Here is a 114,179-nt window from a genome sequence, read left to right as displayed (position 1 = left end):
AGGAGTAAGTTGTGCAGGAGAGAGAGAGATGATTTTTTTTTTTTTTTGTACAGGAGTGTCAACAAATTAGTTTCACATCTACTAGCACTGGGGCAAAGAAATGGGCATAGTCATATTAAAAGTTTGAAATTTTTTTTTTTTTTTTTTACATCCTTCTACATGACCCCACTGAAAGCACTTCCATAATTTTTCAGCAGACACATGAGCACACCAAGGAATGGTTAGCTGTGTTCTGAGACGGTTCAGGTACTATGATTGGGTAATTGTACTACAATGGCTTTTCCAGGATTGAATGAATGTTAACATCCTGTATAAAAAAAAAATCTTTAAGTAGCTGCAAAACAGCTTTCCAAACACAATTGGTACACTAGCTTCTGTGGAGTGTTAAAGACGATTATAGTCCTACCTTTATCACTCATTTGGGACAAAGCTCATGCTGGCTCAAAGTACTAAACATAATTTTGTTTTAATGGCTAGAGAGGTGAAGCAGTTTTTGTCAGTACACTCAGTTCTTAAGCAAGTTCCATAGCCCATTCCTTGAACCACAGGGTACACAGACTTTTGGTAAGCCATAGTTTAAATATTGAATTGACATTAATATCTTAACATTACACTACTGCTATGAAGACATAATGCACAGGCAGATGTCAGTCACAGGTATCAGCCAATGAAGTGATCTTACATACTGTAGGCTGTCTGACTCAGCAACTCACACCGGTTAGCAGGAAGACCATCTCTTAAATTTCACTCTGATCCGACTAAGATACTAATGTAGAGGGGTTGCCTTATTGCTCATCACAGTCTTAAACTATGATTTCGACTCAGAGCAAGCTTGAGGGGGAAAAATACAGGAATTTCAGTAACTTTCCATAGTTTTGTTACCACATCTATTTGTATGTCTAAGTCAAGCTCTAGCCTAACAACCCAGCTTCAGTACTGGCATGAAGTTAAAATTTATCACACTGTTCCATGAAAAGGATTTTCACATTTAGAGCAAAATTTCAGTACAAGGTAAATTGGAAGAGCACATGAACCACAAAGGAGAAGGAAAAAATCTGAGCACCAGCTGAAAACATGCCATGCTAAAGATTAGATGTTTCTTGTGAGTTTTTAATAAAGAAATCTTATTAAAGGGTAACTTTCTGTAACAGTTAATGATTTCTATAGTAACAAGTGGTTGGTGCTGTTAGTTCATTTAGCTTTGATTCATTCTGAAGTCTAAATTGGGAAGAAAGGTTGAAGTCAAAACTGATAAAGTGAAAGACCCCTGTTCATTTCATTGTTTTAAAGCAGTGGCTCTCAACCCTTTCAGACTACTGTACCTCTTTCAGGAAGTTGATTTGTCTTGCATAGCCTCAAGTCTCACCTCACTTAAACTACTTGCTTACAAAAATCAAACATAAAAATACAAGTGTCACAGCACACTTACTGAAAAATTGCTCTCTCATTTTTACCATACAATTATAAAATCAATTGGAATATAAATATTGTACTTATACTAAAATGTATGTTATATAGAGAAGTATAAACCAGTCATTTTCTGTATGAAATTTTCATTTGTACTGACTTCGCTAGTGCTTTTTATGTAGCCTGTTCTAAACTAGGGAAATATCTAGAAGAGTTGATGTACCCCCTGGGGTATATGTACCCGATTGAGAACCACTATTTTAAAGCATAAAACTTATAATTAAAGACCCTTTCCTTTTAAGGGCGCATAATGAAGTTATCCCTCAGTCTGACATTCAGATAACTCTGTACTAGACAACTTTGCTGCAAGATGACTTTACATTAGTTTTTACAGTTAAGGGCTAAGGAATGAAACACTAAGAGGAAAGGTACTAGGCCCTCTTTCAGGGTTAGCATTTCAGATTTAACTCCATTTTAAGTATGCTCAGTCTTAACTCTGCTATTGGAAGCATTCTGGTACAGGATGTGCTAAAACTTGGAGCGAGTCTTGCAGTAGAAAATGGTAATTTTGAAAAGTCTGTCTCTGGCACTTCGTTACAGCATTTTTGAGAGATAATATGATACTTATTCCTAAATGCTTTGAGCCAATGTAGTTTTTCTTGTATGCAGTGGTGTTGTAGCATTGTAGGTCCCAGGATACTAGAGATACAAGGTGGGTGAGGCAATATCTTTTACTGGACCAATTTCTGTTGGTGGGAGAGGCAAGTTTGTTGAAGCTGGTTCAATAAAAGATATTACCTCACCCACCTTGTCTCTCTAATAGTCTTTGACAGCTTTTAGCCTGTCTTGAATTGCATATAAAGGTTTGTCTGACTCCAGAGATGGGCAAGTCCATCTGATTTGGACAGGTTCTGCTCTCTAAAATCTAAAAAGCAGTTTGCACCACTTGAGGTTGGCTAATAATTTAAGTTTTTACAAAAGGAAAAGTCTGACATTATTAGGATTTATCACTCCAAATGTGGAATTCAGTGGGCTCTACAGAGTTAAAGTTATCAAGAGTAAACTTCATCATTTTCATCACTCCAGAAGAAGCAATTTCCTCCATGTTAGTATTTAAGAAGCAAGTCCTGGAATAGCAGAGATAGTGAGTGCTCACACACGATGCTATCCATTCTAATCCTGGGAGCAGAGTGCCAGACAGTTTACGTAGTCTGTTGCTTGAAGTGCTGTCAGCAGGATGCTTGAACTTTTCATCTCTGAACTACTCAAGAAGGGAGCAGATGGACACTGCGACCTTTCCAATTCCACCACAGAAGTGGCAGGTCTAGCTTTAGAAATCTTTTACTGCCTTGCCCCCATGATGCAGTCATTAATTTGATTCTTTCAGACAGATCAATATTTTGTCTTTAAGAGGGAACAAGTAGGAGGTAGATCACTGTATTTAAAATAAACGAAACTAAGTGCTGCTGTGCAGTTGGAACTCGTAATTTTAAAGTTAGCCCATTGTTTAGTTGAACTGGTCACTTAAGGAAAAACCAGAATGGATTTTTATTCATATATAAATTTTATGGGAAAGGAACAAACTGAAGTGGCAAGTAAAAAAAAAAAAAAAAAGCACTTTAGCAAACTGATATTACATTACATTTTAATAGTGGGCCACAAAATGCCAGTTTAAAAAAATAACATTTTCTAAACCATTTTGAGCCATGAAAGTATAACTACATCATTTTAAAGCATGCTTTCAGTAGCTGAGCTTCTGTTTAGGAGGTAATAGATTTCAACTATTTGCTTTAATACGCCAGAGGTCACTTATAGCTACTGAGCTGGGAATTAAAAAGCCTTAAGCAATAAGTTAAAGCAAGTTTACATGAACATGGGCCAAGTACTAAGCAAAGACATTTTTCCCTTTTCACATTTCAGATGGGACTATAGTGTGTAGGCCACTTGCACAGTTTACATATTGTGCAGTGCCTTGCTGAAAGTTCACACGTACTCTGCAAGAGAGAATGAATATAAACACCTTTCTTCAGATGTAATAACCACAAATGGTTAAATTTATAGTATCTTTCCCTTTTGAAATAAAAACATTTGCAGTTTAAACCATCACAGCTAACAGGCAATCAAAGCAGATTCCAGGCATACTTCCCATCTCAATATGGAACCTTTTGGTTTCATATATGTTCAATACTGTTTTCTAGCTGCACTGTAAGCAATATCACTATCTGCTCTATCTCCATGAAAAAAACTGGGTTCTGGCTTCCTTCATCTGATTTTTAACAACCTAATGAGAGAACAAGTGGTTTTTTAAATCTAAGCCTAGATAAGGGCTTGAGTCATTCATTTCAGTCTTGGACACGAAGAAGTTTTCTCTTGTGATGTGCTAGAAGATATGCAAACAGTAATACTCAAGTTGTCCAAAGCTAAGGGACTAAACAACATTCACTGCCTCCCTATTTAAATACTGAATTATTCTAAACTGTACCTACTATATGTTGCCAGTGAGGAAGTTGTGCTGTTTTCCCTTTTTCCTGAAGTAATTCAGTGCAGTTTGTCATAGTAACAAATCCCAGAAAAGTGTTGCATTCATGCACCTGTACTCCTAGTACATACTGTTCCCTTTTATACATAGTTTCAAGTTTTCTAGAGAGCAATTTAACACTGGACCGCCCGAAAATCAGACATGCACCCATACCTTTAAGTCTCAGAATAATTAGACTTTTGTTTGGGTTTCCCCTCCCTCACTCCCAAACCAAGCTAGAACTCCACCCAGCCTGAATTAGCTTGGTTCTGCTGGGTAACATTTTCACATACCTCTTCTCAGAAAGGTGCTGCAACTGAATGAGAGAGAATTGCAGCATGCTAATTCTACTTAGATTCAGTATGCAATTTTGTGAGAAGAGACTGACCAATTTTCCCATTTCTCTAGTTTAGACATTTAAAAACCCACTGTCAGCATCTTGAGTAAAAAAAAAAAAAAAAAAGTCAAGGTTGGTGTCTTCAGACTTTAGTAAAACCACTTATAAACAGGTTAGTTCAATTCACTAAGCATTCCCACCTCAGGTGACACTGGGGCCTGCAGTCTTCCTTGATCCATCCACAGCTATAGCTGTATTTTTACTGAGGCAGTAGTCATGCATTGTCTTCCAAAGGAAATACTAGTCGGGTGCCCCTGCTTGTAACTTCATTATCTCCCATTCCCAGATCGTGTTCCAATGCCTCCTCTGAACTACTTTTTGTTTTCCTGCCATCGAGGCTAGTGGTAGCAGTGCGGGAGCCAGAAGAGCCATTAGCAGTTATTGTCGTATCACCATATGTCAGAGTGAGGTCACCATCATTCAGAATAAAATCTGAATCCTCCTCTCTAAGCTGCTCCTGATTCTGAAAAAGAGAGCATCCAGTAATACTTGGTTAATATTCTCTTTTCATTGTTGTAAAATAGCTGAACAAAGGGGTCTACACTTACCAGTCAATACATAAGAGTTAACAGTCAAAATATACTAGAAAAACCTGAACTACTAAATTCTTGAAGTCTAGCCTATGTAAGTAAAAGCTAAAACTTTAAACCAAGTGGTTAAACATCACCTTACTGTTCCCTGTAAAGTTACTGCTATAAATGTAGGGTTTTTTTTGTTTTGTTTTGTTTTTAAGTTTAAAACCTTGAGTCATGGAGCAACTATGGTTGGTTCTTAGCACTGAAGAGTCACTGCAAAATAGTATTATGGAAGAAAGCTAATAGTACAAGAGTCTAAAAATCTAGGCTAATTTTTGCAGGCTAATATGCTAAATTATAAAGTGGGGTATAAAGTCTAAAGAAAAACAGCAAGTCGAGATTACCAAGGAGAACAATAAATAACAAAGCACTTACAAATATTAAGCTTCACAACACACATAGGATAGGTAAGTACTACTATCCCCATTTTACAGATACAAATGCAAACATGTGAAGTGAATTGTTCAACATTACATTGGAATCAGTCATTACCACAAAAGATGGAGATACTTACTCCAAGCACTGTTGAGAATGGGTGTGTGTGTGGGTGTGTAAAAGAGGGATGTGCAAACTGATGAAGATTAACAAGTCACCAGCACCAGCTGCTGTACATCCAAGAGTTCTTAAAGAAATTTAAGAATGAGGTGACTCAGTAACAAAAATATGAACATATTAAAGCTAGCTCCCATACTGGAAAGCAGGGCATGTGTGTGTGAGTGTGAGTGAGTGAGTAAAAAAGCACTGAGGGCAATCCTGAGAATGAAGCCAGTATAGCCTACTTGAGTACAAGGTAAATTAATTTAATTGATATAAAAAAACCCAACAGATCATGATAGCAGCTTATATAAACGTCCATAAATCCTTTAAGAAATTGATTCACAAGAGGCTATGAATACACTCAGTCATCATTGGGTGAGATGCAATGAACTGCTAGGGAAAACAGAAAGTAGGAATAATGGCTAATTTCCAACGCAGCAAAATGGGGCAAGGGACCACAAAGTTCTGTGCTAAAACCAGTGTTCAATATGATATTGGAAAAAAGAGTGAACAGTACAGCTGGTCAGAAAACCAACCTGCCCAAGCACCCCCCCACCCCATGGAAATTTTTGTTAACAAAACCAAATTTTTCCCCCCCATGAAATTTCTGTAAAAAATTGACATGTTGGTGAAATATTTCAGCTGAAAAACAAATATTTTGATTTAAATGGTGCTGTGGTGTCTTATGGCACTTGTAATTCAGATGTCTTATACTCCTTTATGGGCTCTCTGACAGACTACATTTTCCATGATGCACCATGGCCGGGGATTCCTATGATACACCTCTGCAGATCACTAAGAAGAGAGAAAGTAGTGCATTCAAACTGGAACCACAGTGCCTCATGGAAGTTGTAGTTCAAGTGTCTTATGCTCCCATTCTCCACTGTAGGCTAGGCTGACCATTAGACTATATCTCCCATCAGGCATCACTTTCTCCTCTTCTGGTGATGGGAGGTGGGGTCATAGAAGTCATGGTCTGTAGTGCACCATGTGTAAGGATATGATTTCATCACAGAGGTCCCTGATTCCATGACTAACAGACCTCGGACTTCTTTTGGTTCAGCTGCACGGCAGGGCTCAAGCTGTCAGCCTCCCTCTACCCCGGACAGGCCCTGGGCTTCTGTGAATTTTTGTTTATTGCCTGTGACCTGTCAGTGACTTTTACTAAAAATAATTGAGACAAAATCTTAACCTTAATCATGTGAGGTGTAGTTCAGCAAGAGAGCCCTGAATGGAGAGGACAACGGGAGCACAGGACTGTTGCATTTGTGGCTCCATTTTTAATGGAAATACCCAAATTTTCCACAGGAAGATACTACACAGAAAATTTCATCTAGCTTAAAATTTTCCACTGAAAAAAACAGATTAGATGGAGAATGGTCTACTAGCCCAGTGAATGGTGAGGTAGCAAAACTTCAGATGATACAAAATATAGCAGTGGTTCCCAAACTGGGGTTTGTGAACCCCTGGGGGTTCAAAAAATGTTACGGGGGTTCTCAGAAAAAAAATTCCCTAATGGAGGACAGAGCTGTCCCTAGGGATCCTGGGCAGCACAGGACCAGCAGCCCGGAGCCCCTAGACTTCCAAGAGCTAAGCAGATCTACCACACTGAGGAGATTTAACCTTCAAGACTCCTTATACAAAACAGAAAGGGAGGTGGATATTTTTTGCTGTTTTTAAAATTAAATAGGCTGCTAGTGTTATTTTTAAATTATTATGAAGAACAAGTTTAAGCTTTGTCGTAACGTGCATTGTTTGCCTGGACTGCTCAAGACCTGAATGCTTGTGTAGGAGGAAGTCTTTGAGTTGGCTTCTTAAATACCTCATGCTGGTTTCATATCTGACACTCCTTGATGAAACATAGGTGGCAGAGATGCCAGTACGGGGGGGCAACGAGGGTCATGTGCCACCCCCATGTCGGCGCACCGTCCCACAGGGCCCTCCTCTTATTTTCCAGCAGCCCCTGTGGCCCCCCCCACTTTTCTACTGGCACCTCTGATAGGAGCCTTGTATTATAACAGGCTTAATCAAAAGTGATTAAGCTACAAAAGTGAGATCTTGGAAGAGTGTTGTTGTTTTCCTAATGTAATAAAAATGCTGTAATGAAATAATAATAAATCGTGTGTAATTAGAATGTCATAAAAACAAATTTTATATTTCCAAGATCCCTGCTTTTATAATTTATGCTGAGGTAAGGGAGAAAATCCCTGGAAATATTCATTTTTACGAGGGGGTTCACAAGACTTGACATTTTAGTGAAAGGGATTCACGGGTTGCTAAAGTTTGGGAACCACTGAAATATAGGTTAGTCCGGACTAGAGAAGGCTGTGATTAATTAATTATTTAGGCAAGGTAAGCAAGACACTCCTATTTACCATGTTGTATAATTAAGGCTGCAAGACTGACCTGGGGCCTCTCCAGAAGCAGCAACATCCCCCTTGCTCAGCTGCTAGGTGGAGGCGTGGCCAGGCCGCTCCGGGCGCTGCCTCCACCCAGAGTGTTGGCTTCACAGCTCCCATTGGCCGGGAACCGTGACCAATGGGAGCTGTGGGGATGGGGCCTGCAGCCGGAGGCAGCATGCAGAGCTCCCTGGCCGTGCCTCCGCCTAGGACCTGAGTTAGGGGGATGTTGCAGCTTCTGGGGAGCCCCCCAGGTAAGTGCTGTCCAGAGCCTGCCTCACCCCACCCTGTGCCCCAACCCCTGCCCTCTCCCACACAAACTCTGCTGCTGGGGGGGCAGGAGGTGCAGAGCATGATAGGGAGCTTGCTGGCTCCGCCAACACCCCCCCTCCCAGCATCCAGGCTGCCCTCCCCCAGCACCCGTGTGGCCCCCAGGCAGCCCCCCCAAGTTTTATTCACTAGTATTTTTAGTAAAAGTCATGGACAGGTCATGGGCCGTGAATTTTTGTTTACTGCCCGTGACCTGTCCATGATTTTTACTAAAAATACCCATGACTAAAACGTAGCCTTATGTATACTACAAGAGGGTAAAATCAATGATGCTGCAAGACAGAAGATTTCAGACTAAAGTATCAGAGTCTAATATAGAAGACCCTGATGTTTGTACGAATAAGAACATCCAATTAGACTGAATAGAGAAAAACAGATTTTCAGAAGGTATATAAATGCTTATATTGACCAATAAATGAGGATTGTGACAAAAAGAATACATCATTTCACAAATTATCTACTATAAAGCTTCTTGCATCTTCCCCTGAAGCATCCGGTGTTGGCCTCTTCGGAGACGGACCAGGTGGACCATGTGGTCTGATCCTGCTTGGCAGCTCCTGCTTTGCTCTTGGCTACCATCCTATGATTTTGCCATAAGACCATACTTATGAACTTATAAATGCGATCAATTTTAGGGCAAACAAATGAGTTTTCGCCACATATTTAAGAAGCATGGCCTTCCATAACCTAAGAGACTATTGTATTTATCCCAACTCTTTGATTAGCATTTGCAACCAACAGGCTATTTATTTAATGTTTTTTTCTGAACAATCCAGGCTTCTATGAAAGTTGCTTCACAAATGATGAAACTTGTTTTCACAGAACATGTACTCTAACAATTATGTTTAATATGTAAATCTGTGATTGCATATTCCCAAGCAGAAAGGATGTGTGAATGAACCTACTGTGTTTCAGAAGGATCCCAGGCAACATGAAGAATTCTTTTGAGAAAGACGGGAAATGTATCCAAGTGGATCCCTGGGGACTTGAAATTCTTCCAAGAATAACTCTAAATTGGCCTCTACAATTCCCTATCATTCTGTGAAAGGAGCAGTTTGAATTCACTCAAGAAATATATATTTTACTTCACTGTTAACTCATTCAATTTGTCAGTTACACACACACACACACACCCCTGTCCTGATCTATACACTGCAATGCATTCACTTCAATGACTTTCACAGGCGGTAAGTCACAGTAAAACTTGGCTCTTAAGACTATCACACTCCTGGGAAAGGGTGCTGGGGTTACTAGTGGTTAAAAGATTAGAACCTATTTAAGATCACTAATTACACAGGCAATCTCCTCTGCTATCTATTAGAAAAGAACTGGGAGTGCAAAAGACGTGTACACGGCACGGTTTATATGGTTTTTTACCAATAGCTGCAGTTTAATTGTAATTACTATCACCACTTTTTACCAGCACAGACAGTATGTGTAATTTAAATGACCACTTCTGATGCAAAGTTTTCAACTGTAACAAACAATATCAAGTAGCATGAGCACAAAAATCTGTGCTACCTTAAATTTGGTGGGGAATGCACTCGGTCTTCAAGATTTCTATTAAATAATCAAGCAAAATTCTGTACACCATCATGGAACAAATGCATGCAAGTCTGGTATAAAAACCATGGGGTTGGGGGAGAAACTGAGAATTTCTGCACAATTTTATTCCTGTTTATCGAAATTTCAAGGAAAAAAAAAGACTTTCCAAATTTTGAAATGTGAAAACTTTTGACCAGCTGTAGTAAAAACCTATTGCCAGGTTTTCACTACCCTGAAAAGTAATTTAGCTCCCTCTGCTGGTTTTACGCCAGCAATGTTCTGTCCCTAATACATCCTGACATCAAAAGTATGAGTGCCCAATCAAGCAAGCTGTTAACAGAAAACCTTTGATAAAATGTAGCTTCATTAGGACGAGCAGACAATAGCACACAGCTGTGTTTTCAAACAGAAGAAAAAAAGATTTGGTAGAATAAGCAAGTTTAAAGTAACAGCAAATATTATAAGCTTTTATAGAGATATCTGTAAAGACTTAAAAGGTAAACACCAGGGTTATTGTATGGGTTATTTATTTATTTTTAAAATAACGAGCTTCAGTATGGGAGGTATAACAAAGTTATTTTAAAATTACAATTTGTTCCATTACTCCCATTTGTGCTAGTAAACCAGCATTTGAGGAAGTAAGGATTAAAGATTCTGGGTGGGGTTTCCAGAAGCAATCAGTGTTGGCTTGCCTCTCCTTCACTGGAGTCAATGGGAGAACTTCAGTGGGAGCAGAAGTAAGCCAATGCTGACTGCTTTTGAAAAATATCCCGCTCTACATACCAAGGTTTGCTGCCTCAGCACCTCACATTCAAACTACTTGAATTCAAGTGGTAAGGAGGACAGTAAATATCAAAGTTGGAAGCCATTATTTGCATTCCACGTACAAATGGGGTTGCTTGACTGCCAGCAAGGTATTCGATCCCTTTACATCTAATTAAAACGCGTCCAGTGCACAATGGGAAGCATCCACAATGTGAAAATAGCAAGATAATTTTAAAACCAGCTGTGGAAAGGGGAGGCTGCTTAAGTTCCCTCTAAGCTGCACCTACCAAGGGCCATGCAGGTGGGGAGAGGTGCCTCTCCCCCGGCCCCAGCCTTGGAGCTGCTGCGGCTGGGGGAGAGGCACCTCCCCCCTGGCCCCTGGCTGCTGAGGCAAGAGGGGGCTGGGGGGAGGGGGGGGAGTTCTCTCTCCCCCCACCTCAGCCCCAGGACAGCCTGCACCCCAAACCCCTCATCCCCAGCCCACCCACCCAGCCTGAGCCCTCACTCCCCCACCCTCTGCCCCAGCCCTGAGCTCCCTCCCACACTCCGAACCCCTTGGGCCCACCCCTGCCACACATTGCCTCCATATTGGTGCGCATAACAAAATTCATTCCGCACATGGATGTAAAAATATGAGAGGGAACATTGACACTGTCTGCCCATTACTTCAGAGAAGGAGCACAACAAAAAAGGTTGAAGGGTAAAAGCAATGTGCTCATGCACGGTCTTCTCACCACAACCTGCAGATCATGATATCCTCAGGCAAAGGCCTACAGGAGATCTCAGAACTAGACCTCATTTTAGTAAGTAGCTTTACTTCTTCCCTTTGGAACTAAGTTTTTGGCTGTGTTAGTAATGCATTTTTAGATAAGTCATTACTTTTATTCTTTAATCCTCTCAACTATACTATTTAAATGTACTAAACTGAGGGCACCAGCACAAAAACATATGCATTACGGGCATGCATATTTATTCCACAACGGACAGGACTGTGTTTTAACTGAATCCCCTGCACCTGGTAGGGAAGGGACAAAAACGTCCTCTGATTTGAAGTGTATGACAAGCTGGAGAGCTTACACGGCTGTCGCAGAACCATAGTCACCTACTAGGGTGACCAGACATCCTGTCCCAATATTTGCTTATTTGTCCAGTGTCCCGACCTACCTTCAGTCAGGACGCGAATTGTCCTGATATTTTGCCTCCGCTCACAGGCGGAGCAGAGCCTGGAGGGGGCTCGCGCCCCCCCCGCCCCGATTCCACCCTCTTTCCCCCATTGGATCCCTCCCCAAATCTCCGCCCTGGCCCCGCCTCTTCCCCAAGCACGCCACATTCCTCCTCCTCCCCCCCTCCCTCCCAGGCTTGCCCTGATCAGCTGTATGGTGGCGCAAGCGCTGGAGGGAGGGGGGAGGGGGAGCGGAGGCAAGCTGGGCATGGCGCTCCGGTGGCCTTTTTTTTTTTTTTTTTTTCCTCGCTCCGCCCGCCCCCCCACCCCCACCCCGTGTCCCGATATTTCACCTGTGTGATCTGGTCACCCTGTCACCTACTGAAAGTTGTAGCATAAGGATAAGCATAGAACAACTCTGGGGTTCAGAGCTCTGGCAGAGACGCCGTGTATAAAGCTTAAGGTTATTAGTTTTTTTCTAAATCTAAATTTAGGAACACGCCAAGGCTACATCTATACCGCCTACCACTGTACAAGAGTGAAAAGCACTGCAGTGAAAAAGCACACCGCGTCCACACGGCTGTGTGTAGCAATACGTGTCAGTGAAAGGCTCTAGCAGAGGGAGGCAATGGGGAAAGGCTGAACCTTTCACGGCTGTGAGAGCCTTTTCCTGTTGCTAGTCTTTTTCCACTCTGGGGAAAGGCTCCAGCATCAGGGGGGTGCCAGAGCCTTTCCCCACTGCTGTCTGGGGAAGGGCTCTGGCAACTGAGAAAGGCTCTAGCAGTGGGGAGGCAGTGGGACACTACGCTGCTAAGCAGTATAGACGAGGAAGCACAGGTCGGGCGCATAAAGAGCTGTGTAGAGAATGTATTAGAGTACATACCCAGGCCTTTCAGGAGTATCTTTACTCCCCTAAGCTGTGCCTCATGGTCTACTCTGCTATTTATATCCGTGTGAGAGGGGCTACGTGGGTACATTCACTACATGCCACCACAGAAGCAAGCAGTGTAGACATAGCTCAAGAGAAAAAGGGAACAGAAAGAGTGAGAGTTTCACAGTATTGCTTTTTACAGTACAAGAGTTACATAGCTGAGCAATTTGGCTTACAGATTAAAAGTTGCATCCTCATGAGAGTTTTTGATATACAAACAGTAAATCATCAGCTGATTAGGGTAATGCCACAAGAGGAAAACCAAAAAACTGTGCTGATTCAAATGTACTACTAGCTACTTACCATTTGAATTGGAAGTTTAAATTATGTAAAAGAATAAGAGTAGAAAATAAAGCCAGACTACAGAGCTAAATGAAATCCAAGACCTGCACACTCAACTAGTTAAATCCTTAGTTAACGGATAAAAGGTGAAGCTGAACTATAATAAGCTTTGAGATCATAAAAGGGCTGCTGACAGTATGCTAATTGGTTTGATGGAAACCTTCCAGCCTAAAATCTATTTTAAGATTCCTAATGGCATGCCTATGATGGGAACAATGGCACTTTTAATGCCTACTGACAGAGAGCAATTAGTGTCATGGGAATTCACAAACTTTTTTAGGTCTAAAGTTTGACTTTGAAATGAAAAATGAGTTTCTAACGTGTGCAGAGACAGTGGAAGAAAGTTTTTCAAAACTTCTGGTGGAAAGTTATAAATCTTTACTAGAAACAGGAGAGCTCTTAACAGTCTGCGTCAAGAGTACGTAGCACGACACCCACATTTAAACACCAGAGAACTTGCAAGTTTGAATTCAGTCATATTTAATATTAAGGTTCCATTTATAAAGCATTAACAGATGTTCTAAGCAAATTCAACTTGAGGAGTACGAGTTAGATTGCTGCAAGAGCATCAGTAGAAGGGGCTGGTTATTTTAAAAGTTATGAAAGCAGCATACTGACCTGTTTGGTCTATCAATCTATAAAAATTATTAACAATTAATGAATTATTTATAAACAGAACCTTAATAAAGTGTTTTACCAAGTTCTGCAGATTGCCTGCTGAAGGTGAATCATTTGGCTCTCCTAAGGGACGCTAAAGTGCAACCCCAAAAATAATGAACAGAAATCTTGGTCTTGTCTTAATCATTTTATATTTAAAACCAGAAGGGATATTTTTACGGGACTGAACAGTAGATAGATTGTTGACAGGGCTTCATGGCCTCCTAATATCATGACACGTAAATACTATTTGTATATGACTTGAAAACATCAGAGGCTAGATTCTCAGCTGGTGTAAGTCAGTGAAGTCATTGGAGTGACTCTGATTTATACCAGCAAACGATATTGCCCTATGGATTGGGTCTCAAACCTTTTGCTACCATAACTTAGCATGAAGCAGCACTTGCAACATCTTTCAAGTTATGTAATTTGTCCTGTAAAGGAAACTTTTTAGTGGAAGGTAGAAAAACAAAGTTAACATTTTGCCATCATACTTACATCATAAACCTGTGGAGTAGTCAAACAGCGGGCCAGCAGACCACAGCAACTTGGAAGGGTTGTAGTTAGCGGAGGGCCACTATGGGTGAGAATGGGCTTTAAATAACTTTTAAAAACAATTAAGGAAAAACAGATGTGTGCTTGAAAACCACTGTAAAAACAAGATGTTGTAATATAAATAATCCAGTCATTGATGTATAGCCAGTTCAAGTACTCTGTGTAAACTGATTACATTAACAGAAAAATCGGGTTTTTGGGATTTTTGCTTAAAAAAATTAAAACACACCAAAGTGCAAAAAAACTTTTCCCTTTAGTGAGTTTCCCCATGATCCTGTTGGAATTTTTTCCCCTCCCACATACTTCAGCAGAGGACTGGACTACTCTCTTCACAATCATTCATGAAACAATAGCTGGATCCATATCTGGGCACCATCTGGAACGGACAGAGAAGAAAAGCGTGCACATCTGGAAAAGCTTTAGTTTTCTGTGTTGGCAGGCTAGGCAGAGGGGCTCAGGAAGGACAGACACCTTCTCCCACAATCTGCAATGAAACAATTTCTAGAGTGGCTTGGTTTAGTATGGCACTAAGAACTAAGCAATAAAGGCAGCGCTGGTGCTCGTCGCTGACCGAGAACAAGCGAGGGCAGGAAGCACAAACCTTGAACCTTGCCATCTTCAGCATAATGCAGTACCCAGGTGTGGGAGCTGGGGGAGAAAATTGGAAGGCCAGTAAAATGGCATCCCAAATTCCTTAAATCCTAAAAACAACTACAAAACCACTAACTATATTCAAGAATAAAAACAGTCTTATCTGTGTTTTAGAAAACACATCACAAGGGACGAGAGAACAACGGAGGCTCTGACTCAGACCATGCAGTGGTGAGAAGGGACTGAGGGCACGGTTGGTCTTCCCCGCCCTTTATCTCCTGGGACAAAACCATGAGATGGAGCCAGACTGCATGCATGGACCAACAGACATTAGTTCTTTTTAAGCAGACTAGGGGTCTACTTAAATCACAGAGAAATCTCACGATTTGCACGGGTTGGTCATGGAATAAATAGCAAGTTTTGTGGAGGTGTTACCCAACCATGAAATTTGCTATTTATGCTGTAACCAACCCATGCAAAAAGGTGTGATTTCTCCACAGCATTTCTCAAACTAGACGCCCAGACCCAAAAGCGGGTCACAAGCCTATTAGGGGGTCGTGGTATTGCCACCCTCACTTCTGCGCTGGCTGCACCTGAAGTTGGGGTGGTGGGAGAGTGGTGGCTGCTGCCCAGCATGTTATTGGCACCCTTACTTCTCTATAGCTGCTGGGGGGCAGAGCTGGGCTCCTGGCCAGCAGCTGCCACTCTCCCTTCAGAGCTGGGTGGTGCGGGACCAGGGAAGACCATATTTCATGGTCCATGACACGATTTCCACAGCCGCAAATTTGGAGGACGCTTATGTGTAACCCCTCAGTGGAATACAATAGGGACCATCACTCAAAGAAGAAGAATCTCCTTTTTACTTGTGAAACAATTGAACAAATTTCATTTGTTGAGAGAGCTATCCTGCAACCACTTTAAACTTGGGATTCAGAGGTGACAGGATTCTAAATGAGCCCAGTGTATTAACCAACACCAACAAGCAGATAACATTTGTACTGAACTGTACCCACCTGAAACCAATTGCGCTCTACCCAGTAATCGGTGCTGAAGGGCACATTTTAACCGTGCTCTTTGTGAAACTAAAAAAAGCCAATAGCAATAAGAAATTCTATTTCTGGATTCCAATGTTTCATCAGCACAAAGCCTGCAAAGATCTTTCCCCAGCCCACTAGTCGCTATTGAGAAAACAAGTGCATTAGAAGCCAATCTCTTGCATTCAAAATTCAACTGTAATAGAGCGAACAAAGCTGCTTTAAATTAATGCTTTTCCCTCTCCTGCACCTGCTGGGGACTGTGCTTGTGCCAGGGTCGGACAAGAGGAAATAAACACTGCCAGCCAACCCTAGTTTACAAAGGCAGATCCTTGAGGAGGGGGAGGGGTAGTTTAGTCAGCTCTGCTTCCTTCTTCAAAGGCAGTTAATCACTACCACATACTCTGAATTATTTCCCAGCTCTCTTCACAGTGAGTCTCACAAAAGAATGCTAAGTAACAGTACTATCACAGCAGTTTGGCCTAAAAATTGACCTACTGATACTGTGACAGAGGCTCCAACCACTTGAAAAGTTGTCTCTTAAGGATTACAAACATTTACAAGTATTTCAACAAATCAGTGTACATGCTCCCTTAGGTTATGTCTACACATCAATGTAAACCTGGGCTCAAGCCTAACCTATCTTGCGTCCACACACCAATTGTGCTAACATTTGTAGCCAGGGACTTTTTTGGAGGGTGGATGAGTCAGACTGAACTTCTGAGTCCTAGACATCTCATATCATCTACAGGGTATCCCATAAGGGCTCCATCCTAATGAAGCAGTATGGCTATTCAAAGCAAAGTAACTGAGCTGGAGAACAGAGGTTCAGGAAGAACTAGACTGCTAGTTCTCTGGGCATTAGCAAAAATGAGAATTGTTTTGCAAAATGGAAACTGATCACATTTGATCTGTTTCCCAATCATTGCTTTTGATGCAGAATTCCTTTTCTCAGTAAAGCTCTTCTCTCCCCACACAAGGGTGAAATACCACATGCCATAATGAAGGAAATTAACTGCAAGTTCAAATTTCTGCCCTGTGCCCCAAATCTATAATGCCCTCTGCTGAATGACCTTTATAAAACCCCATCTTCAAATCCATAAATCCAGAGAGTAATAAATGGCAAAGAAATTGAACATTACATTAGCTTCCATATCTTGAAGCTAAGCACTGCTTGTTAAAAGGATACTTGTGATCAAAGCTATACCATAACCTGAAGAGCCAAGCACTTTCCTGCTTTGTCCGGTTTCCTCTTTCAGAATCTGGACCATCCTGAGAATGAAAGGACAAAATGCACTCTGTTATTTCTGGAAACACAAACATGCACTTCCACCCAAAAATTCCACTGAAACTATAGACATAAATGTAATCCCCACTGAAATGAGTAACACCACACTTACATGGGATTTTACAGGGGCGGGGGAATAATTTAAAAAAGAGTTAGGAAGACTGGTGTGCTGAGAAAATGCCCCACCCTGCTCAGGTCAGTGAAGGGCCATTCCCCTTGGTTCAGTGCAGAAGATGTATGCTGCATGTCATGGGTCCCTCTGCACTGCAGTGAAATTCATCCTTAATTACTTGAATGATAAAAAACATTCCTTGTCCTAAGACTAGTTAAATCACCGATGACTGACTGTGTAACTCGGGGAAAAGTCATTTTACCTCTTGTGACTCAGCTGATGCAGTAGTAGCATTGGGTAAAAATCTAAAGCTGGAAACCGGATGTTGCATCAGAGAGCTACGCCTTCCTGGATAAATACTCTTAAACATTAGACCCTACGGTTTGAAAGTTTTTACTGAATAAAATGGACTGGAACATTTCCAGATTTGTTCCTATTCATCTCAACTTTGGCTTCCTTTACTCTGGGTTTATTTGATATCTTTGCCTTAAGCTTCTTGTTTCATGGTCAGAACAAGAGGCTTTAGCACACCTGATGAATTTCAGAGATAAAATTATGCTTTGTCAATCAGCATTAGAAGAAATAGGCTCATCAGTGAATCCATGTAAGCTTGATACATTATATTTGGGTGAGGTTGAAAAGGATTTGGTAAGTGCCAGATCAGACTAAGTCTCAGAAGTATTAAAGCATTAAACAGGGGCGGTGCCGAGGGGGGTGAGGGGGTTTGCTTTCCACCCCAAAACTTACTTTAGCTCCCCCCACATAGCCACCCCTCCCAGCGCAAAGGATACAGATACACAGATACTTCTCTGCTGCCTTCAGAACTGGATGCCTGGCCAGCAGCCACTGCTCTCCAGCCACCCAGCTCTGGAGGCAGCGCCATTGCCAGCAGCAGCGGAGAAGTAAGCCCAGGAGGGGGCCAGGGATCCAGGGCGCACCACCAAGGGTCTAGAGCTCCCCAGAGCAGCCTGGATTGACCCACTCCGGACTGGGCTACTTGGCCCCACCCCTCTGCAGTCGCTGCCCCCCTGAGGGTTCTCCCGGCCCAAGAGCCAGGTCCCCCCAGCCTGGGTGGCTCTTACAGGCTGAGAGCAGTCAAAGGGCGAAAAGGAGCTGTGGAGCATACACAGCCCTGGGGCTCTGAGCAGCAGCAGGAGATGGGGAAGCGTTACGGCCACACGCACCATGGCACTAGCCAGCGCATCCGCACTGCCCGGCTCCAGCTTCTGGCCTCCAACGTGGCCATGGGGCGGGGCCTCAGGGGAGGAGGGCTTAGCACTGGCTGGCACTTAACTGAGGAGCAGGGGATGGGGCCTTGTGGCGGAGGGCACAGCCCCCCCAATTTTCTGTCTAATCCACATCAACCCTTGCACTAAGAAGAGTTCCTGGCATTATATATCAGCCTTTTAATGTAATAGCAGCAGCACAAGTGATCAACCAGATGGTGTTCAGCTGCATTTGTTTTTACTTTTGTAACCGCTTTTTCTTTTGGCTAGAAGCTGCCAAAGCTAGGTCAGAGAAACCAATGAAGTGAGAACGCCCATGAAACAAATCTTCAAATCATTGGAGAAATAATGCTGAAGCCATTCTACCACCTCCATGCGCTTCCAACCTAGAAAAGGGGTAGCATCACCACAGAAAGCCAGAATTCTCAACAAACAGCTCTCTGGTCCCTCCCAAATGATAACTCTATTCTGCTGTAATTGCGACCTGCTCCTGATCTTGGGCCTGTAAAATAGGGGAAGAAATCCCACGGAAACTATAACTAATGGCTTTTGTTAAGGATACAATACACACAATTAAGCAGAAACACAGTTCAGACAAATGCTTTACATTTCAGTGGGACAGAATATAGAATAAATGACTAGCTTCTAATTTCTTCACAAATATTGCCAATGTGAATATTATACCTTGTTTTTTCTAATTTTTCGTGCTGAAAGCAGTTCCTCAGATACGGCTCAGTCTAGTCTGAACTGGCTGAGAACATTACATCATTGCACTGTCATCTAACCTTGGGTCTTACCTTGCTTCCACTGTCTTCCTTGGGACTGGGTAGGGCATACAGAGATTAGGAAAGGCAAAAAGAGAGACTTCTGCCACTGGACTGCGCCTATTCTAAGAGCTTCCAGACACAAAAGGCCAAATTCATCCTTTGTGTTACCTTATCCCCACAGTCTTAGAAATTACATATAACATGCTGTTGACTTCAGTGAAGTTATACCAGGGATGGATTTGACCCAATATCTACAAGGAGCTCAATTCAGATGTGTAGCTCAGTTCCTGTGATAAAGAAAACTGAACAAGTTCTTTTTAATCGTCATTTGCTTACAAGAGGAACAGCAAGCTAACAGCAAGGAGATACAGCTAACAGAAACTTCACTCCAAATGCAGTCAGTGATATGCGTGTGTTCTGTACCCTGAATTTCATGGAACTGAGAAACTAGAGCCCTGTGCATCTTCTGGGTAGAAATCTATTAGTGTTTTATGTTGTGCGCTTTGTTTCCCCCTTGGTCTTGCAGTGGTGATCGGCAATACAGGGGTGAGGTCAAACTGTGCTGGTGCCCTCTGTAAAATAGTGAGGGTGCCCATTAACATAGTGGTGAGCACAAGGGAACTTTTAATTTGTGCTGGCAGGGTCTACCTGTGCTATCAGCATGCAACACATTGGTGCACCTTCGAAATCATTGCCCTCTAGTGCACACTGATGTAGATGAGACCAAAGATTAAATTTGATAATCTGACTGCAGCTACTTTACACAGTTAAAAGTGCAGTATTTGGTAGCAGTCACTGAACAGAAGCCAAGAGAACTTTTCTCTATCCATTACTCCTAAAAAGAACTGGTTATGGTTTAGAACATTTAAAGAATCCCTACTGAAAAAATAAAAAAGCAAGCCATTAGACAGCATGCAAAAACTCAGATCTGGGGAATTTTCTGGTGCTCTTACAAAAGATCCAAATTTGAATTACAAAATTTAGAAGCACATATCAAGATGGTGTATTCTGTGATCTGAAAATATTCACCAATGTCACATACCCTTCACGTTTTTTTGGATTATCTCATTTTATATTAGCTCACCAGCCTAGTAAGGAAGTTATCTAATTACTTACTCCTTGTAAGACTTGAAAGCTGTCATTGCTGGGTGGGGGATCCTGATCTGGGTCAACTCCAACCCTATAGAAACATTAGGAAAACAAACAATACAAAAGCAAACGGTTATCAGATGGTCATAAAACACCATAAGCAGACGAGAATGCATTTTTAAAAGCGGCTTAAGTGGTTAGTTCAACAGCATCTCACATACTTATTATATAAGTCATTTTAGGAAGAGTCTTTCTTTATTCCATTATAGTTACATAGACCCATTACAAAGAAGTTCCTCTTTCAATCTACCAGAATCCTTCTCCAGGCAGCAGATTTTCATTTACAACTCACCACACTCTTCCTTGGCTGGCTGCCATCCCTGCTGGGTCTTTTAGAACTATATCACTTTGTGCACGGACTAGCAGAGTTGTGGCTAGCCTCTTGTTCTGCAGGGAATGTGCCTCCTGTATGGCAGACTGTGTACACAAGAGTACTGTGATGCTAGACAGGCCTCAAAATGGCATAAGCATATACGATCACTTACACTTTTAAAATATACTTCCTAAAAAGGGATCAGCAAAAGAGTTTCGAAAGCTAGGTCTTCACTGCCCCCCAGTTTGGATTACAGTAGTGTGAACAGCAGAGTGCCCCAAAGTGCTATGCTGTAACTCCCCCTTGAGGATGCTGCGGGCGTGAACTAAAAGGTTCCTAGTTCACATGAATGTAATCCTGTTTGAAGAGGACTATGTTAACGTGAACTGGGAACCTATTAGTTTGCATCCACACAGGAGTTACAGCATTGGACTTTGAAGCAGACTGCTAGTCACACCCCTGTAGTCTGAACTGCCCGGGAATTCATTATCTTAGTTTGCTCTGTTGTTGGGGAAGTTTCATTATCCTAAATAACATGGTAATTGCCACACTGGATCAGACTAGTAATCTCTCTAGTCCAATCTCCTCTCTCTTAAAGTGATCAGGACCAGATGCTTCAGAGAAGGAGCAAGAAACCAGACAGCAGGCAATTACAGACTAGCACGCCCATAAGGGAATTTCCTTGCTATAGTTATTCAGTTAGTGATCGTCTTATGCCTGAAGTATCCCTTCCAAACATCTATTTAATCTTATCTAAAGTAACTCAATATTTCTGTTATCCTTATAGTTGTCAAGTCCTTCTGAAATCCTATTAAGCCCTTGATCTCCAGGATCTCTTGTGGCACCAAATTCCACAGATTAATTGTGCATTCCACAAGAGAATGGTTTATCGGTGTTAAATTTATTGTCTTTCAATTTTATTGAATGTCTCCTCGTATTAGGAGTAAGGGAAAAAATAGGAGTAAATTACACACTCACGTTGTGTAACAATCATGTTCTCTCTTATTTGCTTACTTTTGGAGAAAACGGACTGTTTAGTTTACTCTCCTCATACAGAAGATTTTCCAGGCCACTCGTTACACATCTATAACTCTCCTCTATTTCGGCTACATCCTTTTAGAGATGGTATTACCAGAACTGAACAGAAAATCCCAGGCGAGGGCCTATCAATGGTGGGCAGAAGGGACATGATAAAGTTACAATGAATGGGACAGAGAAGATAGATTGGACATTACTGTTCCCCTCTTATCATAAATAGCTCAGTGGTTTGAGCACTGGCCTGCTAAACCCAGGGTTGTGAGTTCAATCCTTGAGGGGGCCACTTGGGGATCTCAGGCAAAATCAGTACTTGGTCCTGCTAGTGAAGGCAGGGGGCTGGACTCAATGACCTTTCAAGGTCCCTTCCAGTTCTAGGAGATGGGATATCTCCATTAATTAAATTAATTAAATAAAAGAAGAGGGCATCAATGAAACTGAAAGGGAACATGAGGCACTTGAACTACAACTCCCATGAAGCACCATGGCAGCATTTCCAAAACAGAATTATTTTGGGTTTTGGCTAAAAATTTTCAGCATTCAAATGTCTGCTCCAAACTGAAATTTTCTGTGGAAAATTTAGATGCAAACTTTTAAAGTTTTCATTGCAATTTTCTGTGGAGGAAAAAAAACCTCATTTCTGTTGATTTCCCTTTGTAGAAGTCAGATGGGTTATTTCCTATCATATGTTTACCTTAGTGTTCTTCAGTCCTATTTTTGACTTGTTTCAGCCAATTAACAGGGTACCAAAATAGGGCCTACAGGTTTGAATTATTAGTCTCACCTTTCAGCATTTTTTTAAACAGGTACAATATTTGGTGTCCTCCAGTATAGTGGCTGATTTTAATGCAAGTGTTTATTTTTCTTAGCAGCTCAGCCACTTCATTCTTAGGCTTGTACTAACTGGGTGACTTTTTGCTTTTTATCAATTTGTTCCAGCAGCTCTTCTTTTTGAGACCATAATAAAAAAAAAAAAAAAAAAAAAAAAAAAAAAAATAATGGAGATATCCCATCTCCTAGAACTGGAAGGGACCTTGAAAGGTCATCGAGTCCAGCCCCCTGCCTTCTAGCAGGACCAAGTACTGATTTTGCCCCAGATCCTGAAGTGGCCCCCTCAAGGATTGAACTCACAACCCTGGGTTTAGCAGGCCAATGCTCAAACCACTGAGCTATCCCTCCCCCCCCCCAGACAGTACGTCATTTTATTACCAGAAAAAAGGGTAAGTATCTCCCTAATATGCTCTGTGGTGAAGACAGATGCAAAGAAAATATTTAGCGTCAATGTCCTTCTCCTCCTTAATTGGTTTCTTTGCTCCCTGTTAGTCTGTACTCACCAGTCCCTCAAAGTCTTTGGTGTTTTACCCTCCTTGCTTCCCAACTTCAGTACAACCTCACTTCATATCTTCATATAAAGCAGTCTTTCCTAAAAAAAATCTCTTTGTTTAATGTCTTTGATTATTTGCTCTTCAAATTCTCTTATCCCTCATAATTCCCATTTTACCTGCTGTAATTTATAGGCTTTTCTATTGGCTTCACTTAACCTGGATTTCCATTTTCTGACACACACCTCTGAGGCTCAAATAACCTCTTGCATCTTAAACACTTAGCCAAGCTAACTTTTTTCTTGCCCGTCTGCTTCTTTTTTGTTTAGGGGGTATGTGTGCCTGATGTGTCTATTATGGAATGCTTATTAATAGTTTTCATGCAAAGTCTAAGGATTTTTAGTTCTTTGCTTAACTTCAGGGTCTTTTTGACTAGGTCTCTCCTTTAAAGAAGTCCCTTTTCTAAAATTTAAATGTTTGAGTGCTAGTTTTTGTTAACATTACTCCCACAAGGATGTTGGCCACTAGTTATTAAGCAACCACCAAATAATTAATAATCTTTAACTACAATTCATGACAAATCCTACTATTCCCACCATCAGAATTTAGTGCAGAGAATGTAATCAAATATTATAGTTCACTTTGAAGTCAAGACAGAGTTCCAGTTCAGTTCAAGAAAAGCTCCTGATGTTGGAGGAAAGCCTCTCAAAGCAAAGTGGTTTCCCTTTACTCGCATGCTTCATAAGCAATTACAAAGATTAATTGCTATGGAAGTCAATATTTGTTCCTGTTGACTTGAATTGTATTGAAGTACAAAATTCTTCAGGGCTGGATTGATTTACTTGGATTAGCTCTTATACACCAGGTGCACAGTGACCATAGTAAGCCCAATCGTCTTGGAATTTCACTGAAATAGTCTACTGGAAAGCCAGATGAACAAGCATATGTTGGTCTAAGCACTGACCGGATTACGTGACTTGAAGGGCATGTCAGCTGCAATGCAGCCAAGAACATGGCAGTGCAGTCCCAGCAGCCACCACTCTTTTCTGTGCTATCCACTCTGATAATCCATAGCTGCAACATATGGTTTCTAGGATTGCACAGATGGAAGTGTTTGATTTGGCAACAAAATTATTTACATAAGACTTGGCTGAGGGATAACAGTATATGAGAAAAGTCATGCGTGAAAAATTTTCTGTTGTGACTAAATAAAAAAGTCTGAAATCGGCCAATTAAAAATGCATTTCTCCTTTCAGCAACAATTCACTATTTTATTATGTAGAACCAGATGACTACAAACTGTCTTAGTAAACATACTATTTAGTCACCATTTTCATTCTGGTCTTGGGATAGTCAGTGGAATTTATACAGACACAACAAAGTAACAGTATCTAGAGCAGAAAACAAGCTCATTGAAGTGAAGGTGTGACCCCTTATGAAAATAATTCTCTATTTTTCAGAATATGAACAGCTTATCTTACTTTAAGACATGTTTTAATGGCAAATGGATTATCACTGACCTTGTAACTCCATCTGCCAACTGAGTTTCTTAACTACCAACCTTTCCCTGTCAACACTATTTCCTTAACCAATTTGGTTTGGAAGGGATCTAGAATTACAGTAGAATTCCAGCATCACTCTTGGTGCCATAGTAACTACTCAGATGTGCCACCTGTGACCCAAAAGCTGAGCACTGGTGTCACTGTAGTTAGGCAGACTCCTCCCCACCTTGCATGCACATGTTCATGAGCCCAGGCCCTGTGACAATGGTGCTACTGTCATTGTGACTTCTGCCAACACACACGAAAACAAACTCAAAGGGAAAGTTTACATGGAAAACAAAAAAAAAGTTGGCAAAACACTTTTAAAAGCCCGATTGATCCTCACTTTGAGAAACTCCACACTGGGCCATAGAAAGCAGAGCAGCTCTAATTCTTGGTGATATTGCCTAAGTCCAGCCTTCCCAAAGCCTGAAATGGAGGGCAGGAATTCACCATAGGTGGCAAGTCTAACTAAGCATGTACAGTTACTGTGGTAACAGCCCTGAATGCTGGTAGTACTTTAACTATTCTGGTTCTCAATGCAGCTTGTTTTGGTGTTGGCCTACTTGTGGTTCTAAAAACTAACCGGCTGATTGGGACTCCTGTGATACAACAGGGTGCATTAAAGATGCACCAAAGGAATGTAATTATTACACTATACACACCTTCAACAGCCTACAACTGGCCTTGTTTACCAGTTCACTGGTTTTGGAAACTGATCTTGACTTCCCTCCCACTAAACTCAATGGATCAGCTCCAATCAGCACCTTTCTTGGGAGGGTTCCAATATGGAACAGTCCTGCAACTATGGTGGGAGTCAATCTTACTCTCCTGAGTAACCCCTTGGAAGTCACGTAGACTACTTGCATGAATAAGGATTATAGGATCAAATCCAAGATTTCCCAATTCACAGAAGTCAGATGAGGCTTTTATTTTTACTATTTTTACAATAAAAGAACCATTTTACTTTCTTTCCTAAGCATGTGGTGAGGTAGAAGGGGTCTGTTATCCAGATTTTAAGGGGAATAAAAAAAAAATTGGAAAAACTGAAAGAGTGAAAGCCCTGCCTGTGGGAACCACACCCTTTCAAGCTCACAGGAACTAAACTGATTCAGAATTATGGAAATTGTACAGTCCCTCATTTGAAAAGCAGCAGCATGCCATAGCATAGAAAGAGAACACATACTTTGGGTTAGAAAGGTGAAGAAAGCCAAGCACCAGGTTAATTTTATACTGAGGAAACCAGTGTCACCTGAAGTACAGCCAGCGGCTTTCATTTATCTCTTCCACCGATGGACCATGATCACCAACTCTGGTACAGCACAAGAATGGAATGTAAGTAACAGAAAATGTTTGTGAGCTGGTATCTTTAGCCAAGCTCAAAATAAAAACAAACCAAAACCAACAACAGAAACAAACACACAAAATAAAAATGGAATACAAAATAACAAAAAAAAAAAAATAGAAAGTAACAATGACAACAGTGTATGATAAACATTTGCCAATAACATCCCTTAGTTTGTTTTCATACAACCATGTGGGTGATAATCACATCCAGAAGCTATAACCTCCAAGAAAAGGAGATCCAACCATGTTACCACAGAATCTTTACATGACAACAAAGTGCATGTAACAATTATTTCTAGCAATTATTACAAGGTGGACAAAATTACTATAAGGTGGGTGCCCAACTGGTTGAAAGACCATACTCAAAGAGAAGTTATCAGTGGGTCACTGTCAAACTGGGAGGGTGTATTTAGTGGGGTCTTGCAAGGGTCAGTCCTGGGTCTGGTACTATTCAGTATTTTCATTAATGACTTGGATAATGTAGTGGAGAATATGGCTATAAAATCTGCAGATGACACCATACTGGGAAGGGTTGCAAGCACTTCGGAGGACAGGATTAGAATTCAAAATGACTTTGAGAAGAAATTGGAGAATTGGTCTAAATTCAACAAGAAGAAATTCAGTAAAGATAAGTGCAAAGTACTACATTTTGGAAGTAAAAATCAAATGTACAACTACAAAATAGGGAACAGTACTGCTGAAAAGGATCTGGGAGTTATAGTGGATCACAAATTGAATACGAGTCAACAACATGATGCAGTTTTTAAAAAGGTTAATATCATTCTAGGGTGTATTAAAGGGAGTGTCGTACCGAAGTCCCAGAAGGTAATCATCCGACTCTACTCTGCGCTAGTGAGGCCTCAGCTGGAATAGTGTCCAATTCTGGGTGCCATACTTTAGGAAAGATGTGGACAACCTGGAGCGAGTCCAAAGGACAGCCACAAACATGAAAAAAGCTTTAGTAAACCTGATCTACAAGGAAAGATTAAAAAAACTGGGCATTTTAAATCTTGAGAAAAGAAGACAGAGGGACTTAATAAAAATCTTCAAATATGCTAATGGCTGTTATCAAGAGGACTGTGATCAATTGTTCTCCACGTCCTCTAAAGGTAGGACAAGTAGTAACTGGCTTAATCTGCAGCAAGGGAGGTTTAAGTTAGATATTAGCAAAAACTTTTCAGCTAGAAGGGTAGTTAAGTTCTGGGACAGGCTTCCAAGGGAGGTTGTGGAATCCCCCACAATGGAGGTTTTTAAGAAAAGACTGGACAACCACCTGTCAGAGATGGTCTAGGTATACTTTCTCCTGCTTCAGTGCAGGGGCTGGACTAGATGCCCTCTCAAGGTCCCTTCCAGCCCTATGTTGCTATGATTGGCTACACATATACATATAAGATATAGCTATAACAGTGGTAGGCACGCAAGCTGATTTTCAGTGGCACTCACACTGTCCGGGTCTTGGCCACCGGTCCGGGGGGGGGCTCTGCATTTTAATTTAATTTTAAATGAAGCTTCTTAAACAGTTTAAAAACCTTATTTACTTTACAGACAACAATAGTTTAGTTATATATTATAGACTTATAGAAAGAGACCTTCTAAAAATGTTAAAATGTATTACTAGCATTTATTAGACCCATGAGTTTATTATTAGAGTGAATAAATGAAGACTCGGCACACCACTTCTGAAAGGTTGCCGACCCCTGAGCTATAATATAGATATAGATTGGAGAGAGAGAGAGAGAGAGAGAGAGAGAGAGAGAGATTGTGTGCATATGTACATAAGATATGGCCAATTCATATACACACAAAATATATTTAAAAAAAAAAAAAACATTAAAGGTTGCAAAGTTGAGCATTCTAAAATTAGCATATTCCAGAATTAAGGTTACCTTGTGCAGGTAGTGACACCTACAGTTAAGGTTGCCTGAGTCTCTCCATTCTAAGATTCTCTTTTCAGTTGCTTATAACTGCCAAACTAACAGGCAGATATTTTCCATGGTGTATGTCCATGGAAGATATTTTTGGAAAATTACAGCAAAACCTGTTCAGCTTTTTCCTCAGAATAAGTTTAGGGAAAAATACATTTTTACTGAGGTTAAAATATCCATCCAACCATTCTGTTGAGAAGCTCTAGTGCCTCCATACTTTGGAACAGGGACTTCAAATCTGGCAGGAGGGCACCCTGGTGTCAGGGATGTGCCTTTTGGCATCCCCCGCAATAACCCACCCTAATTTAACCACATTACAAGCCCCTAAAAATTCCACTTTGCACATGCTCAGTAGACACTTCAGGAAAATTTAGTGGCCAAACTCCAAGAAGAGTCCATATGCTCTGAGCACGCTCTGGCCCTGGGATGCAGGGCCAGAGCAGGATTAACTGCTCTTTCCCAGTACTGGAGGCCACAGTGGCACCAGCACAGGAACGGAGAGCTGGAAGCCCATCTCTCCAGGAAAAAGAAGAACAGGAGTACTTGTGGCACCTCTGAAACCCGTCTCTCCAGGCAGAGCAGAGGATGAGGCAGTCTGACTTGAAGGCAGAGGGGACTAAGGCCAGAATGGAGTGAAGGGGTGATTGGGTCCTATTGGTCAAGGAGATGGGGAGCTAGGGAGGGTAGGGATGGGGAGACTGAGCTCACACTCAAAATTGTGGGGGAGGGTAGGGAGACCGGTTGGGCAAGGAGATTGGGAGTGGGGGAGATAGAGATCAGATGTGGAGCCTGGGGAGGAAGCTGGGACTTGGACAAAGAACCTGGAGGAAGAGAAGACTGGGATGAGGAGCCAGGGCTTAGGAAGGGGACTAAATAGGTTTCAACCCAGCTGATGACTCATGTGGGTGTCAGTATGATTTAAGTTCTAAGTTCTGCCTGTGCAATCTTAATTCAGACCCTTGTGATCATGTAATTAAAAGCTGAATTACAATCTGCACATTTTCTCCATAGGACACCTGTAGGGTTACCATATTTCCACAAACAAAAAAGAGGACACTGGAGGGGGGGGGGGAAGAAGCCCCGCCCTAGCCCCGCCCCGCCCCATCCACTCCCTCCCACTTCCCACCCCCTGACTGCTCTCCTCAGAACCCCAACCCCCCCTGCTTCTTGTCCCCTGACTGTCCCCTGCTGAGAACCCCCTACCCTAACTGCCCCCCCCCCCAGGACCCTACCTGTCCCCTGACTGCCCTGACCCTTATCCACTCGCATGGGTGGCAGGGTTGTAGAAATTTTGGTGGTGCCCAGAACCCCCCACCCCACCTGCCTAAGGCTCTGGGAGGAGGTCTGGGGTGCAGGTCCTCGGCTGGGGATTAGGGTGCAGGAGGGGTGCAGGTTCTGGGATAGAGTTTGGGTGCTGGGTGCAGGCTCCGGGCTGGGGCAGGGGGTGGGTGTGCAGGAGGGGGTGAGGGGTGCAGGCTCTGGGATGGAGTTTGGGGGTGAGAGGCGGTGCAAAGGGAGGGGGTGCAGGCTTTAGGAGGAAGTTTGAGGGCAGGAGGGTGTGTGTGGGAAGAGGGAGGGGGATTGGGAGGGAGTTTGGGGATAGGAGGGGATGCAGGGGTGAGGGCTGTGGGTCTGGGGATGAGGGGTTCATGATGCAGGAGGGGGCTCAGGGATGGAGCAGAGGATTAGGGTGTGTGGGGATGAAGGCTGGGGGGTTTGGGGTGTTGGAGAGACTCAGGGCTAGGGTGGAAGGGCAGGGTAAGGGCAGCCTGTCTTCCCATTAGTGGATGGGGGCACTAGGACCTGGGGGCAGCAGACAGCAGTTGTCTGCCTGTACTGCCAGAGCCAGCACATGCAGACAAGGGAGAGGCAGACAGGGACGGGGGGGGGACCCACGGAGGGGGGAATGCACGGAGGGGGGGTGGCAGGTGGAGGCTGGGGACCCATCCAACACTCCCCCACTCCCTGACTGCCCCCCCCCCCCCCCCCCCCCCCCCCCCCCCGCCACTCCTCTTACCATTCTGGCTCCACGTGGGTCGGTTTCTGTGTTACACAGGACTACAGAGAGAGGGAGGGGGGAGCAGGGGAGGGCTCTGGCTGCTGGAGGCCAATGGGAGTGGGTCAATCGGCCTAGCCGCCCAATCAGCAGCCACACTCTGCATGGAAGGGAGGGAGGGAGGCAAGGGAGAAAAAAACCCCGGACATTTTAACCTTGTTACCAATTCCTCCCGGACGGCTATTTAGAGACGCAAAAGCCGGACATGTCCGGGGAAATACGGACGGATGGTAACCCTAGACACCTGCTAATTCAGTGCACTGGATGGTGCTCACTGAATGAGTTAGCTATTAAATATTTTGTTTTATTCTCATGGGTCAGTATCTGGCCCCATGCCTCATTTACTGCACATCACTCAATTTCTCATTGCTTAAATTTTTAAGCTCAGTCGTACATTGTGCAATTTTACTTCCATATAGTTAAAACATACAATAAGTCTTTGTATCTGAATAAGCTGGACAACAGGACTTCAATTAAAAATCCTGCTATTTCAATAGTAACCATGTCACTATGTATCATTTAGGTACCAAAAAAACAGAAAAGTTAGTATTGGAAATCAAAACCTCTCCCCCCAGCAAGAACAGTGCTTAATTATATTCTCTCTCACAAGCTACTTTACAGTTCCTAAAATTCAGAAAAAAGTTTATTTACTAATTAAAATTCATGTTTTGAAATGAATTAATTTCAGCTACTTGTAGTGACTCTTCCCACCCACCTAGTTTGAAACAACAAATTCTGAACAAAAAAGGGGAGGACATTAGTCAGCATTTTGCTTCAATGGCAACAGTCAGTACTAAACTGGAAAAAGGAAGCACTGCCCCAACGGTCAGCCATTCCTAATGAACAATGACAGACCCTTATTTTGAGATATAAATGCAAGAATTCCCTTTCCCCGTGAGAAGTACAAGTGAAACCTTGTCAGCCACTCTCTAGAGAGGAACTTTGACAATGCTTCTGATTTATTGGCCTGTCAGATCTCTCTGAAGTTTGTTAGCAGCTTCAGGCAGGAAAAATGTTTCTTGGCTTTAACCATCACTGGATTTTTAAACTCCCCCCCCCCCCCCCCCCCCGCCCACCCTGCTAGGTTATTCAAGCTAAACTGTATTTTCCAAACAAAAACAAACTCACTCCTCCAAGAACATAGTCATTTACCATTCAAGGACTTAAATGTAATCTTCCAAAGACATCTATGAGATCCAAGAAACTCAAGCATCCGGCATGATGGGAATGAAAAATTATTATTACTGATGTTTAAATTTTTAACATGTTTAGTTTCCAATGGCTGAATCTAAAATGGACACAACTTCCCAAACAAGGCAAGCATGGAAGAATGTTATTAGTTTTAGCTGGACTTTTGGTTTTTTCTTTTATAAACTCATTATACTAATGGCTCAAGAATTAAATTGAAGTTTAAGGTTAAAACCACTCTGAATTTCACAGGGTACAAGTGGCCTTTTTTATGGTTGTCTGCAACTTCTGAATTATAGGTCCAGTTCATGAACTGCATCATTGCCCCCTCTCCCACTTAATCTAGTAAATGAACAAAAAGCAAATGTTAACCTTTAATCTCTTTTCTGTTAAAGTATCCTGTATAATTAAACACTTCTTAACTCTCAACCTCTCACACTTTATTTACTGCAATCTAATTTAAAGGGCATAAGTGCGAGGGGTCCAGGCATCATCCATTTAAAGAAACAGTGAATACCTTGAATTCCACGCTATTGCTTCTGTTTGAGATACAGACTTCCTTTATTTCTATCTTTATACTGCATCTTCTGATGCCTCACACCCTACCCAAAAGGATAAGAACTAGCATGTTAAACTCTTCTGAACTTCACTAGGAAGCTGTAATCTCTATCCCTCTGCTACCCTCCTATAACAAAGGGGGCATTTTACTGCTCAGTGGCTGGCACTGTATCATGACAAATGACCACTAACCAGTATTTGAGTTTCTAACTCTTATTCAGCTGCACATGGCTGCCATCTCCTGGTTTAAGTAAGTTTAATTTTATGTGGCCTCTGGGAAGACAAACTGTCCCAATTCCAATGAACACTGTACAGGGGTCAGTCAAATACTGCATTTCCTAATCAGAATGCTACGAACAGATCTATATAATTATATAGATGAGAGGTTAACCATTTTGTTCTGTTCAACCAAGCCAAAAAGGTAGTGATTTCTTTTCACTTCCAATCAGGGGGTTCTGTTATGCCTCCAACACACAATTTAATATCTATGGGTATGTCAGTCTGCCCTGCTGTGACATTACAGTTGTCTTTTGGAAGCCATTCCAGGAGTGGTATCACAGCACTGGTCAACTAGTGTTTTCACCTGTGCTGCTTCATGGCCTGAATTATTGATTTTGGGGAGCGGTACTTTCATGAAGAGCATAAGAAAAGAACATGGTATCACTTACTGATGGAGCAAGACTATTGAAGTGGCCCTATCATCAACAAAACAATCTGTCAGAAAAAACAATGTCCTCCCTCAAATGCCTCCAGAAATGCTCATGTCACCTCAGGTTCCTAGGCTGGACCATCAAAAAAAGATTCGTCACTGCAAGAGGAGAGGTACACCTCATCCTCAAATTGCAAAAAATAACGACAGGCCTGTGATAGGAGTAATATTTCCAGCTGTCCCAACTAAGCCCAACCCAAACACTCAAGAATGTACCCAGCTGCTTAAGTTTAACCATCAGCCATCTGGAATGACCCCAAGGTCATCACAGCAAGGTGAGAATCTAAGGAGTTGGGGGTGGGTAATGCCTGAGCGTCTTTGCTAGCCATAGCTAGTCTTTCTTCTGAGAATTTTCCTAGAAAATTCTAGAGGAAAACAAGTCAGTGTGTGGGATTCCCAGAAGTGCTCAGTGCTGGCCTGTTTCTGCGCCCATTGACTGCAATGGTTCAACTTCCACTGATTTCAATGGGAACAGTTAGGCCAATTCCAAGTGCTTTTGGAAATCCCACCCACACCGAGTCATTTCTTAACTGAACCAAGGAAATACATATCAGCTGGCAATTTCCTCTCTTTGTCCAACTACAGAGGTGGTCCCTAACCTGCTAATTTTAGCAAAGATAAATAGAGACTGTTACCTCAGCATCTGCAGTTTTCCCTGGAGCTTACCTATACCCTACTACAGGACCTTGGATATTGCAAATTCTGGTGAACACACTTAGTATTGAAGGCAATCAGTATGTTGTAAGGGCCACACAGCATGTGTACAGTACACCAAAACCCTAATATAGCAGGAGCATACCTGCTAAATAACTGTTGATGGATCCATGATTCTCTACTAGGGATTTGCTTCCCATGATAAGTAGCTTCAAAAATTTACACCTCTACCCCGATAGAACGCTGTCCTCGGGAGCCAAAAAAATCTTACCGCATTATAGGTGAAACCGCGTTATATTGAACTTGCTTTGATCCGCCAGAGTGCGCAGCCCCGCCCCACCCGGAGTACTGCTTTACCGCGTTATATCGGGTTGCATTATATTGGGGTAGAGGTGTATATGCCTATAACCTAAGAGCATCTGTATATTGGCAGTTTGACTACGTTGTTATGATTACATACCATAACCATAATCTTTATGTTGTCCATGTCCTCAAGCAGTACAGTAAGATCCTGATTGTTCTAACAGTCCAGGAAATACCAGATTTGTTTGGATAACAGCCTGTTTACATCCAGCTCCCACTGAAACCATGGAAAGTCTCACACTGAATTCAATGGGATCAGGGCTATTATCAGGGGCCAATAGATGGGGACTGGTGTTAGTTCATTGATTTAGAAGTTGGGATACAGGGGCCCTATTGTCTCCTTGTAGGATGTGAGCAATTTCCATTCAAGTCAATAGATGATACTTGTACCCTGCTAAGGAGCTCAGGCCTCCAGGTGTTTTGGTTAATAGGGATCCTACTGTACTATACACTCATAGTGTCAACGAAAGTAACTTCTTATTTAGTGTCCTTACCAATACATCTGTACCCCTTAAAATCTAGAGATGCCTAACAAGCATCACACAGGTGGTTTTAGTGTATCAGCGACTAGCAGAGTACAGTGTTTTTTTCTTTTTTAAAGACTATAACATTGCCCAGTGTTTGGATGTGTACTGACCTAATGTTCAGCCATGACAGCATGGGTGTTGTGCCTCCACCAATAATCCAGACAGTGAAAAAGACAATAAGAAGGGTTGTTGAGAACATCATTTGATGGGAGTAAGTAGCAGTGTCTCGTATGGCCAGAGCAAATGCCATGGCTCCTCTAAGACCTGCACAGAAAGAAAGGAATGAACTAGGTGAACTTCTTAAGTACCAGTGACAGTTTTCACAGCACTTCCTTAAACATTCATCCAGTCTAAAAACAAAACCCCAAGATAGTGTGTAGGAGCCAAAAGAAGGGACTCCCCACTGTATCAGCTACTTAAAATAACCAAACACCATGAAAACACCACCTGATCTGGCCCATTAAGATGTGCCATGTCAGCACTGCAATGCCCTGGACAAACTCCCACTCACCTCAGGCACAGGGGCTACGTTGTGATAGGGAGGGGACACGGTTAGAGTGTTCTGTGCTCCAGCTATGCTCAGCTGGCTATGGTTCCGTACAAACCAGAGTCAGCAGGCATAAGTTAGAGCAGCTCTTAGACTGCTCTAACCTATGCCATGCCTCAGGGCGGAGCATATCTGCCCTGAAAATGAGGAAGCAGTAACAAGGTACCTGACAGCTTCTTTCTCTGCCACAGCATTTTCATTAACATGGTTATGAGTCCAAAGGTAACTGTATAAATAATAGGGACAAATATTTCCAGAAAAGCTTGTGGAAAGAAGTTGCCTGCTGACTGAAATAAAAATACTTTTTAGAAATTAAGATGCTCCCTGCATCCAGAAAGAGCATGCAAACCTTTCAATTTGCTCCCACAGCTCTAATACCAGTGTTGTTATAAAAGAGCTGAGAGCTTGGAGAATTCTGGGTAATAACATGCTTCTAAGCACAACACACATCCCAGGGGGGTTCAGAATTCCAGCAGCAAGGCCTACCCAGACAGGCAGCCACGGACTTATTTGTAACAGTAAAAACACTCAGTAATTTGTTTTTACTAGCAAGGAAGCATGAACATTAGCAGCTCACTTGTGTGACAGAGAAAGCAAATAAAAATACTCCCCTCTCCTTTTCTTTACTTTAACTCTAGCTCTAGGTGGTTTTTCCACACTTATATTTCTGACAGCATTGGTTCCGGTCCTGTCATTCCCTAAAGGTAAATTTTGGGGGGGGAGGAAGGGGGGCAGAGAATATTGCAAAATTTCTATTTGCAAAATTTCAAAACAAACATTTTGACCAATCTTAGTCATAACCATGCAAGGATCATCCAGCTGCCAGAGGCCAGAGACTGTCACTACTGTCAGAATCATGACAGATTCTGATCTGTCTGTAAAGAAATGAAGTTGAATAGGAGACAGACTCTGTATAAAGATGCTATGCTAAGTCAATTGCTACAGCATTATTATTTTTTTAAATTAAAACACACACACACACACCCCACACTACCCTTCTCCCGATTAGAAATTGCACATCAGAGGATTTTCACGAGAGGATTATTTAGATTTATGTAAAACAGAATTATTGCTTCACCAAACACTTTTACCTGAAAACATCATCATGTGCTGAAAGTTCCAACTAATCTTGTGCCTTCTTCCCAGATTCAAGAAGAAAGAGAGAGGGTAGATGTGTGCAGCTCTGCCCAGAAAGATTGCAATCTGATCACAGCTGGGGGTTAAGGATCCACTGGTCTTAAGATAAATACACAGTCGCTGACATCTGCTCCACCATCATGCTACTGGAAACTTAACACAACCTACTCACTGGAGCAAAAGGTACGTTATTTTTCCTCCTATAAGTGACTCAGAAATGTACACTGACAGTAAAAATGTCTTCTTACTCATTAGGCTGATTATTTTATACCTTATTGCAGTATATAAGTTTGATACTGAATATATAAATCAAGACTATTTGATATATATATTGAAATATATTAAAAAAAAAATGAAGGATGCAGACAAACACCTTCAAATATTAACAACTAACAGACCTCAGCACAAGAACTTAAACTCTGCTTTCTAATACAGCTCAGAAAACTAGCAGGAACCGATGAGGATTCCCCAGCCCCATTTATTTGTTCTGAATCAGTCTGAGGGGAGAGGGATGGATGAGAAGAAGGAAGATACACTCTCCTCCAAAGCACTTTTAAAAATACAATATGGTACACAATATGGTACAAAAACCTCATTGGTTGCCCATATGTTTAGCTCACACAACAGGGAACCACTTTATATGCAGTACTTTGCTATAGTATGTGGAATTTGAAAAGGCTGCATATTAGGCAGGGTGAGAGAACAGCAGAGGAAGGAGAATATGAGATTAAAATACACTAGTGGAAGGCATCTTTTAAAAAAAAAAAAAATCAAACCCATCCATCCAAAACTCAGGAGACTAGGCACATTGGGAAGGGGACACCTTCCGTGAATCTTGCCATCAAGTTTAACTATGTAATTCCCTTGGGCAGGTTTATATTTTATCATAATGAAGGCTGTAAAAATCCATACACATTGTTCAGTTGGGGCGTGAGATAAAACAACCTCCTTATAAACAATATTCTTACCTAGCCCATCCCAGATGTGTTTTGATGTGCAGATGATACAAAACTACTTAAGATAGTTAAGTCCCAGGCAGACTGTGAAGAGCTACCAAAGGATCTCTCAAAACTGGGTGACTGGGCAACAAAATAGCATATGAAATTCAATGTTGATAAATGCAAAATAATGCACATTGGAAAACATAATCCCAACTATACATATAAAATGATGAGGTCTAAATTAGCTGTTACCACGCAAGAAAGAGATCTTGGAGTCATTGTGAATAGTTTTCTGAAAACATCCACTCAATGTGCAGGGCAGTCAAAAAAGCGAACAGAATGTTGGGAATCATTAGGAAATGGATAGATAAGAAGACAGAAAATATCATATTGCCTCTATATAAACCCATGGTACGTCCACATCTTGAATACCGTGTGCAGATGTGGTCGCCCCATCTCAAAAAAGATATATTTGAACTGGAAAAGGTTCAGAAAATGGCAACAAAAATGCTTAGGGGCATGGAACAGCTTCTGTATGAGGTGAGATTAATAAGACTGGGACTTTTCAGCTTGGAAAAGAGAAGACTGGGGTGGGAGGGGGGGTTATGACAGAAGTCTATAAAATCATGACTAGTGTGAAGAAAGTGTTATTTACTCCTTCTCATAAGAACTAGATGTCACCCAATTAAATTAATAGGCAGCAGGTTTTAAACAAACAAAAGGAAGTATTTCTTCACACACCACACTGTCAAGCTGTGGAACTCTTTGCCAAAGGGTGTTGTGAAGGCCAAGACTATAACAGGGTTCAAAAAAGAACTAGATAAGTTCATGGAGGATAGGTCCATCAATCGCTATTAGCAAGGATGATATCCCTAGCCTCTGTTTGCCAGAAGCTGGGAATGGGCGACAGGGGATTGATCACTTGATGACTGCCTGTTTTCTTTATTTCCTCTGAAGCACCTGGCACTGGCCACTGTCAGAAGACAGGTTGCTGGGCTAGATGGACCATTGGTCTGAGAGAGAGAGAGAGAGAGTTGCTGGCAGGCAATACAACATACTTCCTTGTGTTTTAAAACCTGGAGAAGTTCAACTTTACTGAGCCATTTCTATTTTACCAGAGGTGATTAAGGCTAGATGTGTTCTGGGCTAGCTAAAAACCCAATATCACAAAAACCTAGAACCCTAACTTCATCTTGTTTTATTGAGCCATCGCTGTTCACAGAAAGCTAGTACTCTCTTATATGGACTCTGGCATGGTAGGTTCTCAGTTATTTACCCCCAGCTAATCCATTTTCCAGGTATGTGCAAAGGAGTGTCTAAGGGCATGTCTCCACTACAAAGTAAGTCCATGTAAGGCAGCTTACGTCAATCTAACTATCTAAGCGAACACACTACAGTGTTCTGCCTGTTGCTGTAATTCGTCTGCTACGCCAACCTAGTAAACCCACCTCGACGAGAGGGGCAAGGCTTAGACTGATGTAGGTTGGGCGATGCAGTATCTGTATAGGCTCCAGTTGGGAGCTCCGTGGGGAGCTGGGAGCACGGGCGGCAGCCAGGCTCCAGCTGGGAGCTTGGTGCCGAGCTGAGAGCCTGGGCTCTCAGCCCACACACTGACCCTTTTAAGTTGGTGCAAGCGCTCTTGGTGAGGACATGCACCACTGACGGACATGAAAAAAACGCAGTAATTATTGCTGTGGCTGTAAGTCAGCCTAACATAGGTCAACTTAATTGTGTAGTGTAAACATGGCCTAACTAATGCAAGATGGCGCCTTGATTTGTGTACGCTGATTTGAGCGGACAACATAGGGTATTCTTCTCCTATCCTTTAATTCTGAAACACCTTTTCCACTCTGAATATTTGAAGCTTTAAGTTCTGTTATAACTGCAGGGAGTGTAGCTGTCTCCAGCATATTTGCTGTTGAGCACATAAAGCAATGATACACAGCTCTTAGAAGCTGTTCAGGTACATGAGAGCCCTGGGGCTTACGTGCCATAAGGTCCTTAGCTCTGAAAGGGCAGATGAAGATTGTTTTCAAAAGATTCTTGCATCAGCAGCATATTGCAGGAAAACACAAGTCAAAAAACATCAACTCTTTGAGATGCAGGAGTGGCTGAGGGAAGGCAAAAAGACATTGGCAAGTTTTCAGGTACCTAAAATAAATAACTTGTAGATGAAAAGCAAGAAAGGATACAAAAGCTCCAATGATGAAAATTGGGCTGAATATGTGTTTCTGGAAAGTAAAAAGGGCTAAACCCATGTATGAAAATATGAAGTTTTCAGCCAGGAAGTGCAGTACCTCAAAGAGCTGGGGAGAAAAACATTCACATCGAAGAATTACATAGTAAAACTGACAGTCTTATTTTTTATAAAAAACAAAACAAAAAAAACCAACCAACACTAAACCACATGGGAAGTGAAGAATAGGGTCTCACCTGCTTAGTTCGGCTCCTTGACTCGACTGACAAATTGTTGTATGTATAATGAGCCTGTGTAATTCCACAAAAGAGAACTGCCACCACACCTGCCAATAGATTCACAGACACAAACAAAGCTGGATGATAAAGTTCTTTGCTTACCATCTTAAATCCAGTATAAACATAATTACTTGGTTCTCCTGACTGCCTTGTTTATTATTTGTATGACCATTGCACCGAGGAGCTCTAGTCATGGACCAGGATCCCACTGTGCTAGGTGCTGTACCAACATAGAACAAAAAGACAGTCGCTTGCCCTGCCACCTTTGTTTATACTTGTGGTTTAACACATTGTTCTTTAGTTCTGGAGGATTTATTCCTCACAGTAAAGGGGCGTTTATATGATGTTTTTGTTAACCAACCATTTCTTTAAGACTATCAAATTTTAGAGCTCTCCAAATGGTCTTCAACAAAATAAATGAACAACATAGCTTGGACACACTGCTGGTAACAGAAAGCAGAAATCACTTCAATACCTAGGTTTAGGTAACTCAGTGCAGTAAACTAGATATCTTCTCTGAGAAGATTCATTAGGAGAGGAGAGCGGCCCTTGATTTAAGTCCAGGAGAGAAGATTTGATGTAGTGTTCTGTATATTATGTTTAGCTGGGGATTTGGGGAAACTATTACCAAGCTGTATCTGAAGCTAAGACATCTCAAGTTACGTAATACAGTGGTGACAATGAGGTGCAAATAGAATTATTCAGCTTTAAAGCTACAGTCTGAAGTAGCAACTAAAAACAGAAAGCCAGCTCCCTGGGTAATCAGTGTGGATATTACGGTCAACACAAAATTAATAATCAAGATTAACTTTTCTTGCTTAGAGCCAAGTTCTAACATGCACAGACTCTGACAGGTAATAAGAAAAGCCCACATTTTCCAGGGGTTGTTTTCCAGTGTAGTTTTACCAGTAAGAAAAGTGAAAACATTTTAGCACTAAAAACATGCATCCTATATGAAGTGCTGTTACAACAGATGTAATTCAGCAAGTGAACAAAAGAGATGGACAGAAGTTTGATCTCTTTGTCCTTGACTCCAAAACATCTCACCTGTAAACCCACAAGCTTCAGCTAACAAGAAAGTGCTCCAGGACATCAGGAAGAAGAGAGCTGTCTCCAGCAGGGGGAAGCAATGCAGTTTGGTAAACTTAGTCACATAAATACTTTGTTAAGGGATCAACAAATACCTGGTGATTTTGGCTGAATGTTAGTACAGTTACACCTAATGTTTATAAAAAGCCTTTTTGTTTGCATTAGTTTGAAGTGTCAATCCAAACCAAGGGCAGGTCTACACTTACTTCCTGGTCCGGCCGTAAGCAATCGATCTTCTGGGATCGATTTATCGCGTCTTGTCTAGACGCGATAAATCGATCCCGGAAGTGCTCGCCATCAACGCCGGTACTCCAGCTCGGCAAGAGGAGTACGCGGCATCGACGGGGGAGCCTGCCTGCCGCGTCTGGACACGTGGTAAGTTCGAACTAAGGTACTTCGAATTCAGCTACGTTATTAACGTAGCTGAATTTGCGTACCTTAGTTCGAAGTTGGGAGTTAGTGTGGACCAGGCCCAAGACAATTTCAACATTAAATCCATCAACTCATCTATGTCAAGGCTGAAGTATCAGACACTCAAGAATGAGGAAGTTTAAGGTTTCTTTTACAACAGTAACCTGACCACCTTGCACATCTTTGAGGATGAGGCAAGGATGGAGTCTGCAGCATAATTTGGCTGGAGTTAGCGTTAGATAAGACCAACCTGAGATGATGAAGGCCATTCAATGATGGTGACATTACACCAAAGGGTAAGTGACATTACACCAGCTGGTATTTTTGCTACTACCTTATTCTTCATATTATTTCTTTCCCTTATCAAACCCCACAATATTGTAGAGAGGGCACTGTACTGTGCTTGTATGCACAACAAGCAGGCAGACTCTGCACTTGCAAGGAAATAGTATGTACAATACCCTTACAATTTTATTTTATTTTTTTTTTAAAATCACATATAGTTGAGTGTGGCAATACTGACCAGCTATCAGTCCCTGGATATCTTACCAAAAACCAAAAGATCAAAAGCAAGTTATTTGCAATAACTATTAGAAACAATCAAAACAATTTTAAAATGGGTAATGCATGACTAAACTTCCCCTATTTATTTAATCAACCCTCAATGACAAAGAGATGCAGAGGCAAGTGAAGTGCTCTAAGAACTACAGCTGTGTCAGTACTGTGGAAAATCAGTCAGAAGCAGAAGTTTATGAAGCTTGTGTGTGACTTAACAGTAACGTGTTACTGTTCTTTTATAGCTAATTAAAACCTTTATTTTCAGTATTATACTTGGATACAATTAAATTATTTTTTGACGTGAATCTCACTTTTAAAAGAAAGAGTTTAAAGTTTCATATCCTAACTGAGGATTCCAGTGCATGTATGGTAAAGCAAAGTCTCGTGTTTTTTCTTAACAGATGTTATCTTGTGAACAACCTCCCTTTCCATTCCCTGACTGGCCAATCTGCCTCCCATTCATCAGCAAGTAATATCCCTGTGTCAGCTAGAGCAAATGCTAAAATGGATGTGTCATGTTACAACTATTTATATATTTTAGCTGTATTTTAAATACAATTTGGTAGTTGAATATAAATTGAAATAGCAGCAACATGTGACCAACCAGCTCCATATGGACCATTGGCAGACCAGAGCCCAGTTTGAGAAGAACTATATTAATATCATGTTAATGGTCACTCAAACCTGAGAAGTCCAAAAATTCAGATTGTAAAAAGTACCACGGCACCCTCTCTCTCTTAATGCCTTAAGCATTTTCATTATGCAGGACATGAGCGGGGTGGGGGCAGGGAGAGCAGTCAGATAGCCTGGACTATGGAAACATGTAATGAGACACATTTTTGGAGAAATGTTGTCCAACATGAAATGTCATGGATTTATGATTTTAAAAATATTTATCACCTTCCACTCCTTTGAAGTTAGTTTTCTGATGCACACATGCATCAAAGTAAGAGACTGTGTTTGAGTAAGAGTACACAAGCATATCTAGAAGAAAAGGCTGAGAGTTTGATGAAGCATCATGACCTCTTACTCCGGTCAAGCTTTAGGTCCAATGCCCCACTCCTGCCACCAGATCCACAGAGACTGATCATTGTACCTGTATACAACACTCCACTGCAGATCCAATAGTAGAATTGGGACATAGGCTTGAAAATAATGGAAAAAAAAAATCACATGAAGTGGGTTGTATTATATCAATACTGATAAGACAGAATCGAGTTTTATTTGGAAAATATATCTGAGATGAGACTCCTGCAGAAAGATTAAACATAAGGCCCATAGCGAGAGCCCAATAGTGTCTGAAAGGGTTATTAATGGCTCAAGTGGTTAAGGCATTGGAACAGTGAATATGAACCACCAAGTTGCCTTCCAAGTGTTAAAACTGCTTCTTTTTAAGGGTAGGTCTCCACTACAATTACAATCTATATGTAAGTCTCACTAGTGTAGCTATGTCACTTAGCAACGTATAATTTTTACCGATATTGTTATACCAGTAAAATCCTTAGTGTGGAAAGAGTTATACCAGCATGAAGGTGGTGTAGAGGGGTGGTAGGCCTCTCAGGAGCTTCCCTTGGCAGAGTGCATATGCAAGCCCTTTCTCTCCCTGTAGTCCTCTTTGGGCTAAGGCCCTTAATTAGTCCCGTAGTCTTTAAATGGCTTCGACCCTGGTATTGAGCTGTATTCCAAGACGATTTCCCTGAAGGCAATGTCCATATCCTCTCTAGTCCTTTCTGTCCCCCGCTCTCCTCCTGGGCTACTAAAAGGGTTCAGTTCCCCTTCTGAGGTGTATCAAAGTCCAGGTCACTTCCCCAGTTGCCAATGGGGGGGGGGGGAGCCAGGCCCACCCACTATTCTGGGTCCCAGCTTAGGGACCCTATAATAGCAGCCATCCACTCTGTCCCTTTATCTATGCGGAGTCGCTATGATTTCCTGGGCCACTTCCCCACAGGCCCAGCACATTCTTCACCCTTACCTCAGGTCCTCATCCTGGTTGAGTCCCAGCAGCCAGCCAGGAGCTCCTTCTTGCTCCCCCCGGTCTCTGCCAGCACTGCTCTATCAGAGGTCATGTAGCCTCATCAGCCAGCCAGGCACACCATCCATGCTCCTCCAGCTCCAACAAGGAACTGAACTCACTCTGGCCCTCCAGCTCTTTTTATACTAACCTGCTGAGCCCTGACTGGCTACCTCCCCTGCGGCCTCTTTAGGCCACTTGGCGGACTCCATCCTACTGCCTTTTTCTGGGGCGGGATGTGGTAAGACCACAGGGCTCACCACAGGGCTCTCCAGAGGGCCTCAAAGGGGCCGTCACAGGTGGTTATACAGCTATTCCCCTTGCTGTATGGGTAACTAAGGCCTGATCTATACTTAAAAATGTTGCTGGCAGAACTGTATAGTTTAGGAGCACGAAAAAAAAAAAAAAAACAGTTACCCTCCAGATCCACACAGCTATGCTAGCAAAAGTCCCAATGTAGATGCAGTTATGCCAATAATAATGTCCTTTTGTCAACATAGCTTATTTTGTTTGGGGAACTGGTATAACCTACATGAGCAAGAGTTCTTTATAAGCTGTGTCTCCACCTATTTTGCTGTTATAGCTACATCAGCAAACCCTTCCTAGCAGAGACAAGGCCTAAAATGACATAATACTGATCATGATTTTACAGTCAGTCAATGTAGACTACGGCAAGTTGTGTTCAGCAATGTGTTGACTAATAATGATTGAAACCTGCTGGAGTCAGCATTCAGGATCAGGGCTTTGTTTAATGCTAACACACCTGCACTTTGGAAGAGTTAAACACAAAAAAGGATATCAGAGCTGTAACAACCCCTGTCACTGCTCCCATCATGAAAGAGCCACTGAATATTCCAAGGAAAACTCCAACTGATTTGAAAAATGCTGCAGCATCAAATGCATGGGTGTTTTCACCTGTTGGCTGGTAGGCAACTATTGATCTAGGGAGGAAAAAAAAAAAAAAAGAGTCAGATGACAATGGAGGAATTAGTGATGGCAACAAAATCTTTTATGCCAGATCATTAAGCAGAGTGATATTGTATTCTGCTAGATTCGGATTCTAAATGCCAATTCTCTTCTGACTGATTCATTACACACCTCTGTAGCATAGACAAAAACGTTAGCAACATTTATCAGTTCAGTTCACAAGGCAGAATCCATTTAGAAAAAGAAATGTGGAGATTAAGTTTTTAGAAAAATAATATGATTCATAGCTACCACTTAAACCACAAGAAGAAATAGAAAATTTCACATAGTGGAAGCCTGAATTGTTACTTACGAAGACAAGATAATGGCAACAGCATCATTTAGAACACTCTCTCCAAACAGAAGGGCATAGAGATCGACATCAGCATGCAGCTCATTAAATATTGCCAGCACGGTAACTATAAAAATAAGAAAGAACATGTACGTTAGTTTATTGTGAGTGCTTGTAAGCTGGAAGGAGCAGATATTTTCCAATTTGTCTAAAGAAGCAGAAACCATAGACTGGAACAATTTCAAACCAAAATGGGAAGACTTTAGACATATTTAATTAAGGGTCATACTGTACAGGTAAATTGACTGTTGGAGGTGGAATGACAGTTTTATGGCAGTCTTGTTCCAAAATGGGTCTGGCTCACTTGCTGTGTCTCTCACACACAAGAAATTTCTCTAGGAAGTCCTCCCAACCATTGGACATAAATAGACAACAGTTCCACTCTGCAAGCATCCTACTATTTTTTAAAACAATACGTCCAAGTTTCACAATCAAATAGCCAGAAAAAAGTTGTGGACTGGTAACAAATAGAAGACTTTTCACACACATCTTTAGTATTTCAGTTCTTTAAAAAAAAACTAAAACAAAGAACAACAACAACAAAAAAAACCCCACATAAAACCATTCGTAAGTACCTTGTCCAAAAAGTACACTCTATGTTATAAACATATTTGCAAACAGAAGTTGAGAGGGACAAGACAAGACTAGTAATTATTCAAAGCAATCCTTTCAAACAATAACTTCGGTCTGATATTGGGGAAGAAGGTCCTGGAGACTCATCCCATGTGTACCTTATTTTCACACATCATATGCCAGTATCCACATAAAAGGAAGCAGAAGTGAATCCAACTACCAGCAGTCAATCTCAACTGCTGGCTGCCACTTCCCATTTTCCCAGAAACAGATACTGAATATGTAAAAATATGTGTTTTAAAATATAGTTCCTGGTTTCAAGTATCAAAGGGGTAGCCGTGTTAGTCTGGATCTGTAAAAGCAGCAAAGAGTCCTGTGGCACCTTATAGACTAACAGACGTATAGGAGCATGAGCTTTCGTGGGTGAATACCCACTTCTTCGGATGCATGACATCCTGGTTAGTACTTCAGACAGACACATGCACAACAGTTCTCCAGAGACGTTCATTTCCAAAACAGACAACTTTATGGGTCTGTAGCACTTTGAAATTTGAAGACACCATTTCAAAAAAGGTTGAACAGTTGGCTATATATAAAAAAAAGTGTCCTTATACTTAAAATACTACAATATATTAACATAAAAAACCTTAAAATTTCAAAACAGATTGCGCTTATTTTATAAAAAGTAATACTACATTTCAAGCAGTGAATCTATAAAGGGATAGCCAGGCTCTCCAGAAAATGAAAAGATTACATTCAACTGAATTAAAGTTTATATTCATGAAACTCTATTAAGGAAAACACATCAGCAGAGCCAACCAGTACATTTTGTTTCTAAATGGGTTGTTTCGCCAGATACCAACACAGTCTTTGCCAGATACCAACTGTCCTGATGCCCAATATATATCATACAGTACATACACACAGAGTTACCATTGTAAGATAAGTGAAAAGAAAAAAAAAAAAAGTTAGAATTGTCAGCTATACATCCTCAATGTGTTATCAATGGAATAATTTAAGTAACTGCAGTACCTGGATCAGTAGCAGATATGACAGCTCCGAAGAGGAGACAGTCTGTATAGTAAAATTTATCAGAGAGTTGTCCCACCAACTTCATTAGTTTTACAACACCATACATGAGATTCCTGCAGTAAAAGAGGACAAAGCGGTGTTTATCAAAACAGGAAGGGTGGTGTCTCCTTTGTGAGGCTCTGAAGAGTATAGGAAAGATAAAATCCTCTCTTCACTGCTCAGGTAGGCCTTGCCACACTGGGGTGGGGGGGAATATCTACACTTGAAATGCTACAGCTTTGGTGTAGGTAGTGTCTATACTGATGGGAGGTGTTTTTCCATCGGCCTAGGTCAGTGGTTTTCAAACTTTTTTTCTGGCAACCCAGTTGAAGAAAATTGTTGATGCCCACAGCCCAAGGGAGTTAGGGATGAGGGGTTTGGGGTATGAGAGGGGCTCAGGGATGGTGCAGAGGGTTGGGGTGCGAGGGTGAGGGCTGCAGGGTGGGGCCAGGAATGAGGGGGCTCTGGGCTAGGGGTGCAGGCTCTGGGGTGGGGCTGGGGATGAGGAGTTTGGGGTGCAGGAAGGGGCTTCAGGTTTGGGGAGGGTTTAGGGCAGGAGATTGGGGCACGGGCTTACCTCCGGCGGCTCCCGATCAGTGGTGCAGCAGGGCTGCTAAGGCAGGCTTCCTCCCTGTCCTGGCACTGTGGATTGCACTGTGCCCCGGAAGCGGCCAGCAGCAGGTCGAGCTCCTAGGCGGCTGCGCGCAAACGGCTTTGCGCGGCTCTCACCCGCAGGCACTACCCCTGCACCCAGCTCCCATTGGCTGGGAGCACATGGAGCCCCGTGGCACCCCCCGCCTAAGAGCCAGACCTGCTGCTGGCTGCTTCCGGGGCATAGCGAGGTGTTGGAACAGATAGGAACTAGCCTGCCTTAAACGGGCAGCACCGCCAATGGGACTTTTAACGGCCTCGTCGGCAGTGCTGACCAGAACTGCTGCGACCCAGTGCCTTACAATCTGTGACCCAGTTCTGGGTCGCGAACCGCAGTTTGAAAACCACTGATCTAGTAATACACCTCGTTGAGAAGCAGTAACTAGGTCGATGGAAGAATTCTTCTGTCAATCTAGCGCTGTCCACACAGGGATTCAGGTCAGCTTAACAACACCTCTCAGGGGTTTGGATTTTTCACACCGCTGACTGACGTAATTAAACTGACCTAATTTTCTAGTGAAGCCAAGGCCCAGAGTTCAGTATCGAACAGTGAGAGTGGAACTCTAATCTCTCAGCAGTTGTTTCCTCATCAGAGTCCAGAGTATGATATGACCCAACACAAGTCATTTAGCACCCAGGAAGTCAGACATGTAGTTTGTCCTCATGATCAAAAAACACAATCCAACAATTTCCCCTAATGCATTGTGTAGTACTTAGGGAAGGAACTTTGTTGTGTAACAGATATTAAATTATTTTTTCCTCTGAAGTGAAATTCCCTCAAGGTAGCAGATGCAATAAAGCAGCTACTGAGTATATATACACACATTAAAGCTCTTACAAAAGTCCACATGCTGAAAAGATGCAACATTGTTAACAGAGTAAGTATTCACAATCAAAATCATTTTGCTTATGTGTCTTATTTTTAAATAGGTGAAAGATGATGCTTCTAAAAACTGATAGTCAAGATTCTTGGTTAGCAGTTGCCTCTATTCTCTGGATTAATGTATCTTCATTAGAAATAGAGGCCAATTCATGTAGAATCAAGTATTTTGTAAAGTTTTGTTTTCATAACTGATTAATTGAACCAACAGAACCTTGGATCTCTAGGACTGTAAGGTTGGACAATAGCAGTGACCACCACAGAACTGAATTGTTTGGATAAACTTCCTGGTCTGTTTCTGACTGCTCTGTAAGAAAGCAAAACCCTATTTGAAATCAACGAAATTCTAGCATCATTTTAGAGGCTCAATTTTGCCCAAAGGGCACACCAATAAAACCCTAATTGAAAATTTACAGTTACTGTTCTAATCACTAGAAATCAGAAGTTTAGGGAGATATGGCATTTATTTCATCAACTTGAAACTAGTACATAAAAGTTGCACAATCTCACAAAACTCACTCACCCGATAATAAAACAAGAGACTGCAGTTCCTAAAAAGGCATAAGCCAGGATAGACCCCAGATTCCTGAAAAAGTGTCTCTGTATGAGAAAAAATATATATATATTAAAGCTCAGCTATGTGAAAACTCAGACATCAACAAAACGTATAGGACAGCCCTACAGCAACATAAGGAAACAGCCTTCCACTCTGGGAGGAAATAATATTTCCAATCTTACTATGTAAATCTTCTGTAATATTTAAACATTTAATATAAGTCCCACCTGAATCATGTTTAAAACCTTGTGGGGCTTGTTGAGACACAGCTTTATAACCAGATGCTTGTGTGACTAATGTAACAGAGGGCCAAGAGTTTAAAAGGAAAGTAACTGTAGGTGATGCCCCAAGTCACAAAGTGCAGTCCTGAATTCCCATCCTCCAATATTCAGAGGTGTTCAGATCGCAGTTTGAGTTTGGGCCCATCTCTCTAAAAGTAACTCACTGAATGCATACAATGCAGAGGAAAACCAGACATTTCACTGGGATATATTGTTTAAGTTTATCTTGCTTATTCAATAGCAATGTTGAGGGGTAAATAATCTAAGAAAACACGTAATTAAAACAGCATTCTATATATTTGGTAGTAAAATAATATACTTTTTCTTAAAACTAGCCAACTGTTTAGAAACAATGGACGAGACTTTCTAGCTTTGCAAGAGACACCACAAAAGAGACACTTGTGCTCAGGACTGCGGCACTAATGGGAGATTGTACTCTAGCGGTTAGTGATGCAGCATTAGGCCGAAAGTGTCATGGTTACATTCTCAGAAAGTGCTTATGCTTACCTTCTTCAAGCTGTACCCAGCATGGAAAATAATAGGAGGCAACAGAATGTTGAAGAAAACTTCTGGGTCAAATGTTACCTTAAAAAAAAAAAACAACAAAAAAAACATAAAAGCCTATTTAAAACCAAAAAAAGAACAGAGTACACAGACAGCAGTTGGCAATAAAATCCTTACAATTTTACCATTGGAAGTAGTTAATGTTAAACAATTTGAAACACAGAAATTTAGATTCAAAAGGTGCTGCATAAAGCCCCTTATCATGGTATCAACCATGATGATTCTGCAGATTTCTGGTTCTTATTTGTAGCGCCAACTCTATTTACACCTTTTGCATATAGTTACCATATGAGTAAGTCACCCAAACCACAGGCGTGCACGTACACACACACACACACACACACACACACACACACACACACACACCTTCCACTGAAGAAAATTGTAAGTGTCAAGTCCCAATGAAAGCCAGGCCAAACTGTTCAAGGCAGCAAAAGAATTTTAAATTAAAGATACACCAGCGATTGTAAAAAGTCAGTGATCAGTACTACTAGAAAACTGTTGTGTCTAACTTAGGGTTTATATGTAAACTCCCAGTTTCAGATATTTTACATTTGATGGAAAGGGGGAGAAATGAAACTAGTTTTTCCTTGAACATAATAGAACTAAAAAAATAGAGAAGAAAAATCAAAGATGCTAAGTGTAGAAAACTCCCTGTACTATAGGACTGAGTTGGACCTCAGTAGCAATTAGTGTCTTGACGTTGCTCCATAAATGTTAGCTAATTATACAGAAATGGCTTTGGTTATACTGAGCATACATTAATTCTTGAACTGTTATGAAAGGACATGTGAACACTATGAACAAAGAAGATACAATTTTGCCAATGAATGCTATACAGAGGACACTTTTGAATGAGTTTAAATAATTTAGTTCTATTACATCTGGAAATACAATACTTAATATCATACCATACACTCAGTTTGGAGGAGAAGAAGGGAAATGTGGGTAAAAGGAACAGCGTGAAACAGGAAATGTCACCTATGCAGCAGTCATTCACAAAATCTCAACTATCCTTACCTTTCGCAACATGTCATTCTGTTCCACGTTGTGTATTTTTCCAGGGCTTATTTCTCCTTTAAGGGTGTACTCAAAAAACTTTCCACTGACATTGACCAACAGCGTTGTAAATGGTCTGTCCTCCTGTGAGCAGCTGAATGGCTTGTCATGGCCACTGCTGGAGGGAGAACCGTATCTCAAGATCACGCCAACAATGAGTCCTGAAAGATAAAATGTTTTTAAGCGTCTGTAATAACATGACTCTGGCATAAGCTGAGAGTTTCTAGATTCAAGTATCACTCAGGGCAAGGGTACCTCGTGGCTATACACATACCATGCACATATTTTGTAGTGACCGACTGTTATTGCTGTTTCTAAACTAGGAATGCTCAAAGCAGGTCAGGATTAAAGATGCTGGTTTCAATTTAACTGAATGGCAAAATTATTTCTTTCCATGTACTCCTCTATCATGGGGAATTATTCAGAATTGTGCTGAAAGCCATATAAATTGTAAAATACAGAAAATAAACCACTTTACATTGGCAACATCCCACAGAGATACCAATGCTAACAAATACCAGTTTTAAAATAGTTTGCAAGTTATTTAATTGAAACATACTATGGCAAAATACATGAAAGCATCACTGCTATAATTCTGCAACCAGCATCAGAGAGAGAAAAAGAGGGAGACATTCAGTGCATTGCAAATTTAGCAACCAATCATCCAGACAATATGCACCAGGAGCCAGCTGCACTTCAGCAAGGCCATTTGCTGCAAAGGATTTCCATTTCAGTTAAGAACACGTCTCCATCTTTCACAAAGGTGAAAATAAACACAGTAAGATGGTGCATTGCTCATACACTACGTGGAAGGGAACGTGAAAACTGCTCTAAAGCTTTAGAGGAAGACAAATTACTCAGATAGCCCAAAGAAAACAAAAACTATTACTAGAGAAAGATATATAATAGTACAAAGCAGGAATGATTTGTACCCTCTCAAAATATAATTTAAGGGAAGGCTCATGCAAGGAGGTTGGATAATCACAGAATGGGATTGTGATTGTGCTCCGTCCCTATCCACTATCTATTATGCTCTAAAAGAATGAGATTTTAATCCAGCATTGAGAATCCACAGGAACGATCTCAGTATGAACTGTAGTCAGCAAAACCAAGCCAAAAATATAAAGTCACCACTATTCTTGTCACAGGAAAATGAACAAATTGCCACGCCTTTGGGTAAGGTGGTTATTTCGAGTATCACTTGTGTCTAGCCACTGTTCCGGGTGCCAATTGCAAGGTGAAGATGAAGATAGAATTTATTGATAAAAGGGGTGCTTTGGTCAGAAGTAGTAAGAAACTGAATGGCAACCTCAGGTCATCTTTGCTCACTGTGGGCCCGATCCTCCCTTTCCCTGCCCCACAGAAGTTTGTTTCCCCTAGACTGCAGCCAACTGAAGTAAATAAAAAATAACAGCCAAAGGAAGGATGAGATAACAAGAGAAGCTTTTTATTTTTACGGCATCAATCTTTCAAAAGGTCAAAAAGAAAAGAACCTTGTCCTCTTAAATACATAGTAGAAATGCCAAATTTCATTTAGTAACCAATAGCATACAAGATCACTGGAATAAGTCTCAAACGCCTGCACACACAGAGTCACACATGAACAGCATAGTCAGCCTCACATCCCACTGTTTTCATAATCAACAGAAAGTGCTGGCAACTGAGAAACTGAAAAGCATTGATAAAGGTTGTTAATTGTATTTCCCAGGCTTCTTTTGCCTGCATCCAGAAAAAGAGAAGAATTTATATGGAAAAATTGCTATTGTACAAGCAAAGCAAACTGGTCTTATGATCTAGCAGCAATTAACTGTTATTGAAAAATCCCCAAAAGGTCACAAAAATTCATGAGACTGATTTCTTATCAACACCAAACATTCAGGCAATTATATTTCACATTTATATAGAACTTTTAATCCCCAATGATCCCAAAGCATTTTACAAACTACACAGAGGACACAAGAGAAATGTGGGGCGGATGGCTACAGTCAGTCAACATATAGCACCCTATACGACAGTTCAGGTAAGGGAAATTTGGCCAAGCTTAATGGTGCAAATTCTCATAGCTTTACACAGTTGTCTCTCCTCACACTTGCAGAAAACTGTGTTGATGGAATGTGTTTTATTTCATTTTCTGAGAGGATGATTTTCAACATGGATAAATAATCGTTCTAGATCAAGATAGCGGAAATGAACTGCAGTCTCACTTATTGTTTACTAAAAGTTAATAGATGCAATTTTACACAGGTAATGAAAGGAAAGAACCTCAGCAAAGAAGAGGACTTTGGCTACAGCTAGACTGAGACTTCAACTTGGAAGATTGTTTGTATTTGATTTTTGTCTGAGGTGTAGCAGTGAAGTTTCCCTCTTTTAGCTAGACCTGGAAACTACCATCATCTGCTTAACTCGCTACACATAAAAGTTGGAAATCCCCCTTGCTATTGCATTAGTCAGTCCTATTGTAGTGTTGTACATAATCTTATTATAGAATTGGATCCAATCTACTTTTTTCCTGTAATCAAACTAAGGCAGTTCATTTAAAAGTTTTAGGTGAGATATTTATAACCAATATGCATCTTTTAAAAATTAAAACGTACTTTGTTTAATCATTATATAGATATAAATAAAAAAATCAATGCAATAATTAAAGCAGCCACCTGGAAAGTACCTTAAAACATGCATGTATTTTTTCTGTACTAATGGAACACCAATGCTCAGCTGCAGCTGAACAGGGATTCACACAACATAGCCACATCTGGACACACCCTCCTCACAGCACTGAGTCTGGCAACAGTAGGCAACATCAGAAACCAAGTTCTCCAAATGTCCACCCCCACTTAAAAAGTTGCTCTTCATTTCTTATCTCTGGGTTTCCATTACCTGAAGGGTGGGTGGTCAGCAGAAGTAGTGGTGGCATTTTTGTAGAAATTTTGGTGGTGCCCAGAACCCGCCCCTGCCCAAACTCCACCCCCCACCTGCCCAAGGCTCTGGGAGGGAGTTTGGGTGAGGGAGGAGGTCTGGGGTGCAGGCCCTAGGCTGGGGCAGGGGATTGGGGTGCAGGCTCTGGGAGGGAGTTTGGGGATGGGAGGGGTGCAGAGGGATGGGGTGCAGGGTTGAGGGCTGTGGGGTGTGGCTGCAGATGAGGGGTTTGGAGTGTGGGAGGGGCTCAGGGCTCGGGCTGGGACTGGAGATAAGGTGTTTGGGGTGCTGGAAGGGCTCAGGTCTAGGGTAGAGGGTTGAGGGTGTGGTAGGGGGTGAAAGCTCTGACTGGGGGTGTGGGCTCTGGGGTGGGGCAGGGCATGAGTTTGGGGTGCAGGCAGGCTGCTCTGGGACAGGGGCCAGAGAGGAGGACTTCCCCCAGCCCTTTCCCTGCCAGCAGCAGCACGCTCTGGGGGAGGAGCCTCCCTTTCCTGCCCCCCCCCCCCCCGCAGCAGCACACTGTCACTGCATGTGCTCCTAGGGCCCCTCTCAGGTCCAGGAATCTCCCTCGCCTCCCCTGTGGTGGGTGCCGTGGGATGCTGCGTGCGCCTCCTCCCCTGTTGTTGCCCCTGACTGTAGCCTCACCAGGGGTGAGGGATGGGGTTGCCTCCTTGCCCAGCATGGGGCAGGAGCAGTGACGGGAGAGGGGGAGGGGAGGCCCTGTGCTGCTGGAGGGTCCTGTCGGGAAAGGGAAAGGTTTGAGGGGGAAGGACAGGCTCAGGGTCAGTCTGCCCTGGCAGTGGAAAAGGGGGGCACTAGGACCCTGCGGCAGCAGTTGCTGCAGGGAAGCAGCATGGAGGAGACAAAGACAGAGACGTTCTGCTTCCGGCCGGGAAGGCATGGGGGCAGCAAGTTGGGGCCACGGGACACTCGGGGAAGGCACGTGGGGGGGGGCAGCAGGTGGGGTTGGAGGGGGGGGGGGGGGACACCCGGCCCCAAATATTGGTGGAGCTGGGCCCCTGGGTTCTGAATATTGCTGGTGCCCGAGCACCACGTGGGTATGGAACTTGCCGCCTATGAGCAGAAGCAACACAGAATGACAGAGGGAGACTGCAGAGAGACAGGGTGCAGATTGAGGAGAGTGTCATAAGTAAGGGCTAGTCTACACTAGAAGCACTACATCAGTATAGCAGCACCAATGCAGCTGCGCCGCCGTAGTGCGTCTGGTGAAGATGCTCTATGCTGATGGGAGACAGCTCTCCCATTGGCATAATAAAACCACCTCTGCGAGAGGCAGTAGCTATGTTGGCGGGAGAAGCTCTGTTCACACCAGAGCTTAGATTTGTGTAATTTACGCTGCTCAGGGGCATGACTTATTCACACCCCACAGCGACATAAATTATACCAAAGTAAGTGGTAGTGTAGACCTTGCCTACGTGGAAACGGGTATAAATGAGGAAGGGACTTGGATAGGACCTCTCCTATCATTTCACAAGATCTATGGCTAGCCACATCAAAATTATTAGTATAAGTGATTAATCTACTGGGGGTTTAACAGACCGGCTAAAAGGGGGGGGGGAATCTGATCTTGTCTTGCAAAGAGATATTTAGAAATAGTTTGGACCCAAGACACAGGTTTTGTAAATAAAAACTTACATTAAATACCTATATACCTGCATCACTGCAAAAAAACAGACAACCCCACACAATGTGGACAAGGTTATAGTTTATCTTTGAAATGGCAGCCTTCAAAGCCCTGAGAGGCAACAAAAGAAGCTAGTAAGGAACATTTTATTTGAATAGTGGGAAGCCAGGGAAATTCCATCCCCTTAATATAATTATACAAGAGGTGGATATTACTAGAGCTAGGCAGGAACCAGATTTTTTCATAAGAAATTCTGCAATGTCAAACTTTGTTCAGTTCCAAAATAGAATGAAAAATATTTTTTCCAAATTTCCCATTAAATGAAATTTTAAAAACCCCACAAAACCCATTTTAGATCAAAGTGTTTTGTTTTAGTTTTGCCATATCAAAATGTTTTTTGAGATATAAAATTTCAAAATGAAAAGTTATTTTGAAACAAAAATATCCAGATGTTTCACTTTGGAAAATGTTGAAACAAAATGTTTCAACCCCATCAAAATGTTTGTCTCCTGCCCCTCTCTCCCACAAAGACAACATTTTGTCAAAATCAACACATTTATGTGAAACGTTTTGCTTACAAAAAAAATGGGCATTTTTGTCAGACAGACATTGCTCTAAAAGATACATGCGCTTTGCCGTATCAGTTCAGGAGATGGATGGGCTTGTTACCAAAGCACAGAACTGGGCTCTATTCTAGGCTCTGCCACACAGTTTTAATATGACCTTGGAAAGTTATTTAACTTTTCTTACATCTGCGAAGTAGATGTATTTTACCAAATCGGGAAAGTCAGGTGCAGAAAGGATGAATTCATTAACACTTATCCAGCATTTTGAGATCCTCTGGTGTAAAATGTAGAAGTATTTTATTTTCTGCTACGTATTCAACCTTCTACATGCCTTGGTCTGGCTTAGAGACCTTTGGGTTGCTTTCACATCTCCCTTCAGACATATGACAAATGAATCAACTCTGAAAAGATGCCACATGACATTAAGTTTACTTGCTTGTGATAGGGCTGCATGAATACAAAACTATAGAGATACTTAGTTTTAGGTAGACTGATCATTTTGATTTACAACATCAGAAAGGCTGGATTTGCAAGCCGCACGCTGAAGTTTATACATCACAAGGAATACAAATTCATCTATTAGACAGTCTCTCTCAATATATGGCTTAACCCAATTCCAGAAGAAGTGTGACAGAAAAAGAAGCCAGACTTAGCATTGCTTGATGGGAAAGTTGAATAATCCTGGTTTACTTCAGCATTAATTGCTGGCATGTTATCACTAAGCATAAATCAACTAGAGCTTTGATTCCATTGCTGTTAGATAAAGCCTTAAGGATTCTAAAAATAAAAAGTCTATGTAGCAAATTGCAGAATACGTAGTGATTCTGTTTCCTCATTATGAGGACTCTTTGGTGGAGAGTTAATTAAGAACCAGAATCAATACAGAAAATACTTGTCTGGAGGTCTTTAGGAGGAGATTTTACCTCATAAAAAGAGCCAGGAGCCTCTAGGCTAGGATCTCAAGTACAGTATTGTATTTTTGGCTATGTTTACACTGCACAATTCACTCAGGTGATTGGCACCCAGGTCACCCGAGCTTGGGGTGTGAGCAAAGCCCTGCCCACATTATCCTCATTCACCCGTACATGTTTGGGGGCAAGATGCTCATCCTTTGTGCTAAGATGCTCAGGAGAACTTGTCTGTCCTTCAAGGGAGGGGATGGGGGGGGAAATTGTGGAAAGGCACTGGAGGACTATCAGCACTCGAGTAATTTAGCCTGCATTCTCACTGCAGAGTGGGAGGATTCCAGCCTGAGTTCAAGCTGAGCCCAGCAGAGTAAACTAGCTCAGGCTTAAAGTACCTCTACAGCTGGGTCAGAGGGTATTATGTGTGGATGGTAAGAGGGTTTGGGTTAAAACCAGTGCTTGAGTTAATTGTGCAGTGTAGACCTACCCTTCCAGTGCTCCTAACCTCAGGGGTCAAATAAGGCACCATTGCAAGAGGAATATCTTCTGTAAAACTGCTGGAAAGAAGCTAAAACATTTCTTGTATTGAACTCAGGGGAAATGGTTTGACCCAAGACTCTGAAAAGACTAATTGGCCAGAGGATATATTTGCGTTACCAGACACAGCAAACTGAGGTCTTGTCTATACTACACTGTTAAGTCAACATAAGGCAGCTTATATCAATCTAAGTGTGGAGGCGTACACACTGCAATGCCCCTCCTGCCGATTTAACTCTGCTGGTACACCAACATATCAAAACCACCTCGATGAGAGGTGTAGAGCTTATGGCGACAAAGTTAGAGCAATGCAGTGTCAGTGTGGACACTGCATTGCTTATGTCACCCTAAGTGGCCTCCAGGAAGTGTCCCACAATGCCCATCGTGACCGCTCTGGTCACCAGTTTGAACTCTGCTGCCCTGCAGCCAGGTATACAGGCATGCGTTCCTCCCCCTTTACAGTCCCAGGAATTTTTGAAATTCCTCTTCCTGTTTGCTCAGCATGGAGAGCTCCCCGCTCTCCTACAAACTGTAATTCCTATACATATACAGTGGCAATCGGTGCATTTGCATTATAAAATTAAACGCATACACAGCAATCATTACTACAGCACAAGAGAACAATACCTGGGACAGACATTACTGGAGCTCGTTGTCAAAATGCTCCTTCAGAGCCTCCCTGATTTGAATACCCCCCCCACCCGCATTGCCCTCCCACAACTCTAGTATCTGGCTGCTCAAAAGCAGCAGCCCAGCCAATCCACCTCCATGTTCCTCCCCTGCGGAAACGTCTCCCCCTTAGTTTCACAAATGTTATGCAGAGCACAGAAGGCTGCTATTATCATGGAAATATTTTCCTCATTGAGGTCTAACCTGCCAAAAAGGCAGTGCCAGTGACTCTTTAATCAGCCATTTGTCCTTATTGAATTTCATCCTATTTACTTCAGGCCATTTCTCCAGTTTGTCCAGATCATTTTGAATTTTAATCCTATCCTCCAAAGCACTTGCAACCCCTCCCAGCTTGGTATCAGCCGCAAACTTTATAAGTGTACTCTCTATGCCATTATCTAAATCATTGAGGAAGATATTGAGGAGAATCGGACCCAGAACTGATCCGTGCGGGACCCCACTCATTATGCCCTTCCAGCATGACTGTGAACCAATACTCTCTGGGAATGGTTTTCCAACCAGTTTTGTGCCCACCTTATAGTAGCTCCATCTAGGTTGCATTGCCCAAGTTTGTTTATGAGAAGGTCATACGAGATCGTATCAAAAGCTTTACTAAAGTCAAGATATACCCTGTCTACTGCTTCCCCGCCATCCACAAGGTTTGTCACCCTGTCAAAGAAAGCTATCAGGTTGATTTGACATGATTTGTTCTTGACAAATCCATGCTGACTGTTACTTATCACCTTATCTTCTAGATGTTTGCAAACTGATTGCTTAATTATTTGCTCCATTATCTTTCTGGGTACAGAAGTTAAGCTGAGTGGTCTGTAATTCCCTGGGTTGTTCTTATTTCCCTTTTTATAGATGGGCACTATATTTGCCCTTTTCCAGTCTTCTGGAAATTCTCCCATCTTCCATGACTTTTCAAAGATAATCGCTAATGTCTCAGATATCTCCTCAGTCAGCTCCTTGAGTATTCTAGGATGCATTTCATCAGGCCCTGGTGACTTGAAGACATCTAATTTGTCCAAGTAATTTTTAACTTGTTTTTTCCCTATTTTAGCCTCTTCTGATCCTACCTCATTTTCATTGGCATTCACTACGTTAGCTGTCTAATCACCACCAACCTTCTTGGTGAAAACTGAAACAAATAAATCATTAAGCATCTCTGCCATTTCTGTTATTATACCTCCGCCCCCTCAGTAACGGACTTACCCTGTCCTTGGTCTTCCTCTTGCTTCTAATGTATTTGTAGAATGTTTTCTTATTACCCTTTATGTCTCTAGCTAGTTTGATCTCCTTTTGTGCCTTGGCCTTTTTAGTTTTGTCCCTACATACTTGTAGTATTTGTTTATATTCATCCTTTATAATTTGACCTAGTTTCCACTTTTTGTAGGACTCTTATTTTTAGATCATTGAAGATCTCCTGGTTAAGCCAGGGTGGTCTCTTGCTATACTTCTTATTTTTCCTACGCAGTGCTAAAATGATAACTTATTATTATAAGAGTCAAACCTAATTTCTGAAAAAAAAGTTTTAGAATTTACTAGGTGCAAGATGCTTTCCAGAGTTCCAGTGTAGCAATGTTCAACTTAATTCTCTGATAGCTTTTACACTGGCTCCCCCATAGGCTACAATTTTTTCATGGAGGTCACAGAATCCGTGACTTTCAAAGATGTCTGTGACTTCAACCCCGGCGGCTGGGAGCTGCAGGGTCCCATCACCTGTCGCAGTGGCAGGGAGCTGTGAGGTATGCCCGCTGCCTGAGGCAGCAGGCCCCCAAGCCACGATGGGCAGCCTCCAAGCTCCCTGGCTGCCGGGATGGGGGTAGGGGCATCCCTGGCAGTTCCCCGGCTGTGGGCAGAAGGATCCTTGCAGCTCCCTGGCCCCACAAGGGACAGGGGGACTCTGGAGTTCTGAGCCCCCATAGGTGGCAGGGGCCCAGGAGCTCCCAGCCCCCCTGCAGCTGCCCCAGCCCCTTCCCATTTTATCATGGGATATTTTTAGTAAAAGTCATGGACAGGTCAAGGGCTTCCGTGAATTTCTCTTTACTGCCCATGACCAGTGTGAGACTTTCACTAAAAATATCCATGACAAAAATCTTAGCCTTATTCCTCACATATGGAAACATACAACTGAAAATTAGAACAAAAAGGCACCTCAACATTGTACGTACAAGACGCCAATAGGAGACTGAGAAGTGTAACTGTAGCACATCTTTCTTTACAACCATTTTCTGAGGAAGAGGTCTTTGGCCTGGTACATATATTTCCAAAACAACAACAAAAATTAATGTGCACTTTGAACACTCTGCACATGTCATTCAATCTAGATAATACTACGCAGTAAACCTTTGGTATATGTGTAAACTAGGTGCCAGAAAATATTAATGATAAAGTAAAGTTTGTTGTAATTATCACATACTTTCCTTCCATTTCTTCACACACACTTTGAAAGGCATTCCCTACAGTCCACCATAAGCTCTTAAATTACTCTTGTTCTCTTCATTATAGACAGCAGAGATGAGGCACAAGAGAGTTAAGACTTCAAAAATGAAGAGTGTGTGAAAATAAGGAATAAAACTTTAAAATGGTAACTGGGATGATTCTGAACTGTGAATCATATTAATGGTTGCAAAGGACTAGCTATTAAAGAAATACCTGCAAGTCAGCAGGACTGGATAAGCTACAGCAAAGAGCTTGACAAGAAATGAGGAAGAAAACTGCTGAAAAGGTAGTAATCATTTCTGATAAGTCTTCAGGAACAGATGAGGTGTGACGCAATTGAAGAAAGGCAAATACACTACCAGTCTTTAAAACTTGAGACTCAGACTTATACCCAGCTGTACTGTAATAACCACATAACTTCTTTTAAGAAATAACAAGAGGATTTGTGTAAACACGAAGGAATCCGGTGTGCAGTAATTAGATTTCATGGGATTATGGGTTCATAAAATATACCAGACAAGCCAGCTCAAATCTTAAATTTGGGGACATCCATGAGGTTATGCCACACCATTTCCTTCCCATCTCTTCTAGCCAATGCTGAATGAAAGAAAATAAGATAGAGTATACCAAAACCTTCTTTTTTGCAGGATCTAGGAAGAATCTCTTCACCATTCAAATACTGACCCAGAGAATTTTTGTTTTTTTAAGACGTAACAGATTAGGGGGACGCAGTGGACAAAAATTATCTTGATTTCAGCAGGACTTTTGAAGCAATTTTATAAAAAAAACTGGAGAAGTTAAAAAAAAGATACCCTGTCATAACTATAAAGAGAACGGTAATAGCTGTCCTGTGTACAGTACTATAAAACCCCTCCTGGCCAGAGACTCCAAAATCCTTTTCCCTGTAAAGGGTTAAGAAGCTCAGGTAACCTGGCTGGCATCTGACCTAAAGGACCAATAAGGGGACAAGATACTTTCAAATCTTGGGGGGGGGGGGGGGGGGGGAAGGCTTTTGTTTGTGTTCTTTGTGTGTGTGTGTGTGTTCGCTCTCGGGACTAAGAGGGACCAGACATCAATCCAGGTTCTCCACATCTTTCTAAACAAGTCTCTCCTATTTCAAACTTGTAAGTAAATAGCCAGGCAAGGCGTGTTAGTTTTCCTTTGTTTTTCTCAACTTGTAAATGTACCTTTTACCAGAGTGTTTATCTTTGTTTGCTGTACTTTGAACCTGAGACTAGAGGGGAGTCCTCTGAGCTCTTTAAGTTTGATTACCCTGTAAGGTTATTTCCATACTGATTTTACAGAGATGATTTTTACCTTTTTCTTTAATTAAAAGTCTTCTTTTTAAGAACCTGATTGATTTTTCCTTGTTTTAGATCCAAAGGGTTTTGGATCTTGATTCACCAGGAGTTGGTGGGAGGAAGGAGGGGGGATGGTTAATTTCTCCCTGTTGTAGATCCCAGGGGGGTTGGAACTGATTCACCAGGAGTTGGTGGGAGGAAGGAGGGGAATGGTTAATTTCCCCTTGTTTTAAGATCCAAGGGGTTTGGATTTGTTTTCACCAGGGATTTGGTGAAGGTTTTTCAAGGCTTCCCAGGGAGGGAATCTATTGAAATGGTGGCAGCCGAACCAGAGCTAAGCTGGTAGTTAAGCTTAGAAGTTTTCATGCAGGCCCCTACATTTGTACCCTAAAATTCAAAGTGGGGATCCAGCCTTGACATACCCCAAGACTATAAACAGCATAGTACAAAATATATCCTGTCTTACCATCGTATGTCGTATAGTATTCTACAAAGGCAGTATAATATTTTCCATTTTATATTACATATGAACTATTGTTTACAGTAGATTAGTTACATACTACAATGTAGTTTAAAAGATGCTTGACAGATACAAGCACAAAGTAGTCAAAAAGAGTGCATTTTCATTCGGACCAATAGAAAAATGGTGGGTGAAAGGGTGTGATCAACACCCAGCAAAAATCAGCCCTGGAATTTGCACTTTTTATTTTAATAGTCAGCAATCTGGAGAACATTGTTCATTCCAGCGTGACTGACTACCACAGTTATAAAGCATCAGAAAAAAAAAAACCCAGTAAAAACACCGGAAAAAGATCAAAATTGCATACCCATTATGGCAAATGTAGAGAGATGAGCAGATAAAGGGATACTAGCCACCAAAGTATAGTAATACCTATGGGGTAAAAATGATAGCCAGTAGTTATACAACTGGACTCTGCTATTTAGCAAAAAAAAGTAAAGCAGAAATATATATATATGCTACAGTGCAGTGGTTTTCAAACTGGGGTATGTGTACCATAGGGATACGCGAACTCTCGTCAGGGGGTACATGAGAAAAATCCTGTAACGGCAGACAGCGCATTTTATTTAGTAAAGTGGTTTTCAAACTGGTGGGCGTGGAGGAACACTCGGAGGTGTGAGCTGAGCCCCCGTTTGGAGTTACTGTTTTTGCTTGCACCCCTCCACACCCAGGCTTGCTGGAAGGCCCGCTGAGGTGAGTCAGGGGTTGCAGGTGGCACTCCCTCCCCGAGCCCTGCTGCATAGGGCTGGCCTGAGCCACTGGATGTTGCCACCTCCCCCCCCGAATGTTCCTCCGCACCCCCCTACAGGGGGCATACCCTACAGTTTGAAAACCTCCAGAAGCTCTTGCTAAATGGATGGCAGAAATCTGGGGGGGCAAGTGACCCCTCATACACCCGCTGCGTGTCGCCTATTCAGATTGGGGAACTCAGTAGACTACATTATTTGGAAAGGGGTACGCAGCCTAAAAAGTTTGAAAACCACTGCTATAGCGTATAGGAAGTTGAAGACTTACAATACAAGAGACAACTGCCATCCCATACGGTGTACATGTGGTGTACTGGTACAAGCACGGAACTGTGAGTCAGGGCTCCTGAACTGGTTACTACTGACTCACCAGAAGAACTTGGACAAATGACCTCACTTAAAGAGACACCGTCAACTTACAGAGGGCAGAGAAAGTGGGAAAATCAGAATGTTTGGTCAGAAAATATTATTTATTTTTGTTACAAGTAACACCGAAGATTTCTGTAAGTGAAATAGATTTGAGAAATGCCTACTTTTTCTGTTTGTATACTTTGTAAAGCAGTTTGTGTTTACTCAATGGTTCCCCTGTATAGCAAATTCTCCCTGTTCATAAGAATCCTCCACACAGGAAAAGGGTAAGCAAAAATAGGAACAGGATTCTGAAGACAAAAGTTTAGCAGGAAAATTCAGGGGCAAAGGTAGTACCTGAAACTACTTTAAAATTGCTTTCTGAAGTTTACTAACTTTGAAGTTGATAGTGTCACTTTAACCTCTGTATTGGTTTACCCATTTGAAGAAGAATGGTTGTCATGATTAACTAACATGAGTGGGAACTAAGGGATCTGGGTTCTAATTTCAGCTCTGCCACACAGACTTCCTGTGTAATCTTAGGCGAATCTACCTCAATTTCCCCACTGGTAAAATTGAGATAATACTTCACTTTTAAAGCACTCAGATCCTGGGACAAAAGGTGGTATTGGACTAACTCCTTCTACCTTTATTAGTTCTCATTAAAATTCATGGAAGTTTTTGTATGAGTGAGGAGTGCAGGATTTGGCCCAGTTATTATAAGAGGAGAGAATAATGCTGTTTTACCCAACCTTAGTACAACCACACTTTGAATATTGTTCTTTTTAGGGCCCCTCAGGGCCACACTCAATACTGTCTAGCTTTTCAAAGACTAACACTAGATAGTAACAAAATCTGGAGAATGTCACAGTTAGCACAGAGGAGAAAAAAAAAGTCAAAAAGAGGAAGGTTCAATAGAGCAACCATGTACAACAAATCTGGAAAGGGATTAATAAGATAGAACAGAGCCTTTTCTTCCAAGAGTGAGCAAAATGGCCAAACTATAGAATAAATAATGTTACAGGTTGTGAACATTTGGTGTATGTCAACCATGGAAATATATAAATGTGGTGTATTTAGTTAACTCTAGAGACAATTATCTCAGGGGGAGGAGGGAGAGTAGCTCTCTGTATATAGGAAAACATTACAGGCACCTGCATGGGACACAGTCAAAAACAAAGATCCCTGTGGGATTAGTGCAGAAAAGATCCTGCTGAACCTAACTAGTTTTGGAAAGTCTCCCATGGGCCATCCACTCCATTATTTATTATTGTGAGATATTTTAGATTTAGAATAATTTCCTACTAGCAAGTTTTGACAGTTCATTGGCTCCAGTTGAGAACATGTAAGCCACAGCTTGAAAAGTAATGAGAAAATTAACGTCAGAATCTGGTAACGTTTTATCTGACAACTATGCTTTTCCTCCAGCCATTCCCATACACAAGAATAGGTCCAAAAAATAAATATGCCATGTTTAAGATCTGATTGAAAAGTAATAATCAACCAAGTAGAAGTAGTCAAAACTAACTGCTTACAAAAAATGTTTGAAGACACTAAACTTTTATGCAAACCTAGAGCTTTACAACACAAAATCGCTCTGCTAAAAATAAGCTGGTTCCCTTGTTCCCAATTAAATACTGAATTCAGCAACTGTGAAGTTTTATCCCTTCAGTATGCAAGTCTCTTCCTTCGTTTTGAATGTACTGAGAGGTCACTCAAGGGGGATGATTCAGTAGAATTCTTAGGCTTGGATTTCATCCCTTTTCTGCTAAATTTATCAGCTCTATTTGGCACATGATAGAAATAAAATAGCAGATCCAAATTATCATTCAGCGTTTGTTCCAAGAAAAGCTATTGCCATTCTTAAGTGCTTTACTAACTAGCTGGATTATGTGGCAGTGAGGGTGGATACAGAAGTTGGGACACGGGTTTACGTTTCCATGCTCCCAGCTGGTAGGTATTATCAGGAGCAGCATTGACTTTATTTCCTTGCTATTTATGTGTGACAGTGCATCAGAAACACATGTATTACCGTTCTTTAATTCAAGGAAACAGCAATACCATTCCATTCATTTGAATGGATCAGTATTATAATGTTATGAAATTCTGGTCTGCTTATGAAAACAAACTAAGCCTTGTGTCATGAACAGTAATACTCTGCAGTTCTCTATTGCTCCTTTGACCCGAGAAACTCAAAGCCCTTGACAAAGAACTCACTCCTCTTGTTCTTAATTTGAAAGATCAGTGTATCATCTATTACTATTTTGAGTTTACAAAACATGAAATGCATTAGTTCATTTAGGATTTCAGTCTAATGCCTCACAAAAGATTTAAAAACTAAAATTAATGTTTTGCTTGCTACTCAAGTCAAGAGCAATATAATTACAATAGACCAATCGCACCCAGCTGAAAATATTTTTCAAGTTTCAGACTTCATAATACATCAGGAGTTTTGTTATTATTTGTACTACAGAAGTGCTTTAGGTTCCAGCTGAGATCAGTGCCCCATTATACAAGCCACTGTCAAGATTCATGTTCAGATAATCCCTGCCCTAAAGATTTTACAATCTTTGGCCCAATTCTCCATTTTGATTCATGCAATCACAAAACAGAATTGGGATCCAAACAGACAAGAGACATACACAGGAAGTATTATCTCCATTTCACAGAAGGAAAACGGAGGCATAGAGAGATTAAGTGTCTTGCCCCAGATAATCTAGGATGTCTGTGGAAGAGATCTGTGAACTGAGCCCAGATCTCCTAAATCCCAGTCTTGTACCTTAACCACAAGACCATCCTTGGAAACTGGGTTATATAATAGAAAGCTCCAAACCTTAATTACTCATACTGTTCTAGAGATAATATATATTATATACTTAATCATATCTAATCAGCTAATGTGTATGCTATTGAGTGAACATCACTAGCTTTAATGTACCAGCATCAGAGAGGTTTGATTGCAAGTACTTTGGAAGCAGAGTTGATTGCTCTTGTGATGCTTTTCAAGGCTAAAATTAGTCTTCTCTATTTCCCCAAAGTTAAAGACCACATTGGTTTAAAATAAACGTTTTGCAGGTTGAAATTGCTTCCCATAATAGATAAATATAAACTTTAAAAAACTTTTAAAGCTATTTCATACTACACTGTTACTTTAGATTTCAAACAGACCTAGCTATTGAGTTCTACAATTCTGAGGAGATATTTAAAAGTTATGTGATCAATGAAACAGAATTAAGACCCCCTTATGGAGATTTTTTTTTTTTTTATAAAAACCATGCAAGAAGTCTCTGCAGTCTGATAAGCTGAGCTATTCCTTCTGACAGATGAAGCCCTAAGCATGGAAGGACTGTGACGTGTGGGTATGTCTACACTGCAGCAGAAAGCGTGCCTCCCAGTCCAAGTAGACGGACATGCACTAGCTCCACTCGAGCTGGTGCACTAAAAATAGCAGTGCAGACATTGCAGCACTTGGGCTGGCCACCAAAGCTCAGAAGAACCCAAGCCCCTGGGTCCAGGCCTGGGTGTCTTGCCCGAGCTGCCGCCCAGGCCACAATGTCCACACTGCTAATTTTAGCACACTAGCTCCAGCGGAGGGGGAGGGATAGCTCAGTGGTTTGAGCATTGGCCTGCTAAACCCAGGGTTGTGAGTTCAATCCTTGAGGGGGCCACTTAGGGATCTGGGGCAAAATCAGTACTTGGTCCTGCTAGTGAAGGCAGGGGGCTGGACTCAATGACCTTTCAAGGTCCCTTCCAGTTCTAGGAGATGGGATATCTCCATTTATAAAAAAAAAAAAAAAAAAATACCCAGAGCAGGGGTGGACAAACTACGGCCCGGGGGCCGCATCCGGCCCTCCAGATGTTTTAATCCGGCCCTCAAGCTCCCACTGGGGTGTGGGGTCCAGGGCTTGCCCTACTCCGCACGGCTCCCGGAAGCAGCAGCACATTCCCTATGCTGATCCTATGAATATGGGCAGCCAAGGGGCTCCACACACTGCCCCCACCCCAAGTGCTGCCCCCACAGCTCCCACTGGGTGGAACCATGTCCAATGGGAGCTGCCGGGATGATGCCTATGGATGCAGCAGTACGCAGGGCCACCTGGCTGCATCTCCACGTAGGATCCGGAGGGGGGACATAATGCTGCTTCTAGGAGCTGCTTGAGGTAAACACCCCCCCCCAGAGCCTGCACCCCTAACCCCGTCCCATGCCCCAACTCCCTGCCCCACCCCGATCCCCCTCCCGCCCTCCAAACCCCTCAGTTCCACCCCAGAGCACCCTCCTGCATCCCCAACCCAGAGTCCCCACCCCCAGCCAGAGCCCTCACACACCCTAACCCCCTGCCCCAGCCTGGAGTCCCCTCCTACACCCTGAACTCCTCATTTCTGGCCCCACCCCAGAGCCTGCACCCCCAGCCAGAGCCCTCACCCCCTCCCACATCCCAACGCCCAATTTCATGAGCATTCATGGCCTACCATACAATTTCCATACCCAGATGTGACCCTCGGGCCAAAAAGTTTGCCCACCCCTGACCCAGAGGTTCCCAGCTGCAGGGTAGACCTATCCTAATCAGTCCCAATCTTCTGCAGAATAAGCGCAGCCTATCTGCTTGTTCATTTCAACTCTAGTGATCAATTTACAATTTCAAGGCTATCTTCTCAAGGAAAAGGGTTATACAGACTTTTTTTTAAAAAACAAAAACAAACAAACAAACAAAGCTGAGATTCTCCTTCACAAGATGCCAACAGTAGTTCTGTTACCAAAGGGCTTGCATGGCCACCCTCCAATTTAACCTAAGTAGGAAAGGCGGGAGGGAGGAGGGTGGAGGGAGAATTAAGCAGGATTGCACATTGGATGGAGTCTTGGGGAGATTACAGGGTAATACCTTTGCCAAGACTGGACAGTTTTGTAATTTTTCCTTACTTATTTTTCAACTTTTTTATATGGTACTACAAGCTCCAGGCTGGGATACTTCAGTAGGGAGGAAAATAAAAGGTTCCTTAAAAAAAAAAAAAAAAAAAAAAAGAAAAAGAAAAAGAAAAAGGCATATCCTTTAAGAATTGGAGGGACGCAACTTGGTTCTTTCATAGAAAGCTTCACAGTAATACCATGTGGCCCCTCAGATACTAGCAAGAGAAAAAAGTTTACTTTAAAAGAAATATAAATGATTTAAGATTTTTTCTTTCACTTTTTCATAAGCAAAACAAAACATAAGCCATAAAACTTCAATGAAGGCTTCATAGTAACAACAGAAGCGTAATACCTGAATGTTAGCCTGAAATTAACTAAACTAAACAATGAGATTCAATAAGGAGAAGCCATCTCTTCTTACCAGCTAACATTATTGTAATTCTTATTCCAAGGGCTCTACACATAGAAAAATATTCATCTCTCCACGGTTTTGGCTTCAGAGGATCCACAATAGTTACAGGCAGAGCTGTTTACTAGAGATAAGGATTCTGCTCACCTTCAAGCTTTAAAAAAATTATATTTATATCTCCAAGTCCAGGCCTGCATTCACTTGATAAGCTTCTATCACTTTTTAGAGTCTTAGATGTTAAATAAAATACCCCAAATCCATTCATTCTAAACCAATAAACCCTTCTGTGAGCCCAGTAAAAATGAGGGGGAAGGTCTAGGCTTTGCATAGTGCTATTAAGTGTCTTGACCACAGAGTAATTGGAAAGAGAGCAAAAGATGGAAAGAAGCTGGAACAAGGCAGAAGTGAACTGAAGTCTGATTAAGACTTAAACAGAAAATGGATTTTCAATGGCCTTCAAGACAGAAGACCTAGTTCCCCATCTCTTCCCCAGTCTTTTTTTCTCCTTGACCTTTCTTGCTCCAAGCAAGTAACCCTTTGTCATCAACTAACCCCAGGAATCCTACAGTCAGAGCTCTCAAGTTTAGCAGATTTTGCAAGATGTTCCATGTTCTAGCTGAATCAAGCTCCCTGTTCTGGAGCAAAGGGGAGGGGAAAGAGGGAGACTCCCCATCAAGCCACCTTGTAGCCTAGGGGGAAGGTGCACTGATCCAAGAGCCAGGAGATCATGGAATTCTAATCTCATCTTGGCTGCTGCCATTTACATTTAGGTGCTCCACAGAGCTCTTATTACTAATCAAGGCCTCACACCCCAACCCTAGAAGGTAGGTAATTATTTATTAGTCCATCCCAAAGTTAACAGAGAGATTACACAAGGTCTCTTCATGCAGAGCTGGGAATAAAATGTAGGTCTCTAATATGGCAGACCCAAGTGTATTCCACTTAGCTTTTCAGACAGAATGTGCTAAATAGTTGCACTCTGGCTGTCCTTTCTCCTCCCAGACACCTGAGCAGAACACAGAATTCTTGATCTCTAATATTCTACTGCTGTTTAACAAATAGCTGTAGAACACGCTGACACTATGTGTGTCTATTATGTACCGGTCTCATCTCTCTCACTCACACACTTTAATTGCAAAACAAAGAAAAGAAAACCAAGAAGCATTTCTTTTGTCTAGCAGTACACAAAGGGATCTAGTAGGACAAAAGCAAGGTCAGCAGTCTGGCTCAGAAGGCTACCTTTTTGGTGCCTTATTTATAGCAGATATTTTAAGTGATTGCTTTGGTAAAAATAGAGTATTAACAAGAGCTAGGAAAAATATTACTGTAAAATGATTTTTGTTGAAGTTTGAAATAGAAGAGCAATTTTATGGAATTTCCAAGTTTCTGATGAATTCGCATGAACTCCAGGGGGAGATGGTGCTTACAGTCCCACAGCCAGTCGCAAGGCCAGAGAACACTGTCTCTAGCGAGTAGCATCCAGAGCTCCCTGTTATCTAGAATCCCCACACAGCCCTACAGCGCCAGATGAGGCCAAGTAAAATCAACAGACTCAGTCATATCTGTATCACAGATATCTGCTCCTGCTCAGCAAAAAGATCTGGCAGCTGATACCCACTGCAGCTGCCAACATCTCAGTGACTCAGCTTGCCCTTGATGTTGACTGGACCATGGCGTGGGAATACTGAGGTGCAGGAACTGTTACACATCCCTCTCCCATTTCTTGGGGTGGAAGCATCGTAAATCTACCCCCTGGCCATTTCTGTCCCTGCCTGATATATTAAGTGTGTATAACTGTCTACGCATTTACTTAAATCTCATGCTTTTTCCCTTGTACCAAGCAAGTGAGATTTAAAGGATGCAAACATTGTAAAAAGTGAATTGGTAGGTTTCTATGTGAAAATGTTCACCAGTTTTGCCAAACAAGCTGGAACTAATTCCCAGAGGTAAGGGACAATCAGCTAGGAAGAGAGTTTTTCTCCCTCTCCCCCCCCCCCCCAAGTAATGGACATAGAGTATGTTGCTAGGGCCAAAAGCAACTCCATATTTACACTGCCACAGCCTCAACGTCTTGCTTCACACAGAGACTTCTCTTCTAGCACTAGCTCTTAAACACTAATCAAGATTGCCTCAAAAAAATCTGTCACCGCCATTTCTTGTGACTTGGCTTGCACCAGTGAAAGCTAGGGTTACCATTCGTCCGGATTTACCCGGACATGTCCTCCTTTTTGTGCTAAAAATAGCGTCCGGGGGGAATTTGTAAAGCACTCACAATGTCCGGGATTTCCCCCCTCCCCTGGAGCGGCTGGGAGGGCTGCAGGAAAGTCCCGGGCTGGACTCCGGAGCAGCTGGAGAGGAGCTCCGCCCTGCATTCTGAGCAAGTGTCTCAGCACAAAGTGCAGCCCTCCCCTTTTGCAACTGGGAGCGGTTACTGCCATGCAGCGTAGCAAAACGGGAGCGAGAGCACTTTGTGCTGATACAAGGGCAGCTCTCCCCTGCAACCCGGTCCGGGCCAGGGACCGGGTTTTGTTGTGCAGGGCCAGGGACCGGGTTTTGTTGTGCTGGGGAGCTTAGCCACGTGTCCGGCTCGCACAGAGCCCAACACCCTGTTCTGAGCAGCAGGGTAAGGGGGGCAGGAGAAGGGGCAGGGAGGTTCTGGAGGGGGCAGTCAAGAAACGGGGGGGGGCTTTTTGGGGGGAGTGGAGAAAGTTTTGGGCAGTCAGGGTACAGGTAGGGGGTAGGGTCCTGGTGGGCAGTTGGGGGGGGAGGGGTCTTAGGAGGGGGCAGTTCGGGGACAAGGAACAGGGAGTCTTAGGTAGGGGGTGGGGTTCCGGAGGGAAGTTAGGAGCAGGGGTCCCAGGAGGGGGCAGTCAGGGGACAAGGAGCGGGGGGGGGGTTGGGAGTTCTGGGGGGGGCTGTCAGGGGGCAGGAGTGTGGAGAGGGATCAGAGCAGTCAGGGGACAGGGAGCAGAGGGGTTTAGATGGGTTGGGAGTTCTGGGGGGGGGCTGTCAGGGGGTGGGGAGTGGTTGGATGGGGCGTGGGAATCCCAGGGGTCTGTCTGGGGGTGGGGGTGTGGATAAAGGTTGGGGCAGTCAGGGGACAAGAGGCAGGGAGGCTTAGATAGTCCTGGGGGGCAGTTAGGGGCAGGGGTCCCAGGAGGGGGTAGTCAGGGGACAAGGAACGGGGGGAGGGTTGGGAGGTCAGGGGGGGCGGGAAGTGGGAGGGGCAGGGGCGGGGCTAGGGCGGGGCTTCTCCCGTCCTCTTTTTTGCTCGCTGAAATATGGTAACCCTATGAAAGCACAACAGTGTGACTACTCATCAGTTCTGTTACATTGGTTTAACTATACAATGTAAAACTGTACTGATGCAACTTGTGTGTATACAAGGCCTTAGAAAACTACAGGGGATGTGCAAGTCATCAACCAGGAACATGAAACACTCCCACTTCCTGCTAACCCAAGGAACAATAAACTGGGAGTCACTCAAACCTACATCTTCTGTTCAACAGAGCATTATTAGACTGTGAAGCCAATCCCTGTCACTCTTATTGTATAATCAAGCTGTTTTGCTTATTTGAATACCCTTTTCAACTTTGTGGTTTGATACAAGACTGCATTACTGCCAAAGCACCACTTTCAACACAATCTTCTTGTTTTACCTGTTCGTTTAGGTTTTCCAAACTAAACATCCACGTGCACACATTTTTAGCCAGCTTAAAGAAGGGAAAATACCAAAAAGCAGAAGTGTTCTTTGCATCAAAAATTCTAACAAAACTATTGACAGTGCAATAGGCATACTAGAGTTAAACTTAATTTTCATATACAATATGTTTAGCCATTTTCTCTAACCTACATCTGCCAATATCAGCCTTAGTCATAGAAAATCCTTACTGTAAGAACATTTCTTTTTAAAAGTCTGTTCTAAGCAGTTATCTGATACAAGAATATAAAATACAATTATGGTGTCTTATAGCTATCAGGTTGTATCACACTGCATCGCATGCGGAGATAACCTAAATCTGTCAACATTGCTCACCAAGAGACAGTTATCCTCAGGGAACGTGAGAGTCATTACAATGAGTTTTTATTCTTAAGTCATGTGCTAGTGATGGTGTTCTAGAACAAAGCTTAAAAAATTGCTTTCCAAATGTCCAACTAGTCCTTGAAGTCTTCTAATTTCATTTTAAAGTAGAACTTGCTGAAAAATATGTTACAATGTAGCTGTTTGAGGGAGGTGATGGTCTTCTTGTGTGTGTATAGGTGGAACCATCACAGAAATAGACTTGTTCTGGTGTTTGAATCAAACACCAAATATTTTGACAAATGTGTTCACGATTTAAGAAAAAAAAAAGAAAAAAAAAACTCCAAACACATAATAAAAATAAAAGACTTGCTTTACTGAAAGCACAATGGGTCTGACCCACAGTACTTGGATCTGAATTCTCCCAAAGATCTGACCTGCAGTTTGGGTTGAGCCATTCAGTATTATTTAACACTGGACAATTCCCCAGGGTGAACAGATGGTTCTCACCTGCCCTAAGACATAGCTCCTCTATGCTTCTTGTAGAGTCACATCTCATCCCCTTCGTGACTTTATTAAATTACAAATGATAAGGCAACACAACATCCAGTCCAAGCACATGCTTGGCTTCCCCTAATATTCCTAGTTAAATCCTAGCTCCGAACCAAGATCTGAAGCCTGCTTCATCATTTTTTATTCTCTCTAGATGTGGCATTTCCAGCATGCATTGTAGGGTGAGGCCAACTGCCAGTGGTCTCCAGGATCCATTCCTGCCCTGCAGGACCTGTGTGGGGTTTTCCCACTTGTCACATTACAAAAAGCTTTAAGGCAGACTAAATTTTAGTCCTTAAGTACTAGACGGGCCAACTGAAACCAAATAGTAAACGAAAGATGAATTCTTATAGCTTTGGGTCAGACCTAGGGTTGGGTGAAATCTGTAGAAGTTTTTAAAAAGTAAGTTAAATTGGGCTGAAAGTTATTTGCAAAGAAGCCTGTGAAGACTTGAAAAGCCACTTACTATGAAAATTCACACTTGAGAATTTTGAAAGAGCTCCAGGAGATTTAAGTGATGCCTTCCACACCACATCGTTTAGAACAGTGTTGCTCCATCTTTTCAGGATGCTAACTCCTTATCTGAAGATAAAACATTTTCATGACCTCCCTTACATTTACAAATGGAGAGTTAAAATTTATCAGCAATACCGTTTTAAAATCTGTATAACTTATTCTCCTATAAAAGCTACATTAAAAACATTAAGGATGCACAGTGAAGCACTCTAAAGTTTGAAAATTACCACGTTCAGGTTGCTTGTGCAACCTTAACTGTGTCCTCTTTTGTATGTGCATTACAAGTCAGTGTTTTTACATGATCACATACTCTCTTTTAAATACTAAGACATTAGAATCATACCATTTTTATACTATGTTAGGTACACATCTAGAATTTAATCCATCATGTAAAAAAAAAGTTATTCCCAAAGTTGAAAGAAATTATTTTACATGTTTAATATCTGGCTTTATTTTTATATTCCACTGAACATGCATGCATGTACGTGTGCGCGCGCGCTTCTTATTATAATGACCCTGTTTTCAGTTTTTTATGAAGTCTGGCATTTGGGGGTGAGTTTTTCCATGCCTGCTTCAGGATGAAAAATTTTTGAAAAATTTCAGCCAAAAGATTCAGCCATTTCCTAAAACAAGACTAGAGAAAAATATTTTGTTTTGTCCAGATTAAAATATTCTGGCAACCTTTATATGAAAAACTCAGGTGTCCACATGCTCTGTAACAGGGACTTGAAATGTGTCAGGGATGTGCCTTTTCCCATCCCTGTGAAAATCTGCCCAAATTACAAACCTCTGAAAAACTCCAGTTCACACATGCCTAGGCGATGCACAGATTATAAAGCCAGAAGGGACCATTGTGATCATCTAGTTTGACCACCTATGTAGTACAGGCCAAAGGACTCCTCAGAATGAATTCCTGTTTGAACTAGAGCATGTCTTTTAGAAACAAATCCACTCTTGAACTAAAAATGTCTGGGGATGCAGAATCTATCACAAACCTTGTTAAGTTGTTCCAATGGTTAATTACCCTTATTGTTAAAAATGTGTACCTTGTTTCTAGTCTGAATTTTCACAGCTTCAACTTCCAGCCATTGGATCGTGTTATAACTTTTTTTGTTAATTTGAAGAGCCCTCTATTATCAGATTTTTGTTTCCCATGTAGGTATTTCTAGACTCGTATCAAGCCACCCCTTAATTTTCATTCTGTTAACATTAACAGAGTGTGCTCCTTCAATCTATCACTATAAGGCATGTGTTCTAATCCAGTGGTTTTCAACCAGGGGTATGCGTACCCTTGGGGATATGCAGAGGTCTTCCAGGGGGTTCATCAACTCATCTAGATATTTGCCTAGTTAAGAACAGGCTACATAAAAAGCACTAGCAAAATCAGTACAAACTAAAATTTCATACAGACAATGACTTGTTTATACTGCTCTATATAATATAAGGCAAGTGCAATATTTATATTCCAGTTGATTTACTTTGATTTTTACCCTAAGTATAAAAATAAGCAATTTTTCAGTAATAGTGTGCTGTGACATTCTTGTATTTTTATGTCTGATGTTGTAAGCAAGTAGTTTTTAAGTGAGGTGAAACTTGGGGTATACAAGACAAATCAGACTCCTGAAAGGGGTACAGTAGTCTGGAAAGGTTGAGAACCACTGTTCTAGCGGCAACGAAAGTCAATGGGAGTTGTATAATGTAGAATGCCCAGTACTCTAAATTATTAAATTCCTGATGTCTCAAATTAGGCACCCAAAATTCATGGATACTTTTTAATCTTAATATCTCTGAGCTTTACTTCCTCACCTTAAAATGGTAACACCACCCCTTTGCAGGGATACTGTTAAGATTAATTACTGTTTGTGAAAGACTCAGATATTGTAGTGATGAGCTTCACAGAAGAGCCCATGAGGAAATTAATAATTCTGTCCTCAGAGCATGGTGTGAATAGTGGCAGTAAATAAGGCATGAAGCCACACACTGAACTAGGATAAAATAAAATATGGAATAGCTATTCATTGGAGCACTGTCCATCCTATGCACTGAATGGGTAGGAATCCTGTTGGGGGGGGGGTTAAGTTTGTCATCATATAATTAAAATGACAATGACTATCATAATGCATATGCAGAAAGGGGCAAAATTAAGGTTGCACAAAAAATGTCAGAATCAAGGTTAACTAACACAAATCCTTGACTTTGCAACCTTAATGTTCTTTTAAAATAAGGATTTTTTAAATATAATATACTACTAGATTGTTCCTGAAGGAGTATGACATAGCACAATTTTTCTTTTAACAAAGTCCTGGAGTTTGCCACTTTTCTTGCCAAGAATATATTATTCTTTACTTGAATTACAGTAAATGCCTAGAGTCTAGTCACAGACCAAGACCCCATTGTGCTAGGTGCTGTACAAAGAACAAAATGACTGTCCCATAAACTTAGCAAGTTCTTACATTTTACCTTTTCAAAGTATTGATACTTGTTTAACATTTCTCTGTCAAGACTGAATAAGATCTCAGTGGCTTATGAGAGATATATCTATTTGCGCTAGTACAAAAATATCTGGAAGGGTCACATGTTACGTTGTAGGGCAGCAGCTGTCCAGAGACTTAGTGTTTCTTCCTAGACATCACTGTAATTACAAGCGACCAATAAAACTGAGGATAGAGCCACTAAACTGCTTTATCAGTATACTGTGTAAGGTTTTTAACTTGTTACTGACCACAACTACAGGGTAAGCATATATGACAAAGATGCAACACAAAGTGGAATTTAAATGCATAACATTGTGGTACTATTTTTTACTTGTGAACGTAAGGTTCAGGGATCATTTCAGGCTGCAGCAGGGCATGTAATCCTGATCCAAAATTGCAAAATTTTTCCTTTTTTAAAATTGTCCTAGGACAGCATGATACACTTTCCCATGACGAAATGCTCATAGCACTATTTGCATTTGATGAGAGAAGTGTGGCTAGCATTGGACCCTAGAACTACTAATACCTAATTTAGAAGCTCTTTTGGGGAGGAAGAAAGAAAGATGGGGAAAAAAAGACAAAAATGAGTGTAATACTACAACAGAAGATAAAAGATAGTTTATCCCATGACACCTCACCAATCCTGGACAAGAAAATAAAATTTGGGCATCAGGTAGCCTAACGAGCAATAGGGGAATAGAAAGGCCATATAAATTAGTCTATGCTAAGGAAGGGAGAGTGTTATAATCATTGCTGTTAAGTATCTGAGCCCCATTTTCTGTCATCAGTGGGACACTGTCCAATTACAATGTATTTCCAAGTGAAGTATGACAAAATTAATTCTTAATATTGTTTAGATTCTAAGAAAGTAAGTTAAGGAAAGAGGATACAAGTCACAAACATGGTAGGGAATCACATAGGTAAAGATCTCTGGAAGGCTGAGTTGAATCTCCAAGAAAATGTAGAGTATGACAAAGGGTATAAGGAAGAAATCAGGTTTTCATTCAGTCACCACATTTCCTCTACCATAAGTAAAGGACTAGAGCAAGTTCATTCTAGAGCAGGGGTGGCCAACCTGCGGCTCTTTAGAAGTTAATATGCGGCTCCTTGTATAGGCACCGACTCTGGGGCTGGAGCTACAGGTGCCAACTTTCCAATGTGCTGGGGGGTGCTCACTGCTTAACCCCTGGCTCTGCTACAGGCCCTGCCCCGACTCCACCCCTTCCCACCCCCTCCTCTGAGCCTGCAATACCCTCGCTTCTCCCCCAGAGGGCCTCCTGCATGCCATGAAACAGCTGATTGCGAGGTGTGGGGGAGGGAGCGGGAGGCGCTGATCAGCAGGGCTGCCGGTGGGCGGGAGACACTGGAAGCCAGGGGGGAGCTGCTGACGTATTACTGTGGCTCTTCGGCAATGTACATTGGTAAATTCTGGCTCCTTCTCAGGAGGCCACCCCTGCTCTAGAGTATGGAGGATTAGAACTTCTGTTTATACATAGATTGAGCTATGCCACCCCATGGTTAGGACACTGCTAACATTTTTCATTGAACATAAAGGCACCGTTAATGTAACTGGCATTAGAAAGGCAGCATAACCAGAGCCTGGAAACCAAGAACTCCTCAGCTCAAATACTCATTCTGCCACTAGCACTGCTATCTTGGACAAGCCATTCTCTCCGTTACAGAAGCGTGGGGGGAGGGATGGATGGCTACTTCTCTAAAAAGAAAGGAAGACAGGAAAGGGGAACAAATGAGAGAAATTAACAAGGACATTCTGAACACTGACATCTCCACTGCATATAGAGTTATGTGTGTATTATCAACACCCTTCCCCGCTACCAATTGAGAGGGATGGGGTGGGGAAGAGAATACCACAATGTGAAAACAATTCCATGGGAAATTAAGTCTGACTGCCTAGATTACTCTCTTATAAATCCACACTATGGTTTCAATGTTGAAGTGCCCATTTACAGTAAAAAAAACAAAAACAACAAACAACAACAACTACAAACCATGTAACGTAAGACAGGAAGGTACAGCCCCCTTCAGAGTCTACATATGTCCCTCTAAGCATTTGTTAAAACTCTGCTTCACATGGCTCTTCTGATACCAACTGAAATCATTTATGGCTAGATTTATTATTATTCATTTGACAAAAATCCAGCACCGGAACACTTTCCCAGAACTCTTTATGCTCTCAATAAAACTGATACACACTACCCCTAAGCCAGCACAAACACATCACAAGATACTGCCAACTAAACAAATGTACTGAACAATCCATTCACTCATCCGCATTGGAGTTCATCATTCCAACTTGCTCTTCATACTTCACAGATGTTGTTGTTCTTATGAATACAAGCTTTCTTCCTTTGGCTCTCACAAAAGCAGTGATAGCACTACAATCAAGGGAAATCCAAGCTTTCAAGAAACATTTCAGAAATTTGCTGCCCAATAGAGTGCTTGTCCAAAAAACGTGCTCATTTTAAATAAACTGAAATCAAAATAATGATTTGAACTTAGGAAGTTTAAAAATATATAGAGTCCTGAATTTTTACTATGAAATCATTTGATAATTTTTGGACTGCCGTTATTTAAAAACACTGTATTACAGTAAATTGTAAGACCCTTCTGCTTTGAATTAAGTATTTCTTCCTTTCTGTTGAGTTCTTGCTTTTTTACCCTATCTCGTGAATGACTTTCTTCCATGATTAAGGTAGAGCAAGGATAAATTTTTTTAGGCTCAACAAAGGAACTACTATAATTTGAAGGTGACCAGCAAAGAAAAACAAAATTGGGTTGATGCCCCTTTATGATTTATGAAATGTTTTGGGAGTCAAAAGTCAAATTTAGTGCTCAAATTCTAGGGTGCAATACAAACCAATGAGTGGTTGTGTCACCACTTGCCCTGTAACCCTAAGTGCTTTAAATGCTCTGCTGCTGCAGCCCCTTGCTTGGGATGCTCACAGTAAACAATGAGCATGCACTCTTTGTGTGTATGTTGTGCAACCCTGATCCAGTACTCTGGCATCGGTAGTTTGCCGCCTGCAGCAGTCACTGCCTGGTTTCCACCAGCTTTGATTACAAGATGACCCCAACAACCCCCAGTCCCAAATTTTCCCAAAACCATGTGCTTGGCAGTGTCCAGCCCTTTCTTGGATCATTCAGAGGAATAATAAAGTTCATTTGCTCCTTTAAAGAAACAAAATGAACAGCGTATCAGTGTAACTGAAGTAAACAATCACTTCAGTTCAAACACAGTACTGGGTTGCTTTAGATTAAAAGTAAAACAAGTTATTAAACTTTTAAGTGATGCCAAGTAGAAGTAATAAAGTAAAAATACACTGCCTAGTGAGTAAGGCATAACAAAACTACAATCTTGGTTCAAGATAAGATTCTTGCCACACTTCCTTCCAGCAAGATGGCTGACCACCCCTTTGGTTAGGATCTCCCACAAAGCCTAGAGTGTTCAGTTCTCCTTTTCTTAGGAGAAAGATAACTTGGGGTTCTTTGTCCTTCTCTTGTATAGTCCAGTGAAACCTCTGAAATGGATTCTTCTGAAGGTTATCCTCCAAAATAAAGTTTCTTTAAGCTGTGAGGAAGGAGACATGGAGTCTGGTGGTGAAGGAAGCCCAATGCTGGTTTTTCCCCGTGCTGGTGTTCAGCATTGCCAACTTAGTGACTATGTCACTAGATTTAATGACTTTTTGGTCTCCTTAGCAAGAAAGTACGTATCAAACTGACCAGTGACAAATCTAGCAACTTTCACTGTCAATTACAGTGACATTCAGAGAAAGAAGTCACCAATATCTATAGTCACAAAATCATTCACAAGCAGCTCAATAGTGTTAATAAAATCCATTCCATGCTCTTCTTACTACATTCTGCTGCACAAGTCAATGTCATTACGTCTCAATTGAGCATGTCCTCAGAAGGAATCACATTCCACGGCTTCTTGGGCTGAGATCACTATAATCTGCAGGCGAGGAAAAGAAATCTGTGGCGCCTAATTGAATACTTTGCTAAAGCCAGGCACACTTGGAGAGAGCAGCACATTAGCCAGGGCTTGTTTTTACCCAAATGTGTTTTCTTGCTGCTCTGTAGTACGTAGCACACCCTGTGATGCAGGGAAAGATGGCTAATGAGGCGGGTGGGCGGGGCAGGGCGGTTTGCCAGCGAGGAGAGCCACACGGATGGAAGGTGGGGTGGGACGAGACAAGGCCATGTGTCCCAATGGGATGGGAGGGGGGCACTGTGCCTCCAGGAATGAAGCTCTTACTACAGGATCAAAGGTGGAGCTAGCTTGATTTCAGTTTCCCTTTACTCCTTCCCCTGGCTTGGCCTGGGGTGAGCTGCCCAGCTGTTTTCAGAAATGGAACTCTGGAAATGGGGGGGGGGGAATCCAGGTAGCAGATTTTTGTTTTTAAATCTACTTTTTTGGCTCCCTCGAAGTGCTGAGCTCAGGTCAGGTGAATGCCCTCTTCGCTCTGGCTCTGGGCTCTCCCCTTCACTCACCTGGTGGCTCAAATCCAGGCTGGCAAGAAAGGGAGGCTCAGCTGAAATTAACTAACCCCGGCCAACCTGGGCTGCAATGTACAGAGCCCCCTTCCCAATGAGCAAAGGGCTGCAGTTTCCCTCCCAATGAGCAGAGGGCGCCCCCCTGATGATGACCGTGTACGGTTGTAGTTGCTTCTGGTGTGCAACAGAAGTAGTAAGAAGAGCATGGAATAGATTTTATTATCACTATTGAGCTGCTTGTGAATGATTTTGTGACTATACTCGCCTGTGTGTCTGTGTAATTCTCTGTTGAATTCTCTGGAAATTTTGTTCAGTGACATTTTTGACTCCTTTTGAGTGCTTAAACAGCTACATCTAGTGACTTTTCAGGGTTCATCTGGTGACTTCCTGCTACGTGGAGTTGGCAACGCTGCTGGTGTTTGCTAAAATGCAAATTGATCTGTTCTTGCCACCTCTGATGCAAACGAACAGCCACTTAACATCTGATTGCCAATCAACTCTGATTACAGCTGGCTGGAGGCATCGGCTTGTCCTGTGTTTTCGGGAAACCTGTTTACCAGACAAGTCTGTGGAGTGAGGAAACAAACACATCCTTCACATTGTATGGTCCTTTGGGCATTGATCGTACCTATACACCATGCAAGAATATTAATAATCAGTGTGTTAGTTTTCCAAGGATACCTTACATGACATATCAGATACAGTTTATGATATTAATGAATTGGAGTACACTGAACTGATCAGGCCGGCTGAAATGCTACCAGATATCAGGGAGTCCCTTGCTTTTCAGTATTGGGATACGCTAAGGTTACATTGGTCCTGTTGGAAGGTGTGTTGCAGGTATCAGAAATGTAGACATGGCCAGAAATACTGTCCACACAAACTTTGGCTGACACAAGTTACATTGGCATAAAACCACTACAGTTAATACATCACTTCTGCGGATGCATAGTTAGCTTCTTACATTTCCAATCCAGGTACTCACCAGGAGTGAGTGAGTCAATGCACACTGTGGTGCACCATGGGTAGGTATCTCACCATGTAACTTGCCTCCATCCAGCACACTCTCTTTTGGGAAGTTTTGGCAATGCATGGTGAGGCAGAAACAAGTTGCACAGGTGTGAATGGGAGCAAAGGGTCAACTTCCCAGCATGCAGCTTTCTCCATCCCATAATACCATTCATATTGCATAATTTTTCACATCTTTTTTAAAAATCCTATGAACCCGTCCACCATCTCTGACAGAAGCATGGAAACTGGACAACTACATAAAGTAACTCCTCACTTAATGTTGTAGTTATGTTGCTGAAAAATGCTACTTTAAACAAAACGATGTTAAGCGAATCCAATTTCCCTATAAGAATTAATGTAAACGAGGGGGAGGGGGTGGAGGAGGGTCTTAGGTTCCGGGGAAATTTTTTTCACCAAACAAAAGACTATATTGTGTGTGTGTGTTAAACAATTTAATACTGTACACAGCAATGATGATTGTGAAGCTTGGTTGAGGTGGTGAAGTCAGAGGGTGGGATATTTCCCAGAGAATGCCTTACTGCTAAATGATGAACTAGCAGTCAGCTGAGCTCTCAAGGGTTAACACATGGTTGTTAATGTAGCCTCACACTCTACAAGGCAGCACAAATAGAGGGAGGGAAGACAAGCATGGCAGACATAGACATAGACATAGACATAGACATAGAGAGTGTGTGTGTGTGATGCATTGCCCCTTTAAGTAAGCTGACCCACTCTTAAGTGCATTGCCTTTTTAAGTAGATCAGCAAGTTGAGACAGCAGCTGCTGCCAGCAAGCTCCCTCTGTCCTGAGCCCTGTCGTGTCCCATCCCCCCAGCTCTGTGGAGATGGCCCAATGAGGTACAGGAGAAGGGTGAGGGGAACACCCTGACATTAGCACCCCTCTTCCCCTTCCTCCTACTCCTCCACCCCCGCACAGCAAGCAGGAGTCTCCCGGGAGCAGCTCCAAGGCACAAGGCAGGAGCAGCACATGGCAGTGGGGGAAGGACAGCTGAACTGCCGGACAATTGATAGCCTGCTGCGCGTGTGCCGCACAGGGAACTTAGGGGAGCAGGGAGCTGATAGGGGGGCTGCCGGTCCACCCTGGTTCCAAGCCCCCACCAGCTAGCTGCAATGGGCTGTTCTTTCTGCAATCAAGTGGACAAAGCAGGCAGCTGCCAAACAACTTTGTAAAGGAGCATTGCGCAACTTTAAACGAGCGCGTTCCCTAATTGATCAACAACATAACAATGAAACAACATTAACCAGGATGACTAAGTGAGGAGTTACTGTGCTACTGTCATGAGCATTGCAAGCACAGGATACAAGATTCTCTGGTATTTGCACAGCAGCAGGGGAAATGACAATTTCCTGGAGGGAAGACTGCTGTGGGACATAGTGAAAACCAATTCAAGATTGCTGGTGGTGTTCTCTGGGCAGCTGTAGACAGTGAAGAGCCACTTCTGGGCTTGAGAAACGAGCACTGACTGGTGGGATCACACTGTAATGCAGGTTTGAGATGATAAGCAGTGGCTGCAGAACTTTTGGATGCAAAAAGCCATGTTTCTGGATCTGTGAGCTGAGCTCACCCCATCCCTCCAGCACCGGGACACCAGAATGAGAGCTACACTGACAGTGGAGAAGTGAGTAGTGATTGCACTGTGGAAACTTGCAATTCAGATTTCTACTGGTCAGTGGAAAATCATTTTGGAGTTGGAAAATCCACTGTGGGGGCCATTGTCATGCCTGTGTGCAGGGCCATTAATCATCTCTTGCTATGCAGGACTGTGACTCTCGAGAATATGTAGGACATAGTGGATGGATTTGCAGCAGTGGGGTTCCGGACCTGCAGTGGAGCGATAAACGTCACATATATCCCTGTTGTGGCACCAGACCACCTTGCCACGGAGTACACCAACAGAAAGGTTTCAGAGTAGCAGCCATGTTAGTCTGTATCCACAAAATGAACAGGAGTACATTCTATGCATCTGAAGAAGTGGGCTGTAGCCCACGAAAGCTTATGCTCAAATAAATTTGTTAGTCTCTAAGGTGCCAACAGAAAGGGTTATTTTTCTATTGTTATGCAAGTGCTGGTGGATCACCACGTATGCTTCACCATCAGTGTGGGCTGGTCAAGAAAGGTGCATGACACTCACATCTTTAAGTACATAGGACTGTTCAGAAAGCAACAAGCAGAGACTCTCTTTCCTGACTGGCAGATTACCACTGGGAATGTTGAAATGCAAATAGTGATGCTGGGGGACCCAGCCTACCTCTTACTTTCTTGGCTCCTGAAGCCACCTCGACAGCAGCAAAGGAAAGATTCAGCTACTAGCTCAGGAGGTGCAGAATGACAGTTGAATACACTTATGACAGATTGAAGGGATGCTGGCATTGTTTACTCACAAGATTGGACCTCAGTGAGAAAAATAACCCAATCGTTGCAGCTGCCTGCAGTGTCCTGCATAATATCTGTGAGGCAAAAGAGGAAAAGTAGCCACCGGGATAGAGGTGGAGCAGCTGTCTGCTGAGTTTGAACAGCCACACAAGGGCTATTAAAAGAGCTCAAAGTGAAGGTCTGTAACTCAGGGAGGCCTTGAAAGAGTACTTTAACAGAAAGCCACAGTAATGCATTGTGGTGGACGATGCTCAACCTGGTCCTGCAGTTTGGGGGCCTGCTAGGAATTGAGCAGTGCTTGGCACACATTTATGAATTTAACACAGTCACTGCAGCTATTAATTTTGTGGTGCTTGATGTACATTTATGATTATGACACTGTTTGTCACAGTTCCTGTGAGTTATGTCACAATGTACATAACAAATAATTAGATGCTTTCAGTCCCATCAGGCATTCTACATTACATATTGCATGATATGTTGGGAACGCATAAAGTTTAACTGCTTTCCCCACAACAAAATTTTATTGAGTAACAAAACCAGTGCAAAAAACATTGTGTGCAAGTTACAAGTTAACACATTAAAAACTTAAATGAATGGAACAGAAGTTAAGGGGGCAAAAGAACATTCATGTCCATTTTGGCTACACATACAGCAACTGTGGCTCTCGCATGTCACTGTATGAAGCTGTGGAGTGGTAGCAGAGCATAAGCAAACTAAGCAATTTATTAGGGCCCTGAGCAGCTCAAACAGGCTCTCTATTTGCTTTTTTAGTATTTACTTTGTTGTGTGTGGGGAGGCTCCCCAAAATATTCCTGCTTAGGGCCCCCAAAGGTCTAGCACCCCCTCTGAGAGGCAGGGGTAGGTAGGTGGCCCCTGAGGCCATGTGGAATATTGAGGGGATCTGTAGGTAGGTGCTGAAATGGAGTTCTCCATGGCCTGCAAAGGGAGGTGCCCCCATGACTGTTGACCCTATAGGTCCACCAGAGTCTCCAGTATCTGTGTTTGCTGCCAAAGAAGCCCAATTATGTCCCTAGTACATCTCTCTCCCCTTTACCTGCTGGGCCTCCTCCTGTCCACTTCTTTCTTCTCCATACAGCCAACAATATTCATCCTCTGCTCAAGATCTGATGCAGGTCTGGCTTGCAGAATCCTGCTGCACATGTCATCCTGAGTCCTCTTCTTTCTCCTCCTTATCTGGCTCAGGCATTCAGGGGTATGGAAGGGGAACCCCTCAAAGCCACAATGACAGCAGATAGCGATAAAACACTCAGAGGTACCATTGTCAGTACAGTCACCACAGAAAATGAAAGTTAAGATTCAGACTTCCCTTCCTTAGCTCCACAAAGTAAGCATGTCTTGTGTAAAACTTAACACTTCTGCCTCAGAGCACTTGTGCAGGGCACCACTCACCAGCATCAGCCATAGTGAATACAGCCCACCAAGGATAAGCATCCGAAGAAGTGGGCTGTAGTCCACGAAAGCTTATGCTCTAATAAATTTGTTAGTCTCTAAGGTGCCACAAGTACTCCTGTTCTTCTTTTTGCGGATACAGACTAACACGGCTGCTACTCTGAAACCGGTCAGAAATGAAGAAGGAATTGCTCAGTTGAATGAAACTATGAGGACAGGACAATGGCACTGAATATTGGCACCATTTTCCGCAGGGGGTAATGATTTTAGCTAATATCTCACTCCTGAGGATACCAAAGGCACAGACAACACAGCTGCTGCTGGCATCCCAAAGCTGCCTGGACCTGTATGCTGCTAGCCTAAGTACTACACTGGTGCTTGCCAAACTTATCGCCAAATGGCATGGGAAAGTGTCCTACTGTGAAGGAAAAAATATGGCAGTCCTCCCTAGAAACCTTCAGGAGAGGATTGCAGAGTGCCCCGAGATCTCTCAGGAGGATTTAAGAAACAGCTCTGTGCAGACAAACAAACAAATGGCTTTGCATGGCCCCCTCTGCCAACTCTACAGGGGAATGAAAAGCAGATAACAAGTCTACCTCTTCGTTGAACTGCTACCTCTTCTAGCACAAGTAAATTAATGAAAAGTCAATAGCTGTGTTCTGTTAAGTTGGGGGCATCATCAGTACATCACTGTAATGGGAAATACATTTACACCCGTACCCAAGATTCCTTCCCCCACATGAGGATCACCCATGCTCAACTTCCGGGACTGACTGGCGGCAATGGAGTCTCAAAACAGGTCCTGGCTCATTGCCCAGCTGGACCCCTTCTCCTCCTCTTCCGCTACCTCATCCTTGCTGTTCATGGCAGGGGTCTGTGTCTAAGTATCCACAGCAGTCTGCGGGATGGCGGTGGGGACTCTGTCAAGTTGTAAAAGTGGCAGGTCTATGGCTCAACACCGGATCAAGAGTTGGCCTCCCGGCCTTCTGGTCCACCTGCCCCAGCTCCTTCACTTTCATGCAGCACTGTTGCTGATCCCTGTTGTATCCCTTCTTCTGTACACCCCGTGCGATCTGCTCGTAGATGTCCACGTTTCTACAGCCATTCCCTAGCTGTGCTGGAAAGCCTCTTCTTCTCTCTGGCCCAAGAGATCTTATACCTCCGGTCTGCTCCAGGCAGGAGTGTGTCTGGAGCGTGTAGCCAGCACGGTCAGCTGGGCAGTGGCACACAACAAGGGAGAGCTGCTAAGTGTGCTCACCAAGCTGGGCAATCAGGAAAAGGCATTTCAGAAATGTGCTGGGTTTTAAAAAGGGGCAGTGGTAGTGACTTCCAGCCTCTGCAACCTCTTTGCAGTGGAGTACACAGTTGTGACCAAAGCAGCCAGTGTCTCCCATTGTGGGACAGCTGCTGGAGAACTGTTAGGGTCAACATAGGTAATGCAGTGTCTATATTTATTTGCACTGCATTGACCTCCATGCTTTGACCACGGCTCTACACTGCTTAGGGAGGTAGTATTACTGCGTCTCTGTACCAAGGTGCTACCATCAGCGGGAGACCGATAAGTGCAGACACATGCACATCCAGATCAATGCAAAGTGTCTTATGTTGACTTCATCTTTTAGTGTAGAACAGGCCTCTGATCTTAATTGAAGAAGTGGAAGTGTTTAATTTTAAAGATGTCCTTTCGCCTCAGTTTAAGTTAAGTGAGTATTATTATCATCATAACCATGAAACATTTTGAACAGTCTGAATAAAAACCACTTCCCCCTCACTCCTGTTTCAATTCCACAGTGCTTGATGATCAAATCACTTCTCCTGTCATCCTAGTCCTCCAGGGTCGACAAGATCTGACGTTCTAAAATTGTTAACATGTTTGACCACCTTTCAGACCTTATTTATACAATCACAGATCAGCAAAGGGGCACAAAACCCACTTATGCTTTTTCACTTAACATATTGCAAGAACACCCAAATACTGCTGAACAACTTGCAGAACCTCCACTGTAGAACTATAAAGGTTCTCATGCCAGAGACACCTCTGGCTCCCTATTCCGGTCGCTCCTCATGAGCAGTTGTTCAAGACATGCTGGCAAGAGATTCTGAACCCCCACATACACTAGTGCTTACACCTTTCCCAGTGTTGGTGCAGTTCCACTATTGCTGGAAGACTGCAACACACATTTGCCTGATATAGACAAGGTAAAGGAATCACAAACCCATCTCCCAGGTGAAGTTATGCATACCTTTATCTAAAGACTAACGCAGCTTCTCCTATCTAGTCTTCCTGACGCTCACTTTCTTCCTTGCGTCCATTTAAAAAAAAATAAAAAAAAAGTTGCTAAGCTCATCTTCCTGACCTAGCATTGTGACCACATCACCCTCTCTCTCAAATTCCCTCCACTGACTAACTCTAAACTACAACCAATTCAATCTTTTCGTTCCCACCTAAGGTCCTTCACAATTCTTCCCCTCCCTAGTTATCTTCTCTGGTATCTGACTGTATTGCTTTTACTATGCCAATTATGCCAGCTTCCATCACTCATTTCCCAACAAACTTCTTTCACAAAAACCTTCCAGCTTTCCACCATCCTGCCTCACATACATAAAACATCTTCATTGAACTTAGTCCATAAAGTTATTAACTCTGTTCTCTAATCCCATTTCCAACAGCCTACTGGAAACTGCCAAATGGTAATGGCTCAGTAGAAGGCCAATAGAGACTACTTGTTTCATACAATATCTCTCTCTCACACACCCCCTTACCCCTTTAGTAACATAAACTGAATGCTCCAGGTGAATATTTAAGGGAGCATTTTAATAACAGCAATTTCAGAGTTACCCTTCTCCATGCCAACAGGTCCACAAAGTACAGAACCAACCATGACCTCCAACCCAGCTGGTGAGCCATCCCAGAGTCAGGATTCACGCTGCAGGTGACATCACATCTGCCAATGAAATATGCTGGAGCTGGTTTATAGGGATAAGGTAACTTCCTTTCCTCCCCAATATAGAAGATTTTCCTTTAAATAGTCTTATTTTGCAAAAACAACAAGGAGTCCGGTGGCACCTTAAAGACTAAGATTTATTTGGGCATAAGCTTTCGTGGGTAAAAAACCCACTTCTTCAGATGCATCTGAAGAAGTGGGTTTTTTACCCACGAAAGCTTATGCCCAAATAAATCCGTTTGTCTTTAAGGTGCCACCGGACTCCTTATTGTTTTTGTGGATACAGACTAACACGGCTACCCCCGGATACTTGACACCATGCAAGGCTCTTATTTTACAGCTATCAAGGTATAAAATAAGGATACGAGAAACTTTTAAAGAAGTATGGGGGGGGGGGCGATTTAGTTTGACAGACTGACAGTTGCAAGAGGTGATGACCTAAGGAGCTGGAAGCCTGAGAGTGGGTGCTCTTGGGGGACCACTGAAGGGAACATACACACTTGCTCTGAAATGTGACAGGGAAGAATGAACCCTGATAAGGAAGTTTGCAAGCCTCACCACTAGTCTATTGTGGGCGCAATATCACCAGCCAAGTGCATGCTGTGCAGGAGCAGGAGATCCCAAAGGGCCACTGAAGGTATCTGAATATTAAGGACCTGCAGAAAGAAGGAATGATAGAAGCAAACTGAAATTCTTGTTATGCTGAAATGCCCCAAACAGTACACTGTGTGGCATCAGCTTCTTTTACTTTGAAACTATGTGTGTTGTGTTGTTATTCCCGACAATGACACACACTGTATGTGGAATGGAAAACAGCTCCTAGAGAATGGAAAATTGTTACTGTGATGCCTGTTTTAAAAGGAATTGCCAAGGGAACTAGAGACCCAGTCAGCCTCTCCTCAGCAGTAGGCATATCAACAGCAACTAACGTAGCACTTTGGTTGGTATAACTTGATAGGAAAAAATGTGCTATGCCTTTAACCCTTTTAAAATGTATACAGAGAGACACTTTCCTTGGATTTTACGAAGTTTTTAATGAAGTCTTATTAGGTTAAATAAAATAAAATCTTGTTATGAATTATAAACTGACTAGGTGAAAAGAAATTGAAAGCTCCTTAGAGTAATGAGAGGTCAATAGTTAGAATCAGAGGGTTAGAAGGGACCACAAGGGTCATCTAGTCTAACCTTCTGCCAAGATGCAGGATTTGTTGTGTCTAAACCATCCAAGACAGATGGCCATCCAGCCTCCTTTTGAAAACCTCCAGTTAAGAAGTTTCCATGATCTCCTGAGTTTCCTAATGGATCTGTTGTGGGGGCAGTGTTAGTCTTTTAATTATTAATAAATATGTAAGTGGACACTATATACACAATATTGTTTTCTTCTGTGCCCATCATCATAGTATCTAAGTACCATTGGTAAAGTTTGATGAGGACCAAATTATTTTGGTTAGAAATCCAGAGATTATTCCAAGAAACCGCAAATGGATTTATAGATTAAATTTAATTTGGGAATTTGTAACATAATAAGAGAGTAATGACAAACCGAACTCTTGATTTCTCATCTCATACACAAATCATCTTTTTTCAGAAGATCCTAAGGAATCATCATGTTGAAGTCAGGGAAAAATTATATGAGGAGTGCAGCAGCTAAATGCTAGAAGGATGACTGAGTGCCCTAAATTACAGAACAAATTATAATGACATATGAAGAGTGACTCATTTAGAGCACTGCATTCAGTTTTGCCCATCTTCTTCTCAGGTAGTTAGGACTCAGACTTAAGGGGAAAATTAAGTGGGGAAGTTGCTATGAAAGAGATTGAAAATTAACAAAACCTTCCTTTTCATGCTGTTTAGTATTTACAGAACAAATCATCATTCACTGTAGCTAACAAATGTACAAATACTGTAGAACCTCTACAGGGCACACACCTCATTTAATGCACACACCATGCTCCATATGCCCTCCCTGCTTCTCAGCAGCAATTTAATAGCTGAGGTCTTCCAAAGTTTGCTATAGCACGTTTTCTAGCACTCAAGTTCTATAAATGTTAGCTTTAATTAAGGATACAAAATTTGCTAGACTTCAAAATTCAGTAACCTGCAATGTGCATCTGTGAGGTTTGACTGCAAAATACTTTTTCATGCAGCAGGTAGTCCACCTTTGGCACACAGACTGCCAGAGAATCAGTTGATTTTATTACCAGGGACAGGTTATAGTTATGATTAGGTATGTCTGTTAAGGTAAGAGTAATCAAACTGCATATGTACAAGGCATTATATCATGACTACAAGGGAAAGGGAATTCATGCACACACACAAGTTTGGCTGCACTATTGCAGAAAAGGTGCACATATATATAAGTAGCCACTTCCATAATCTCTTGTGGTTGAACGCACAGAACTGATGCAAGAGACCTGGGTTCTACTTCCAACTCTGCCACAGACTTCCTGTCTGATCTTGGACACCTCACTTCCTTCTCTGGAACATGCAGACAATATTTCCCTATTTCACAGAAATGTTGTGAGGGTTACTTCAATAATGCTGTAAAGTGCTCAGATACAAAGATAAGGGCCAGAAGTAGAAAGGTAGGATGAGACACAGATTCTGGGTTTAATTTATCAAGTCTCCTGATTTGTTTTTATGCACTCAGTCTGAGATAACACCTGAGTACTTCAAAAATATTCCTGGATTTTTTTCCTTTAAAAGGTAAGACTTGAGTCAGGCCAGATCTGCACCAAAAAGTTGGGTCAATCCAACTAGGTCACTCAGAGGACTGAAATATCAATACCTGTGAGCAAAACCGTTAAACCGACCAAACCCCCAGAGTAGACAGCACTAAGATGACGGAAGAATTATTTCGTCAACTCTCAGGGAGGTGGCTTAACTACAGTAGAACCTCAGAGTTATGAGCACCTCGGGAATGGAGGTTGTCCATAACTCTAAAGTGTTGGTAACTCTGAACAAAACGTTATGGTTGTTCTTCCAAAGTTTACAACTGAACACTGACTTAATACGGCTTTGAAACTTTGCTATGAAGAAGAAAAAACTGCTGCTTTCCTTTATTTATTTTTTTAAGTAGTTTACATTTAACACAGTACTATATTCAAAAAAAAATTGGGGGGGTGTCTCTGCTGCTGCCTGCTTGCGTACTTCCGGTTCAAAATGAGGTGTGTGGTTGGCTGGTCAGTTCATAAGTCTGGTGTTCGTAACGCTAACCTTCTACTATATAGCGACCGGACAACCGCTCCTGTCACTGTAGTAAGTGTCTACACAGAAGCACTGCAGCGTTTTTAGTGAAGTCATAGTCTCACACTGTGCTCCCCTTTTGATTAGTTATCTACTTTTAGGCTACAGTGACTCAGAAAAGCCATCTGTACAACTCTTCATCCTTCATTTTGCTTTAATTTATTTTTGAACAGCGTACAAATACCAATTTATGGTAAACTATTAAGAAAGTGCAGAGTTGAGCATTAAGGACCTAAAACTGATGTCCTTACTCACAGGAGCGGTCTCTTTACACTCAAAAGTCAATTTGGCTTTCAGTTTCTAACATTGCAAAATATAGTCTTTAAATGAAGTAACTGAATATGGAAGGCAATAGGAAAGCTAACTAGTCACAGTACACTGTGTACACATTTTAAGAACAAGAGGTTGTGAAGGCTAAGACTATGACAGCATTTAAAAGAGAACTGGATAAATTCATGGAGGTTAAGTCCATTAATGGCTATTAGCCACGATGGGTAAGGAATGGTGTCCCTCTAGACCAGGGGTCGGCACGTTCAGCACGCGGCTCGCCAGGGTAAGCACCCTAGTGGGCCGGGCCAGTTTATTTACCTACTGACACGGCAGGTTCGGTCGATCGCGGCCCCCACTCGCCGCGGTTCGCCGTCCCGGGCCAATGGGGGCAGTGGGAAGCCACGGCCAGCACATCGCTCAGCCTGCGCCACTTCCCGCCGCCCCCATTGACCCGGGACGGCGAACCGCGGCGAGTGGGGGCCGCGATCAGCCGAAGCTGCCACGTCAGTAGGTAAATAAACTGGCCCGGACCACTAGGATGCTTACCCTGGCGAGCCGCGTGCCGAACCTTGCCGACCCCTGCTCTAAGACTCTGTCTGTCAGAGGATGGAGATGGATGGCAGGAGAGAGATCACTTGATCATTACCTGTTAGGTTCACTCCCTCTGGAGCACCTGGCATTGGCCACTGTCGGTAGACAGGATACTGGGCTAAATGGACCTTTGGTCTGACCCAGTACAGCCGTTCTTATGTTTTTAAACAAAATTAATCACACCGTAAGCTACATGCTCATACCAGAAGCCTAGGCCAAAGCACTGTAAGTCCTAGCTTATATCCTACACTACTTAATGGCAGACAGTGGTTTCCAAACTTGAAGCCCAGATATAAACAGGTAACTAAATTTAGGGCACATCAGCAAGTTTCTTGAAGTTATTATCATGTTGTTAACCAGTTGCCAAGAACAGTTTATTTTAAATTTAAACTTCCCTTGGCTTTGAAAACTAAAACTTCAGTAGCATTACAACAACATTACGGAAAACAGTTTTGCTCCCAACATATGTTTAGCAAATACAATAGGTTCTTTCCCAGTTATCTAGACCTTTAAAAAGCCCAGGGTGAGCTGAATGACAGCATAACTGTTCCTACAAACAACAATTTTATCAAATCCAGATTTCTTTGGTTTTTTTAGGGGGCATTGGGGAGGGGAGAGAATCGTATGCACCCCATTTCTCAACCAGCAGCAATATACAGTATATCCCCCAATTCAGCCCCCATTACAAAATGACTGTCAAAAGAACAGCATTGTAGATAATACAGATCTTCCATACTATTTCATGGTATTCTATATTCTTCACTTCTATTGTGCTGTGACCTTTGATAAAACAGAAGAGTCCCAACAATTTCCCTTAGTTGACAGGTCTTATACATGTATAGAAAATACCACCAATACATTCAAAAGTGAAGTTTTGCTTTCCTATACAACTCCAGAATACATTAGAAACTGTATTTTCCTCCTGGATGCCAGTGAAGCTCCTGAAATAATGTTACTTCTCTGTATTCAGAGAGGCTATTACAAGAATAAACCTCTCTGTAGTAAGTTAATAATTCAGAGTATTTAGAAAAACAACAACACACATGTATTTAAGCCGGAATTATTGTCAACCTTAGAATTTTTACAATCTCATGGTGTCTGGAGAATAGCATCTGGAGTCCAAGTACTGTAATTCAGCCACCTTGTAACCAGGGTAACAAAAGTAGCCAACAGCTTGGTATGCTCTCCTCATCCCCCCTCCCAATCAGCCCCCTCCCCTTCATAAGGCCCCAAAAGAGTAAGCTCCCTTTTAGCCGTCCCAGAGCGGTGCATGATCTTACCTCTACTATGCACAGACAAGTGTATTAAAGAGTTATATGGTCTTTAGCACTAAAAATGCATTCAGTCCAACACTGACCAAATGAAGAAAGGTTAAATTCCTTGCCAATAATTCAAGAAGGTAACAAAAAAGCCAGTGCTTAATTTGTAATGAAACAGGGGCCGGGGCTCAAGCAATTTTTTTATATTCATAACTGATGCAGTAAGCGCAGAGGTGCCGGCATAGGGTTGCCAGGTGTCCGGTTTTCGATCGGAAAGTTCGGTCGAAAAGGGAACCTGGCAGTGTCTGGTCAGCAGTGCTAACTGGCCACTAAAAGTCCGGTTACCCACAGTAACCGGCCTCCACCACCGCAGGGCAGGAAGTGCAGCAGCTGCGGCTGGAGCCATTCTCTGCTCAGCTGCTCATGGAGGGAAGAGACTGGCTGGCTCTCGGTCGGCTCCAGCCTCTCCAGCAGATAAGGGGGGTGGGGGGGAGAATCCTGTCAGACCCCACCTGCCCCAACTTCTCCACCCTGGCCCCTTGCTCCAGGGACCAACACCGCGCACCCCTCCCTCCCCCTCCATGCCCCAACTGAGCAGGCAGGTGCCATGTCAGCTCCTCCCAGCCCGGCTCTGCAGGTGGCAGGTGAGTCCCGGGATGGTGGGCGGGGGGGAGGGGGAGCAAACAGTGGGGAGAAGCAAGCAAGGGGTGGGGCCTGGGAAAGAGGCAGGACCGGGGGTGGGACTTCAGGAGAAGGATGTCCCATTTTCAGCAGTTAGAAAGTTGGCAACCCTAGTGCTGGGGCTATGAACTGCCCAGCCTGGAGGGGCTGGGGCTCAGCTTTGGCAAAAATTAAGCACTGAAAAAAGCCCAAAGATGTTGGGTAAGAAGATAAAGCTTCTCACATATAGAGCAGGATCAACAAGGCTAACAGTTCAGCTGGTCCAAGTCTTCTTCTAAACATGATGTCGTTTGCTCTTAGGTGACTTTCATCCACATGTCTTGAAGTCCTTACAAACTTTAAACCTCACAATATAGAGCTTTCAGTCAACACATCCCACACACAGTTCTTTAAATCAAAAGATCAAGGAGCAGACAATAAAAGCAAAGAGTAACACATTTGCAACTCAAATACCAAACAGTGGTTTAAACCATTTAAAAGAGAATAAAATCTTTCTACCCAGGGAGAATTGTGTCCTTCCCTTTTATGATGTTTGGTGCAGAGACGTATGGTGCCCCATGAAATGAATTTAAGAATGTGGCCAGTTGTTTTGTTTTTGCATGCTTATAATTTCAGTTGCAGGCATTTTGGAAGAAAAGTGAGAGCAAGGGAAAAGGCATACAATGCCAAGCCATTCAACATTTAATATTATTTATAAATAGACTCAGCGTTGCAGAGGCCTCTTTACCTACCTTAAATGGAAAAAAGCAAATCGGCAACCGTATGATTTTTAATTCTTACCTCAATAAGCAAGTCTTTTTTTTTAAATGCAATTTTCTGGTTAGCCAATTTTTAAATTATATATAATTTTTGAATGCAGGCCTCCCTAAGTCATCAACTTCTGCCTTTGCTCTGCCAATGCTGGCAGCTGACATCTTCGGCTTCAGCAGTACTTTCAGAGAGAGTATTAGAACATCTGTCTCATGCAAAAAATCTACAGAGTTTAGTAGCACCTCTCTCTGTGGCACTGATAGCATGCAAGATAATTTTAGTGGCAGCCTCCTCACGGAAGCTAAGAAGAAATTTCACTGAACAGTGTGAGGCAGCAGCTTCATTACACCATTAAACGACAAAATTCTTCAAGCAATTCTTCGCATGCTGGAGCATTTTCCCTGCAATGTATGCTGTTACCTCTCCTTCATGTAAATATGAGACAGTAGCTTCTTCATTGTGACACTGGAGATATTCATAGAGTCAATGAATTTATATTGGACCAAAACCACAGAGTCTCTTCTTTCTGTTAATACTTTTAATTGATTCCTCTGCATATACATCAAATGCAAGGTGGATTTAGTCATAGGTTTAGTATTTTCTTTGTAGCCTCATCTGAAGTGTTCAGCCGAATCTCAGCAGGTGTTAACAGTTTCTGGGTTGTCAAGAGCTTGTGCCTCAGCCATAACATCTATGGCTGCCACACTAAAAGGCCTCCGCAAAACGAAGTCTTCATGTTACTGTTGACATCAGTACTTTCTTCCACTTTTGATAGCGGCACGTCTCTTGCAGCTTTTAAGAACATGTGCTGTGATTCACTTCTATGGATTGCTAAAAACAACATCCATATCCACAGTTCATCTTCAATACATGTTCTAAAAGCCTTTCTGCTAAGCATTTGGTCCTCTTCAGTTCCATTTAAAGCACATATTTCTCTATATTTAGCCTCTGCATCAGCTATTCCCACCACCTTCTGACCATTAGAGCTTCTGTGAGGCAATTTATGAACTCCAGCTGAGTTGCACAGTTTGCAGGAGTTTAAAAAAAAAAAATCAGTATTTGTTTCAATTCCCTTTTACTTACATTACGTATATTCTTAATGCAGCACTCAATGTGATATGCAAAGTCAATGTGTGGGCATCTTTTGGGTCAATGCACCCAGTTTACTTTCCATGCAATGTTCTCACCAAGAGTGACTACTTCATACAGTTTCTCACCTGTCTCATGTTGAAACTGTGCTTAAATGGGTGTGTTTGGGCTTCCATCTTACTGCAGAAGAAGCAGGTATTCATCTTGAAATGTGTGCCATGCGTCTTAGCACAAGGCAATTCTTGCCCACAGTTGGCACTTGTCCTGGCATCTTCAACGTTTTCCTGATGCTCTCTGTACTTCCTCTCCAACCTTGCCAAATTCAGTTTAAGGATGCACTTCTTGTAGCATGTAAGGTGCCACTGAGCACTGTGTTTAACCAGGTCCTTCGCAGTGGTATTCTCCAAAGATTCAGCTACTAGTCTACTCTTCATCTCCCCATTGATACCAAAAAAATGATCAAGACCAAATTAAAAACATGGATTTTGTAATAAATTACTTTGGGACAGAGGTAGGTAGGTAGGTGTGTGGGGGTGTGTCAGGGGGTCATGGGTCCATCATAAGGGTGAGCAATGAGAAGGAGGAGGCAGAAAGGAGAGAGAAGGGAAGGGGCGGTACAGGAAAGGCAGGGCCTCAGTTCTGGCACTGGTGGTCCCCCCACTTTTAGGGACCTTCAGCTGCTCCTGCTTTGGGATTGTAATTAATTATGTTATATAGTTTATGTTATGGAACGATGTGCATACCATCTGAAAATGGGATTCCAGTAATTTTTGATTAGATGCTGATGTCTTAACCAGTGCCTCATTATAATTTTTTCAGCAAAATAAACAAAGCTGATAATCAATACCACTGAACCGCTTCTTCTTCCCCCCGATAATACAAATCAACTGGAAACACTCCTTCCATTTATATAATCTGTAACATTAAAAAAAAATTAGGCAGATATCATATTTCGAGCCTTAAATGATAACACCGTACTGTCAGTTGAGGGCCACCATTCAATTTTGTGAAGGCAGCATGTCTGACAAGCCAGCGTTTAAAGTATACGTTCCAAAAATGTTGATTTTTAAACATTTTCTCGACTTATATATCTACAGAATTGTTTGAGGTTTGTCACGTTTGGTACCTTTGTATTCATGGGAGAAATGGCTTTCTAATGATATCTAACTTGACCCATTTCCGACCTCACTATATTAAGAAAATTTCCACCAACCAGAGGACCTGGAATTGGGAGTAGTGAGTCCCCTCCTCTCCTTCACCCGCCCCACCCCGCCACACTGCAGAGGGTGACACCACTGAAATTAGGATTCTGTAGATTTTTACAAATCAAATGACACCTTTCTGTCATTAACTTGCCCACGGAATTACACATGGTCCCAGACTATTTTGGTGGCACCCAGAGGCCATATACAGGCTCATGGCTCCATTATGAAGGTATGGTACAGGCATGAATGTAAACTCCTCCCCAAATAGCTTATACTCTAAAACAAAAAGAGGGAGGTAAGAGATGCAATCAAATACATACATAGTTTTTATGCACATTGTAGTTCTCATAATTATAAGTGTAAGAAGTTCCAAATATCCGCATTGGCCCTTCAAACCATTATTAGCTGACCGATTTCTTACAGACATTGCACCAGAGATGGGTCTTGAGAGATCTGAAGGCTGAGCAAGCAGTGACCTTCCCCAGAAGAGTTTGAGACATTTAACAGGAAGAAGAAAAAAAGCCCCCACATTTGAAAAGTAAGGTTTGGGATTTCCAGGGGGAACCACACAACTCTCCCGGCTAAAGAGCACAATTAGTCTTATTACATTTTCCACTCCTCACCCACAATTATTCTTTCCTGATAAAACCAATTTCTTCTGCCACAGCTTTTAGGAGCTTTAGGCTTTTCTAAGGTAAAGTGAATTTTCAGATTTCAGTGCATGAAGAAGCAATTTTATATCATTTTTATCATATTCTTGCACATCCAGTTAATTGCATTCTGCAGTCACCTTCTACTTAAAAAAAAAAAAAATAAGCTAATGAGTATGAGCTAAATTACCCATTTCCCGATAGAAAAAAAATCTGAAAAGGTCTGATATGTATGAAATATTTAGCAGCTTTTAGCATAACTAATAAAAATACCCTCAAGATGAATGTTCTTCTTAAACTAAATTACTTGTTTCTCATCCTCCCAATACTGACGTCATATAATCTCAAGGAGGAAAAAAAATGTATCTCCACAGATGTATTCTGAGTTAAATATGGCTAGACTGATCAAACTCCTACTCCTAATCTGGATTTTGAGTTTAAGAGTGCCTAGATGACTTGGAAAGTCAATAAGACTTGTACCTCTAAGTCACTTAGGCACTTTTGAAAACCCCACCCTAATGCTTACATGGAGAAAGAAATTGATTGGGAAGTGCTAGGATTCCCCAACCTGCCTATCACCTGATCATCATAAAAAAAAAAAAAAAATGTTAAGCGCATAGTATAGAAGAAACATCCAGAAATTCCAGGTGGAGCTAGAGGAACTTTAACCACCATAGATAGATCTTTTACTAACTTAAATGGAAAGAGCACATCCAAATTAAGTCAGAAAGGGATGAATGACATTGCTCAGTAGAACAAAGAGAGACCTGATTGTGTGTAAGTTATTATTAACACATTTGTCAGCATGGCCAGTTAAGAGAATTCCTATTAAATTTCAATTACCATCTATAAAAACAGGTGGCAACCACGCCTTGATACATATAACGTCTGACGGCTTACCACTGGTAACATGGACACTTGTTCTCCACCTGTGAGAAGAAACAGGTTATGTTCCTGTTTTGTGAAAACAAGGACCTTGCGTACACATCACAGCTGTTTTGTTCATATGTTCATAGATTTTAATACCAGAAGGGATCATTAGATCACCTACTCTGACTCTTGTATAACACAGGCCAAAGAATTTCACCCAATAACTGCATATTGAGACCAATACTTAGTAGTTAACTAAAGCACATCTTCCAGAAAGTATCAAGTCTTGATTTGAAGACATCAAGAGATGGGAAATCTACCATTTCCCTTGGTATTTTGTTGCAGTTGTAAATCACCCCCACAAGTAAAAATCTGCTTCAACCTCCAGCTATTCGTTATTATACTTGTCTCTGTTAGATTAAAAAGCTCCTTAGAATCTGGTATTTTCCCCCCATGAAGGTACTTATGCACAGGAATCCAGTCACCTCTCAAACTCCTTTTTGAAAAGATTGAGCTCACAGACTGATCTCTCGCTGCAAGGCATTTTCCAGCCTTTAAATCATTTTTGTGGCTCTTCACTGCACCGTCTCCAATTTTTCAACATTCTTTTTCAGACGTGGACACTGAAACTGGAATATTGCATCCAGTTCTTGTTCCACCATTTCCACATAGAAAGGTAAAACTTGTCTCTCTACTCCTAAGTATCTTTTTATCTCCCTCCCTTCAAGACAGTCAGCCAGCATTGGTTCCCCAATTTAAATACAAATTATAGTTGCATTTTAATCAAATGATTTAAGAAACATTTTTTTTGTCTAGAAGCAGGTTATGAAAAGCCTCACTAGAACAGTCTAAGAGATTTCATTACGAAGGTTAAAGAAGAGCACACAATAGCTCAGAGCTTGTTGATGTTTGTACAACACTACACTGTACAATAGCTCAGAATTTGAAGTGTGGGTGATGTCATGTAGGGATTTACTACAGGATACTTAACAAGGAAGAAGAGACGGATGAAGCTTTTTTTAAACAACTAACAAAATCATCCAAAACACAGGAGTTGGTGGTGAGGCGGGACTTCAACTACCCAAACATCTGTTGGGAAAATAATACAGCAGGGCACAGATTATCCAACAAGTTCTTGGAAAGCACTGGAGACAACTTTTTAATCACAGAAGGTGGACAAAGCATCTAGGAGAGAGGCTGTTCTAAATTTGCTTTTGACAAATAGGGAGGAACTGGTTCAGAATTTGAAGGTGGAAGGCAGCTTGGGTGAAAGTAATCATGAAATGATGAGTCCTGATTCTAAGGAATGGTAGGAGGGAAAACAGTAGAATAAGACCATGGACTTCAAGAAGGCAGACTTCAGCAAACTCAGAGAACTGGCTGGTGAGATCCCATAGGAAACAAGTCTAAGGGAAAAAAAGAATTCAGGAGAGTTGACAGGTTTTTTAAGAAAGATTAATGGCACAAGAGCAAACTATCCCAATGTATACAAAACCATACTTCCTATCTAAGAGGCCACGCTCGCTTAATCAGGAGCTCTTCAAGGCCCAGAAACTCGAAAAAAAGTCATTCAAAAAGTGGAAACTAGGTCAAATTATGAAGGATGAATATTAAAAACACCACCACCACCACAAGTACGTAGGGACAAAACTAGAAAGGCCAAGGCACAAAACAAGATAAAATTAGCTAGGAACACGAATGGTAACAAGAAAACACTTTACAAATAAATTAGAAGCAACAGGAAGACCAAGGACAGGATAAGCCTGTTATTCAATGAGGAGGAAATGACAACAACAGAAAACGTGGCAATGGCTGAAGTGTTAAATGCCTTTTTTGTTTCAGTTTTCACCAAAAAAAGAGTTAGCAGTGATCGGACGACTAACTTAGAGAACATCAGGGTAAATGGAGTAGGATCGGAGGCTAAAGGGAAAGAATAAGTTAAGAATTACTTAAACAAACTAGGTTTCAGAGTAGCAGCCGTGTTAGTCTATATCCGCAAAAAGAACAGGAGTACTTGCGGCACCTTAGAGACTAACAAATTTATTAGAGCATAAGCTTTCGTATGCATCCGAAGAAGTGGGCTGTAGTCCACGAAAGCTTATGCTCTAATAAATTTGTTAGTCTCTAAGGTGCCACAAGTACTCCTGTTCTTTAAACAAACTAGATGTCTTCAGCCTGACAAAGTACATCCTAGAATACTTAAGGAACTAGCGATTATCTTTGAGAACTAATGGAGAACAGGATAGATCCCAGAGGACTGGAAAGGGAAAATATAGTACCTGTCTATAAAAGGGGGAATAAGGACAACCAAAGGAATTATAGACCTGTCATCTTAACTTCATTACCCAGAAAGATAACAGAACAAATAATCAAACAATCAATTTGTAAGCACCTAGAAGACAATAAGGTGGTAAGTAACAGTCAGGTCGGATTTGTCAAGAACAGACCATGTCAAACCAACCTAATATCCTTCTTTGATGGGGTAACAAGCCTTTGTGGGAAAGCAGCAGAAGTGATGTAGCTTGACTTTAGTAAAGCTTTTGATACTGTGTCACATGACCGTCACATAAATAGCCTAGGGTAATATAGCCTAGACAAACCTACTATAAAGTGGGTGCAACCGGTTGGAAAATGGTTATTAGTGGTTCACAGTCAAGCTGGAAGGGCATATTGAGTTATGTCCCACAGGGACCAATCCTCATCCGGTTCTATTCAATATCTTCATAAATGATTTGAATGACAGCATAGAGAGTACACTTATAAAGTTTGTGGAGTATACCAAGTTAGGAGGGGTTGCAAGCGATTTGGAGGACATGATTAGAATTAAAAATTATCTTGACAAACTGGAGAAATGGTCTGAAATAAATAGAATGAAATTCAATAAGGCTAAATGCAAAGTACTACAGTTAGGAAGGACTAATCTAATGCACAAATACGAAGTGGGAAATGGCTGCCTAGGAAGGAATATTGCGGAAAAGGATCTCGAGGTTAACAGTGGATCACTAACTAAATATGAGTCAACAATGTAATACTGTTGCCCAAAAAAAAAAAAAAAAAAGCAAACATCATTCTGGGATATATTAGCAGAAGCGTGCTAACCAAGACATGAGAAGTAATTCTTCCACTCTGCTCAGCACTAATAAGGCCTTAGCTGGAGTACTGTGTCCAGTTCTGGGCACCACACTTCAGGAAAGCTGTGGACAAATTGGAGAAAGCAACGAAGGACCAGATGAGAGCAACGAAAATTATTAAAGGTCTAGAAAATATACAAGGAAAAATTGAAAAAAAATGCATTTGTAAAATCTAGACTAGAGATCATTGATGGGGGACATGATAACAGTTTTCAAGTATGTAAAAGGTTGCGATAAACTAAATTGTTCTCCTTATCTGCTAAGGACAGGGCAAGAAGCAATGGGCTTAAACTGCAGCAAGGAAGAGTTAGGAAGCTTTTCCTAATGTCTAACTTAACTGTCAGGGTAGTTAAGCACTGGAACAAATTACCCAGGGAGGTTGTGGAATCTGTCACCAGAGGTTTTTAAGAACAGTCGGACAAACACCAGCCAAGGATGGTCTAGATAGTACCTAGTTCTGCCTCAGTGCTGGAGACTGGAGTAGATGACCTCTCAAGGTTCCTTCTAGTCCTACATTACTACAATTCTATGTATCAATCCAGTTGGCTCTTAAAGGCAGTTTCTTTTCCTTCTCCTAATTCTCAAGAGGATGTCAGTGTATATTATTCCTGAGGCCATGTGTGAAGGTAACAAAAGCCCTCATTAACCAGAAAGAGGACTGACGTAATGGCTAATAGTGTTGTTGTAGCTGTATTGTTGTAGCCGTGTTGGTCCCAGGCCATTAGAGAGACAAGGTGGGTGAGGTAATATCTTTTATTGGACCAACTTCAGGTAGTGAAAGAGAAACACTTTTGAGCTAGACAGAGCTCTTCTTCAGGTGTGTAGTTTGAAAGCTTATCTCTGTCACCAACAGAAGTTTGTCAAATAAAAGAGATATTGCCACACTCACTTTGTCTCTATAATGGCTATTACATATCCACTACTATATTTTCCAATTTCAAGTTCTGTATCCCATGCTGCAGCAGCTTTGATTTCCTTTTGCATACTGAGCTGAGTCCAAGACACAGATTTTCAAATGCAACTAGTGGTTATGGGTGTCCAACACTAGACATCTTAAAAGTGGCTTGATTTTCAGAAAGTGCAGAGCACTCACCCACTGAGTCTCAGATCCTTTTATGTTGGGCACCCAAAACTTGTGGCACTGAAATCAATAGCTACTTTTGGAAGAAGAAGGGAAAAAAGTGCCTAAAGCCTTTCCTAAACTTCAAAGGGCACTTTTTCCAGCCTTGGTAGGTGTAAGTCAGATGAAATGGATTCCCTTCCCCATCATCATTTTCAAGGAGTGTTTTCACCAGCCACCCCAGGACCGCTGCTCAGGCAGTCCCTAGGGCCAGCCACATCGGCGGCTGCTTGGGCAGCCCTGGGGTCAACCACACTGGCCACTGCAGAAGTCACAGAGGTTGCAGGAAGTCACGGAATCCGTGACTTCCACGACCTCCATGACAAACACGGAGCCCTACTTATAATTTAAGAGATGTGTAAGCAGGGTCTGCATGAGCTCCACCATATCTAGCAGGGGGAAAGACTTCAGGAACAGACCGTGTTTGCATTGACATACCCTACTCTGCCTAGATACATAGCATGATGCAGCTTCTTTGCCAAAATGATCACTTTTGGCTGGTGGTGGGCTACAAAGAACTTTAGTATTGAGTGCAGGGGTTATGAAATGTTGTTATCCATATTGTACAAGTAAAGGGCAGCAGAACTGTATTTAGCCATCCTTGACTGTGGGGGTCACCCTAATCTGAACCTTACTTGCTAAGCAGGGTGTAAGGATGCCACATCCCAGTGAAGGTGAGTTGGGGTGGGCACAGGTGTTCCTACCTGGTGGAGTGGCCTCTGCCCAAAGAGTCCCAGATACTATTTGACCTTCCCCTCTCCACTGTTTAAAGACAGAGCTAATTAGACTCAATTGAGATCCATTGTTTCTGTTCAGGGATTACCAGAGCTGAATCACTGATAAGCAGGTCAAGGAGCTATGTCTTAGACAATGATGAAAGGAAAGACAATGCAGAGGCTGTCCTGGCAGTGAGGTTCCCTGAAACCAGTGAAATCATGAAGAGCAAAAATCACTAAAGATCTGGGTTCAGTGGTAGAACCTCAGAACACAGCATCACAGAAGTGGCAGCAAGCATCCAATAGCAACAGCACGCGACCAATGGTGGCAGAGAAAAGTGGTGTTAGCAAGCAACCAACTGAGGCAGAAAAAAGCAGTGGCAGCAGCAGCAAACAGCCAGTTGCAGAGGCATGCAGTGACCACAGAGACATTGCTCGATGTCTTCCTTCCCCCCGCTCTCTTTTCTGGGATGGGAGGGGAACCCCTACAAACACACCTCTAAACTCAGGTCTTGGCTAACGAAGGAACAACCAACTGTGCATGGGATGCAGCGGAGAGAGATGGGAGTGATGTGTTAAAGGGACATTCATTCATCAGACTTTCCCACCGCAGGGTGGGAAACTGAAGCAAAGGACAGTGCCCAATGCACTGTGGGGTCAGGTTTGTTTATGGTAACATGCTTTTGAATGTGGCTGTGGTGTTTTCCAAAATTAATGCTTGGTTCCCTTTCCCTTTTATTAAAAGTTCTCTTTTGTTATACATAGACTTAGTGTGTGGAAGAGAGGGGAATTATTGCCTCTTAAAGGCTCCCAGATGTGGTATTATGTTTTACCACATCACTGGGTGCGAGCTCAAGCCAGTTTTTTTTTGTATTGTTAAGAGGAAACCCTAGCTTAGTGATACTCAGATTGAGGCGCGTGAGTCGCAAGTGCCTCTTTAATTGGTTTCCTGCGTCTCTCTGCAGCACATGATATTAAAACAGTGTGATTTTTATTAACCTAAGTTTTTAACCAGTCAGGATGCTTTTACTGTGCTATTAACCAATTGTAGTTGGCAAAATAATACTTAAGTCAGTTTGCTGTAAGAATAATATAAAATAAATATTTCCAGTCATACAGTTTAAATATGAATATATAGTACTACAGTAAATGAAATCATGAATTCACACTACTGTGGCTCTTTTGGGTAATGTTGATCGCTAATTTGGCTCCTGAACCCCTGAGGTCTGAGTATCACCCCCCTAGATATTGAACCCAACTTTGTGGCTGCCCATGCTACCTGGCAGAAGGGTTACAGGTGTAATTGCAGAACTGTAATTGATTAACAACATCTACTGGCCATCTGAAATTAAATGTAATGCACATTGTTAGAGTATTTTTCAAAGCCTGTCAAAGAAGACCTCTAGTACTTGTGGGAGATGTCCAGGACTCAACACATATTGCTTAATCTTAAATAAGATTATAAATTACAGGTGTGAAAATAGGGAAATATTTGTATTTTCTTATTATTATGGTACATGTCTCTGTGGGTTTGTTTACGATGGGTTAGTTGCTATGGAGTTAGATCAAAAGGATTGTTAAAGGAACCAAGCTGGAAAGACACCATAAGGGCGTAACATCCCAACAAACACAACAGCTAGGTTCATAGCCACAAAGAAGCAACTCCTCAACACCAGGTGACATAGCTGTTTTGCCAAGGCTGAGAAGAGAGAGAGATTAAAGGGAATGATAAACCACTGCAGAACACGGGCCTAGACGAGGGAAGGGGTTGAATGAGTGGTCCCAGAGACTTCTGAGAGAGCCAGCAAGAGCTGACAGGCTGGCAAGGAACACACCAAGGCACAGAAAGAGCAGGTGGCAAGCAGGACCATTTGCTTCTCCCAACCAGACATGGGGGTTAGCTGGGCTGAGGAGAACTTTCCAAACCTGGCAAGGAAAGATTATGGTGCAAATTCTACACATAAAGGCCTTTGATAATTTTCACAATTTGTTCTATATGCTTTGAACCTTCAGAGGAATTAATAACTAATGGTTTGTTTTGAAGACACTGTTTTTGAGTTTCTTTATTAACTTGTTGGACACAGGTCCCCAAAGGAAAAGGGGTGACAGGTACCAAACCAGTTGGTAAGCAGGGGGGCTGCAGCCCAGAGATCCACTTTAAGAATGATTGGACTGCATGGTTCCACCCAGCATGATATTAAGAAAGCCAGGCCTGTCATCCAAGGGCTGCGCTCAAGAGGGAATAAGGGATCTAAGGTCCAGTTCATGCTGAAACTGTGACAAAAGGTTATGAAAAATATGGCTTACAATATGAAGAGTGATGTATGAAACCTCAAATTCTACTTCATATCTCAATAATACAAAGTTTTTAGAGAGCATATTTAATCAGAACCTATTGCAGATAGACAAGTGGTGATAGCTTCCATAGAGGTGGTTGTGACAGAGCAGGGAATTTATAAGTGTTGTTGGACTCCACAATGCTCTTGGAATTCTGGAATCAAGTCAGCCAGTAATGTAAAGTTATGGGAAAAGGGCAAATCTGGGCATAGCAGTGGCCTTATCAGACATGGATTCTATACAGACCTCCAAGAACTTGTTCTTTGAAGCATAACCAACAATTATGGCCAACAGTCTGGAAGTTAGTGTCCTATGAGTGAAAAAGTAACTCAGTGTTGGAGAATGCAAATCTGCTTCTTTTATAAATGTACTTAAGATAGCATAAGCCACAACTCTTGTTCAGCCACCTGGGACTTTGGAGTGCTTCTTTCCTTACTGAAATTAAATTTGATGGGGAACCTTTCTTGTCTTGAACTGAAAGTTAGATAATAGTACGATGTGCACTATTATACACTGTTTAGAACCTAAACTGATAAAAAAAAATAATAATCACATGCATGTTTATATTGCAGCGACACCCAGAAATCCAAGTCAGAATCAGAACTCTTTGTTAGATATTTGTTTTCCTAGACTTTAAGCTCTCCAATTACCATGTGTGTAAAGCAGTACATGACAATGGAGGAGAGGATATTAAATGTTATATACATATATAGATTTACTTGTGTTTTGTTTTATATTCCTTAAATACCCAAGTATCATCTTTCACCAAATGCCTCTCAGCTTAGCCACCATTCTTTGTGTGAATGTTTGTGTAAAAGGAAGAAAGAAACTGCTATACGAATGATGTAACTTTGATATAGCACATGTGCTGTATATAATATCAGAAACATAGCAAATCTACAAAAAGAACAGGAGTACTTGTGGCACCTTAGAGACTAACAAATTTATTAGAGCATAAGCTTTCGTGGACTACAGCCCACTTCTTCGGATGCATATGGATATGCATATTTGTTAGTCTCTAAGGTGCCACAAGTACTCCTGTTCTTTTTGCAGATACAGACTAACAAGGCTGCTACTCTGTAACAAATCTAGCTTGTTTTGTTCTATAGGAAGCCTGCAATATTTTTAAATAATGTGAGACAGACCCTGCCATAGCTTTATTGGCATGAAGACTAACATCTGGGGGGGGGGGGGGGGGGGGAAGAGAAAAAACACCTGCAAACTCATTTAAATATTTCTTCCCAGAGGTCTGCTGTGTCCTGGCAAGAGGGTGTTCTTAAACAAGCCACATCATATATTATAATCTTGGAACAAAGAGGCTCATCTATACATTCCAAATATTAAATCTTTTAAGAGTTGCTGTTTGAAAACATGTAATAATTGTAACAATAGATATATTTTCCTCAAGCACCAGGATCATGTAATAACTAAATATTTTGACATTTCCCCTGACATTTTTGCATTCACAACAAGAAAGCCTACAATACTATATTTCCTGAGATTTATAAATATAGAATTTTCACTTTTCTGTCAAAGATCAGAAGCTAGGGAACCATCTTAAGTATCAAGGCCTAAAAGTTACAGTAAATTTATTGCATTTAATTAAAATCCAAGATTTTTCCAATTGAAGTATTTCGCATTTTGTGTCAAAATGCATCTCAAGAGGTAAGCATGATACATTCAAATACCGTTGGTGTCCTATAAAATAAATGGTGTGCGTATTTGAGAAATGTAGTAAACGCACACCACTATCAATAGGTATTTTTAAGCCCTTGATGTACATAAAACTTTCATATACAATGAAAAGAAAAAACACTTAAGTCTAGAATACTGTGATGTTTTTAAATACTCCCACCTGAAGCAATTCTGAAGATGACTATATTAAGGCAGTAACAAAGTAACATGCATGATATGATCCTAATCTTTCCTTTCTAATTAATGTTTGTACTATGCTTTACGCCTCTAAAGTGTTATTCGAGTGCTAAGTAGTACTATACTAGTAGATAATTCATCAATCTTTTTAACTTTAAGTTTAAGTTTTAACCTTTAAGTTTACAGCAGTGTGTGTGTGTATGTGTGTGTATATAAAATGAAATGCATAGCAATGCAGCAAGAGACCAGTGAGTAAGAAGAGAATGGGATGGGTTAAGAAAAATATCAGCAGTGGAAAATTCCACTGCTTTAACAAGCGATCAGATCTCAGGATAAGTTAGTACTCATCGAGGAAGAAAAAGTTAATTGTTCCTATGTGTAGAATTTCTCATCTGTGCTTATCACATGCAAATTTCAATTACTGTAGGTGTTTTACATTATGATGCAAGAGCTGGTCTACCTAAAGAAAGAAAAGAAGTTCCACTAGCAGTAATACCAATCAGAGACAGACAAGTCATTTTTTAAATGGATGACATCTTATGGTCAAAATTGTTTATGTTCTCTGAGTAACTGTGTGTGTATAAAAACCATCAGCAGAGGTTTACCTGCAGGCCTCTGCACCACTCATTAATTATAGCAGACTGTGGGACTAAGCATATCTGAATTAACAGCTACACAGAGTGCAGGTGTGAACATCTGTTCTGTTGTGTCATTTATTTTTGTCCTACAGCTGGATTTTTTTTTTTATTAAAAGAACACGCTCTGTTTGTTTCATTGCCTATTCAACCAAGAGGGCTTAAGATACACTGTGTAAAAGTTTCCTGGTATCTAATTTCGTTGCAATCAATTGGTAGCCAATAAGTACTGGGTGCCAGAAGCAACAAAATAGCAGCTCTTTGGCAGTCAGTTACCAGGACAGAGCACATGAACATTTAATGATGCTTCTTTTCATCTTGTGAAATACTCACCATGGCAGCAATGTTTAAGTTATATTTCAAAGTAATGATGGAGATGATCTGTGTGCACATAGTACAAGAAATATAGAATAAATTCTCTTAGCAAGCTAGCTTCCTAAAATCAGAGAAATTGGTTGAAAAGCCAAAGACTTTTTCATATTGTATTATGGCATTAGCGTGTACAGTGATGCAAGTGGGACAGAACACAGCTACCCCAAATATACATAATGGGGTGAAAACTGTTCATCTCGGATACTATAGCCCACATATGAACTTGCAGGCATAATGGGTGTTTTCTTCTTCTCTATGATTCAGAGCAAGTCCCCAAGCTAAGCTGCCTGAAAAACTGTCACCAAAAATAAGTTATGCATTTGGGGGCTTTATTGGCCTGACATGGATTTTACAGGACTTGTCACTTACCATAAAAGGCAGCTTGTTCTTATTTGATTTTTTAAAAAAAAAACACATTCCTGGGTCTCCTAGCCGTTTGACAACAAGGTAGCATGGCATAAAAAAACAGAACCCAACCACATGCATGTTGGACGTTGTCTGCCTTCTTCATCAGAATAAAACAGCATGTTTGAGAAAGGAGCAACCTCCCCCCCATGACACACACAGTTATTGTGGATGGCTCCCTCCTGCACCCCCGCCTTCCTTCCTTCCTTCCACCACTGCGCGACTGAACCTCAGCAGAGAGTGACACCGAAACACCTGGCTACTCCGCTTCCCTCACACCGACCAATCACGGCCTGGGCCCATTTCATGGGAAATCAGAACTGAAGGAGGTTCCCCTCCAATCCATCACCCCCACCCCCCGGGCAGGCCGGGGAAGGGGGAGCGCAGCCGGATCGCCCCCCAAGGGCCTCGCAATAAAGAGACAGGTCAAGAGGAAAGTGTGTCAGAGACATTACGTACTAGAGCCGGCGTCTCGTTATAAGCGGTGCGGTCCCTGAGCTCACGGGAACGCGCGTTTACACGGGGAAAGGAAAGTGAAAAGGAGCAGGGGGAGGAGGAGAGGGGGGGCTCCTCCCCAACAGCCCGGGTCATTCCCCCGCCCCCGGCTCGGACAGCTGCGGAGATCACAGGAACCGCCCCCCGGGATACACTGGACCGGCGGGGGCAGCTCCCCCCGGGGCGCAGCAGCCCGGCCCCAGCTCACCATAGATCATGGCCAGGCCGGTCTCGTGGAGGAAGCGCACCCGGCGGTGCTTGAAGAGCCAGATGGTGAGGATGGTGAGGGTGAGCAGCAGGATGAAGGTCAGGAGGCTCACGCTGTCCTGCCGGTGACTCTCCTCCGCCTCCTTCTCCGTGGCGATCTCCTCCATGGCGCTGCTGCTCCGCTCGCCGGCCCGCAGCCCGCTGGCCCGCAGCAAGAGCAGGAGCAGCAGCTGGGAGCGCACGGGGAGCTGCATGGCTGGAAGCAGCCGCCGCCTCCACCCGCCCGCCGCGCTGCAGCTGATCCCGGGCTGTCCGAGAGCCCTGGGCTGCGGCGACGGCTGCTGTCTGCGCGCAGCCTGTCAAGCAGGGCGCAGCTCCAATGCGCAGGATCCCCCAGCGCACACGGGACGCGCCGCCAGCCCGCCGCCCCCTCTCCAGCCCAGCCTCTTAAAGGCGTAGGCCTCCTCCCCACCTCCCGAGGTCCAAATCCAAACGGGGTGGGTAGCGAAGCCCTCGCGCTGGGTTGGAGCTAGCCCGCCTGGTGCCGTGGTACTACTCTGCAGGGGCAGCCTAGAAGCCGGCAGCGTGAGAGTCAGTTGCCCTTTGCCTTTGTACTAGACTATGCAGAGTCATGTCTGATGACTGGCTAGTCCAGGTGTGATGGCTAGCTAGGGTAGCTATTAGATTGTCCGATTAACCCACCATTGCCCCAGCTGAAGATTTGTCTCTCCCTCTACAAAATCCAAACGCTGTGAGGACCTGGTTCTCTACCCTCTTGCCCTTTGTGTAGTCATTGGCAGCTGTGCAAAGTGGCAATACAACACTATCCATGCACACTGGTGGGGTAACATCTTGTACAGGTGCTTGGTATAACATAACATGCAAAGCACAAAGTGCTTCATTTCTGCAGCAGGATCTGGTTTTCCACATTATTTTATACACCATAATGGGTAGAATAAGGCAATATTTTAAGAAAAACTACATTGCCTGTGATATTGACACTGCTTTATGGTTTTAAAACTGTAAGAATTTTTGGGGTGGGGGAATCATCTTGCTTTACTTTTGTCCGTTGACTCACTTTGGATGATAAAATACACTACTTCAGTGTCACTTAACCTGCTCAGTTTCAGTTATATTTTAGCATTCTGTTGTAACCTTCGGTTTGTAGACACAGCAGAGGAATCCAAATCCAAATAAGTTTCTGTTTTCATGTATTACTTTTAAACATTTGAATAATACAGTTTTATTAACATTCGGTTTTGTAAACTGCACTGGGGGGCAGTGACCCTCCTAATATTTTTTTCAGTCACCATCCATAGCAATCAATGTCAGAAGTACCTAGGAATTATGGTAACAAAGCAGCCTCCCATCATGGCCTAGGATGACATTTTAGATAGCCTGCCCCCTCTTGGACTGATCAAATAAATGTCACTTCAGGCTGTCTTGATTAAAAAAAATACCCCTTCTTGGGGACTAAGTTTATCAATATAAAATAAACCATAATTAAAGCTCAGAACCTCAAAACGAAATTCATTCTTAAATTCACAGCACACAGTTTCTCTTCCTCCTCCCAGGCCTTCCTGGCTAGGGCTTTTACAGTCCTTCTCCTGTTTGGATAGGGTCTATCCCAGGCATCCCTGCTAGGCCAGGGTCTCTCCCAGGACTCCCTGCAGACCAGGGCTGGCTCTGGCTTTTTTGCCACCCCAGGCAAAAAAGCCTCCCGCCGCCCCTTCCCCCCCCCCACCCAGCGCGGCAGGGGAGGGCGGTGAGCCCGCCGCGGCTCCGCTCTCCCCAGCGGCCAGAGCGCCGGGGGAGGGTGGCGAGCCCACTGCGGCTCCGCTCTCCCCAGCGGCCAGAGCCAGAGCGCCGCGCCGCCCCCCTCCAGGTGCCGCCCCAAGTACAAGCTTGGTGGGCTGGTGCCTGGAGCCGGCCCTGCTGCAGACTGTACCATAACATCCTAGACTTTGCCCACTTCACTCCAATTTCCTGCTCTTTTACACTGAAATAAACTGATTACCTTTTAACCAGGGTTGGCTTAGCCCCCAGGCAGGGGTCGGCAACGTTCAGTACGCGGCTCACCAGTGTAAGCACCCTAGCGGGCCCGGCCAGTTTATTTACCTGCTGATGCGGCAGGTTCAGACGATCGCGGCCCCCACTCACCGTGGTTTGCCATCCCGGGCCAATGGGGCCGGCGGGAAGCGGCGCGGGCCAAGGGATGTGCTGGCCGCGGCTTCCCGCTGCCCCCATTGGCCTGGGATGGTGAACAGCGGCCAGTGGGGGCTGCGATCGGCCGAACCTGCCACGTCAGCAGGTAAATAAACTGGCCCAGCCCGCTAGGGTGCTTACCCTGGTGAGCCGCGTGCCGAACGTTGCGGACCCCTGCCCCAAGGTCTCCAGGCCATGGGGCAAGCCACCCTGTTACAGATGACATTTCAAAGACACTAGCAGCATTAGGGAGCAGGTTTTAGACTTTCCAGTTTACAAACTACTCATCTATTTAGTAATAATCATAGAAATATAGACCTAGAAGGGACCTTAAAAGGTCATTGAGTCCAGCTCCCTATACTAAGCCAGGATCAAGTAAGCCTATGCCATTCCTGACAGGTGTTTGTCTAACCTGTTCTTAAAAATCTCCCATGCTGGGGATTCCACAACCTCCCTTGGAAGCCTATTCCAGTACATAACTAGTGTTATAGCTAAAAAGGTTTTCCCGATATCTAACCTAAATCTCCCTTGCTGAAGATTAAGACGATTACTTCTTGTCCTACCTTCAGTGGAAATGGAAAACAATTGACCACCAGCTTTTTTATAAAATGCCTTAACATATTTAAAGACTGTTATCAGCTTCCCCACTTATTTTCTCAAGTCTAATCATACCCAGATTTTTTAACTTTTTCTCATAGGCCAGGTTTTCTAAACCTTTTATCATTTTTGTTGCTCTCTTCTGGACTCTCCAATTTGTCCACATCTTTCTCATAGTGTAGCGCCCAGCATTGGACACAGTATTCCAGCGGAGCCCTCACCAACGCTGAATAGACCAGGACAATTACCTTCTGTGTCTTACATATGATACTTCATTTAATACACCCCAGAATGATATTAGTCTTTTTTGCGGCTGCATCACATTGTTGGTTCATATTCAGTTGTGATCCATTATAATCTCTAGATCCTTTTCAACAATACTACTGCCTCGCCAGTTATTCCCCATGTTGTAGCTATGTATTTGACTGCTCCTTCCATGCTTTATACTTGTCCTTATTGAATTTCATCTTGTTGATTTCAGACCAATTCTCCAATTTGTCACAGTCATTTTGAATTCTAAATCTGTCCTCCAAAGTGTGCAACCCCTGCCAGCTTGGTGTCATCCACAAAATTGATAAGCATGCTCTTCACTCCATTGTCCAAGTTATTAATGAAAATATTAAATAGTATCAAACCCAGGTCAGACCCTCCTGGGATCTCACTAAGTATGTCCTTCCAGTTTGACAGAGAACTATTGACAACTACTCTGTGAGTATGATCTTTCAACCAGTTATGTACCCACTTTATAATAATTTAATCTATATCACATTTTCCTAGTTTGCTTATGAGAATTTAATGTGGGGCTGTATCAACAGCCTTACTAAAATAAGATATATTCAGATCAACTGCTTCCCGCCACCCATTCACTCGGCTAGTAACTCTGTCAAAGAAGGAAATTAGACTTGTTTTGTTCTTGATAAATTCATGCTGGTTAACCCTCAGAATCCTGTTATCCTCTAGGTGCTTACAAATTGTTGGTTTAATAATTTGTTCCAGTATCTTTCCAGGTATCAAAATTAAGATGTCTGGTCTATAATTTCCCAGGTCCTCTTTATTCCTCTTTTAAAGACACGAACTATGTTTGACCTTCTCCAGTCGTCTGGGTCCTCATCTGTCCCCCATAAATTCTCAGTGAGTTTTCAAAGGTAATTGCTAGGGTTCTGAGATTGCTTAAGCTAGTTCTTTAAGTACTGTAAGATGAATTTCATCAGGCTCTTGAATATATCTAACTTATCTAAATATTCTTTAACCAGTTCTTTCCATATTCTGGCTGTGTTCCTTCTGTCATGCTGTCTGGAGTGGCTCATGACTGTGAGTGCCAACCTCAGGAGAGAATGTCAAAAGGCAGGGCAGAAACTCCAAATGGGTGGTATGTTCTATTTCACCAACCCAGTAACAAGCGTGAACTCCGAAAGCACAACAGCCTTACCATGGAGTCACAGACAGTCCCCTTGGCATTCCAGTCTATCTTGCCACCCAGGCAAGCTGGACTATGTGATAGATGGTCACTTGACACCAAAAATCACATCAATATTCAGGTTACTCCCAGTCCCAAAGGACCAGTTACTTATCCAGGTCTATCATACTCAGATCTCAAACCAAAGACAACACCTGTAGCCAATCCTATAACAGACTAATTAAAGATTTATAAACTAAGAAAAGAAATTAGAGTTATTCATGAGATAAAGCACGTAAGCATACACACACAAATGAGATACAAGCTTAAATTCAAAAGGTAATAGAAGCTTCTATAATAAGCAAGTTTTTATGTCCTT

The 114,179-nt window shown here is 42.3% G+C and overlaps 1 protein-coding gene across 2 annotated transcripts; it reads right to left on the bottom strand.

Annotated features, from left to right (window-relative positions):
* Positions 1-3,038: 3,038 nt before the first annotated feature.
* SLC9A7 (solute carrier family 9 member A7) lies at positions 3,039-110,114 on the bottom strand. 2 transcript variants are annotated; one of them, XM_054008937.1, is made up of 17 exons: positions 109,604-110,114; positions 49,909-50,108; positions 48,832-48,909; positions 48,011-48,087; positions 45,918-46,030; positions 44,274-44,379; positions 43,780-43,935; positions 39,973-40,085; positions 38,884-38,972; positions 38,643-38,756; positions 35,464-35,575; positions 33,936-34,089; positions 25,751-25,810; positions 20,255-20,318; positions 16,935-17,017; positions 14,064-14,169; positions 3,039-4,785 (listed from the first exon to the last, which is right to left on the bottom strand). In XM_054008937.1, exons 1-17 carry the CDS (start codon positions 109,854-109,856, stop codon positions 4,537-4,539), a joined length of 2,127 nt encoding a protein of 708 aa, XP_053864912.1. In that variant the 5' UTR covers positions 109,857-110,114; the 3' UTR covers positions 3,039-4,536. The 2 variants fall into 2 exon arrangements, with proteins under 2 accessions (XP_053864912.1, XP_053864922.1); XM_054008947.1 differs by lacking the exon at positions 25,751-25,810.
* Between the last annotated feature and the right edge of the window lie 4,065 nt (positions 110,115-114,179).

Source organism: Malaclemys terrapin, chromosome 1, assembly GCF_027887155.1.
Source record: "Malaclemys terrapin pileata isolate rMalTer1 chromosome 1, rMalTer1.hap1, whole genome shotgun sequence".
Taxonomy (NCBI): domain Eukaryota; kingdom Metazoa; phylum Chordata; order Testudines; family Emydidae; genus Malaclemys; species Malaclemys terrapin.
The sequence above is the reverse complement of the archived record's forward strand: the minus strand, read 5'-3'. Positions and strand labels throughout refer to the sequence as shown.

Bases quoted from the DNA above. Each gene is read 5' to 3' on its own strand.
- SLC9A7 (XM_054008937.1), bottom strand. From the start codon at position 109,856: ATGCAGCTCCCCGTGCGCTCCCAGCTGCTGCTCCTGCTCTTGCTGCGG. The intron at 40,086-43,779 runs GTTTAACTCTTC...CCCTTAACAAAG, and splicing joins GCTCTGATATCCTTTTTTGT to TATTTATGTGACTAAGTTTA. The intron at 17,018-20,254 runs GTAAGTAATTAG...TTTCATTCTCAG, and splicing joins GCTTTCAAGTCTTACAAGGA to GATGGTCCAGATTCTGAAAG.